The 144,179-nt window shown below is 36.2% G+C and overlaps 3 protein-coding genes and 22 non-coding genes across 26 annotated transcripts; 13 read left to right on the top strand and 12 right to left on the bottom strand.

Annotated features, from left to right (window-relative positions):
- The first annotated feature begins 7,141 nt into the window (after positions 1 to 7,141).
- LOC127079954 (uncharacterized) lies at positions 7,142 to 9,947 on the top strand. Its single transcript, XM_051020302.1, has 7 exons — positions 7,142 to 7,472; positions 7,566 to 7,592; positions 8,389 to 8,487; positions 8,815 to 8,935; positions 9,114 to 9,441; positions 9,516 to 9,570; positions 9,649 to 9,947. The coding sequence occupies exons 1-7, from the start codon at positions 7,353 to 7,355 to the stop codon at positions 9,721 to 9,723; spliced, it is 825 nt and encodes a 274-aa protein (XP_050876259.1). The 5' UTR covers positions 7,142 to 7,352; the 3' UTR covers positions 9,724 to 9,947.
- An 86-nt stretch (positions 9,948 to 10,033) lies between these two features.
- Positions 10,034 to 10,965, bottom strand: LOC127079955 (uncharacterized). The gene has a single exon (XM_051020303.1). The coding sequence runs from the start codon at positions 10,696 to 10,698 to the stop codon at positions 10,126 to 10,128; it is 573 nt and encodes a 190-aa protein (XP_050876260.1). The 5' UTR covers positions 10,699 to 10,965; the 3' UTR covers positions 10,034 to 10,125.
- Positions 10,966 to 19,729: 8,764 nt separating this feature from the next.
- On the top strand, positions 19,730 to 23,027 carry LOC127079952 (carbamoyl-phosphate synthase small chain, chloroplastic). Of its 2 annotated transcripts, XM_051020300.1 has the most exons (11): positions 19,730 to 19,885; positions 20,245 to 20,404; positions 20,531 to 20,663; positions 20,785 to 20,873; positions 21,054 to 21,114; positions 21,220 to 21,287; positions 21,394 to 21,522; positions 21,603 to 21,712; positions 21,808 to 22,155; positions 22,263 to 22,428; positions 22,636 to 23,027. In XM_051020300.1, exons 2-11 carry the CDS (start codon positions 20,296 to 20,298, stop codon positions 22,716 to 22,718), a joined length of 1,296 nt encoding a protein of 431 aa, XP_050876257.1. In that variant the 5' UTR covers positions 19,730 to 19,885; positions 20,245 to 20,295; the 3' UTR covers positions 22,719 to 23,027. The 2 variants fall into 2 exon arrangements, with proteins under 2 accessions (XP_050876257.1, XP_050876256.1); XM_051020299.1 differs by lacking the exon at positions 19,730 to 19,885 and having other exon boundaries at positions 20,195 to 20,404.
- Positions 23,028 to 60,105: 37,078 nt separating this feature from the next.
- Positions 60,106 to 60,179, top strand: TRNAN-GUU (transfer RNA asparagine (anticodon GUU)). The gene has a single exon. It is a non-coding gene; the product is annotated as a tRNA-Asn (tRNA).
- A 71-nt stretch (positions 60,180 to 60,250) lies between these two features.
- Positions 60,251 to 60,331, bottom strand: TRNAS-AGA (transfer RNA serine (anticodon AGA)). Its single transcript has one exon. It is a non-coding gene; the product is annotated as a tRNA-Ser (tRNA).
- A 3,238-nt stretch (positions 60,332 to 63,569) lies between these two features.
- TRNAN-GUU (transfer RNA asparagine (anticodon GUU)) lies at positions 63,570 to 63,643 on the top strand. Its single transcript has one exon. It is a non-coding gene; the product is annotated as a tRNA-Asn (tRNA).
- Positions 63,644 to 63,714: 71 nt separating this feature from the next.
- Positions 63,715 to 63,796, bottom strand: TRNAS-AGA (transfer RNA serine (anticodon AGA)). Its single transcript has one exon. It is a non-coding gene; the product is annotated as a tRNA-Ser (tRNA).
- Positions 63,797 to 67,034: 3,238 nt separating this feature from the next.
- Positions 67,035 to 67,108, top strand: TRNAN-GUU (transfer RNA asparagine (anticodon GUU)). Its single transcript has one exon. It is a non-coding gene; the product is annotated as a tRNA-Asn (tRNA).
- A 71-nt stretch (positions 67,109 to 67,179) lies between these two features.
- TRNAS-AGA (transfer RNA serine (anticodon AGA)) lies at positions 67,180 to 67,261 on the bottom strand. Its single transcript has one exon. It is a non-coding gene; the product is annotated as a tRNA-Ser (tRNA).
- A 3,240-nt stretch (positions 67,262 to 70,501) lies between these two features.
- Positions 70,502 to 70,575, top strand: TRNAN-GUU (transfer RNA asparagine (anticodon GUU)). The gene has a single exon. It is a non-coding gene; the product is annotated as a tRNA-Asn (tRNA).
- Positions 70,576 to 70,646: 71 nt separating this feature from the next.
- On the bottom strand, positions 70,647 to 70,728 carry TRNAS-AGA (transfer RNA serine (anticodon AGA)). Its single transcript has one exon. It is a non-coding gene; the product is annotated as a tRNA-Ser (tRNA).
- Positions 70,729 to 73,968: 3,240 nt separating this feature from the next.
- On the top strand, positions 73,969 to 74,042 carry TRNAN-GUU (transfer RNA asparagine (anticodon GUU)). The gene has a single exon. It is a non-coding gene; the product is annotated as a tRNA-Asn (tRNA).
- Positions 74,043 to 74,113: 71 nt separating this feature from the next.
- Positions 74,114 to 74,195, bottom strand: TRNAS-AGA (transfer RNA serine (anticodon AGA)). Its single transcript has one exon. It is a non-coding gene; the product is annotated as a tRNA-Ser (tRNA).
- A 3,240-nt stretch (positions 74,196 to 77,435) lies between these two features.
- On the top strand, positions 77,436 to 77,509 carry TRNAN-GUU (transfer RNA asparagine (anticodon GUU)). Its single transcript has one exon. It is a non-coding gene; the product is annotated as a tRNA-Asn (tRNA).
- A 71-nt stretch (positions 77,510 to 77,580) lies between these two features.
- Positions 77,581 to 77,662, bottom strand: TRNAS-AGA (transfer RNA serine (anticodon AGA)). Its single transcript has one exon. It is a non-coding gene; the product is annotated as a tRNA-Ser (tRNA).
- A 3,239-nt stretch (positions 77,663 to 80,901) lies between these two features.
- On the top strand, positions 80,902 to 80,975 carry TRNAN-GUU (transfer RNA asparagine (anticodon GUU)). Its single transcript has one exon. It is a non-coding gene; the product is annotated as a tRNA-Asn (tRNA).
- Positions 80,976 to 81,046: 71 nt separating this feature from the next.
- TRNAS-AGA (transfer RNA serine (anticodon AGA)) lies at positions 81,047 to 81,128 on the bottom strand. The gene has a single exon. It is a non-coding gene; the product is annotated as a tRNA-Ser (tRNA).
- Positions 81,129 to 84,366: 3,238 nt separating this feature from the next.
- Positions 84,367 to 84,440, top strand: TRNAN-GUU (transfer RNA asparagine (anticodon GUU)). The gene has a single exon. It is a non-coding gene; the product is annotated as a tRNA-Asn (tRNA).
- A 71-nt stretch (positions 84,441 to 84,511) lies between these two features.
- On the bottom strand, positions 84,512 to 84,593 carry TRNAS-AGA (transfer RNA serine (anticodon AGA)). The gene has a single exon. It is a non-coding gene; the product is annotated as a tRNA-Ser (tRNA).
- Positions 84,594 to 87,831: 3,238 nt separating this feature from the next.
- Positions 87,832 to 87,905, top strand: TRNAN-GUU (transfer RNA asparagine (anticodon GUU)). The gene has a single exon. It is a non-coding gene; the product is annotated as a tRNA-Asn (tRNA).
- Positions 87,906 to 87,976: 71 nt separating this feature from the next.
- Positions 87,977 to 88,058, bottom strand: TRNAS-AGA (transfer RNA serine (anticodon AGA)). Its single transcript has one exon. It is a non-coding gene; the product is annotated as a tRNA-Ser (tRNA).
- A 3,256-nt stretch (positions 88,059 to 91,314) lies between these two features.
- On the top strand, positions 91,315 to 91,388 carry TRNAN-GUU (transfer RNA asparagine (anticodon GUU)). The gene has a single exon. It is a non-coding gene; the product is annotated as a tRNA-Asn (tRNA).
- Positions 91,389 to 91,459: 71 nt separating this feature from the next.
- TRNAS-AGA (transfer RNA serine (anticodon AGA)) lies at positions 91,460 to 91,541 on the bottom strand. Its single transcript has one exon. It is a non-coding gene; the product is annotated as a tRNA-Ser (tRNA).
- Positions 91,542 to 94,775: 3,234 nt separating this feature from the next.
- TRNAN-GUU (transfer RNA asparagine (anticodon GUU)) lies at positions 94,776 to 94,849 on the top strand. The gene has a single exon. It is a non-coding gene; the product is annotated as a tRNA-Asn (tRNA).
- Positions 94,850 to 94,920: 71 nt separating this feature from the next.
- On the bottom strand, positions 94,921 to 95,002 carry TRNAS-AGA (transfer RNA serine (anticodon AGA)). Its single transcript has one exon. It is a non-coding gene; the product is annotated as a tRNA-Ser (tRNA).
- Between the last annotated feature and the right edge of the window lie 49,177 nt (positions 95,003 to 144,179).

Here is a 144,179-nt window from a genome sequence, read left to right as displayed (position 1 = left end):
ATGAGCCCTACAATGAGTCATTACGTCCTGGGCGGAACGTAAGACTTGGACATGCATGAATAAACAAAGAAAATTACTCCTTCAGAAAAGTGACTTGGACAATCTCCTTAGAAGACCAATTGTTGATGACTTCACCCGGGATCCTCGGACGCACCCAGTTGTCGATGTCGCAATCACTATCCCCATCTTCATTGTTGACCGCAGAGACCTCACTGGGAATCACAAAATTAACAGGAACAACATCTGCGAATTCATCAGTAGCATCTTCAAACACTTCTTCCTCAACCCCTTCCACAGACTCTTGGACAGACAAATCTTCAACCTGGAGGATACCTTTGTCGAGCAAGGCCTGGATACCCTGTTGTAGCTTCAAACAACCTCCACTCTGAGTGGCACAATCCAAACAATCCTTCCCACAACCGGGGAAAACATCGGCCTTCAGCAAGCATCCTTTGATATCCAACAATGGAGTCTTCAACTTCAACACATCCTTAATGGACTTGGCTTTTCCTTCCATCATATTAATGTTTGCACCACCATGCTGCGGCATGGGATTGTTGACGACATTAGGAGCCGGTGCAAGGTTGATGGCTTTTGAATCTATGAGGTCCTGAACTACGTGCTTAAAAGCTTTACAGTTCTCAATGTTATGGCCAGGTACCCCAGAGTGGAAGCTACACCTAGCGTTGGCGTCGTAACTCACCGGAAGTCTACCAACAGGAGGAGCCAGAGTGCGCAATTGCACAAGTTGTAGTTGTTGAAGACTAGAAAACAACTGAGCGTACGACATTGGAAGGGTGTCAAAACGTCGGTTCATCATCCTTTGCCTCTGTTGATAGGCGGGTCTGTTACCCGGTTGTTGCTGCTGTTGGTACTGAGCTGGTTGAAGTTATGGTTGTTGTTGTTGTAGTGGTGCTGCAGCTGGAATGGTCACAGCCGCAACATACGGTTGTTGATGATAATTCTGGAAACTGTTCCTTCTAACACCTCTGTTCTGATAGGAAGTCAAAGAATTCACTCCCCCTCTCTCTGCTTATGCCCTCCAATGAACGACTTTTTTACCCCTGATGAAGATCCAACTCCATTTTGGATCTTGCAGGTCTTCAGGTAATTCTCCATCCTCTCTCCGGTAGAGACCACATCAGCAAAGTTGGAGGCATTGCACCCCACCAGACGCTCCAGATAAGGTCCAGGCAGCGTATTCATGAACATGTTGGCCATTTCCTTTTCCAACATAGGAGGCTGAACACGAGAAGCTATCTCCCTCCAGCGTTGAGCGTATTCCCTGAAGCACTCATTGCTTTTAAGAGACAGATTCTGAAGTTGAGTTCTGTCCGGAGCCATGTCTGCATTATACTGATACTGCTTCACGAAAGCCTCCGCCAAATCCCTCCAGCAACGGATGTGGGCTCTATCCAGCCTCATGTACCATTCCAAGGATGCCCCAGCCAGGATGTCCTGGAAGAAGTACATAAGTAGCTTCTCGTCATTAGAGTATGCAACCATTTTACGGAAATAGGCTTGCACGTGAATTTTGGGGCAAGAGCTGCCATTGTATTTGTCAAAGACCGGGACTTTGAATTTCGGTGGCACTCTCACACTTGGGACCAGCCCCAAGTCAGCAACATCTACTCCCAGAGGATTCTGTCCTTCCACAGCTTTCAGCCTCTCCTCTAATCTTCTAAACATGGGGTCCATGCCATGGCCCATGCCAAAGTCTTCCTGAAGTAGGGGGAATTGATCAGTCTGATCATCATGGACGAGTTGTTGATCAAGGTTGACATGTGGGATCGGGATAGGCCCCAGTCCATTGGGACCATTAGCCTCTCCAGCTGGAGGATCATCCAATGTCTCTGGTTGAGTAGCGGCGGGGTTCCTCTGCATCATCTGTCTGAGCTCTTGCTGTCCCTGAGCCACCCCTTGAACCACATCCATGAATTGGGTCATGCGGATCCTCATCTCAGCGAGCTCTGCTTGTACACCTTCCATTGCTCTATGTTGATTCCTTCGGGTACCGTATCGGTGAATGCCTGAGTCAGTTATCCTGCTGATGAAACACCAAACAATTGAGAACACTGCGGCAGTACCTGTTATGCAAGACATGCTATGGATATGCAAATGCAATGACATGTTTATCAAATCCAAAAGGTATTCTACCCCCTTGATTCCAGTCTCTCATCAGATAAAATATCCCTTTTAAAAAGTACCAGAAAAACCCCGACTAGAATCAAGAAGAAGATATAAACCCCACAGAAATGGATAAACATGTGTTAAATGATATGAATGCAGAATGATGTGATGCAATGATGTGAATGCAATGCAGCGGCATGGAAATCAAGATTGTTGTATCTGCTTGAACATCTGTCGGGTTGCACTGTTTGAAGAGAAACCCACTGAGGGATATAATACAAGACCAAAACTCTGCTCCAGAAAACCGGGTTGGTTGAAGGTTAAGGTTTCCTGAATTTAGCCTGCCCCTCACTGGTAGGTTCTAAGAACATAAGTTTGTCAACTTCGGCCCTTCAGTCGCGAATAATACGTTTACCACTGGAGGTTTGGCATTATTACGGGACAAAAGACCTCCATTGACTCCCCTCAACAGGACATCCTAAAGCAAGTTCCCAGTCTCGGGGTTCTCGGATTGAGCAGCGAGAATGCGCCCACCAGAGCTAACATAATCACGTCTCGGAGGAGAGGCCTCGACTGAGTTCTCGGGAAATGGTCACCAGAGTCGACGATTTCTAGAGGAACATCCTGCCGTTACGGAACACCCGTAGGACATAATATATCCAAAAGAAACCTCGTCTGGGTGTGGTTCTTCATGAACGACTTAACGTAGCAATACACCACGCAAGCCTCATGACTATCCACTCTAAAACCTGTATGTACACTCAAGCCTGGGTAATGGGCTTATCTCTCATAGAACACCTCATCCCAACAAACAAACAACAGATCCAACAAATACAGCAGATGAATGCAAGCAGGTAAATAAATGTACAAAAGCATGAACACCCAATAAACAAGAAAATCGCAAAAGCTAGGAGGGACTCGCTTAGGGAAACCTGGTTCCCCAGCAGAGTCGCCAGCTGTCGCAACCTGAAAAATACAGTGTGCGAAAAAACAACCGGCAAAAGAAAATGACAGAAGAGTCGCCACCGTGCGTTATTCATCCCAAAGGAGGGAAAGGAAACGCTCGAAGTAAACCTGAAAAAGGAAAGGACAAGACGGGGTCTCGCAACCAAATCTTGGGTTCGGGAGTCGGTTATGCGAAGGGAAGGTATTAGCACCCCTACGCATCTGTAGTACTCTACGGGATCCACTTTTGTAGTTCTTGTCTAAAGGGTGTGAGTTTATCTTGTGCTGTTTACCAAAAAAAAAGGGTTAAATGAAAATGACTCGCGCGGATGTCGCATCCACTGCATACGTATCTCATCTGAATATGAGAATCAGAGTCTTCGTAGCTCGGCTGACCTATGGGTTGGGGGGATGTGTGCTCGCTAAGACATCGCGTCTTATGCCTACGTATCTCATCTGGAATGAGAATCAGAGCAAGCCGTAGTTCGGCTAACTACGAGGTTATGGAGTGGGTTTTGGACGAACGACGTTACTACGCAATCTACCGGATGCTCGACCTTTGGAGACTTACTCACCTGTAGTAGAAGGAGTAAACGTGTGTTTAGGAGAAGAAAAATCAATGAAGGGTTAGGGTTTGGTGAACTCATGCGAAAAGGCAGTCCTTGACGAAGGAACCTGTAAAAAAAACACACAAAAACATTGCCTCCTATCGAGGTCTTCCAGCTAGGAAAGCAGTAAAATGCGGGAAAAATGTAAAAGTATCACGCGGATAAAGATCCAAAGTAACAGCAGTTAGAGGAATGGGAAACCCAGGGATCCTTCCAAGCTAAACACCATCAAAGAAAGTGAGTCAGTACAGGTAATCGGAATGAAACCTCCAGGGGGTATCCCACAAATAAAGTGGAAAACCACACAAGTTATCCCTGCAAAAGTCATGTGAGCCCTCACAAAAACTCAACAAACAGGTTAGAGACAAAAAAAATAGGGTAATCAAGGGTTGCCCCCAAATCAAAATGTAACCACATGAATCATGCCATTAAAATTCACAAAAAAGACATGCATCAAAAGGGTATCAAATTCACCCATAATACCTCATACATTTAGAGCATTCAAATTAAAGGCATAAAGATGATGGATATAGGGCAAACCTAATTGGAGAGCTTGATTGAAATTGAGTTGCACCCGTGAGGTTTACAAAACAATCTTTAGGGTTTATGTGAGGCGGAGGTGATTCTGTGCAGTTGAGTTCCCTTCAGGGTTTGGAGGCTGCTCTGAACTCTGTTAGCTCTTCTCTCACTATCTTTTTCCTCAGGGTAATAGGAATAGAAAATCTTTGTTTCACTGAAACTCTAGTATTTATAACCTAATATTGGTAGCTTAGTGGGCTTTTGAGAGAGGTCCAAGTCTGAGATTTTTTTCTTTTATTTATTTATTTATTTATATTTTTATTTATTTTATTTATTTTATTTTTTTTATAAATAAAGCTTCTTGGATCTAATTCTGATTGACATGATGAAATGCAATGTATCTAATGTTAAATGACCTAAAAATGAATGCATGCATGAGGTGTAAAGCGTATGCTTCCAGGAAAAATGAAGGGTAAATTTTGGGGTATTACACTAGCTGCTACGAATGAAGGCTTTGAGTGAGAGAGAGAGAGGGAAACGAAATTCCAATTAGAATGACAATGCTTCTACCCAAGAGTTCTATTTATAGAACCACATGTGTGGGCTTCAAGCTGAAAAGCCCACTTAAGTGTATTTTGGTCCATATCTCATAATATGTCAAAATCACTTAAGTATTTGGTACCTTACCATATTTCGTATTCTACTTAAGTACACCGTACCTTACGATGTTCCTTAGTTACTCTATCTCTCATCAATCCGTCCTTTGTGTGTGACCCTATAGGTTTTCGCGGCGTTGACAATTATATTAAATCACGTATTTAACATAATAAACAGTAAGCGGTATCTAGCAACACATCACTGCTACCCAAGTCACGAAAATGTCATTTGATCTAACAAAACCTCCTGTGATAATAATTATGTGTATAATTACCCCTTTGCCCTTATGTCTATATGAACACAAGGCATAGACCGTGTCATCCTTGTCCAGTTCAATATTGGGCCCGTAGACATTTATCCTGTTACGCAGGATGGGCAAATTCCATCTAGGTCACTCATGTCCCTTAGCATGCTTTGTGGAGTACCCATCAACTGTCTTTATGCTTATCCAGTTACGGACAATGTTGGATCAGCAACAAAGCACTCGACTCTACATCTATGGTCCATAGTGGTTTCAGGTCGAAGAGTGATATACACCATTATCACCATGAGAATAACTAATGACACTTTGCATAACTTTCTATATAGTATTCTCATAGCGGGTCAATCCGGTATAAATATTACTCTTAATATTCATACCTATGTTTAAGACTTGATAACTCTTTATCCATGATCCATGAGATGTTATCATCAGTCTACAAACATAATAACCTTAATGCTTTAATGTTATCCCACTTCACAATAAAGCTCGACTACAGATACTTTAAGAATAGTGTCCTTATGTTTAATGTGATCTCATGATTAAGGCATACTTGATACATTAAACGGACTAGCTATTCTAGGGACTTTATTAAACAAACATAATAAAGAAAAAGCCTTTTATTATTAATAAATAATTCGATACAAGTACCAAAAGTATTGGCCTCTAGGGCTTACACCAACATGTAGACCATTCATATGATTAAATGGATACCACCTAAAGAACAAATATGGTAGAATTTTTTTTATTATTGTTGGTAGGGATGCCAATGACCAATATCTTCCTATTGCTTTTAGGGTTGTAGATAATGAAACCATGGGCTCTTGGAGCCGGTTTGTTAAGTTACTTCTTGATGACATTGGTGGTACGTCATATCTGATCAGCAAAAGGTATGTGTAATGGTCCATTGATTGTTATTATGTGTAATGTTACTTCTTGATGATGAATTTGTGGAACAAATTTATAATTCAATTTGGATTTTCTATTAATTCTCTCTATATTGTTAATCTTTTTTGTTTGATTAATATGAGTTTGATGATGAATATCTCTGTGGTTGTTTTTACCTTCACCATGAGTGAGTAATTTCCTAAGGACTAGGGGTTATGGGAATTGTTTCATGACCTATCGTATGATCTGCTACTAGTGATTGGGAGAATTTTAATTAAACTTATTTTATAATCTGAGTGCATGCATTCCAACTTCGTTACAAAAGTAAGTGGTTCTCAGGTTTCGACCGTGGTCTGAAAGGATATGTGTCGATATCGAAGCACAATTTTTTAAACAACCTAATCTGATTGGATAAGGATTTGATACTTAAAACATTGGTCCCTGTGGTTCGATATTTATTTTATTACTTCGCGAAAACTATGCACTTGCTCCTACATCATATTCGACGAAAGGTCGAATACAACTTGTAATAGTAATAGTTTTGGATATTCGACAGAGAGTCGAATACAACCAGTCATAGTTAAAGATGCATGTATTCGACAGATTCGAATACAACTTGTTGATGATAGTTCGTTAGTTATTTTGAGATTTCGTGATGTGCAAGCAGTCTCATTATAAATATGGAAGTACTATGCATTTGTAAAGTACACAATTGAAAAGAGAAATTTTTCATTGATAGAAAGATCAATAATATTTTTCCCTTTCACTTAAATAACCCCCACTCTCTCTAATTCCATCTTCTCCCTCATTCCTCCAAAATTTAACCTTCTTCTCAATTCATTGTGCGAGAGAATCGTCTTCCAACCAAGATGTGGTTGAATCACTCTAGTGAAAAGTGAAGAACAAGAATCTTGGATCAATCAAAAAAGTGATTGAATCTTGTTCTATCAAGATCGATTTCAATAGTACCAAATTTTAAAAAATCAACATATACTAACTTTGTTTTAAGAAGGGGAGAGGTATTTAGGTTAAAGAATCAACTTTATTAGATAGAAGGGGTGTAGCTAATAAAAATCGGTGTAGATAGTACTAACCTTATAAATAACATCGAGGCCCATGGTTTTTCATTTATGGACACGAGGCCTGCTCATTCCTATGGTAGAGGAGAACCAGAAGAAAGAGGGAGATTACAGAGACAACCTCGGCGTTTTCGTGGTCATAGACTCTTAATTCCTCAAAAATCAAACCTTAGTCCAAGACAAAACTCTTCTCCCTTAACCACATCATCGTTTAAGATTCCTTCCAATAGGCATAGGAAATTTCAAACGCGTTAGATCTCTGTCGATATGCAAATAACACGATGGCGAAATTTTGTGTCCATGAAGAATCACATTATTCCATCCCTTGAGCATTTCTCAGCTTTTCATTCTACTCCATGTTGTTGTCACAAATGGAAGAGCACTCCCGTGAGTTTTTTGTTTTGCGTGTTATGAATTGTTACATTTGTCTATTGGAATTGTTTGGAAATTAATGCAATGTTTTTTTCTGGGTTCTTGCAGGATATAAAAGGACAGCAACCATCTAAGGTACGTTTTGCTTGCAGCATTTTACTTTAGAAGGGAAAAAAAATCATGAACATTTAGATTCATTTTCTATTGATGATGTAGTTGATTTTGTGTTGTAGTTGATAACTACAAGCAATTTATGAAACAAAAAATGAAGCATTTTACAGGTTCTAAGACAGTTAACTGGACTAAGTTATCTGAGGCAATGTATCTTTGTTAGTAATATACGGATGTCATGTTTGCATCACACCCTCAATTTTGAATGAGATGTTGTTGAGATCATGAAGACTCTTTGTATTCTGGATTGTAGAATGTTTTTGTGGCAATCCAAAAGTTCAATTGTTCTGGCTTAAAGATGTTTTCGTAAAGGTCATTTATTTACGAACATATATGAATTCAAAACAAGTAAATGAATTACATCAATTTGGGCACTTCGCGTAGCGTTTGCATATGAATTCTCGCATTCCAATATCGGATTCTTTTCATTCACTCTCCCTTCAGTAGTTTTTTTTTATGATATACTGTTATGAACTATGGTCTTTGATTTAAGTATTTTCAATGAGAGTTTTTTATAAATAATTTATGTTTTTTCCTATGCATATTTATGAACAAATATGCAATATATATATATATAAGCTTGCACAATTGGTAGGATCTTACTATCCGTGTTACGATCCACCGATTCATGATCTTGTGACCCCTCCGCAATCATATGTAGGATCTCGATTCTGCCTACATTGGTTGGAAAAACTTTGCTTATTTGATTTATATAACTATTGATATAGTTATTTACTGATGCTGGAAATGTTAATTTCAGAATCAAATCAAATTCGTAACTCGTCAAAAGCGCGCTGATGCAAAAAAAGCTTTAAAAAATCTCCTTTACAATAGTGGATCATCAAGATTTTCATTTGAGGTATGCTTTTTACAAACAAAAAAACTATCATTGTATGTCAGGATTATCTTTTGTTTTATTTACTGTTGCAATGATTGCTTAATATTTGTTGATGATGTGGGCAAAGTTTGTGAATTGAATTAAGATGGACTGCAATGCAAGGTCTATCTCCCTGATGCGGCAAGCAGTGGCCGCAGAGATTTATGTCCTCCCATTATCTATTGTTGAGAGTTGAGACTGAGAGGCTGATGAATTCGTTTTTATCTAAAAAACGCATTATCTACTGTGTTCTATTAGAATTACTGTCAAAAATGCAAAGGCAGTGTTTTATGGTGTACATTTTTGTAGGACAAAGAAACGAAATGGAAATCTGATGGAAACTCCAATGATCGTTCAAATAGCCATCCCAATAAAGGTCAACCAAAGTCTGGTCGACGATTTGGTGGAAAACCACAAAAGAAAACTAAGCGTGAGTTCCTTTCGATTTGCAGATTCTTTTCGCTTGTATGTCATAATTAAAATTTCCAATGTTGTAGCACGTTAATTTGATGAAATTGCACAAATCTCCGGTGTTGTTTTGAAACATTACCACCAAACACACGCTGAATGTTCATTTCCCTAACTATTGATCTCCATTGTGTGTTCAGAAAAAATCAGAAGAGAAAGTTTTTGTGAGGACGTTGATGGCGATGGCCATCCTGAACAGATATTTCAGGCAACATTCGGTAACCGATGTTATACCTGGTCCTACAGCAATATGAGGGGATCTTCTTCTGAACATTCCACATACGGCTTTGAATGGAGGGAAAATACAAATAGGACAAACACAAACAAGTGGAAAAGTGCAAGCGATGATGAGTATGACGATAACGATAAAGATGATGATGATTCATGCTTTGTAGGATCAAGTTCAGATAGAACTATTCTTGGTTTGCCTCCAACAGGTCCATTAAAGATAGAAGACGTTAAAATTGCGTAAGTGCTTTTGGCTTCCTGTCCATATCATACACACGTTACAAATTGCTGATATCTCTTCATTGCCTTTGCAGTTTCCGATTATCAGCTTTAAAATGGCATCCTGATAAACATCAGGGCCCTTCACAGGTTAGTTTGAAATATTTGTTTGACCCATCATCTACCTCTTAAACAAATGTCCGGCACTTATCCTTGTCGCGAATGCAGGCAATGGCTGAAGAAAAATTCAAACTATGTGTAAATGCTTACAAAACATTATGCAATGCTCTCTCCCCAGCTTAGGAGGCAAGATGGCTTTCTCAAAGCTTCCTTAATCTCCATCAAAGCTGGTCACTGGTGCAGCTCTATGTAGGATCAAATTCAATTGGTTGTACCATTATAGTATGATAATCTGAAAAATTGTATTATTTCTCTTTGGTAAAAATAGCTGATAACTAAACTAGTTTATAGCTGATGACGGATAGTTTATAATCGATGATTTCGAAAGAAAATGGTTTCTTATATTATTTGCTTATTGCAATTTACCCTTTTTGGAACTTGAATTTAATCATAGAGATTTATACATACAAATAAAAACAAGGCAATGCTACTATTAATTAAACCTCTTTCTCTCTATCAAAATATAATAGTGTTACATTACAAAGCATTTAATAACTTGAACTAAAACAACCCAAGGTGATAACATCAAAAACAAAGAAGAACAACAGAGGAAGATATCATAAAACCATAGATCAAGATCAAGAACCCAAAATGAAGAGCCCAATTTCTCTTAAACTTACCAAAATAGCTCTCAGGAGGTTCCTGATAATGAATCTCAAACTCTTCATCCCCAATAGCTTCAAAATCAGCACCACCACTCAACCTCATTTTCATATCCCTAAGCTTCTCAGTCGCCAAACCAAGTGTAAGCTTGTGACACCTTCTCTGATACTTGAACCCGTTAATGCATCTAAGAGTCTGTGCTACGGAGACATAGAAGATGAGGTGGGCCATGGAGAGAAGAGTGATGGGGATCCAACAGTGGCGACATTGAAGACGAGACGAGATTGATTGTGCCATGAAGAGTAGAGTGAGGAAGATGAAGAAGATTTGGAATAGCTTGTGGAGTTCCTTTTTTTGAAGGTCAATGGAACGTTTCTTCTCGAGGGTTTTCTCGAAATGGAGCTGAATGATCGTGTTCAGTGCTTGGAAAGCTGTTTCTCTTGAAACTACTTGTTGTTGTTGGTGAAGGTGGTGGTGGTTTTCGTAGTCTGCCATGGTTAACGGTAACAAAAGAGAGAGAAGAAGAAGAAGAGAGATGTTTTGTTGTGTTGTGTTGTAGTAGCTGTGTTGTTTTGTTGTGGTGTCTCTGGACCCGACAATAACGTTTGGAGTTTATTGGAATGTTGTTACCAAATCTAAAAGGTGAAGTTAATATTACACTCAAAAGCTGGTGTTATGTAATTTGTACTGCGTTTTGACAGGGTGTCACGGTAATTCGTGAAGTAAAATAATGAATAAAAACGAAGATGGTTGGGATATAGGTATATTTTAAATTCCATTCAATTTGTAAGATCTAACTATCCAAGAGTTAAAGTAGTGAAAGATAAATGAGGAGCAATTATCCCAAGAAAAGATAAGTGGAGTGACGTGAAGTCAGTCCTGAGTGGGGTGAGTGAAAGCGAAACCCTTTTAAACCGGGCATGAACAAAGAGATCAAAAGAATCCAAAAGTGGTACCAAATGATTTTAAAACGTGTTTCTTAAAAGTATTGGAAATTTTTAATATCCTTATCATCATATTTTTTTCCACTCCAAATCTTTTTTAAAAATCCTTTCATTCTCGATCAATATTTTTATTTTAAATTTTTTTATTATTGTATTTCATCACATCAAAATAATGAAAAAAAAACTAAAATTATCGATAAAGATCATTCATTTCAAATCTCATTGATCATATTAAATTTATTTTTAGTTTGAAAAAACGGACGTTGAATTCAGAGATGCATCTTCAGATTATGTATGAATTCATACGTAGATGCATCTCTATAGATTATCTGTTCTCATTTTTCTAACTCTATTTACATTTAGTAGTTTTTGAGTTTTTTTTTATTGTAATTGTTTTCATTAGATGTGGTGCACTCAAATGTTTTCTCTCAAACATGTTCTGTCTCTGGATGCCAAAGGTGTTGTGAAGGAGGTAAATATTGGCAACCAATTTAAAAATGAGCAAGAGTTTGAATTTCGTGATCACATGCTTCAATGGATACATACGGAGGCCTCTAAACTGAGATTTGGTGTGGTATGGTTCGGATAAAAGAGGTGTGTGTGTGTGTGTGACAATGACGTGCGAAAGAAGTGAGAAATATAAACACGGTCTTTGGAATTTTAAAGTGTCCCTTTAAGTATTGTGGTTATACTTTGGAAAATAAGACATGGAGGTTTAATGTCATATGTGGTTTACATAACCATGACTTTATGTGAAAAGTTAGTCGGTCACCCGATTGCGTGTCGCCTCATGCTAGAAGAGAAAAGAAGGAATGTCTTTTAGACATGACATTGAATTTGGTTCAATCGAAAAACATACTTGCAACTTTGAAACGTAAAAGACGCAAAAAAATTCAAATATCAAGCAATTGTACAATATTTTGTACCAATATAACAAGGCACTAAGGGGGGATAAAAGCGAAATGCAACACACTTCCTTGCAGGTACTAAACATGTGAGGATAGAGTAGCCGTTATAGATATATTTTGGACTCATACTCATTTCTTAAAGTTGTTCAACACATTTCCTGTTGTGCTCATCGTTGATTCAACGTATAAGACCGACAAGTACAAATTTCCACTATTAGAGATGGTTGATGTTACCTATACTAAGAAGACATATTTTGCCAGACTCACCAACTCCAAAATCTCAAAAAAGTGTTTTTAACGAAGCTCACATTAGAAAATCACCTCCTTCACCGCCTCCACAAAAAAAATTATTCATTGACGGGATGTCGGTTTTTATGCACAAATACATTAAATGAATCGTCAATGTTGAGTGTGACGGTGATTGCAGTTTTTGAACTGTTTCGCCTTTGCTCGATAAATGAGAGGATGATCACACACTTGTGTGCCATCAACTTATCCATAAGTTGAGGACCCATAAAGAATCATACATACGACTTTACAGAAAGAAAGAAAATTATAATGCAATTTATGAGTCTCTTGTTCCTTACATTACTGGACCAATATCAGAGAAAAAATGGATGTGCTTCCTTGAAATGGGTCATCTCATAGCAAGTACATATGATATAATTGTAAGAACAAAGTTGGTTCTACAATATATCCCTAAGATTTTGATGATAACAAAGGATGAAACAAAAAAATGGTACTCTAACGAGATTTTTTCTTAGTGTGCAGGACTCTGACCATTTATGCAGGACTCTGACCATACATCAGATAGAAAATTACATCATATATAAAATATTCGATTATCAGATGCCACTCAGAAAGGACACGTCCAAAAGGTTCTGATTCTGATCAACACAGATACCAACGCAACATTAAGAAGTCAGAAGCTCCGATAAAAGACTACTAAATCCAGACTCTGATACTAAAGAAGTCTAGAGCATTGAGAAGCTCTGATGGGGTTATACATAATCATCCTCTGAAGACAAACTCTGATATATCAAGACTCTAACGTAGACTCACCAGTCCATAACGCGTAACCGAAAAGAATCTCAATATGGAAAGAAAGTATTTCAAGAAGGGAATAATGTGGCATGCAAAACTGTTTTAGAAAGAAACAATGAGAGTAATGATATTAATCATTCTTCAATGACCAAGATTTTGTCATCACTCGGTCCTTCACAACGACTATATAAAGGACAAAATACTTCACAAGAGAACACACCTGAGACACACAAGAAGTCTCATTTATCCTCTCTCATTTTTCACGAGTTGCTGCTCTTACGTGAAAAGCTATTGTTCTTATAATTCTGTAATATTTGCTTTTTGTTAGAAGCACTTTATATTACAACTTATACTCTTGCTTGAACTACTTCCTCAAGTGACTCTGCGCAGTCTGAATACTTGAGAGGGCTGAGAGATTATTCTCTTGGACGTTTGGTTGTGTAATCTTTCAAGATTAGTGAATTAAGTCATTTTTGAAGGCGAAATCACATTGGCCGGGTGGACTGGAGTAGCTTTGAATTTCAAGCGAACCAGTATAAAATTTTGTGTCATTTCCTTTGTATTTTGTGTGTGTCTGATTTCTGGAAAAAAAATTACTTCTAAAACAATTCAAACCCCCTTTCTTGTTTTTTCTCAACCTTCAATTGGTATCAGAGCTTCGGCTCTGTTATTGATTTTCTAATCAAACACTTAACAGTGTAGAGAGATCCAGAGTGAGAAAAACTATGGCCAACACCAATGAAAGAGATAGTTACAATGTTAAACCTCTAATATTTGATGGAGAAAAATTTGATTATTGGAAAGACAGAATTGAAAGTTTCTTTCTGGGCTACGATGCTGATCTATGGGATATTGTCACAATTAGCTACACACCACCTGTGACAGACGCTGGCGTTGCTATTCCTAGAAGCAGAATGTCAGATGATCAGAAGCGTGAATTCAAAAACCTCACAAAGCCAGAATGATACTACTCAATGTTATTTCCTACAATGAATATGAAAAGATCACCAACAAGGAAACAACTAAAGAAATACTTGACTCCCTGAGGATGACTCACGAAGGAAATTCTCAAGTCAAAGAAACAAAGGCTCTGGCTCTAATCCAGAAATATGAAGCCTTCAAAATGGAGGACGATGAAGCTGTAGAGGTAATGTTTTCTAGATTTCAAACTTTAATCGCAGGAATCAAAGTGCTGGATAAAGGATACACAACTGTGAATCATGTCAAAAAGATTGTTAGAAGCTTGCCAAAGAAATGGAGACCCATGGTCACAACTTTAAAGTTATCAAAAGATCTGAACAATATCAGCCTTGAGGAACTCATCAGTTCACTCAGAAGCCACGAGATAGAACTGGAGGAAGATGAACCTCAAAAGAAGATCAAGTCTGTAGCACTAAAGTCTAGATCCGAAAGACGCAAACCAGATAGAAACAAAGCCTTCCAGGCTGAAGAAGAAGAAAATGATGACTCTGAGAAAGAAGACTCTGACGACGAAGAAGAATGATCCCTTTTAACCAGAAGAGTAAAACAACTCTGGAGAAAAAGGAATAATAACTTCAGAAGACCAAGACCCAAGGGGATCGATCAGAATCAACTTCCAAAGGTAAGTCAAACAAAGATATAACATGCTATGAATGTAAGGAAACAGGTCATTGCAGAAATGAATGTCCCAAGTTGAAGAAAGAAAGCTATAGAAGAGAGAATTTCAAGAAAAATTCATTCAGAACTAAAAAAGGACTGATGGGCACCTAGGACGATAGTGGATCTGATTCCTCAAAATCAGACTCTGAAGAATAGGCAAATGTTGCACTCATGGCTACCACCTCCAGAAATACATCAGATGGAGAATCTAAATCTGAAGAGGTATTTTCTGATCTTTCTCGCTCTGACCTTGAATCATGCCTTTCTGAAACTCTAAACTCATATCAGAAACTTAAACAAAAATTTAAAGTTGTAAAAGAGGTTCTTGAAGAAACCATCGAAGAATGTGGTAAACTTGAGATGACAGTTTCAGAACTAAAAGATGAAAACCGAACTTTGATATTAGAAAGAGACTCCACAAATAAACAATGTTTAAAACTTGAAAAAGCGTTATCTCAAGCTCCACAAACTTCGAACACAATAATTTATGAATATGAAAAATCTTTTCAAAAGTTTCTGAAAAATGGGATAGAGAGAAGCAGAATGGCATCCATGATTTATGGAGTAAGTCAAAATAATAAAAGAGGAATAGGGTATGACCCCAGTGAAGATAAATCATCCACAAATGACAAACCTAAATCTTCGTTTTATTATCACTACACACATATACAAGCACAATGTTTTGATAATGCTAGAAAACCCAAAGTTCTAAGAAACCCTGGCAAAACTAATCATAAAGGACCCAAAAGATTCTGGGTACCAAGGGATAAGATTGTTTATGTTGCATATATCTTATGCAGTTAAGTTAGGACACCAGTCATGGTACCTGGACTCTGGATGCTCGCGACACATGACGGGAAGAAAGTATATGTTCCAAAGCCTGGAACTAAAAGATGTTGGCTTCGTAGGTTTCAGAGGAAATCAAAAAGGAAGGATCAGAGGCTCCAAAACTATTGGTAATGGAACTCTTCCCTCTATATCTGATGTTCTCTATGTAGAAGGATTAATGCATAACATGTTATCAATAAGTCAATTAAGTGATAACGGCTATGATGTAATCTTCAATCAAAAAACATGTAAAGCAATTAATCAAATCAATGGAACAGTCTTATTCACTGGAAAGAGAAAAAACAATATTTACAAAATAAATCTTTCAGACTTAAAAGAACAAAGTGTAAAATGTTTGATGTCTATTCATGAAGAGCAATGGGTATGGCATAGACGCTTGGGCCACATTAGCATGAGAAAACTCTCTCAGCTAAATAAACTCGAGTTAGTCAGAGGTCTACCCAAGCTGAAGTATTCTTCAGATGCTCTATGTGAGGCATGTCAGAAAGGGAAATTTTCCAAAACATCTTTTAAAAAGAAAAATATTGTTTCCACCTCTAAGCCTCTAGAACTTCTTCACATTGACCTGTTTGGACCTGTTAAAATAGCATCAGTCAATGGAAAGAAATATGGATTAGTTATTGTTGATGATTTTAGTCGCTGGACATGGGTGAAATTCCTAAAGCACAAGAGTGAGTCTCACTCTGTATTCACTGGCTTCTGTTCCAAAGTGCAAAACAAATTTGACTCCAAAATCATCAGAGTCAGAAGTGATCATGGTGGAGAATTTGAAAATAATTTTTTTGAAGAACTATTCGATTCTAATGGAATATCCCATGATTTCTCCTGTCCTAGAACTCCACAACAAAATGGGGTTGTAGAAAGGAAGAATAGGACACTCCAAGAGATGGCCAGAACCATGATCAATGAAACAAATGTGGCTAAGCACTTTTGGGCTGAAGCAGTCAATACATCGTGTTATATTCAGAATAGAATCTCTATAAGACCTATTATGGAGAAGACTCCCTATGAACTGTGTAAGGGAAGAAAACCCAACATTTCTTATTTTCATCCTTTTGGATGCTCTTGCTTTATTCTGAATACTAAAGAACATCTGAACAAGTTTGATTCAAAAGCACAAAAAGGTATTATGTTAGGATACTCAGAACGCTCTAAAGGCTACAAAGTATACAACACAGAAACCAAAATTGTGGAAGAATCAATTCATGTTAAATTTGACGATAAGCTTGACCCTAAAAAGTCAAAGCTAGTTGAGAAACTTGCAGATCTGGAGATTACTCTTGCAGGTTCTGACGAAAAGACCTAAGCACCAGAAGTATTTGATAAACAAATTCCAGATGCAACTAAAGCCTCAACTATCCAGAAGAAATCAAGAAACCGCCCCAACATCTCTGAAGAATTGATTATGGGAAACAAGGATGAACTTTACCGAACTAGGTCAACATTCAAGATACCTAAAGAAATCCCTCTAGGACTAGTATCTCTGATTGAGCCTACTTCCTGTAATGAGGCACTTCAAGACAACGATTGGGGTCTAACTATGAAAGAAGAGCTAGATTAATTCTCAAAGAATGACGTTTGGGATCTTGTTCCAAAGCCTAAAGGAACTCACATTATTGGAACCAGATGGGTGTTCAGAAACAAACTGAACGAAAAAGGAGAAGTTGTCAGAAATAAAGCTCGACTGGTGGCACAAGGGTACAATCAACAAGAAGGCATTGACTACAACGAAACCTTTGCCCCAGTCGCCAGGTTAGAATCTATTCGTTTACTTGTTTCATTTCCTGTAAATAATTCTATCAAACTATATCAAATGGATGTCAAAAGTGCATTTCTTAATGGTTATATATCAGAAGAAGTGTATGTCAATCAACCTTCAGGTTTTGAAAACTCCAAATGTCCAGAACATGTTTTTAAACTTAAAAAATCATTATACGGTTTAAAACAAGCTCCTAGAGCTTGGTATGAAAGACTAAACAATTTTCTTCTGGAACATGACTTTATTAGAGAAAAAGTTGACTCTACACTCTTCTGTAAAAACATTAGTAATGACCTCATGATATGCCAGATATATGTTGATGACATTATTTTTGGTTCAACTAACCCTTATGTATGTCAAGAATTCTCTTAGCTAATGCAGGCAGAATTTGAAATGAGCTTAATCAATTGATTTAGATTATGGTAATTATTCGATTGATTTAGATAGTGGTTGATTATCTCTATCGTAGTTATTCCATTCAGTTTCACGCATATCCGATCTTTCCATTAACGGATCGTTTAGACGATTGTGGTCTAGGGAGCTTTCACAACCTTTGAAAACATTTTAAAAAGTGCTAAATTTTAAATACTGATCTATTCACCCCCCTTCTAGATCGGTACTATCGTCTAACAAGTCTTATACAAAGGGATATGTGGAAGACACTTCAGAGACGAAAATCATGCAAGAATTATGTGTCAAGTGTTGAAAAAGAAGAACGTTACAAACAATTATTCTACATTTAGTATGAATAAAAGTTTTAGTGTTAGGATCCAGGGTGTTGTACTGAGTTCACTACAAAACTCTCGAACTCAAAGTACCTAGCGTAGCGAGAAACAAGTTTACTTGAGCAAAATATTTGATTCCAAACACCATTTCAATTAAATGCAAAGTATTCTACTTCAATTTATCTTCTTTGCAGTCTTGCTTTCATCCTTTTGTTAATTTTTGGTCACTTTACATTGTCTTTTTACAAACTTTTACCCTTTTATCATTGTCGAAATTCTTTACATTTCCAAAATATTCACCTTTTTGCACTACTTTACTCAAAGATTTCGACCAAGTTGAAATCCTTGACTTTCCTACACAAAAATTCAAAAAACTTTTAGCACTATATCCTAGGATTATCTGGTCGATCCTGCAAGTAAACTTTAATAAGAGACTAACACTTATTTACTAAATTTCACAGTAAACAGAGACGTAGCAGGCGTTAGAGTCCACATTCAACTGGAGGCATGCCACGCTAGGGCCGATATCGGGCATTTCATATGAAGAGATATCGAAAAGGTTTGTGCTGCCATATAGACATTCAATTAGGGTGAACCTTACTTCAAGGGGAAGTCAAAATCCTATCTTTATCGATCGGGTCGGGTTATCGTCGAGCTGAATCGACTCAAATTTACCGTTTATAATGAGCCTAACTTCATCCTTTTTCGTGTCTACGTCAAACATATTGTATTCCTCAGACCTTCTCTGCTCCTGTCGCTGACATGAAAATGTCTTTAAGGACGAGCACTCTATTTCGCTTTGTTTCTTCTAGGTAGACACTAATTACGGTCGGTCTTTATTCATTATCGTGATAGGCTATGCTCAGGTGGTCTGAAGATTCCACCACATTTAGCTTTGCCAAGAAGGATCTTCCTAGGATACATCTGAAGGCATTTATACACGAAATTATGAGGAAGTTGAGGACTACTTATCTCTCACGCACTCCCTCCCCAATTGCCAATGTCAGATTCGTCCTTCCACTATAGCGAGTTACCGAATCATTAAAGGCCAATAGATCTCCCTTGCGATACAAATTCGGATTTGTCTGATGAAGGCCTAACCATTCTAACTTATCAGCGTAGAGGACGTTGCAAGAACTTTCGTCATCCACCAAGAATCCTGTCAGGTTTAGATTAGCGATGGTAACCACTAGAATCAAAGGCAGATCGAAGTTCAAAATTCCTTTGATCTTTTCGTGATCTAGAAATCCTAACTCCAATCGATCTCTACTTCGTTCAACGTTAGTATCTTTCATTAGAAGGAAACATTATGATGAACGACAAATACTAAATGTACTTGCATCGTGGATCTCGTCGATCAGTGATAATTGACGGAAAATTGAACCAGAGGATAAAGCGGATCTCCTGTACATGACTGACGGAGTTACCACTTCTACTCCTTCAACTTCTGTTAAAAATCTGATTTTAGATCGAGAACAATTTGGTGTTAGAATTTCGCGGTACGAGAATTTTTTTAAATACAAATAAGAGAATGAATACTATAATACCCTTCTCAAACTCATTCAATTATTATCGGTCCATAACCGCAAACACTCATAGGATGTTGTTGAAAAAAATCCATTTAACAATTAAAATTAAAATTAAAATCCTTTATACAAAATTAAAACCCTAAAACAACAAAACAACAAAACAGCTTCTTCATTAAAAAAAAAAAACTCAACCAGTGCGGCTTAAACCCTGTCTCAGAAAGAAGTTAGCGTCTCCCTGAACTGGCATCCGGAAAACGCATGTCGAACTAGAAACACTGAACAGGTATCTCTTTTTCTTTCCCACGAGATTTTGCTTCCTCTGTCCAATACCTACCGCAACACCCCCCAATCATTGTAGTTTTTATTTATAAATGTCACACCATTCTGAAATCAACATATCGGATAGATATATGATTACGAGTTTTAATTATTTTCCCTGTTTCTTTTTGGCCAAAACAAAGTATCCACCACTAATCGGGAATTTTTACTTTTCAGAATGCATGGACCCAATTATAAAAAAGTACTTTTTTTTATAATTAAATTAAAAAAAATAAATTAAATTGAAAATAAAAACCTAGGTAAAGGTAAAAACACAAGTTGGATTGGGTTCAAAGTGCTAACATTGGTTTGGTTTTCTCACAGACATCTCTGTAACCCCGTTGCGAGCTTCCAATACAACCCAGAAAGATAACAATGGCGACAAAAGCTTTATCCTTCACCTTATCACTCAACGATCTCTTCTCTTCCAAGCCGCCACATACCGCTTCAAACCTCTCCGTTTTCTCTGTCAGATGTTCCGCCGGTAACCTTTTTCTTACCAGTTTTTTCGTAGTTAACGCATGAAAGATGTTATCTTTTTATTATATTTGGTGTTTTGTTTTTGATTTAATATATACTTTCATAAACAAACAAATGAATGCATGCATAGGTAATGGAGAGAGGCCTTGGAAGAATTCAGATGCTAGGCTTGTGCTTGAAGATGGTTCTATTTGGAAAGCTAAATCGTTTGGTGCTTCAGGGACACAAGTTGGTGAAGTTGTTTTCAATACATCATTGACAGGGTAAGCTCCAAATTATGAATCTTGTGACATTCTCTTGTTGTTTTATGGTTTGATTTCAACCTAATTGAGTTTTTTGTTTCTTTGTTATGTGTGTATGTGTTGTGTGTGTTCCGTTCCTCAGGTATCAAGAGATCTTAACTGATCCTAGTTATGCTGGACAGTTTGTTCTGATGACTAATCCGCAAATTGGGAATACCGGCGTAAATTTTGGTTTGTATCGATCTGCTATCTTCTGTCTTATTTTTAAGAAAAATTTACTTTTTAGATTCATTGAATAATCAATGTATCTGATCAATATAATAGACTAAATATTATATTTCTGACTTGAATCCTTGTGCTTGGAGTCTGTTTAAAAAAACCGTCTTTTGATTCATACTCGTTTCCTGTCAGATGATGAAGAGTCAGCGCAGTGCTTTCTTTCTGGTCTAGTAATTAGAAGTTTGAGTATCAGGTTCTTTTCTCATGCACTCGAAATATTTTCTGTTGATTGAGATTCACTTTTGTTTATACTCACTCTTTGTGTCTTCCTGTCGCTTTGCGATGGATATTTATTCAGTACCTCGAACTGGAGATGTGTGAAAGATCTTGGAGATTACCTGACAGAAAGGAATGTCATGGGAATTTGTAAGTGATTTATGTTAAGAGTTGTTATCAGAAGAATATTAGACACAGAATCTGATTTTTTTTCTTTTTCATTTGATGACGTTGATGGTAATTTGTATTGCAACAGATGATGTTGACACACGGGCAATCACACGCAGATTAAGGGAGGATGGAAGTCTTATTGGTGTTTTGAGCACCGACAATTCCAAAACAGATGAGGAATTAATTCACATGTCTAAATCATGGGACATTGTTGGTAAGGATGTGAATATTGAATGGGATTACTCGATTTTCTTAAAAAACTCGAATTACATGGCTTTTGATTCGTATATGTAGGTGTTGATCTAATAAGTGGAGTATCGTGCAAGTCTCCATATGAATGGATTGATAGAACAAAGGAAGGATGGGAATTTAGCACCGGCGAAGGGCCTAGAGACACTTTCCATGTAAGTTCTTACATTAGACTGTTGATCGTGACTCCCTTTTGTTGAATTTTGGGTAATTAAAATTACGTTTCGTACTAATGAATGAAAAATTTTAGGTAGTTGCTTACGATTTTGGAATCAAGCATAATATACTTAGGCGCCTTGCATCGTATGGCTGTAAAATCACTGTTGTGCCATCTACATGGCCAGCATCCGAAACTTTGAAGTTAAATCCAGATGGCGTGCTTTTCAGCAATGGCCCCGGAGATCCATCTGCCGTTCCTTATGCTGTTGAGACCGTGAAGAGTATTATTGGAAAGGTGCCTGTTTTCGGAATTTGCATGGGACATCAATTGCTAGGCCAGGCTTTAGGAGGTACAACCTACAAGATGAAGTTTGGTCACCATGGAGGAAATCATCCCGTTCGCAACCTCCGAACTGGCCGCGTTGAAATTAGTTCCCAGGTATGCAAACCAATGCGATTCCACATGATAATATCAATTACTTGAATTCGTTTGAGTCTATTTTGTCATGTCTTTGGATATATTGATTGATGCATAAAAATTGTCAGAACCACAACTACGCGGTCGATCCTGCCACACTTCCGGAAGGTGTAGAGGTTACTCATATCAATCTTAACGACAGTAGTTGTGCTGGTCTTGCTTTCCCCGCTCAAAAGCTCGTGTCTCTTCAGTACCACCCTGAAGCATCCCCTGGACCTCATGATTCCGACAACGGTGAGATACTTCAAACCTGCACTCTTTATTAAAAGAAATTTGCTGTGATCATCAATAGTTGTACCTTGTCTTAATCTCAAAAAAATTTACATTCGAGTCCAGGAAATGTGTTTTGTAGGAAATAATCATTGGATCCAATTTGGTTACTACACTAACTTGAATTTGGATTTGACCAATAATCGCTGTTGTGATTTTTTGATAATGCAGCTTTTGGGGAGTTCATAGAGCTGATAAAGCACGGAAAAAACAAAACACCGAGCAAAAGCGTGCATGAACTACAATCAGTGTAATAGCGAGCTGATATTCCCGGGCTAGAAGAATAAAGTATTTATAAATATGTGATAAAAGCTCAGGTTCGTTGTAATCTTGATGAATGATTTGTAGATGAATAAAGACTTCCTTGTTCGCAGTCAAGATTTTCTTGTGTCCATTTCGGAACAAGGGTTAGCAAGCAGTGATTTTCATATCCTTCATTGAAGGTTGATGTAACTCAATTTAGTACCAGAAACTGTGTTTCTTAGTTTGCTATTGTTATCTACAACTTGAGATGTTTAGATTGAAATTTCCTATCATTTATTATAATTGAGGTTGCTATTTAATATCTCTTGTTCAGTGTTGTATATGACTCATTTGTGTGTTGTAAACAACTTAAAACACACAAATGAGTCCTTATTCAAACAGCATGCAACCAAATCAACTCAACCTTTTCAATCTACAATAAACCAATAAGAATACATGCAAGATTGAATTTTCATTTTATAAATATTTTTATGCCTTAAATTTTATGTGGCTTTTATATTGGAAAATAAGTTGACTCTGTATCCTTTGATTTCTCATGTGACTCACTAAGGTAACAAAGAGGATTTTTTCAAGTTAAATAAATGAAATTTGAGTTTTAAAGATTGAGATATGCACAGGAGAGTATCCTGTCCAATTTGTTTAGTGTTTTAACTGCAAAAGTGTTCTATTATTTAACCACTTTCTCTCATAGACATATATATACATATATCAGGACCACATCTAGAATATACAACTTTCGACATCAGTACTTATTCATTAGACATTCAATGTAACGCCATGGATTGAGTTTAAAAACACAATTTGCAGAATTCTATATGGTATCGGTATTGGTTCATCTTAGGGCTACTTCTTGAATGTATCCTCGTTCCGACCACGGTTATGAGCATGCTAGTCGTTTTCCGGCAGTCGCATTCCTCCTCACACACCACTCTAGTTGCAAATTTTCACTGTCGATCACCACACCACATAGCCCCCCCTCTTCTACATACCGATGTGTTTTCATCATTTTGGTGATTTTTCAGCACCTTTCTTCCCTCATTTCCACATGGTCATGTCTAGGTTTGGATTTTCTCCTATTTTCACTTTCAAATTCCCTATGCATTCTTTGATTCGATATGAAAAATTGGTAAGTGGTACCAATGATGCATGTTGGGTGGAAGTTGTTGAACTTTGCTTTGAAGGATAAGGTCATGAGGATCCTTTGCTCAAAAGATAAAGGATGTTGGGCGAAAGTTGTTGAACTTTGCTTTGAAGGATAAGGTCACGAGGATCCTTTGCCAAAAAAATAAAGGAAATTGCAACCAAGGTTCAAGCCAATTGAAAAAATAAAGGAAATTGCAACCAAGGTTCAAGCCAATTGAAAACATGTTAAGGCCTCCATATGTAATTTTCCGTATTCAATCGATGTCAACCTTCATTATCAGTTATCTTCGTTTAAGACGTGTTATGACATTTCGGTAAATGTGATAGCACATATTCCAATGATGTTAATCATTTGTACAATATTGTTTCTAATATTATTTCTATGAATAAGATGACATGGATATCTAAAGTTATATGGTGAAATTTGATAGTTTAATAACTAATTTGGATGCATTTATGCCTTTTATTTACATTGTCGATAAACATGTTGAACAATGTGCAATTGTCCTCTCATATGACATTCTTTGCGAGTAACTACTGTGGATCTGTATGCTTGTGAACTGTAACTGATTTGTGATCATTGAGGTTTTTTAGATGATTCTGATGTTCGACGGAACCATATTGCTTGATCATGTTGGTTCCTTGTAATATCTTTCCAGCTGTCTCTGATGACGATGCTCGTCTTGAAGTTATCTCAAGCTTCATTAGGGAGAAAATGCAAGATTAAAATGAAGTGTTAAAGTCAAAGATAATATAACAAGGAACTTGAAGCTTCAAGGTTGTGAAAGAGAGGAGAAATGTGAGATACTCTCCAAGTTATCCCTTAAGGTACTATTGAAGTAAAAAAGCCAAGGTTACACACATTAAACGATGAGTATGGACTCTTCAAGATGAAACCTGAAAAGAATATTTATAACATTCAAAAGTATTTCACTCATATCTTGAGTCACATGAGAACGTTTGGAAAAACTTTTCAAAATGAGTTGAGTGTAAAATTCCTTAGATACCTAAATTGTAGTTGAAAATCAAAAGTTATAGTGATCTATGAATCTAGGACTTATATGATGAATTTATGTTATAAAATGTTCCAAGCCAAAATCTAATTAATGAAGCTGGAATATCTCAGTTGGTTAGAGTGTGTGGCTGTTAACCACAAGGTTTGAGGTTCAACCCTTCCTTTTAGCGTTTTTTTATTAATTTTTTCAACCTGCGCAGGCAAAGCCCACATAATTTCTAGTCATGCATGATAACCACTCCGACACTTCCACCATTTGTTATATGTTTTCACCAAACTCTACTCTATAACAAGGTGACAAGAAGAAAAGAAAAAGTCTTGCACTAAATTTCACAAACACTATAGATGTGAAAATAAAAGATGAAGATAACAAAAATAAAATTAATGAAGACATGGAACTCATGTTTCAAAAATTCATAAGGCACGAAAAACAATCTCCAAAGCTTCATAAGCAAAGTGAAGAAAGATCCTAACTTATTTCTACATGTCATCAATGCGAATAGAAAGGTCACGTGAGACTAATCTTCCCTAAAAATCATAACCAGAGAAAAAAATCAGAGTCAAAGAAGATTTAAGAAACCTTAGAGAGAAGCAAAGATAGCCTACATATTATGGGATAACAGTTATATGAAATTCTCATATAAGGGAGAAGTAAATATTTGTCTCATGGAAAACCATCAAAAAGATAAGGTAACCTCTTATTTTTCCAATCAAAACTTTCTTCATATTTGTAAGAAGCTAAATAAAGAAATATGTAAGTTGGAATAAATTGTCTCAAATTATATAGATATAATTTCCTTCCTTGAAATTAAGAATCAAAGTCTGGAGGAAGAAGTTGAAATTCTTTGGGAAAGACAAAATGTTTCAGCTCAACTATATTTCCCTTCTCACGAAGTATTAGTTGAATCTGACAATTGTAGACGATGTGATATTTTGAAAAATAAAAACATATTTTCAAAACACACTTGAAAGATTCGCTAAAAGAAGAGACAACATGATTCCCCTTCGTGAAAAAATTAAGGAGCATCGTAGAATAAGGTTGGCCTAGGTTATGAGCCTAAAAATAATGTTAAAAGTTTTAGCAATATATGACTTGAAAATAATATCTCTAAATGCAATACTCTTATGTATAACGGTTGTAATAAAAATGGTCGTGTCACTTAATTTTTCTTTGTTAAGAAAAGCCACATTCCGTTTCCACTATCGATCACCACATAGTCCTCTCTCCCATATTCCGATACATTTTTCATCATTTTTTTGTGATTTTTCAGCACCTTTCTTCCCTCATTTTCACATAGTCATGTTTAGGTTCAGATTTTCTGCTACTTTCGCTTTCAATTTCACTATGATTTTTTTGATTTATTATGAAAAATTGGTAAGTGGTTCCTTTGATGCATGTTGGGTTGAAGTTGTTGAACTTTGGTTTGAAGGACAAGGTGGTTTGAAGGATAAGGTCACGCGGATCCTTTGCTTAAACGATAAAGGACATTGCAACCAGAGATCAACCCAATTGAAAACATGTTAAGGCATCTCTATGTAATACTATGTATTCAATTAATGTCAACCTTCATTATCAGTTCTATTCGTTCAAGAGGTGTTATGTCATTTGGGTAAAGGTGAAGACACATATTCTAATAATATTAATCATTTATACAATATTGTCTCAAATCTTATTTCCATGAAAAAGATGACATGGATATGTAAAGCTATATGAGGAAACTTGATAGTTTAATAACTAATTTTGATGCATTTATGCCTTTTACTAACATTGTCGATAAGCATGTTGAACAATGTGCAATTGTCCTCTCATATGTCATTCTTTGCGAGTAGCTACTATGGATCTGTGTGCTTGTGAACTATAATTGTTTTGTGATCATGGAGGTTTTTTAGATGACTTTGATGTTCGATGGAACCATATTACTTGATCATGTTGGTTCCTTGTAATATCTTTCAAACTGTCTCTGATGAGGATGCTCGTCTTGAAGTTATCTCAAGCTTCATTAGGGAGAAAACTCAAGATTTCAATGAAGTGTTAAAGTCAAAGATAATATAGCAAGGAACTTGAATATTCAAGGTTATGAAAGAGAGGAAATGCGAAAGCTCATCTAGTCTGTCGTGCGCTTAACGCAGTGTCTAAGTGACCAAAGTATTGTGAAAGTGTTAGTGTCACTCATAATTTACTAAGGGAATTCTCACACACTCACAATATGTTCTTGAGGACCCTATTATTTTGTTTAAACAACCAATAAATATTTTATGCACATAACTAGTTGGTTAGAAGATTATATAATCCTTTACGAGTAAAGCTTACACTAGATAATCAATTAGAAATTAAGGTTAGTTGATTATCTCTTTTGTAATTGATTATTAGGACTTAAAATTGATTAATGACGACTGTAAGACCCTAATTTTGGCCATAAGATCCCTCATGGAATCATAACATTGCATTTGCATAGCCTCAAGGATCATAAGCATCTTGGTTCCTTTTGCCTTTGGGTGGGATCTCTTGTGAGTGGGTTGAGATCACCAAGCATGCTTGAATTGTATATTATTGCTTTTCTCATTTTCATTTACTAATCAAAAGCACAAAAATATGTGACTAACATCTTTTGTTTGTAGCTTGAGCAGTCACAAGGTCCAAAGCTTCTAGGAGATCCTTTGTGCAATGATATGGTCAAGAGAAGATGAAAGCAAGCATGGTAATGGTTCCCAAAGCTCTCATCCATCAAATATGTCTCCCAAGTATCTCAATTCATCATTTTGATCAAGGAAAATCAAGGGGGTTTGAGGTTTGTTTCCCAAGGAAACCCTAATTCATCTGTTCATCAACTGTGCCTTGCTCATGAAGCAACCTCAGCCCATGGTCAAAAACAATCAAGGGAAGTTATTTAATTCATCATTTCATGCATATTTGAACTTATTTTAGTGTCCTCAATCATCAATTAATCAAGATATGAGGTGTGGACTTGAGAAGTTGATCAGTCAATTCATTTGACTATTTTGAAACACACTGAGACCTAACTTTTTATGTGTTGGTTAAATGGAGATGACCCCAAGAGAAAAAATGTTCTTAAGGACAATATGAATAACTTTCATGTTCATTAAAAATTTATTTGAAGCTTGGAAGGCCATCATCCATTCCAAGACTTTATAGGTCATTTTGACTGAAACCCTAATTTTGGGTCAACTTCCCAAGAACATAACTCATTCATTTTTCATGATTTTGAGGTGAGACTTAATGAATTGGAAAGCTTAAGGTGTATAATTCAAATGTTATGTTGAGAAAAATTGCAAAATCTCAAATTAAATACATGTGATAATGCAAAACGTTATAGGTCACTTTGGACCAAATGCATTGAAATGTGAAAAAGTACAACTTCAAGTGCCCATAACTTCTTCATTAAAAATATAAATGATGCAAAAATTAAATCCAAATTTATTGTCTTGAAAATATCTACAACTTTCATGTTGAAGATTTTATCATTTGGAGCTTGCATCATTGAGACAGAAGGGCTTGAACATTGGCCAAATTTGGAAATTTCACATATGCATGTTTTGCACCCTACACTTCAAACTCAAATTTCATTAATTTCCAAGGCCCACATGAAGTTTTGATCAACATAGCATTTGTTCCTTATGCAACAAGATTTTCAACCATTACTCATAAGGTTGCATTTGGATTTTGGACATGGCATTTTCGAAAGCTTCAATGAAATAGTGCATTTTATGAAAATCATTCAAATTACCATGCATGATCCATTAACATTCAATTTGCACGTCCATTTCCTATTTGGTGATATATAACAATCAATTCCAATCAGAATTGGGCCCTCCATGCGCCTGTACAGGCCCATGCATGGAGGCCCTCTTCTCCCATGCACACGAGTTAGCTCATGCATTCAGCCATCTCCATCTATAAATACCATGCCATAGCTTCACAATTCTTCAACCTAATGGCGCCTAAACCTCTGCTGAATTGAATCCACACCCCTACCAAAGGAACAAATCTCATTTTTCTCTAAAAATTTCAGATCTGAATTTTGATTTCCTTGATTGAAATTTCAGATCTAAAGTTCCTAGACCTCTTCACCTTGATCCATTGGAGCTTCTGTTTGCAAAAGGAATCAAAGATCGTGACTCAATTCTTCATAATCCAAAGGTTTTGCTCAACTTCATTTTGCTTCAAAACACCTCATATATTGCTCAATTTGCCTTGATCTTGTGTTGTCCGAAGTCCTCTGTATAGAGGCATCATTATTGTGTTCTTAATTTTTGAAATCAAGCAAGTTCAGTTAAACACCACCAAAGTTCCATCTCCGATTTCTCTCTCAATAGGGATCTAGAGTGGAATTGAGTGACACAGGAGTGATGTACATCACTTCACCTTTCAAACGGTACCTGGATCGTGCGTTTTGGTGCACATTTGTTCTTCTGCAAATTTGAGCTCTCACCGGAGCTAGCCGGAGAAGACGGTGGCGCTAGCCACCGTCTGGTCTCCAGATCCAATCATGGCCGTCCCTTTTCATTTCCAGATTAGATCTAGGCAGTCCATTGTTATGAGTTTCTTTTATTATTTGTGTTTCTCATTGACTGAGGTTCATGAAGCGCACGCATGCCAATGCCATTGGATCCTCCACGTCATTTAATGAGATACAATCCAACACTTGTGGATTTTTCATATTATCCATTGCTGAATTTTATTTCCATTTCATTTTTTAATTCCATTTCATTTTCTAAAATTCATATCTCTTTCATTATTGGTCCAAAAATTATGGGATCAATTGCATTATTTCTCTTTTAATTTCTAGTTTCTAAAAATGATTTTTAATATTTTTTATTTTATCATTTTCTATTTTTTAATAAGTTTCTCTTTTCTGGTTATTTTTAATTCATTTTAAATAGTTTTTGATATCCAAAAAATACAAAAATATTTTCTCAACCTCTTTGAATGATGATAGATCTATGAAAAATATTCTCATCAATTTATTAATTGATTTGAGATTTATTTGAGATTTTAGTTCAATTAGGTTATTTTTATGCACTTTTAATTGATTTAAAATAGTTTCTGACTTTTAAAAATGTTGAAATTTTTTGTCAAACTTTGTTTGACCTTGTTGAACTTGGGATAATTCACTTGGACTTTTCAAAGTTGATTTGAAGTGAGTTTGAAGTTTGACCTTTCTTTAATATTTTAATTCAAGTTTTATTTTAAATATTAAAAATGCCAAAAATATTTTGTTTATTTCTTGACTTCTAATATTCATTTTGCTTCTGTTTTCTATTGTTTGACCTTGATCCCCTCTATCTTTGGTCAATGCTTGTTGATTATCTTATTCCATTTCATTTAATGCACTTTAATTCTTCATTTCTATTCTTTATCATCTTCTTCTTCTTCTTTTCTTTTTGATCAATGAGTTAAAGGTTGCTGGTTAGCATTGATTAGGGAGGTTTAATCTTCCTTGATTCAAATCTAATTCATCTTGATCAATTGATCAAATGAATAACTTTGCATTAAGGATAGATTGCTTTCTAAATCATGTAAAGGACCTAAACCAATACAAGATCATTTCTCATCTTCTTTTTGGCATGGCAAGTTGTTGGAGTTTGACTCACTAATCAATACCTCTAACTTGTGTTGTTGCCTACATTATTATTGACCAGCCTCAGATAGTTGTGACTTCTACATAAGTGCAATTACGATTGCTTAACATAGCGCTAAATTTGCCTTATGGCACACTAACTACTAACACTAACCATTAACATTTACTTTTTGCTCTTTACATTTATGCAATTTACTATTCTTGTACATATTATTCATTTGCTTTTTCCTTTGCTCATTTGAGCACATGTTTATGTTAATGCAATTTGCCTTTTGCTCACTTGAGTACATAATTGTGTATATACTATTGTGCTTGTGTTTTGTTTTGATTGTTGTGAACCAAATGCAAAGAAATGGACAAATGGACTTAGTTTCTAGGACTTTCCCTATGCAAATTGGAGTAAAAAGGACCTTAATGTTGAAGATGGATTAGAAGGACCAAACATCTAAACTCACTCTTGTCCATTCTTGATTTACTTCATAGAACTTTTGATGTGTGTGCTTTTGTGCTAGGGAATTCTATGAGAGCTCAAATTGAAGAACCATTGCCATGTTCATCCAAAGTGAAAGATACAAGATACATTGAGGATCTCCTAAGGAGCTTGTTTGATTGCGTTGATTGCTTGAGCTTACTATTATTTTGCTTGCATATTCCAAAGGATGGGAGCTACTTGGATCATCAATATGATCTCAAGAGAGGAACTCCATTTGTGGTCTTGTTTCTTATCCCTTATCTCTTGTATGATTAGGACTTTAGCCATTCTTCTTCTTCCCTCCACTCTAATCCAAGCCAAAACTCTTTGTGCAAACATTTAACACTTCTTTTCAAACATTAGAAACCTAAGCCTTATGTTTTTGATTTTCAAACTTTCTTTTCATAACACTTATTGTGAATTGAACTTCTAAATCAACTTTGACCATATTTTGTAAATACTTCTCATTGGTAAATACAACTCATTCAAATACTTTTGTGGTTCCAAAGGCCACTTTCTTAATCAAATTTTTCATAACCTTTAGCTATTAGGTTTGAGTTATCCTTGAGGTAGATGTAATGCTCACCTATATCCTTAGTGATTGACAATGAGTCTTCCATGCTTATTATAGGGTTAACCCCTCACTAGCATGTCAAAGCTATCCTCACATGGTGGATTTATGGTTTTAGGTTGAGTTTTCTCCAATGGATAACAAAAGACCTTAAGGCTTTTGGACCAATCAATTCACTAATTCATTTTGAGATTTTTACCCCGAACTACGAGGTTTTGATCCTAATCTTTTTTAAGATGGTACATAGGCAATGGGTTTATCCATCCAAACACAAAATGTAAATAACTTGTATATTCTCTTCTCATCTCTTCAATCATGTTTGCACAAACAATTTTTTCACAAAATACCAACCTTACAACAAGTATGAAAAGGGCTCCCTAGGAGTACCTAGGATGTTTTGGGTGCTTAACACCTTCCCATTGCATAACCAACCCCCTTACCCAGATCTCTAACATTTTTACTAGTTTTTGATTCGATAAAACTTATAGGTTTTTGTTCGCTTTCTAACCATTCCTATGGATAAATAGAAGTGCGGTGGCGACTCGATTTGTATGGTTTACCTTGGATTTAGTCAATATCTCTAATGGTAACGAATACCCCGCTACAGAAAAGTGGCGACTCCACTGGGGAGATTTGCCTAGTGGGTTTTGCCTACTTTTCATATTTGTTGTATTGTATTATATATTATTCTTTGTGACGTATTTTTGTGCAATTTGGGATTACTGTATTGTATGTAATGATTGAATTGCCTGAATATTAATTTCTTGTATGCTTGGTGATCTTTGTGAGATGAGTTCTATACCCGAACTCGAGTGCACTTAGGATAGGAGAATGGCATAGTCTTGTTGACTTGTATGGAGTTATTCCTTAGCAAGTTGGCTTGCAAGCCCATTCACTTGGTGGAGGTCATGTTGGGATCAATAATGTCACACAAGTAGTTGTGGTTAGACATTACTCTTTCCAATATAGACCTTAGAAGCCAATGACCTTAGTTTACCAAGCCCATCTTGGCCTATTCTTAGGATGTATTGCGAAAGTCGTTCAAGTGTAAGATTTGATACGATTGTTACGCAATGCTACACTCATAAGAGTCTCTCTTGAGAATATTTTTGGAATACGAGTAGTCGTTTCTCCGATAATATCCGAAAAATGGGATGATGACTATGGGCATGTTTGGCAGGTTTAAACCCTAGTACACTCCCTTTGGGTGGTTCTTAACCGAGACTCCATGCTCGTGACTTGCAACAAACCCTTGATTCATGGTTGATTCGTTCTTGTATCCTTAATATCAATGGAACTTGGGTGTTGATAAGGTGTAAACCATAATCCACCAAAATGGATGATTGATATTAAGGATGACATGATCCATCCCATGACCTTTGTTTGGTGTGCTTTGCTTGATCCTTGAGTGTGATTGTTGCATTCATGCACCCATTTGAATCGATATCATAAATAATAAGGAAATTTTCAAGGAACTTAAGAGGTCTATTTGCAAATTTTCAGACATGGAAAGACAAAGAAGGAATACGAAGAAGTACAGTTTCAGACAACCTGACTTGAAAGAGCTAAGGAATTTGACATCATATGTATTAGATCCCTTGGGTTTCAAGGCTCGTTTTGGGAAGCTTCTATCTATTTTGACTACTCAGGTGGACGAAAGATTGATGAGTGTATTGGTGTAGTTCTATGATCCCTTGTACCGTTGCTTCACGTTTCTGGATTTTCAGCTTTTGCCCACGCTTGAGGAGTATGCCTACCTTGTGGGTATACCTATTCTAGGCCAGTTGCCGTTCAGTGGCTTAGAGAGTATTCCTACTTCTCAAGAGATAACTGATATGTTGCATATAGATGAATCTCTAGTTGGTGCTCATATGACTACCAAAGGTGGAATTCAAGGTCTCCCTTCTGAGTTCCTCATCGCTCAAGCTACTATGTATGGGAAGGCCATGAGTGAGGACGCCTTTGAAGCCATATTTGTACTTCTCATCTATGGGCTGGTGTTGTTCCCCAACATCGACAAGTTTGTGGATGTGAACGCTATTAGGATTTTCTCTACTCTTAATCCCGTTCTGACTCTGTTGGGTGACACTTACTTTTCTTTGCATATGAGGAATGCAAAGGGTGGTGGTACTGTTGTGTGTTGTTTGCCTCTGTTGTACAAGTGGTTTATTTCGCACTTGCCTCAGACGACCGCCTTCAAGGAGAACAAAGGATGTCTACGGTGGTCCAAGAGACTCATGTCTCTCACCAATGATGATATCTCTTGGTACAACCGTGTATATGATGGTGTGCAGATTATCGACTCGTGTGGTGAATTCTCCAATATGCCTCTTCTTGGTACATGTGGTGGGATTAACTACAACCCTATTTTGGCACGTTGTCAGCTTGGGTTTCCCCTAAAGGATAAACCCAATAACATTCTGTTAGAAGGTGTGTTCTTTCAGGAGGGTAAAGATCCCCAAGGCTTGAAGGGCAGGATGGTCCGCGCTTGGCGCAAGATCCATAGGAAAGGAAAGAAGGAGCTAGGTCTGAAGAATTGTATCGCTTTGGAGCCTTATACTTCTTGAGTCAGGAGGAGAGCTTCCGAGTACCTCATGCCGTACGAGTATCCGAGACCTACACCTTTGGTAGTGGTTGGGCCTTTAACCCTCCCTGACCAAGGAGTAAGGGAGTCGAGAGACGAAGACCGTTCGTGTGCCTGGATCCGTGAAAGAGAGGAGTTGCTTCAGCAGATTAAGGAGAAGGACGCTTTGATAGAGTTCCTCGAGCACCAGGTTATTGATGATCCTGATGATGCATGGAATTCTCTACTTCCTCAGTCTTCCAAGTTTTGGAAGAGGAAGTACAATCGACTCGCCAAGGAGAAGGAAGACATGGAGGCAGCCTACGAGGAGGAGGTGAAGAGGCTTCGTGCATCTTATCTTTCGGTCTCCCGAGCTTTAGATGATTGCTTCTAGGGATCCATAGGATGTTCATTTTCCTTCTCTCTTGTATCGTATTTGGTTACCAAGACTGTACTTCTTTGGTGTAAAAATATTTCCAAATATTATTTAATGTGATATTTCCATATGTGATAAATGCTTAATGTTTCCAATATTTGCAAATAGAACTCTAAAAGTTCCTCTGATAAATAAATACAAATCATATGCACAAGCATTGCATGCATCATGTGCATAAGCCAGTTTTGCTCCAGGTTTCTTGGTCTATGGTCTAACTCAGTGTTCTTCATTTATTTTGAAGACAAGCTGACTCACCGGTACTACACCAGAGCCAACATTTCAAGACTGATGGATCATTTGGAACAAGAGAACCGCGAGCTGAAGGAGGAAGTAGCCAGATTGATTGCCCTGATGGAGTCATTCATGGCTGCTCAGAGCCAGTCATCTCTAACACCTTCAACTCCTCCCCAGAGGACAATCATCTCTGAGATTGTCTCTTTAACTGTGCCTGCGGCCAGCACACACTTTGCTCCAACAGCCATGCCAGCCGGGTTCCCGTGGGGGATGCCTCCCAACTTCATGCCCGAGGGTCCTGCACCCAGTTTTGCTTCTCTGTCGGCATCTAGCCCGGTCCTTGCTGTTCCTCCTCCTGTCGTGCATACTATGCCCAGAGTAGACGACACCATCTATCATTCTGAGCCGTCTGAGGGCCCATATGTCTATGAAAAGATGGACGCTATGAATGACCAATTTCTTGAGCTCCGTAAGGAATTGAAGACTCTCCGAGGAAAGGATCGTTTTGGCAAGTCTGTTGCTGAACTTGCCTTGTTCCAAATGTGAAAATCCCTGTGAAGTTCAAGGTCCATGACTTTGAAAAATACAAGGGAAATACTTGCCCTCTCATCCACCTCGTCATGTATGCCAGGAAAATGTCGACTCAAACCGACAACGACCAGTTGCTCATCCACTACTTTCAGGACAGTTTGTCCGGTGCTGCCCTACGTTGGTATATGAGCTTGGACAGTGCGAACATCCGATCCTTCAACGACCTTGGCGAGGCCTTCGTCAAGCAGTACAAATATAATGTGGATATGGCTCCCGATAGGGATCAATTAAGGGCTATGTCCTAGAAGGACAAGGAAACATTTAAAGAGTACGCCCAGAGGTGGCGAGAGCTAGCAGCACAAATCGTGCCCCCGCTGGAAGAGAAAGAGATGACCAAGATCTTTCTGAAGACCTTGAGCTCTTTTTATTACGAGCGGATGATTGCTAGCGCTCCTTTTGACTTCACCGAGATGGTGAATATGGGGATGCGTCTGGAAGAGGGAGTGAGGGAAGGGCGCCTGACCAGAGAAGAAGGCTCTTCTGCCAAATGGTATGGGATGTTTGGGAAGAAGAAAGATGGCGAGGCACATGCTGTGACCTCCCATGTGATGACTATGGGAACCTCTTGTAGAATATGTTTGGCAGGTTTAAACCCTAGTACACTCCCTTTGGGTGGTTCTTAACCGAGACTCCATGCTCGTGACTTGCAACAAACCTATGAAGGAGAACAAAGGATGTCTACGGTGGTCCACGAGACTCATGTCTCTCACCAATGATGATATCTCTTAGTACAACCGTGTATATGATGGTGCGCAGATTATCGACTCTTGTGATGAATTCTCCAATGTGCCTCTTCTTGGTACATGTGGTGGGATTAACTACAACCTTATTTTGGCACGTCGTCAGCTTGGGTTCCCCCTAAAGGATAAACCCAATAACATTCTGTTAGAAGGTGTTTTCTTTCAGGAGGGTAAAGATCCCCAAGGCTTGAAGGGCAGGATGGTCCGCGCTTGGCGCAAGATCCATAGGAAAGGAAGGAAGGAGCTAGGTCCGAAGAATTGTATCGCTTTGGAGCCTTATACTTGTTGGGTCAGGAGGAGAGCTTCCGAGTACCTCATGCCGTACGAGTATCCGAGACCTACACCTTTGGTAGTGGTTGGGCCTTCAACCCTCCCTGACCAAAAAGTAAAGGAGTTGAGAGACGAAGACCGTTTGCGTGCCTGGATCTGTGAACGATGGGAGTTGCTTCAGCAGATTAAGGAGAAGGACGCTTTGATAGAGTTCCTCGAGCACCAGGTTATTGATGATCCTGATGATGCATGGACTTCTCTACTTCCTCAGTCTTCCATGTTTTGGAAGAGGAAGTACAATTGACTCGCCAAGGGGAAGGCAGACATGGAGGCAGCCTACGAGGAGGAGGTGAAGAGGCTTCGTGCATCTTATCTTCCGGTCTCCCGAGGTTTAGATGATTGCTTCTAGGGATCCATAGGATGTTTATTTTCCTTCTCTCTTGTATCGTATTTGGTTACCAAGACTGTACTTCTTTGGTGTAAAAATATTTCTAAATATTATTTAATGTGATATTTCCATATGTGATAAATGCTTAATGTTTCCAATATTTGCAAATAGAACTCTAAAAGTTCCTCTGATAAATAAAAACAAATCATATGCACAAGCATTGCATGCATCATGTGCATAAGCAAGTTTTGCTCCAGGTTTCTTGGTCTATGGTCTAACTCAGTGTTCTTCATTTATTTTGAAGACAAGCTGACTCACCGGTACTACACCAGAGCCAACATTTCAAGACTGATGGATCATTTGGAACAAGAGAACCGCGAGCTGAAGGAGGAAGTAGCTAGATTGATTTCCCTGATGGAGTCATTCATGGCTGCTCAGAGCCAGTCATCTCTAACACCTTCAACTCCTCCCCAGAGGACAATCATCTCTGAGATTGTCTCTTCAACTGTGCCTGCGGCCAACACACACTTTGCTCCAACAGCCATGCATACCGGGTTCCAGTGTGGGATGCCTCCCAACTTCATGCCTGAGGGTCCTGCACCCACTTTTGCTTCTCTGTCGGCATCTAGCCCGATCCTTGCTGTTCCTCCTCCTGTCGTGCATACTATGCCCAGAGTAGACGAAACCATCTATCATTCTGAGCCGTCTTAGGGCCCAGATGTCTATGAAAAGATGGACGCTATGAATGACCAATTTCTTGAGCTCCGCAAGGAATTGAAGACTCTCCGAGGAAAGGATCTTTTTGGCAAGTCTACTGCTGAACTTGCCTGGTTCCAAATGTGAAAATCCTTGTGAAGTTCAAGGTCCATGACTTTGAAAAATACAACGGAAATACTTGCTCTCTCAGCCACCTGGTCATGTATGCCAGGAAAATGTCGACTCAGACCGACAACGACCAGTTTCTCATCCACTACTTTCAGGACAGTTTGTCTGTGCTGCCCTACGTTGGTATATGAGCTTGGACAGTGCGAATATCCGATCCTTCAACGACCTTGGCGAGGCCTTCGTCAAGCAGTACAAATATAATGTGGATATGACTCCCGATAGGGATCAATTGAGGGCCATGTCCCAGAAGGACAAGGAAACGTTCAAAGAGTACGCCCAGAGGTGGCGAGAGCTAGTAGCACAAATCGTGCCCCCGCTGGAAGAGAAAGAGATGACCAAGATCTTTCTGAAGACCTTGAGTTCTTTTTATTACGAGCAGATGATTGCTAGCGCTCCTTCTAACTTCACCGAGATGGTGAATATGGGGATGCGTCTGGAAGAGGGAGTCAGGGAAGGGCGCCTGACCAGAGAAGAAGGCTCTTCTGCCAAACGGTATGGGATGTTTGGGAGGAAGAAAGATGGAGAGGCACATGCTGTGACCTCCCATGTGATGACTATGGGAACCTCTTGTAGAATATGTTTGGCAGGTTTAAACCCTAGTACACTCCCTTTGGGTGGTTCTTAACCGAGACTCCATGCTCGTGACTTGCAACAAACCCTTGAAGGAGAACAAAGGATGTCTACGGTGGTCCACGAGACTCATGTCTCTCACCAATGATGATATCTCTTGGTACAACCGTGTATATGATGGTGCGCAGATTATCGACTCTTGTGGTGAATTCTCCAATGTGCCTCTTCTTGGTACATGTGGTGGGATTAACTACAACATTATTTTGGCACGTCGTCAGCTTGGGTTTCCCCTAAAGGATAAACCCAATAACATTCTGTTAGAAGGTGTGTTCTTTCAGGAGGGTAAAGATCGCCAAGGCTTGAAGGGCAAGATGGTTCGCGCTTGGCGCAAGATCCATAGGAAAGGAAGGAAGGAGCTAGGTCCGAAGAATTGTATCGCTTTGGAGCCTTATACTTGTTGGGTCAGGAGGAGAGCTTTCGAGTACCTCATGCCGTACGAGTATCCGAGACCTACACCTTTGGTAGTGGTTGGGCCTTCAACCCTCCCTGACCAAGGAGTAAAGGAGTTGAGAGACGAAGACCGTTCGCGTGCCTGGATCCGTGAACGAGAGGAGTTGCTTCAGCAGATTAAGGAGAAGGACGCTTTGATAGAGTTCCTCGAGCACCAGGTTATTGATGATCCTGATGATGCATGGACTTCTCTACTTCCTCAGTCTTCCAAGTTTTGGGAGAGGAAGTACAATCGACTCGCCAAGGAGAAGGCAGACATGGAGGCAGCCTACGAGGAGGAGGTGAAGAGGCTTCGTGCATCTTATCTTCCGGTCTCCTGAGCTTTAGATGATTGCTTCTAGGGATCCATAGGATATTCATTTTCCTTCTCTCTTGTATCGTATTTGGTTACCAAGACTGTACTTCTTTGGTGTAAAAATATTTCCAAATATTATTTAATGTGATATTTCCATATGTGATAAATGCTTAATGTTTCCAATATTTGCAAATAGAACTCTAAAAGTTCCTCTGATAAATAAAAACAAATCATATGCACAAAAATTGCATGCATCATGTGCATAAGCAAGTTTTGCTCCAGGTTTCTTGGTCTATGGTCTAACTCAGTGTTCTTCATTTATTTTGAAGACAAGCTGACTCACCGGTACTACACCAGAGCCAACATTTCAAGACTGATGGATCATTTGGGACAAGAGAACCGCGAGCTGAAGGAGGAAGTAGCCAGATTGATTGCCCTGATGGAGTCATTCATGGCTGCTCAGAGCCAGTCATCTCTAACACCTTCAACTCCTCCCCAGAGGACAGTCATCTCTGAGATTGTCTCTTCAACTGTGCCTACGGCCAGCGTACACTTTGCTCCAACAACCATGCCAGCCGGGTTCCCGTGTGGGATGCCTCCCAACTTCATGCCTGAGGGTCCTGCACCCACTTTTGCTTCTCTGCCGGCATCTAGCCCGGTCCTTGCTGTTCCTCCTCCTGTCATGCATACTATGCCCAGAGTAGATGACACCATCTATCATTCTGAGCCGTCTGAGGGCCCATATGTCTATGAAAAGATGGACGCTATGAATGACCAATTTCTTGAGCTCCGTAAGGAATTGAAGACTCTCCGAGGAAAGGATCTTTTTGGCAAGTCTGCTGCTGAACTTGCCTGGTTCCAAATGTGAAAATCCCTGTGAAGTTCAAGGTCCATGACTTTGAAAAATACAAGGGAAATACTTGCCCTCTCAGCCACCTGGTCATGTATGCCAGGAAAATGTCGACTCAGACCTACAACGACCAGTTGCTCATCCACCACTTTTAGGACAGTTTGTCCGGTACTGCCCTACGTTGGTATATGAGCTTGGACAGTGTGAACATCCGATCCTTCAACGACCTTGGCGAGGCCTTCGTCAAGCAGTACAAATATAATGTGGATATGGCTCCCGATAGGGATCAATTGAGGGCCATGTCCCAGAAGGACAAGGAAACATTCAAAGAATACGCCCAGAGGTGGCGAGAGCTAGCAGCACAAATCGTACCCCCGCTGGAAGAGAAAGAGATGACCAAGATCTTTCTGAAGACCTTGAGTTCTTTTTATTACGAGCGGATGATTGCCAGCGCTCCTTCTGACTTCACCGAGATGGTGAATATGGGGATGCGTCTGGAAGAGGGAGTCAGGGAAGGGCGCCTGACCAGAGAAGAAGGCTCTTCTGCCAAACGGTATGGGACATTTGGGAAGAAGAAAGATGGCGAGGCATATGCTGTGACCTCCCATGTGAAACCAAGAAGACCCTCTGTGAGATGGAAGACCGTACGTCCTGCCGGTAACAAGCACCAGGTGGCTCATATAGCACCTGTTTTTAGAGACAATCAACATTATCAACATCACTACAATAATCACCACCAACAACATCCGCAATATCAACAACAGCAACATCGTCTGCAACAGCAGGCCTATCAGCCTCGAAACAGTAATTAAGCCAGCACAAGTTACGAGAGGAAAAGGGTCACCTTCGATCCTATTCCGATGACGTATGCAGAATTATATCCCTCTTTGATAGAGAGGAAGTTGATTACTCCACGCGATTCACCGGCTATACCTACCAATCCCCAGTGGTGGTATAAGCCCGAATTACATTGTGTTTATCATTCCGGTGCTCCCGAACATGACGTGGAAAATTGCTACCCACTGAAGACCAAGGTTCAAGACCTTGTGAGATGTGGTATTCTATGTTTCGAGGACGTAGGTCCTAATGTGAAGAAGAACCCATTGCCCGAGCATGGGAAATCTGTCAACATGGTCCAGAGCTGCCCTGGTAAGTACAAGGTCAAATATGTCAGTCATATTCGACAATCTCTGGTCGAGATGCATAGATTGCTATATGATTATAGTCATTATGAGCACAACCACGATAGATGCCGAGTTTGTTAACCAAAGAGGTTGTCGCCAGGTGCGTAAAGATGTTCAAGAAATGCTGGATGAAGGAGTCATTGAAATCCTTCAAAACATAAATGTTGACGATGATGCTGATGAAGTCAACGTAATTTCTCCAGTGTTCCGGATCCCTGAGCCTGTTATCATCAACTATGATGGTAGCAAGCAGAAGGCTTCTCCTGCTTTGATCATTAAACCAGCTGGCCCTGTGCCATACTCTTCTGAGAAGGCGGTCCCATATCGATATAATGTTGTAGCATTAGAGAATGGGAAAGAGGTGCCCCTGCCCTCTTCATCTGTTGTTAATATTGTCGACGTCAGCGGCCTGACCCGCAGCGGTCGTGTTTTCTCGGCTCCGCCAAAGCCGCAAGCTGATGTTCGAAGGAATAATACTGCTGATTATGCTGAACGCCCGGTTGGGAATGCTGTGAATGCTCCGAATCCGACACTTGTTGCTAAACCCGCCTCTACGTTGAGAACTCCTGCTTCTGTTGGCCCGAGTGGCAATGCGAAGGAAGACTGTGATGAGATGCTGAGGCTCATCAAGAGAAATGAGTACAACGTTGTAGATCAGCTTCTACAGACCCCATCCAAAATCTCTGTACTATCCTTGCTGATGAATTCAGAACCACATCGAGAAGCTCTGCAGAAGGTGTTGGATGTGGCGTATATAGATCACGACGTCACGATTGAGCAATTTGACAATATTGTTGCAAGCATCACCGCTTGTAACAATTTAAGTTTTTGTGATGCTGATCTCCTCGAGGAGGGAAGAGACCACAACTTGGCATTACACATTTCTATGAGTTGCAAAGATGATGCCATGTCCAATGTGCTGGTGGACACTGGGTCATCATTGAATGTGTTGCCAAAGTCCACTCTGGCAAAGTTGCATATCAGGGGCCTCCCATGAGGCAAAGTGGAGTGGTAGTGAAAGCTTTCGATGGGTCACGTAAAACTGTGATTGGAGAGGTTGATCTCCCAGTCAAAATCAGACCAAGTGATTTCCAGATCACCTTCCAGGTTATGGATATTCACCCATCGTATAGTTGTCTATTGGGCAGACCATGGATTCACGAGGCAGGCGCTGTGACATCCACCCTACACCAGAAACTAAAGTTTGTGAAGAATAAGAAGCTGGTGGTGGTAGGGGGAGAAAAGACTCTCCTGGTTAGCCATTTGTCTTCTTTCTCTTATATAGATGCTGAGGATGAAGTTGGAACTCCGTTCCAAGATTTATCTATTGCTGAACCTATTAAGAAGGAAGCCTCTTCATTTGCTTCCTATAAAGATGCGAAGTTGGCCATTAAGCATGGTGAAACTGCTGGATTAGGGCAAATGATTAAGTTGGAAGACAACAAATCCCGGGCTGGCATAGGCTATTCTTCTGGTGTCTTCAACAAACAAGGGTTGTTCAAGAGTGGTGGATTTATCCACACTAGTCGAGATGAAGAGGCTGCTGCCATTTTGGAAGAGGATGCAGAGGATTCTGATAACTTCATCATCCCTGGAGGGATCTGGAATAATTGGGTCGCTGTGGATATTCCAACAGTTATCCATAAGTCAAAGTAATGTTCATTGTGTTTGAAAACCCTCCTCCCATGCCAAAAGGAGGAGTGATGACATTGTTGGCACATAAATACAATGATATTTTCATTCAATAATTCATGTTAAATGTTTGTTTTTCCAATTATTTTCACTTTTTGCTTTTTGCATGAAATTGGTGATCACATAAAACCCTAAAAATAGAATAAAATCAATCTTTTCATCTGCATAATGATTTACCTTGTTTGAATTCTAAAAACTCTTTGTATCCAAAATCATTATGCAGGTTGATCAAACCCATTGAACATAATGATCCAACACCATCTCCCAACTTTGAATTCCCTGTATTTAAGGCAGGAGAAGATGATGTTGAAGAGATTCCTGACGAGATTACCCGTCTACTTGAGCATCAAGAGAAGGTCATTCAACCGCATCTTGAGAATCTGGAAGCAGTCAACTTAGGGTCTGAAGATTGTGTGCGAGAAGTGAAGATTGGGGCACTCCTGGAAGAATCAGTTAAGAAGGGGTTGATTGAGTTGCTACGAGAATATGTCGACGTCTTTGCTTGGTCGTATGAAGACATGCCTGGTCTGAATACAAATATCGTGCAGCATTTCCTGCCTTTGAAGCCTGAGTGCGTGCCTGTAAAGCAGAAGCTCAGAAGAACGCATCCTGATATGGCAGTAAAGATCAAAGAGGAAGTTCAGAAGCAAATTGATGCAGGGTTTCTAATGACTTCTACATATCCTTAATGGGTAGCCAATATTGTGCCAGTGCCTAAAAAAGATGGAAAAGTCCGAATGTGTGTGGACTATAGAGACTTGAATAAAGCTAGTCCGAAAGATGATTTTCCTCTACCACATATTGATATGTTGGTAGATAATACAACTAAATTCAATGTCTTCTTGTTTATGGACGGATTTTTCGGATATAATCAGATCAAAATGGCACCCGAGGATATGGAGAAGACAACATTCATCACACCTTGGGGAACATTCTGTTATCGAGTGATGCCCTTCGGTTTGAAGAACGCCGGAGCCGCGTATCAACGAGCTATGACTACCTTGTTTCATGATATGATGCACAAAGAGATTGAGGTATATGTTGATGATATGATTACAAAGTCAAGAACGGAAGTTGAACATGAAGAGCACTTGTTGAAGCTTTTTCAACGGTTGAGAAAGTATAAGCTTCGTCTGAATCCTAACAAGTGTACATTTGGAGTCCGTTACGACAAGTTATTGGGCTTTATTGTCAGTGAAAGAGGTATTGAGGTTGATCCTGCAAAGGTCAAAGCAATACAAGAGATGCCTGCGCCCAAAACTGAGAAGCAAGTCCGAGGTTTTCTTGGCCGCTTAAATTATATTTCCAGATTCATATTCCACATGACTGCCACATGTGCGCCGATATTCAAGCTCCCCCGGAAAGATAAGTTTCATGATTGGACCGAGGATTGCCAAAAGGTATTTGATAGTATTAAAGAGTATTTGTCTGAGCCTCTGATTCTATCTCCGCCTGTGGAAATGAGACCGTTGATTATGTATCTGACAGTTCTTGAAGACTCAATGGGTTGTGTCCTTGGTCAGCAAGATGAATCAGGAAAGAAAGAATATGCTATCTACTACCTGAGTAAGAAGTTCACTGACTGTGAGTCTTGATACTCGATGCTTGAGAAAACATGTTGTGCTTTGGCTTGGGCTGCTAAGCGCTTACGCCAGTATATGTTGAATCATACGACTTGGTTGATATCCAAAATGGATCCAATCAAGTACATCTTCGAGAAGCCTGCTTTAACTGGGAGGATTTCCCGTTGGCAGAGGTTGTTATCTGAGTATGATATTGAGTATCGAGCTCAGAAGGCGATTAAAGGTAGTATCTTAGCTGACCACTTGGCACATCAACCAATTGAGGATTATCAGTCAGTTCAGTATGACTTCCCAGATGAGGAGATTTTGTATTTGAAAATGAAAGATTGTGATGAGCCTACGCTCGATGAAGGGCCAAAGCCTGGTTCCAGATGGAGCATGGTGTTTGATGGCGCTGTAAATCAATATGGAAATGGTATTGGGGCAATGATTATTACTCCTCAGGGCACACATTTTCCTTTTACAGCAAGGATAACTTTCAAATGCACGAATAATATGGCTGAGTATGAGGCCTGTATTATGGGATTGGAAGAATGTATTGATCTTAGGATCAAGCATCTTGATGTTTGTGGTGATTCGGCCCTTGTTGTTAATCAGATTAAGGGTGAATGGGAGACGAATCAGCCTGGCCTCATCCCATATAGAGACTATGCGAGGAGGATTTCGACATTCTTCACTGAGGTTGACTTCCATCATATTCCTCGAGATGAGAATCGGATGGCAGATGCTCTTGCTACGCTTGCTTCGATGATCATGGTTAGACTATGGAATGAAGTGCCCAATATCACTGTGATGCGCTTGGACATACCAGCTCATGTATTTGGGTAGAGGAAGTATAAGATGATAAGCCATGGTATTATGATATCAAGTGTTTTCTTCAGAATCAGGTTTACCCGCCTGGGGCATCTGTGAAAGATAGGAAGACTTTGAGGAGATTATCAGGCAGTTTCTACCTCAATGGCGATGTGCTTTATAAGAGGAATTTTGACATGGTTCTGCTCAGATGCGTGGATAGACACGAAGCAGACCTGTTAATGACTGAGGTCCATGAGGGTTCATTTGGTAATCATTCCAATGGACATGCCATGGCTAGAAAGATGTTGAGAGCATGCTACTATTGGCTGACAATGGAGTCTGATTGCTGCAAATATGTGAAGAAATGCCATAAGTGTCAGATTTTTACGGATAAGATTCATATTCCCCCGACACTTCTGAATGTGATTTCATCACCATGGCCTTTCTCCATGTGGGGAATTGACATGATTGGCATGATAGAGCCGAAAGCGTCCAACGGTCATAGATTTATCCTTGTAGCAATTGATTACTTCACCAAGTGGGTTGAAGCGGCATCATATGCAAACGTGACCCGGCAGGTGGTTGTGAAGTTTATCAAGAATCAACTCATATGTTGTTATGGTGTGCCAGATAAGATCATTACTGATAATGGATCTAACTTGAACAACAAGATGATGAAAGAGCTGTGTAGCGAGTTCAAGATAGCACATCATAATTCTTCTCCTTACAAACCCAAGATGAATGGGGCTGTTGAAGCTTCTCATAAGAATATCAAGAAGATTATCCAGAAGATGGTTGTCACATACAAGGATTGGCAGGAGATGCTGCCATTTGCCTTGCATGGATATCGTACATCTGTCTGCACTTCAACAGGGGCAACCCCTTTCTCTCTTGTTTACGGAATAGAGGCTGTACTCCCAGTAGAGGTGGAGATCCCATCAATGAGAGTCTTGATGGAAGCCAAGTTGACTGATGCTGAATGGGTTCAGAGTCGTTATGACCAGCTGAATTTGATAGAAGAGAAGAGATTAACTGCCATGTGCCACGGTCAGTTATATCAGCAAAGGGTGAAGAAAGCCTTTGATAGGAAGGTCAAGCCTCGTGTGTTCCGAGAAGGTGACCTGGTGCTCAAGAAAGTCTTGTCTTTCGCGCCCGATTCCAGGGGCAAGTGGACTCCAAACTATGAAGGTCCATATGTTGTTAAGAGAGCCTTTTCAGGCGGTGCTTTGATACTTACAACTATGGATGGGGAGGATTTCACTCGTCCTGTGAATTCAGATGCAGTCAAGAAATACTTCGCCTAAAAATAAAAATAGAATAACTCGCTAAGTTGAAAACCCGAAAGGGCGGCTTAGGCAAAAATGAGCGTCTCGGTGGATTGAAAACCCGAAAGGGAGATCCAGGCAAAAGTTAGAGACATAAAAAATAAATATATATCCCACTAGATTGAGTACCTCACCCTGGGGCAATCTAGGCAAAAGAATTAGGGATTTGTCAAGTAACTGCATTCTGACAAGACTTTGCTCTACAAACTGTCGCCTGTCAGAGATTCTCGCTCAGTCATCGTCAACTGAAGCTTCAAATACCTCGGATTCAGAGTTGGTGGAGAAATGGTCATTATGTTCAATGTATCCCTTTTCCAATATATATCACCAATTTCAAATTTGTAAAGATCTATGGAGTCTTGCCATTTGCAGGCTACCATTCCATCAAATAAATTTGAGCCTTTATCTAATTATTTGCACTCTTATTTGTTTTCTTATTCAACAAATGTTTGGCATGTTTTAATTGAGAAATATCATTGTTTTAAACAAATAAATTTTCATAACTTGTTTTTAAACAAAGTGAACATTCACAATGATAAAAAGATACTTGGGATGTCTTCAGTGCTCTCCCGAAGATGGTATGATTCCCAACAGGGTGAGACATTTGTTTATGTTCCTGGCAGGCTTGTATCCTCTTCCTCCGGAGCCTTTTGTGGTTTTTTTTCTCCCGAGCAGAGTGGATGGTAAAGGTATTCATCTCTCTTTCCTTCAACAGAGTAGTGATTTTTCCTCCTTGGCAGATGTGATCTATTTTGGCAGTGCAGTGGTTAGCGGTGACCTTGAAAGCTTCTGATTAGTGGTTGTTCCCCATAGATATCCGTCCCCTCCTCTGATAACTTCCCCAGTAGAGTTGCTTCTATAGCGGATCTTACCTGTGCGATGATCCTGTCCCCAGCTAGAATGACTGATGCTCATTCCCCTGCAGAGATCTTTGTTTCCTGGTATCTCTTGCCCCTATCAGATTGGATGTTCTCCAATGGGCCTGGCTTTCTCTCTTGAGATGTAGTACCAGATATGTATTCATTGATCTTGGGACCTGTTTGTGTTAGAGATGTCTGTTTTGTTAGTGTTCATCATACATAAACCAAGCATACATGCATAATTTTATTATTCAGATATTTATGTTGCATTCTTTGCCATATATCTTTGCTTATTATCTCCTGCTATTTGGTAATACATTTCCCCAAGCAGATGTTTGTGTATGATCTCCCCATATAGAGTCAGCCCCATAAGCAGAAAGTGTTTATTCTTCCTTCCATATTCCCCACTGAGTTATGTCCTCGTGGATGATGGTTGTTTCTGTTTCCTCCCAACACATATATTGGATGAAATTCCCCCTGAGTTATATCCTCATAAAGATGAGTCTTATTTCATCGTGCCTCTCTAGTTTGTTCCTATATTGGCTTTCTTGAGATTTTCCCCGCACTTCCCCGTAGTTTAGATGAATGATTGCTCAGTAACTAGTAATCATCCATCTTCTCCCCGGCGGAGTCTGTGGCCTTCTACCCTCATACCTGTAGTTATAAGTCCTATTTCTTTGATTCTCTACCCTCATACCGGTAGTTGTAAACCCTATTTTATCTCCTTGCAGAGTTAACCATTTTGTTCATCCTAACTGATGACGATTACTCTTCCGTGGTTTTCTACCCAGTATCTGGTAGATGTAATCCCCTCTTTGACGGTTATATCTATCCAATATTCGGTATTGATAGTCCTTCACCTTTTTGGAGCATATCTCCCAGTAACCGGTGATATGTATCCCGGATCGTTGCCTTTGTCAATGTATCCCCAGCGGGTCATCTTTCATTTGCCCTTGGCTGGTAATGACTGTTTCTCCCTTTTGATTTGGTCATCATTCTATACCTAGTTTTTGGTATCCTGATATTCCTTCTCTTTCGGACGATTTATCCTTTATTAACCCAGTAACCGGTTGTGGATAATCTTCCATGTGAGTATGTTATCTACATTCTGACGGTAATAGATAATATATCTCATGCACTCTTCGGTCGAAGTTTTTGTTCTTCCCCAGTTGAGTAAGATTCATATCTCCTTTTGTGGAATCGAATGCCCATCCTATAATCGAGTCTGCTTTTTAGCCCTCTTTTGGATGATGAGTATCTTGGAAATATTCCCTAATTCACGCCTTGGTTGGTCACCTATTATATGCCCAGTAACCGGTATCCCTGGTGTTCCTTCCCTTCTGCTCCCTATTATGACTTTTGTCCCCTGTGGAGTCAGATTTCCTGAGTTGAAATATACCTTTTTAGGTCTTCCTCATATGATTTCGGGTGTTTAATATCTTTCACCTTTATACCGGTCTTAGATATTCATTCTCCCCGAGCATGTTGTTCTCCCACCCTTATACCGGTGTTTTGATCACATGTCTCCTTGAGCTTATTACCCAGTAACCGGTAATACCTCATCCTGGTGCTTCCCCAGAGGAGTTCTGTTTGGATATTTCCCCAGCGAAATTCCTCGTATGATTTTCCCCATCTAAGTTCGGGTTTTTATCCGAAGTATCCTTTATGATTATTTTGCTGTATTGGCATATTCCCCGATACATGCACCTTTGAGTCAGCTCGAGTCTTTCCATTGATTTATTTTCATGGAATCTCTCTCATGTCTCAGCAAGCTCTAAAGTCGTGACCTGCTCACACAATTTATCTCCTTTTCTATCCCCATAAGAGTCCCAGAGTCTCTGTCCCATGGAGTGAATTACTCATATGGATTATCAGTATCTCCGGATTTCTTTTCTTCTTTGTGGACACATGTCCCCAGAGAGCATTACCTTTTGCATACATACATTTGCATCATGAGGTCTCTTAGGGACCAAAATTCGTCTCTTTGTTATTATTTAAGCCCATTCTACCTCGTCGAGACGAAGATTTTAACCTTCACTTCTCCGGCTAGAATGACCTTAAATAGGGGCATCTGTAAGACCCTAATTTTGGCCCAAAGATCCCTCATGGCATCATAACATTGCATTTGCATAGCCTCAAGGATCATAAGCATCTTGGTTCCCTTTGCCTTTGGATGGGATCTCTTGTGAGTGGGTTGAGATCACCATGCATGCTTGAATTGTATATTATTGCTTTTCTCATTTTCATTTACTAACCAAAAGCACAAAAATATGTCACTAACATCTTTTGTTTGTAGCTTGAGCAGTCACAAGGTCCAAAGCTTTTAGGAGATCCTTTGTGCAATGGTATGGTCAAGAGAAGATGAAATCAAGCATGGTAATGGTTCCCAAAGCTCTCATACATGAAATATGTCTCCCAAGTATCTCAATTCATCATTTTGATCAAGGAAAATCAAGGGGGTTTGAGGTTTGTTTCCCAAGGAAACCCTAATTCATCTGTTCATCAACTGTGCCTTGCTCATGAAGCAACCTCAGCCCATGGTAAAAAACAATCAAGGGAAGTTCTTTAATTCATCATTTCATGCATATTTGAACTTATTTTAGTGTCCTCAATCATCAATTCATCAAGATATGAGGTGTGGACTTGAGAAGTTGATCAGTTAATTCATTTGACTATTTTGAAACACACTGAGACCTAACTTTTTATGTGTTGGTTAAATGGAGATGACCCCAAGAGAAACAATTTTATTAAGGACAATATGAACAACTTTCATGTTCATTAAAAATTTATTTGAAGCTTGGAAGGTCATCATCCATTCCAAGACATTATAGGTCATTTTGACTGAAACCCTAATTTTGGGTACACTTCCCAAGAACATAACTCATTCATTTTTCATGATTTTGAGGTGAGACTTAATGAATTGGAAAGCTTAAGGTGTCTACTTCAAATTTTATGTTGAGAAAAATTGAAAAATCGCAAAATAAGTACATGTGATAATGCAAAACATTATAGGTCACTTTGGACCAAATGCATTGAAATGTGAAAAAGTCCAACTTCAAGTGCACATAACTTCTTCATTAAAAATCCAAATGATGCAAACTTTAAATCCAAATTGATTTTTTTGAAAATATATACAAATTTCATGTTGAAGATTTTATAATTTGGAGCTTGCATCACTGAGACATAAGGGCTTGAACATTGGCCAAATTTGGAAATTTCACATATGCATGTTTTGCACCCTACACTTCAAACTCAAATTTCATTAATTTCCAAGGCCCAAATGAAGTTTTGATCAACATAGCATTTGTTCCTTATGAAACAAGCTTTCCAACCATTACTCATAAGGTTGCATTTGGATTTTGGACATGGCATTTTCGAAAGCTTCAATGAAATAGTGCATTTTATTAAAATCATTCCAATTACCATGCATGATCTATTAACATTCAATCTGCACGTCCATTTCTTATTTGGTGATGTATAGCAATCAATTCCAATCAGAATTGGGCCCTCCATGTGCCTGTACAGGCCCATGCATGGAGGCCCTCTTCTCCCGTGCACACGAGTTAGCTCATGCATTCAACCATCTCCATCTATAAATACCATGCCATAGCTTCACAATTCTTCAACCTAATGACGCATAAACCTCTGCTGAATTGAATCCACACCCCTACCAAAGGAACAAATCTCATTTTTCTATAAAAATTTCAGATCTGAATTTTGATTTCCTTGATTGAAATTTCAGATCTAAAGTTCCTAGACCTCTTCACCTTGATCCATTGAAGCTTCTGTTTGCAAAAGGAATCAAAGATCGTGACTCAATTCTTCACAATCCAAAGGTTTTGCTCAACTGCATTTTGCTTCAAAACACCTCATATATTGCTCCATTTGCCTTGATCTTGTGTTGTCTGAAGTCCTATGTATAGAGGCATCATTATTGTGTTCTTAATTTTTGAAATCAAGCAAGTTCAGTTAAACACCACCAAAGTTCCATCTCCGATTTCTCTTTCAATAGGGATCTAGAGTGGAATTGAGTGGCACAGGAGTGATGTACATCACTTCACCTTTCGAAGGGTACCTGGATCGTGCGTTTTGGTGCACATTTGCTCTTCTGCAAATTTGAGCTCTCACCGGAGCTAGCCAGAGAAGACGGTGGCGTTGGCCACCGTCTGGTCTCTAGATCCAATCGTGGCCGTCGCTTTTCATTTCCAGATTAGATCTAGGTAGTCCATTGTTATGACTTTCTTTTATTATTTGTGTTTCTCATTGATTGAGGTTCATGGTGCGCACGCATGCCAATGCCATTGGATCCTCCATGTCATTTAATGAGATACAATCCAACGCGTGTGGATTTTTCATATTTTCCATTTCATTTTTTAATTCCATTTCATTTTCTAAAATTCATATCTCTTTCATTATTAGTCCAAAAATTATGGGACCAATTGCATTATTTCTCTTTTAATTTCTAGTTTCTAAAAATGATTTTTAATATTTTTTATTTTATCATTTGCTATTTTTTAAGAATTTTCTCTTTTCTGGTTATTTTTAATTCATTTTAAATAGTTTTTGATATCCAAAAAATACAAAAATATTTTCTCAACCTATTTGAATGATGATAGATTTATGAAAAATATTCTCATCAATTTATTCATTGATTTGAGATTTATTTGAGATTTTAGTTCAATTAGGTTATTTTTATGCACTTTTAATTAATTTAAAATAGTTTCTGACTTTTAAAAATGCTGAAATTTTTTGTCAAACTTTGTTTGACCTTGTTGAACTTGGGATAATTCACTTGGACTTTTCAAAGTTGATTTGAAGTGAGTTTGAAGTTTGACCTTTCTTTAATATTTTAGTTCAAGTTTTATTTTAAATATTAAAAATGCCAAAAATATTTTGTTTATTTCTTGACTTCTAATATTCATTTTGCTTCTGTTTTCTATTGTTTGACCTTGACCCCCTCTATCTTTGGTCAATGCTTGTTGATTATCTTATTCGATTTCATTTAATGCACTTTAATTCTTCATCTTCTTCTTCTTCTTCTTTTCTTTTTGATCAATGAGTTAAAGGTTGATGGTTAACATTGATTAGGGAGGTTTAATCTTCCTTGATTCAAATCTAATTTATCTTAATCAATTGATCAAATGAATGACTTTGCATTAAGGATAAATTGCTTTCTAAATCATGTAAAGGACCTAAACCAATACAAGATCATTTCTCATCTTCTTTTTGGCATGACAAGTTGTTGGAGTTTGATTCACTAATCAATACCTCTAACTTGTGTTGTTGCCTACATTATTATTGACCGACCTCAGATAGTTGTGACTTCTACATAAATGCAATTGCGATTGCTTAACATAGCGCTAAATTTGCCTTATGGCACACTAACTACTAACACTAATCATTAACATTTACTTTTTGCTCTTTACATTTATGCAATTTACTATTCTTGTACATATTATTCATTTTCTTTTTCCTTTGCTCATTTGAGCAAATGTTTATGTTAATGCAATTTGCCTTTTGCTCACTTGAGCACATAATTGTGTATATACTATTGTGCTTGTGTTTTGTTTTGATTGTTCTGAACCAAATGCAAAGAAATGGACAAGTGGACTTAGTTTCTAGGACTTTCCCTATGCAAATTGGAGTAAAAAGGACCTTAATGTTGAAGATGGATTAGAAGGACCAAACATCTAAACTCACTCTTGTCTATTCTTGATTTACTTCATAGAACTTTTGATGTGTGTGCTTTTGTGCTAGGGAATTCTATGAGAGCTCAAATTGAAGAATCATTGCCATGTTCATCCAAAATGAAAGATATAAGATACATTGAGGATCTCCTAAGGAGCTTGTTTGATTGTGTTGATTGCTTGAGCTTACTATTATTTTGCTTGCATATTCCAAAGGATGGGAGCTACTTGGATCATCAATATAATCTCAAGAGAGGAACTCCATTTGTGGTCTTGTTTCTTATCCTTGATCTCTTGTATGATTAGGACTTTAGCCATTCTTCTTCTTCCCTCCACTCTAACCCAAGCCAAAACTCTTTGTGCAAACATTTAACACTTATTTTCAAACATTAGAAACCTAAGCCTTATGTTTTTTATTTTCAAACTTTCTTTTCATAACACTTATTGTGAATTGAACTTCTAAATCAACTTTGACCATATTTTGTAAATAATTCTCATTGGTAAATACAACTCATTCAAATACTTTTGTGGTTCCAAAGGCCACTTTCTTAATCAAATTTTTCATAACCTTTAGCTATTAGGTTTGAGTTATCCTTGAGGTAGATGTAATGCTCACCTATATCCTTAGTGATGGACAATGAGTCTTCCATGCTTATTATAGGGTTAACCCCTCACTAGCATGTCGAAGCTATCCTCACATGGTGGATTTGTGGTCTTAGGTTGAGTTTTCTCCCTTGGATAAAAAAAGACCTTAAGGATTTTGGACCAATCAATTCACCAATTCATTTTGAGATTTTTACCCCGATCTACGAGGTTTTGATCCTAATCTTTTTTAAGATGGTACGTAGGCAATGGGTTTATCCATCCAAACACCAAATGTAAATAACTTGTATATTCTCTTCTCATCTCTTCAATCATGTTTGCACAAACAAATTTTTCACAAAATACCAACCTTACAACAAGTATGAAAAGGGCTCCGTAGGAGTACCTAGGATGTTTTGGGTGCTTAACACCTTCCCATTGCATAACCAACCCCCTTACTCAGATCTCTGACATTTTTACTAGTTTTTGATTTGATAAAACTTTTAGGTTTTTGTTCGCTTTCTAACCATTCCTTTGGATAAATAGAAGTGCGGTGGCGACTCGATTTTTATGGTTTACCTTGGATTTAGTCAATATCTCTAATGGTAACGAATACCCCGCTAAAACGGCCCAATTTTTTTCTTCCAAATTTGAACTACATAATCGATTATGTGATATGCATAATCGATTATGAGCATTAAAAAACCCATGAATCATTTTACTTTTCGAGTTATATTTTCTCCTATACAAGATGAGCGCCTTTTCACTTTCATATACACTACATTTCAGATTCCAAGCATCCTTTTCTCTTAAACCCCCGTCTCTCTCTCTCTATTTTTTTCTTTCTATTTTACGATACTTATCTATGCTCTTTTACCGTACAAAAACATATTATTTTTTATATAATAAAGTTTAAATTAATTACGAATTTTGAATATCACTTTACACCCCCTTTTGTGCTTGGAATCAGATGTTCAACAAGTGGTATCAGAGCCTAAGTCAATCTAAGTACTAATCGTCCAAGAAGTAAGAAAATGATTTTAGGAGATTAACTAAACAAACCCCCATCCTTTAAAGGAGAAGGGTATAATTTATGGAAAGAGAAAATAATAATATTCATTGAAGGAATAAATCTTGGTATTTCGAAGGCTTTGAAAGAAGATCTATTTGTTCCCCCACATGAAGTTAATGGTGTTGTGGTGAACAAATTCAATGATGATGATTGTACCAAAGATGAAAAGGAAAAGGTGAAACAAAACTTTAAAGCAAAAAATGATCATCACTACCTCTTTCGGTCCTGATGAGTTTTTGTGGCTTTCTCGTTGCGAAACAAGAAAAGAAATGTGAGATACTCTCCAAGTTATCCCTTAAGGTACCATTGAAGTAAAACGGCCGAGCTTAAACACATTAAACAATGAGTTTGAACTCTTCAAGATGAAACCTGAAGAGAATATTTATAACAAGGTGACAAGAAGAAAAGGAAAAGTCTTGCACTAAAATTCACAAACACTATAGATATGAAAATAAAAGATGAAGATAACAACAACAAAATTAATAAAGACATGGAACTCTTGTTTCAAAAATTCATAAGGCACGGAAAACAATCTCCAAAGCTTCATAAGCAAAGTGAAGGAAGATCCTAACTCATTTCTACATGTCATCAATGCGAATAGAAAAGTCACATGAGACTAATCTTCCCTCAAAACCATAACCAGAGAAAAAAAATCAGAATCAAAGAAGATTTCAGAAACCTTAGAGAGAAGCAAAGATAACCTACATATTATGGGATAACAATTATATGAGATTCTCATATAAGGAAGAAGTAAATATTTGTCTCATGGAAAACCATCAAAAAGATAAGGTAATCTCTTATTTTTCCTATCAAAATTTTCTTCATATTTGTAAGAAGCTAAATAAAGAAATATGTAAGTTGAAATAAATTGTCTCAAATTATAGAGAAATAATTTTCTTCCTTGAAATTGAGAATCAAAGTCGTGTGGAAGAAGTTGAAATTCTTAGGGAAAGACAAAACGTTTTAGATCAACTATATTTCCCTTCTCACGAAGTATTAGTTAAATCTGACAATTGTAGACAATGTGATATTTTGAAAAATAAAAACAAAGATTTTCAAAACACACTTGAAAGAATCACTAAAAGAAGAGACAACTCTAATCCCCTTTGTAAAAATTAAAGAGCATCGTAGAATAAGGTTTGCCTAGGTTATGATCCTAAAAATAATGTTAAATTTTTTAGCAATATATGACTTGAAAATAATATCTCTAAATGAAATACTCTTAAGTATAAGGATTGCAATAAAAATGGTTGTGTCACTCAATTTATCTTTATTAAGAAAAGCCGCATTCCTTTTCCACTGTCGGTCACCACATAGCCCTCTCTTCCATATTCCGATACGTTTTTCATCATTTTTTTGTGATTTTTCAGCACCTTTCTTCCCTCATTTTCACATAGTCAAGTATAGGTTCAGATTTTATTCTACTTTCGCTTTCAAGTTCTCTATGCTTTCTTTGATTCATTATGAAAAATTGGTAAGTGGTGCCAATGATGCATGTTGGGTTGAAGTTGTTGAACTTTGGTTTGAAGGACAAGGTGGTTTGAAGGACAAGGTCACGCAAATCATTTGCTTAAACGATAAAGAATATTGCAACCAGAGATTAAGCCAATTGAAAACATGTTAAGGCCTTTATATTTAATGTTCTGTATTCAATTGGTGTCAACCTTCATTATCAGTTCTATTCGTTCAAGACGTGTTATTGCATTTGGATAAAGGTGAAGACACATATTCCAATAATAGTAATCATTTGTATAATATTGTCTCAAATCTTATTTCCATGAAGAAGATGGCATGGATAAGTAAACCTATATGAGGAAGCTTGATAGTTTAATAACTAATTTTGATGAGTTTATGCCTTTTACTAACATTGTCGATAAACATAGTTGATTATGTGATATAACATTCTTTGCGAGTAGCTACTGTGGATCTGTGTGCTTGTGAATTGTAATTGATTTGTGATCATGGAGGTTTTTTAGATGTCTCTGATGTTCGACATAACCGTATTACTTGATCATGTTGGTTCCTTGTAATATCTTTCCATCTGTCTCTGATGAGGATGCTCGTCTTGAAGTTATCTCAAGCTTCATTAGGGAGAAAATTCAAGATTTCAATGAAGTGTTAAAGTCAAAGATAATATAGCAAGGAACTTGAAGCTTCAAGGTTGTGAAAGAGAGGAAATGCAAAAGCTTATCTAGTCAGTCGTGCATTTAGCGCAGGGTCTAAGCGATTAGAATATTGTAAAAGTGTTAGTGTAACTCATAAGTTATGAAGGGAATTCTCACAGAATCACAAAAGTTCTTAAGGACCCTATTATTTTGTTAAAACAACCAAAAAATGTCTTTTACGCACATAACTAGTTGGTTACAAGATTATATAATCCTTTACGAGTAAAGCTTACACTAGATAATCAATTAGAAATTAAGGTTAGTTGTTTATCTCTTTTATAATCGATTATTAGGACTTAAAATTGATTAGGGACGACCCAATTTTTTTCTTGCAAATTTTAACTACATAATTGATTATGTGATATGCATAATCGATTATAAGAAACCTTAGAGAGAAGCAAAGATAACCTACATATTATGGGATAAAAATTATATGAAATTCTCATATAAGGAAGAAGTAAATATTTGTCTCATGGAAAACCATCAAAAAGATAAGCTAACCTCTTATTTTTCCTATCAAAACTTTCTTCATATTTGTAAGAAGCTAAATAAAGAAATATGTAAGTTGAAGTAAATTGTCTCAAATTATAGAGAAATAATTTCCTTCCTTGAAATTGAGATCAAAGTCGTGTGGAAGAAGTTTAAATTCTTAGGAAAAGAAAAAATGTTTCAGCTTAACTATATTTCCCTTCTCACGAAGTATTAGTTGAATTTGACAATTGTAGACGATGTGATATTTTGAAAAATAAAAACAAAGATTTTCAAAACACACTTGAAAAATTCACTAAAAGAAGAGACAACTCTAATCCCCTTCGTGAAAATTAAAGAGCATCGTAGAATAAGGTTGTCCTAAGTTATGAGCCTAAAAATAATGTTAAATTTTTTTAACAATATATGACTTGAAAATAATATCTTTAAATGCAATACTCTTAAGTATAACGATTGCAATAAAAATGGCCGTGTCACTCAATTTTTCTTTGTTAAGAAAAGCCGAATTTCTTTTCCACTGTCGATCACCACATAACCCTCTCTTCCATATTCTGATACGGTTTTCATCATTTTTTGTGATTTTTCAGCACCTTTCTTCCCTCATTTCCACATAGTTAGGTCTAGGTTCGGATTTTCTGCTACTTTCGCTTTCAATTTCACTATGCTTTCTTTGATTCTTTATGAAAAATTGGTAAGTGGTGCCAATGATGCATGTTGGGTTGAAGTTGTTGAACTTTGGGTTGAAGGACAAGGTGGTTTGAAGGACAAGGTCACATAGATCCTTTGCTTAAACGATAGAGGATATTGCAATAAGTGATTAAGCCAATTGAAAACATGTTAAGGCCTCTCTATGTAATGTTCTTTATTCAATTGATGTCAACCTTCATTATCAGTTATATTCGTTCAAGACGTGTTATTGCATTTGGGTAAAGGTGAAGACACATATTCCAATAATATTAATCATTTGTATAATATTGTCACAAATCTTATTTCCATATGACATGGATATGTAAAGCTATATGAGGAAACTTGATAGTTTAATAACTAATTTTGATGAATTTATGCCTTTTACTAACATTGTCGATAAACATATTGAACAATGTGAAATTGTCCTCTCATATGACATTCTTTGCGAGTAGCTACTGTGGATCTGTGTGCTTGTGAATTGCAACTGATTTGTGATCATGGAAGTTTTTTAGATGACTCTGATGTTCGATGGAACCATATTACTTGATCATGTTGGTTCCTTGTAATATCTTTCCATTTGTCTCTGATGAGGATGCTCGTCTTGAACTTATCTCAAGCTTCACTAGGGAGAAAATTCAAGATTTCAATGAAGTGTTAAAGTCAAAGATAATATAGCAAGGAACTTGAAGCTTCAAGGTTGTGAAAGAGGGGAAATGAAAAAGCTCATCTAGTCAGTCGTGCGTTTAACGCAGTGTCTAAGCGACCAAAGGATTGTAAAAGTGTTAGTGTAACTAATAAGTTACTAAGGTAATTGTCACACACTCACAAAATGTTCTTGAGGACCCTATTATTTTGTTAAAACCACCAAAAAATATTTTACGCACATAACTAGTTGGTTAGAAGATTATATAATTCTGTACGAGTAAACCTTACACTAGATAATCAATTAGAAATTAAGGTTAGTTGATTAACTCTTTTATAATCGATTATTAGGACTTAAAATTGATTAGTGACGACCCAATTTTTTTCTTGCAAATTTTAACTACATAATTGATTATGTGATATGCATAATCGATTATAAGCATTAAAAAACCCATGAATCATTTTACTTTTTGAGTTATATTTTCTCCTATATAAGACGAGCGCCTTTTCACTTTCATATACACCACATTTAAGATTCTAAGCATCCTTGTCTCTTTTAAACCTTTCTCTCTCTCTCTCTCTATTTTTTTTCTATGTTACGCTACTTATCTATGCTCTTTTACCGTACAAACACATATTATTTTTTATATAATAAAATTGGAAATTAATTATGAATTTTTAATTTCACTTTAGACCCCCCTTTTGGGCTTGGAATCACTTGTTCAACAAGTGGTATCAGAGCCTCACTCAAGTTAAATACTAATCGTCCAAGAAGGAAGGAAATGACTTCAGGAGATTTACTAAACAAAACCCCATCCTTTAATAGAGAAGGGTAGAATTTATGGAAAGAGAAAATAATAATCTTCATTGAAGAAATAAATATTGGTATTTAGTAGGCTGTGAAAGAAGATCTATTTGTTCCCCCATATGAAGTTAATGGTGTCGTGGTGAACAAATATGATGATGATGATGATGATTGTACCAAAGATGAAAAGAAAAAGGTGCAACAAAATTTTAAAGCAAAAACGATCATCACTACCGCTTTCGGTCTTGATGAGTTTTTGTGGGTTTCTCGTTGCGAAACGAGAAAAGAAATGTGAGATACTCTCCAAGTTATCCCTTAAGGTACTATTGAATGAAAAAGGCTAAGGTTAAACACATTAAACCATGAGTATGGACTCTTCAAGATTAAACCTGAAAAGAATATTTATAACATGCAAAAGTGACTCACTCATATCTTGAGTCACATGAGAACGCTTGGGAAAACTTTTCAAAATGAGGAGTTGAATGTAAAATTCCTTAGATACCTAAATTGTAGTTGGAAACCAAAAGTTATAGTGATTTATGAATCTAGGGACTTATCAAACATGGACATGACAACTTTATTTGGTAAATTGCAAGAACAATAGATGGAGCCAAAGAGACTTGCTGATGATGAATTTTTGTTATAAAATGTTCCAAGCCAAAATTTAATGAGGGAAGCTGGAATAGCTCAGTTGGTTAGAGCGTGTGGCTGTTAACCACAAGGTCGGAGGTTCAACCCCTCCTTCTAGCGTTTTTATATTAATTTTTTCATTTTATTTTGAGTTTTTTCATTTTCAGATTTTGAGAAAAATAACGAAAATACGTGGACGGCAGGATTCGAACCTGCGCGGGCAAACCCACATGATTTCTAGTCATGCCCGATAACCACTCCGGCACGTCCACCATTTGTTACATATTTTCACCAAACTCTACTCTATAACAAGGTGACAAGAATAAAAGGAAAAGTCTTGCACTAAAATTCACAAACACTATAGATATGAAAATAAAAGATGAAGATAACAAAAAAAAATTAATGAAGACATGTAACTCTTGTTTCAAAAATTCATAAGGCACGGAAAAAGAATCTCCAAAGCTTCATAAGCAAAGTGAAGGAAGATCCTAACTCATATCTACATGTCATCAATGCGAATAGAAAGGTCACGTGAGACTAATCTTCCCTCAAAACCATAACGAGAGAAAAAAAATCAGAATCAAAGAAGATTTAAGAAACCTTAGAGAGAAGCAAAGATAACCTACATATTATGGGATAACAATTATATGAAATTCTCATATAAGGAAGAAGTAAATATTTGTCTCATGGAAAACCATCAAAAAGATAAGCTAACCTCTTATTTTTCCTATCAAAACTTTCTTCATATTTGTAAGAAGCTAAATAAAGAAATATGTAAGTTGAAGTAAATTGTCTCAAATTATAGAGAAATAATTTCCTTCCTTGAAATTGAGATCAAAGTCGTGTGGAAGAAGTTTAAATTCTTAGGGAAAGAAAAAATGTTTCAGCTTAAATATATTTCCCTTCTCACGAAGTATTAGTTGAATTTGACAATTGTAGACGATGTGATATTTTGAAAAATAAAAACAAAGATTTTCAAAACACACTTGAAAAATTCACTAAAAGAAGAGACAACTCTAATCCCCTTCGTGAAAATTAAAGAGCATCGTAGAATAAGGTTGTCGTAAGTTATGAGCCTAAAAATAATGTTAAATCTTTTAGCAATATATGACTTGAAAATAATATCTTTAAATGCAATACTCTTAAGTATAACGATTGCAATAAAAATGGTCGTGTCGCTCAATTTTTCTTTGTTAAGAAAAGCCAAATTTCTTTTCCACTGTCGATCACCACATAGCCCTCTCTTCCATATTCTGATACGGTTTTCATCATTTTTTGTGATTTTTCAGCACCTTTCTTCCCTCATTTCCACATAGTCAGGTCTAGGTTCGGATTTTCTGCTACTTTCGCTTTCAATTTCACTATGCTTTCTTTGATTCGTTATGAAAAATTGGTAAGTGGCGCCAATGATGCATGTTGGGTTGAAGTTGTTGAACTTTGGTTTGAAGGACAAGGTGGTTTGAAGGACAAGGTCACACAGATCCTTTGCTTAAACGATAGAGGATATTGCAACAAGTGATTAAGCCAATTGAAAACATGTTAAGGCCTCTCTATGTAATGTTCTGTATTCAATTGATGTCAACCTTCATTATCAGTTCTATTCGTTCAAGACGTGTTATTGCATTTGGGTAAAGGTGAAGACACATATTCCAATAATATTAATCATTTGTATAATATTGTCACAAATCTTATTTCCATATGACATGGATATGTAAAGCTATATGAGGAAACTTGATAGTTTAATAACTAATTTTGATGAATTTATGCCTTTTACTAACATTGTCGATAAACATATTGAACAATGTGAAATTGTCCTCTCATATGACATTCTTTGCGAGTAGCTACTGTGGATCTGTGTGCTTGTGAATTGCAACTGATTTGTGATCATGGAGGTTTTTTAGATGACTCTGATGTTCGATGGGACCATATTACTTGATCATGTTGGTTCCTTGTAATATCTTTCCATCTGTCTCTGATGAGGATGCTCGTCTTGAACTTATCTCAAGCTTCACTAGGGAGAAAATTCAAGATTTCAATGAAGTGTTAAAGTCAAAGATAATATAGCAAGGAACTTGAAGCTTCAAGGTTGTGAAAGAGGGGAAATGAAAAAGCTCATCTAGTCAGTCGTGCGTTTAACGCAGTGTCTAAGCGACCAAAGGATTGTAAAAGTGTTAGTGTAACTAATAAGTTACTAAGGTAATTGTCACACACTCACAAAATGTTCTTGAGGACCCTATTATTTTGTTAAAACCACCAAAAAATATTTTACGCACATAACTAGTTGGTTAGAAGATTATATAATTCTGTACGAGTAAACCTTACACTAGATAATCAATTAGAAATTAAGGTTAGTTGATTAACTCTTTTATAATCGATTATTAGGACTTAAAATTGATTAGTGACGACCCAATTTTTTTCTTGCAAATTTTAACTACATAATTGATTATGTGATATGCATAATCGATTATAAGCATTAAAAAACCCATGAATCATTTTACTTTTTGAGTTATATTTTCTCCTATATAAGACGAGCGCCTTTTCACTTTCATATACACCACATTTAAGATTCTAAGCATCCTTGTCTCTATTAAAGCTCTCTCTCTCTCTCTCTATTTTTTTTCTATGTTACGCTACTTATCTATGCTCTTTTACCGTACAAACACATATTATTTTTTATATAATAAAATTGAAAATTAATTATGAATTTTTAATATCACTTTAGACCCCCCTTTTGGGCTTGGAATCACTTGTTCAACAAGTGGTATCAGAGCCTCACTCAAGTTAAATACTAATCGTCCAAGAAGGAAGGAAATGAATTCAGGATATTTACTAAACAAACCCCCATCCTTTAATAGAGAAGGGTATAATTTATGGAAAGAGAAAATAATAATCTTCATTGAAGAAATACATATTGGTATTTAGTAGACTGTGAAAGAAGATCTATTTGTTCCCCCATATGAAGTTAATGGTGTCGTGGTGAACAAATATGATGATGATGATGATGATTGTACCAAAGATGAAAAGAAAAAGGTGCAACAAAATTTTAAAGCAAAAACGATCATCACTACCGCTTTCGGTCTTGATGAGTTTTTGTGGGTTTCTCGTTGCGAAACGAGAAAAGAAATGTGAGATACTCTCCAAGTTATCCCTTAAGGTACTATTGAATGAAAAAGGCTAAGGTTAAACACATTAAACCATGAGTATGGACTCTTCAAGATTAAACCTGAAAAGAATATTTATAACATGCAAAAGTGACTCACTCATATCTTGAGTCACATGAGAACGCTTGGGAAAACTTTTCAAAATGAGGAGTTGAATGTAAAATTCCTTAGATACCTAAATTGTAGTTGGAAACCAAAAGTTATAGTGATTTATGAATCTAGGGACTTATCAAACATGGACATGACAACTTTATTTGGTAAATTGCAAGAACAATAGATGGAGCCAAAGAGACTTGCTGATGATGAATTTTTGTTATAAAATGTTCCAAGCCAAAATTTAATGAGGGAAGCTGGAATAGCTCAGTTGGTTAGAGCGTGTGGCTGTTAACCACAAGGTCGGAGGTTCAACCCCTCCTTCTAGCGTTTTTATATTAATTTTTTCATTTTATTTTGAGTTTTTTCATTTTCAGATTTTGAGAAAAATAACGAAAATACGTGGACGGCAGGATTCGAACCTGCGCGGGCAAAACCCACATGATTTCTAGTCATGCCCGATAACCACTCCGGCACGTCCACCATTTGTTACATATTTTCACCAAACTCTACTCTATAACAAGGTGACAAGAATAAAAGGAAAAGTCTTGCACTAAAATTCACAAACACTATAGATATGAAAATAAAAGATGAAGATAACAAAAAAAAATTAATGAAGACATGTAACTCTTGTTTCAAAAATTCATAAGGCACGGAAAAAGAATCTCCAAAGCTTCATAAGCAAAGTGAAGGAAGATCCTAACTCATATCTACATGTCATCAATGCGAATAGAAAGGTCACGTGAGACTAATCTTCCCTCAAAACCATAACGAGAGAAAAAAAATCAGAATCAAAGAAGATTTAAGAAACCTTAGAGAGAAGCAAAGATAACCTACATATTATGGGATAACAATTATATGAAATTCTCATATAAGGAAGAAGTAAATATTTGTCTCATGGAAAACCATCAAAAAGATAAGCTAACCTCTTATTTTTCCTATCAAAACTTTCTTCATATTTGTAAGAAGCTAAATAAAGAAATATGTAAGTTGAAGTAAATTGTCTCAAATTATAGAGAAATAATTTCCTTCCTTGAAATTGAGATCAAAGTCGTGTGGAAGAAGTTTAAATTCTTAGGGAAAGAAAAAATGTTTCAGCTTAAATATATTTCCCTTCTCACGAAGTATTAGTTGAATTTGACAATTGTAGACGATGTGATATTTTGAAAAATAAAAACAAAGATTTTCAAAACACACTTGAAAAATTCACTAAAAGAAGAGACAACTCTAATCCCCTTCGTGAAAATTAAAGAGCATCGTAGAATAAGGTTGTCGTAAGTTATGAGCCTAAAAATAATGTTAAATCTTTTAGCAATATATGACTTGAAAATAATATCTTTAAATGCAATACTCTTAAGTATAACGATTGCAATAAAAATGGTCGTGTCACTCAATTTTTTTTTGTTAAGAAAAGCCGAATTTCTTTTCCACTGTCGATCACCACATAGCCCTCTCTTCCATATTCTGATACGGATTTCATCATTTTTTGTGATTTTTCAGCACCTTTCTTCCCTCATTTCCACATAGTCAGGTCTAGGTTCGGATTTTCTGCTACTTTCGCTTTCAATTTCACTATGCTTTCTTTGATTCGTTATGAAAAATTGGTAAGTGGCGCCAATGATGCATGTTGGGTTGAAGTTGTTGAACTTTGGTTTGAAGGACAAGGTGGTTTGAAGGACAAGGTCACACAGATCCTTTGCTTAAACGATAGAGGATATTGCAACAAGTGATTAAGCCAATTGAAAACATGTTAAGGCCTCTCTATGTAATGTTCTGTATTCAATTGATGTCAACCTTCATTATCAGTTCTATTCGTTCAAGACGTGTTATTGCATTTGGGTAAAGGTGAAGACACATATTCCAATAATATTAATCATTTGTATAATATTGTCACAAATCTTATTTCCATATGACATGGATATGTAAAGCTATATGAGGAAACTTGATAGTTTAATAACTAATTTTGATGAATTTATGCCTTTTACTAACATTGTCGATAAACATATTGAACAATGTGAAATTGTCCTCTCATATGACATTCTTTGCGAGTAGCTACTGTGGATCTGTGTGCTTGTGAATTGCAACTGATTTGTGATCATGGAGGTTTTTTAGATGACTCTGATGTTCGATGGGACCATATTACTTGATCATGTTGGTTCCTTGTAATATCTTTCCATCTGTCTCTGATGAGGATGCTCGTCTTGAACTTATCTCAAGCTTCACTAGGGAGAAAATTCAAGATTTCAATGAAGTGTTAAAGTCAAAGATAATATAGCAAGGAACTTGAAGCTTCAAGGTTGTGAAAGAGGGGAAATGAAAAAGCTCATCTAGTCAGTCGTGCGTTTAACGCAGTGTCTAAGCGACCAAAGGATTGTAAAAGTGTTAGTGTAACTAATAAGTTACTAAGGTAATTGTCACACACTCACAAAATGTTCTTGAGGACCCTATTATTTTGTTAAAACCACCAAAAAATATTTTACGCACATAACTAGTTGGTTAGAAGATTATATAATTCTGTACGAGTAAACCTTACACTAGATAATCAATTAGAAATTAAGGTTAGTTGATTAACTCTTTTATAATCGATTATTAGGACTTAAAATTGATTAGTGACGACCCAATTTTTTTCTTGCAAATTTTAACTACATAATTGATTATGTGATATGCATAATCGATTATAAGCATTAAAAAACCCATGAATCATTTTACTTTTTGAGTTATATTTTCTCCTATATAAGACGAGCGCCTTTTCACTTTCATATACACCACATTTAAGATTCTAAGCATCCTTGTCTCTATTAAAGCTCTCTCTCTCTCTCTCTATTTTTTTTCTATGTTACGCTACTTATCTATGCTCTTTTACCGTACAAACACATATTATTTTTTATATAATAAAATTGAAAATTAATTATGAATTTTTAATATCACTTTAGACCCCCCTTTTGGGCTTGGAATCACTTGTTCAACAAGTGGTATCAGAGCCTCACTCAAGTTAAATACTAATCGTCCAAGAAGGAAGGAAATGAATTCAGGATATTTACTAAACAAACCCCCATCCTTTAATAGAGAAGGGTATAATTTATGGAAAGAGAAAATAATAATCTTCATTGAAGAAATACATATTGGTATTTAGTAGACTGTGAAAGAAGATCTATTTGTTCCCCCATATGAAGTTAATGGTGTCGTGGTGAACAAATATGATGATGATGATGATGATTGTACCAAAGATGAAAAGAAAAAGGTGCAACAAAATTTTAAAGCAAAAACGATCATCACTACCGCTTTCGGTCTTGATGAGTTTTTGTGGGTTTCTCGTTGCGAAACGAGAAAAGAAATGTGAGATACTCTCCAAGTTATCCCTTAAGGTACTATTGAATGAAAAAGGCTAAGGTTAAACACATTAAACCATGAGTATGGACTCTTCAAGATTAAACCTGAAAAGAATATTTATAACATGCAAAAGTGACTCACTCATATCTTGAGTCACATGAGAACGCTTGGGAAAACTTTTCAAAATGAGGAGTTGAATGTAAAATTCCTTAGATACCTAAATTGTAGTTGGAAACCAAAAGTTATAGTGATTTATGAATCTAGGGACTTATCAAACATGGACATGACAACTTTATTTGGTAAATTGCAAGAACAATAGATGGAGCCAAAGAGACTTGCTGATGATGAATTTTTGTTATAAAATGTTCCAAGCCAAAATTTAATGAGGGAAGCTGGAATAGCTCAGTTGGTTAGAGCGTGTGGCTGTTAACCACAAGGTCGGAGGTTCAACCCCTCCTTCTAGCGTTTTTATATTAATTTTTTCATTTTATTTTGAGTTTTTTCATTTTCAGATTTTGAGAAAAATAACGAAAATACGTGGACGGCAGGATTCGAACCTGCGCGGGCAAAACCCACATGATTTCTAGTCATGCCCGATAACCACTCCGGCACGTCCACCATTTGTTACATATTTTCACCAAACTCTACTCTATAACAAGGTGACAAGAATAAAAGGAAAAGTCTTGCACTAAAATTCACAAACACTATAGATATGAAAATAAAAGATGAAGATAACAAAAAAAAAATTAATGAAGACATGTAACTCTTGTTTCAAAAATTCATAAGGCACGGAAAAAGAATCTCCAAAGCTTCATAAGCAAAGTGAAGGAAGATCCTAACTCATATCTACATGTCATCAATGCGAATAGAAAGGTCACGTGAGACTAATCTTCCCTCAAAACCATAACGAGAGAAAAAAAATCAGAATCAAAGAAGATTTAAGAAACCTTAGAGAGAAGCAAAGATAACCTACATATTATGGGATAACAATTATATGAAATTCTCATATAAGGAAGAAGTAAATATTTGTCTCATGGAAAACCATCAAAAAGATAAGCTAACCTCTTATTTTTCCTATCAAAACTTTCTTCATATTTGTAAGAAGCTAAATAAAGAAATATGTAAGTTGAAGTAAATTGTCTCAAATTATAGAGAAATAATTTCCTTCCTTGAAATTGAGATCAAAGTCGTGTGGAAGAAGTTTAAATTCTTAGGGAAAGAAAAAATGTTTCAGCTTAAATATATTTCCCTTCTCACGAAGTATTAGTTGAATTTGACAATTGTAGACGATGTGATATTTTGAAAAATAAAAACAAAGATTTTCAAAACACACTTGAAAAATTCACTAAAAGAAGAGACAACTCTAATCCCCTTCGTGAAAATTAAAGAGCATCGTAGAATAAGGTTGTCGTAAGTTATGAGCCTAAAAATAATGTTAAATCTTTTAGCAATATATGACTTGAAAATAATATCTTTAAATGCAATACTCTTAAGTATAACGATTGCAATAAAAATGGTCGTGTCACTCAATTTTTTTTTGTTAAGAAAAGCCGAATTTCTTTTCCACTGTCGATCACCACATAGCCCTCTCTTCCATATTCTGATACGGATTTCATCATTTTTTGTGATTTTTCAGCACCTTTCTTCCCTCATTTCCACATAGTCAGGTCTAGGTTCGGATTTTCTGCTACTTTCGCTTTCAATTTCACTATGCTTTCTTTGATTCGTTATGAAAAATTGGTAAGTGGCGCCAATGATGCATGTTGGGTTGAAGTTGTTGAACTTTGGTTTGAAGGACAAGGTGGTTTGAAGGACAAGGTCACACAGATCCTTTGCTTAAACGATAGAGGATATTGCAACAAGTGATTAAGCCAATTGAAAACATGTTAAGGCCTCTCTATGTAATGTTCTGTATTCAATTGATGTCAACCTTCATTATCAGTTCTATTCGTTCAAGACGTGTTATTGCATTTGGGTAAAGGTGAAGACACATATTCCAATAATATTAATCATTTGTATAATATTGTCACAAATCTTATTTCCATATGACATGGATATGTAAAGCTATATGAGGAAACTTGATAGTTTAATAACTAATTTTGATGAATTTATGCCTTTTACTAACATTGTCGATAAACATATTGAACAATGTGAAATTGTCCTCTCATATGACATTCTTTGCGAGTAGCTACTGTGGATCTGTGTGCTTGTGAATTGCAACTGATTTGTGATCATGGAGGTTTTTTAGATGACTCTGATGTTCGATGGGACCATATTACTTGATCATGTTGGTTCCTTGTAATATCTTTCCATCTGTCTCTGATGAGGATGCTCGTCTTGAACTTATCTCAAGCTTCACTAGGGAGAAAATTCAAGATTTCAATGAAGTGTTAAAGTCAAAGATAATATAGCAAGGAACTTGAAGCTTCAAGGTTGTGAAAGAGGGGAAATGAAAAAGCTCATCTAGTCAGTCGTGCGTTTAACGCAGTGTCTAAGCGACCAAAGGATTGTAAAAGTGTTAGTGTAACTAATAAGTTACTAAGGTAATTGTCACACACTCACAAAATGTTCTTGAGGACCCTATTATTTTGTTAAAACCACCAAAAAATATTTTACGCACATAACTAGTTGGTTAGAAGATTATATAATTCTGTACGAGTAAACCTTACACTAGATAATCAATTAGAAATTAAGGTTAGTTGATTAACTCTTTTATAATCGATTATTAGGACTTAAAATTGATTAGTGACGACCCAATTTTTTTCTTGCAAATTTTAACTACATAATTGATTATGTGATATGCATAATCGATTATAAGCATTAAAAAACCCATGAATCATTTTACTTTTTGAGTTATATTTTCTCCTATATAAGACGAGCGCCTTTTCACTTTCATATACACCACATTTAAGATTCTAAGCATCCTTGTCTCTATTAAAGCTCTCTCTCTCTCTCTCTATTTTTTTTTCTATGTTACGCTACTTATCTATGCTCTTTTACCGTACAAACACATATTATTTTTTATATAATAAAATTGAAAATTAATTATGAATTTTTAATATCACTTTAGACCCCCCTTTTGGGCTTGGAATCACTTGTTCAACAAGTGGTATCAGAGCCTCACTCAAGTTAAATACTAATCGTCCAAGAAGGAAGGAAATGAATTCAGGATATTTACTAAACAAACCCCCATCCTTTAATAGAGAAGGGTATAATTTATGGAAAGAGAAAATAATAATCTTCATTGAAGAAATACATATTGGTATTTAGTAGACTGTGAAAGAAGATCTATTTGTTCCCCCATATGAAGTTAATGGTGTCGTGGTGAACAAATATGATGATGATGATGATGATTGTACCAAAGATGAAAAGAAAAAGGTGCAACAAAATTTTAAAGCAAAAACGATCATCACTACCGCTTTCGGTCTTGATGAGTTTTTGTGGGTTTCTCGTTGCGAAACGAGAAAAGAAATGTGAGATACTCTCCAAGTTATCCCTTAAGGTACTATTGAATGAAAAAGGCTAAGGTTAAACACATTAAACCATGAGTATGGACTCTTCAAGATTAAACCTGAAAAGAATATTTATAACATGCAAAAGTGACTCACTCATATCTTGAGTCACATGAGAACGCTTGGGAAAACTTTTCAAAATGAGGAGTTGAATGTAAAATTCCTTAGATACCTAAATTGTAGTTGGAAACCAAAAGTTATAGTGATTTATGAATCTAGGGACTTATCAAACATGGACATGACAACTTTATTTGGTAAATTGCAAGAACAATAGATGGAGCCAAAGAGACTTGCTGATGATGAATTTTTGTTATAAAATGTTCCAAGCCAAAATTTAATGAGGGAAGCTGGAATAGCTCAGTTGGTTAGAGCGTGTGGCTGTTAACCACAAGGTCGGAGGTTCAACCCCTCCTTCTAGCGTTTTTATATTAATTTTTTCATTTTATTTTGAGTTTTTTCATTTTCAGATTTTGAGAAAAATAACGAAAATACGTGGACGGCAGGATTCGAACCTGCGCGGGCAAAACCCACATGATTTCTAGTCATGCCCGATAACCACTCCGGCACGTCCACCATTTGTTACATATTTTCACCAAACTCTACTCTATAACAAGGTGACAAGAATAAAAGGAAAAGTCTTGCACTAAAATTCACAAACACTATAGATATGAAAATAAAAGATGAAGATAACAAAAAAAAAATTAATGAAGACATGTAACTCTTGTTTCAAAAATTCATAAGGCACGGAAAAAGAATCTCCAAAGCTTCATAAGCAAAGTGAAGGAAGATCCTAACTCATATCTACATGTCATCAATGCGAATAGAAAGGTCACGTGAGACTAATCTTCCCTCAAAACCATAACGAGAGAAAAAAAATCAGAATCAAAGAAGATTTAAGAAACCTTAGAGAGAAGCAAAGATAACCTACATATTATGGGATAACAATTATATGAAATTCTCATATAAGGAAGAAGTAAATATTTGTCTCATGGAAAACCATCAAAAAGATAAGCTAACCTCTTATTTTTCCTATCAAAACTTTCTTCATATTTGTAAGAAGCTAAATAAAGAAATATGTAAGTTGAAGTAAATTGTCTCAAATTATAGAGAAATAATTTCCTTCCTTGAAATTGAGATCAAAGTCGTGTGGAAGAAGTTTAAATTCTTAGGGAAAGAAAAAATGTTTCAGCTTAAATATATTTCCCTTCTCACGAAGTATTAGTTGAATTTGACAATTGTAGACGATGTGATATTTTGAAAAATAAAAACAAAGATTTTCAAAACACACTTGAAAAATTCACTAAAAGAAGAGACAACTCTAATCCCCTTCGTGAAAATTAAAGAGCATCGTAGAATAAGGTTGTCGTAAGTTATGAGCCTAAAAATAATGTTAAATCTTTTAGCAATATATGACTTGAAAATAATATCTTTAAATGCAATACTCTTAAGTATAACGATTGCAATAAAAATGGTCGTGTCACTCAATTTTTTTTTGTTAAGAAAAGCCGAATTTCTTTTCCACTGTCGATCACCACATAGCCCTCTCTTCCATATTCTGATACGGATTTCATCATTTTTTGTGATTTTTCAGCACCTTTCTTCCCTCATTTCCACATAGTCAGGTCTAGGTTCGGATTTTCTGCTACTTTCGCTTTCAATTTCACTATGCTTTCTTTGATTCGTTATGAAAAATTGGTAAGTGGCGCCAATGATGCATGTTGGGTTGAAGTTGTTGAACTTTGGTTTGAAGGACAAGGTGGTTTGAAGGACAAGGTCACACAGATCCTTTGCTTAAACGATAGAGGATATTGCAACAAGTGATTAAGCCAATTGAAAACATGTTAAGGCCTCTCTATGTAATGTTCTGTATTCAATTGATGTCAACCTTCATTATCAGTTCTATTCGTTCAAGACGTGTTATTGCATTTGGGTAAAGGTGAAGACACATATTCCAATAATATTAATCATTTGTATAATATTGTCACAAATCTTATTTCCATATGACATGGATATGTAAAGCTATATGAGGAAACTTGATAGTTTAATAACTAATTTTGATGAATTTATGCCTTTTACTAACATTGTCGATAAACATATTGAACAATGTGAAATTGTCCTCTCATATGACATTCTTTGCGAGTAGCTACTGTGGATCTGTGTGCTTGTGAATTGCAACTGATTTGTGATCATGGAGGTTTTTTAGATGACTCTGATGTTCGATGGGACCATATTACTTGATCATGTTGGTTCCTTGTAATATCTTTCCATCTGTCTCTGATGAGGATGCTCGTCTTGAACTTATCTCAAGCTTCACTAGGGAGAAAATTCAAGATTTCAATGAAGTGTTAAAGTCAAAGATAATATAGCAAGGAACTTGAAGCTTCAAGGTTGTGAAAGAGGGGAAATGAAAAAGCTCATCTAGTCAGTCGTGCGTTTAACGCAGTGTCTAAGCGACCAAAGGATTGTAAAAGTGTTAGTGTAACTAATAAGTTACTAAGGTAATTGTCACACACTCACAAAATGTTCTTGAGGACCCTATTATTTTGTTAAAACCACCAAAAAATATTTTACGCACATAACTAGTTGGTTAGAAGATTATATAATTCTGTACGAGTAAACCTTACACTAGATAATCAATTAGAAATTAAGGTTAGTTGATTAACTCTTTTATAATCGATTATTAGGACTTAAAATTGATTAGTGACGACCCAATTTTTTTCTTGCAAATTTTAACTACATAATTGATTATGTGATATGCATAATCGATTATAAGCATTAAAAAACCCATGAATCATTTTACTTTTTGAGTTATATTTTCTCCTATATAAGACGAGCGCCTTTTCACTTTCATATACACCACATTTAAGATTCTAAGCATCCTTGTCTCTATTAAAGCTCTCTCTCTCTCTCTCTATTTTTTTTTCTATGTTACGCTACTTATCTATGCTCTTTTACCGTACAAACACATATTATTTTTTATATAATAAAATTGAAAATTAATTATGAATTTTTAATATCACTTTAGACCCCCCTTTTGGGCTTGGAATCACTTGTTCAACAAGTGGTATCAGAGCCTCACTCAAGTTAAATACTAATCGTCCAAGAAGGAAGGAAATGAATTCAGGATATTTACTAAACAAACCCCCATCCTTTAATAGAGAAGGGTATAATTTATGGAAAGAGAAAATAATAATCTTCATTGAAGAAATACATATTGGTATTTAGTAGACTGTGAAAGAAGATCTATTTGTTCCCCCATATGAAGTTAATGGTGTCGTGGTGAACAAATATGATGATGATGATGATGATTGTACCAAAGATGAAAAGAAAAAGGTGCAACAAAATTTTAAAGCAAAAACGATCATCACTACCGCTTTCGGTCTTGATGAGTTTTTGTGGGTTTCTCGTTGCGAAACGAGAAAAGAAATGTGAGATACTCTCCAAGTTATCCCTTAAGGTACTATTGAATGAAAAAGGCTAAGGTTAAACACATTAAACCATGAGTATGGACTCTTCAAGATTAAACCTGAAAAGAATATTTATAACATGCAAAAGTGACTCACTCATATCTTGAGTCACATGAGAACGCTTGGGAAAACTTTTCAAAATGAGGAGTTGAATGTAAAATTCCTTAGATACCTAAATTGTAGTTGGAAACCAAAAGTTATAGTGATTTATGAATCTAGGGACTTATCAAACATGGACATGACAACTTTATTTGGTAAATTGCAAGAACAATAGATGGAGCCAAAGAGACTTGCTGATGATGAATTTTTGTTATAAAATGTTCCAAGCCAAAATTTAATGAGGGAAGCTGGAATAGCTCAGTTGGTTAGAGCGTGTGGCTGTTAACCACAAGGTCGGAGGTTCAACCCCTCCTTCTAGCGTTTTTATATTAATTTTTTCATTTTATTTTGAGTTTTTTCATTTTCAGATTTTGAGAAAAATAACGAAAATACGTGGACGGCAGGATTCGAACCTGCGCGGGCAAAACCCACATGATTTCTAGTCATGCCCGATAACCACTCCGGCACGTCCACCATTTGTTACATATTTTCACCAAACTCTACTCTATAACAAGGTGACAAGAATAAAAGGAAAAGTCTTGCACTAAAATTCACAAACACTATAGATATGAAAATAAAAGATGAAGATAACAAAAAAAAATTAATGAAGACATGTAACTCTTGTTTCAAAAATTCATAAGGCACGGAAAAAGAATCTCCAAAGCTTCATAAGCAAAGTGAAGGAAGATCCTAACTCATATCTACATGTCATCAATGCGAATAGAAAGGTCACGTGAGACTAATCTTCCCTCAAAACCATAACGAGAGAAAAAAAATCAGAATCAAAGAAGATTTAAGAAACCTTAGAGAGAAGCAAAGATAACCTACATATTATGGGATAACAATTATATGAAATTCTCATATAAGGAAGAAGTAAATATTTGTCTCATGGAAAACCATCAAAAAGATAAGCTAACCTCTTATTTTTCCTATCAAAACTTTCTTCATATTTGTAAGAAGCTAAATAAAGAAATATGTAAGTTGAAGTAAATTGTCTCAAATTATAGAGAAATAATTTCCTTCCTTGAAATTGAGATCAAAGTCGTGTGGAAGAAGTTTAAATTCTTAGGGAAAGAAAAAATGTTTCAGCTTAAATATATTTCCCTTCTCACGAAGTATTAGTTGAATTTGACAATTGTAGACGATGTGATATTTTGAAAAATAAAAACAAAGATTTTCAAAACACACTTGAAAAATTCACTAAAAGAAGAGACAACTCTAATCCCCTTCGTGAAAATTAAAGAGCATCGTAGAATAAGGTTGTCGTAAGTTATGAGCCTAAAAATAATGTTAAATCTTTTAGCAATATATGACTTGAAAATAATATCTTTAAATGCAATACTCTTAAGTATAACGATTGCAATAAAAATGGTCGTGTCACTCAATTTTTTTTTGTTAAGAAAAGCCGAATTTCTTTTCCACTGTCGATCACCACATAGCCCTCTCTTCCATATTCTGATACGGATTTCATCATTTTTTGTGATTTTTCAGCACCTTTCTTCCCTCATTTCCACATAGTCAGGTCTAGGTTCGGATTTTCTGCTACTTTCGCTTTCAATTTCACTATGCTTTCTTTGATTCGTTATGAAAAATTGGTAAGTGGCGCCAATGATGCATGTTGGGTTGAAGTTGTTGAACTTTGGTTTGAAGGACAAGGTGGTTTGAAGGACAAGGTCACACAGATCCTTTGCTTAAACGATAGAGGATATTGCAACAAGTGATTAAGCCAATTGAAAACATGTTAAGGCCTCTCTATGTAATGTTCTGTATTCAATTGATGTCAACCTTCATTATCAGTTCTATTCGTTCAAGACGTGTTATTGCATTTGGGTAAAGGTGAAGACACATATTCCAATAATATTAATCATTTGTATAATATTGTCACAAATCTTATTTCCATATGACATGGATATGTAAAGCTATATGAGGAAACTTGATAGTTTAATAACTAATTTTGATGAATTTATGCCTTTTACTAACATTGTCGATAAACATATTGAACAATGTGAAATTGTCCTCTCATATGACATTCTTTGCGAGTAGCTACTGTGGATCTGTGTGCTTGTGAATTGCAACTGATTTGTGATCATGGAGGTTTTTTAGATGACTCTGATGTTCGATGGGACCATATTACTTGATCATGTTGGTTCCTTGTAATATCTTTCCATCTGTCTCTGATGAGGATGCTCGTCTTGAACTTATCTCAAGCTTCACTAGGGAGAAAATTCAAGATTTCAATGAAGTGTTAAAGTCAAAGATAATATAGCAAGGAACTTGAAGCTTCAAGGTTGTGAAAGAGGGGAAATGAAAAAGCTCATCTAGTCAGTCGTGCGTTTAACGCAGTGTCTAAGCGACCAAAGGATTGTAAAAGTGTTAGTGTAACTAATAAGTTACTAAGGTAATTGTCACACACTCACAAAATGTTCTTGAGGACCCTATTATTTTGTTAAAACCACCAAAAAATATTTTACGCACATAACTAGTTGGTTAGAAGATTATATAATTCTGTACGAGTAAACCTTACACTAGATAATCAATTAGAAATTAAGGTTAGTTGATTAACTCTTTTATAATCGATTATTAGGACTTAAAATTGATTAGTGACGACCCAATTTTTTTCTTGCAAATTTCAACTACATAATTGATTATGTGATATGCATAATCGATTATAAGCATTAAAAAACCCATGAATCATTTTACTTTTTGAGTTATATTTTCTCCTATATAAGACGAGCGCCTTTTCACTTTCATATACACCACATTTAAGATTCTAAGCATCCTTGTCTCTATTAAAGCTCTCTCTCTCTCTCTCTCTATTTTTTTTCTATGTTACGCTACTTATCTATGCTCTTTTACCGTACAAACACATATTATTTTTTATATAATAAAATTGAAAATTAATTATGAATTTTTAATATCACTTTAGACCCCCCTTTTGGGCTTGGAATCACTTGTTCAACAAGTGGTATCAGAGCCTCACTCAAGTTAAATACTAATCGTCCAAGAAGGAAGGAAATGAATTCAGGATATTTACTAAACAAACCCCCATCCTTTAATAGAGAAGGGTATAATTTATGGAAAGAGAAAATAATAATCTTCATTGAAGAAATACATATTGGTATTTAGTAGACTGTGAAAGAAGATCTATTTGTTCCCCCATATGAAGTTAATGGTGTCGTGGTGAACAAATATGATGATGATGATGATGATTGTACCAAAGATGAAAAGAAAAAGGTGCAACAAAATTTTAAAGCAAAAACGATCATCACTACCGCTTTCGGTCTTGATGAGTTTTTGTGGGTTTCTCGTTGCGAAACGAGAAAAGAAATGTGAGATACTCTCCAAGTTATCCCTTAAGGTACTATTGAATGAAAAAGGCTAAGGTTAAACACATTAAACCATGAGTATGGACTCTTCAAGATTAAACCTGAAAAGAATATTTATAACATGCAAAAGTGACTCACTCATATCTTGAGTCACATGAGAACGCTTGGGAAAACTTTTCAAAATGAGGAGTTGAATGTAAAATTCCTTAGATACCTAAATTGTAGTTGGAAACCAAAAGTTATAGTGATTTATGAATCTAGGGACTTATCAAACATGGACATGACAACTTTATTTGGTAAATTGCAAGAACAATAGATGGAGCCAAAGAGACTTGCTGATGATGAATTTTTGTTATAAAATGTTCCAAGCCAAAATTTAATGAGGGAAGCTGGAATAGCTCAGTTGGTTAGAGCGTGTGGCTGTTAACCACAAGGTCGGAGGTTCAACCCCTCCTTCTAGCGTTTTTATATTAATTTTTTCATTTTATTTTGAGTTTTTTCATTTTCAGATTTTGAGAAAAATAACGAAAATACGTGGACGGCAGGATTCGAACCTGCGCGGGCAAAACCCACATGATTTCTAGTCATGCCCGATAACCACTCCGGCACGTCCACCATTTGTTACATATTTTCACCAAACTCTACTCTATAACAAGGTGACAAGAATAAAAGGAAAAGTCTTGCACTAAAATTCACAAACACTATAGATATGAAAATAAAAGATGAAGATAACAAAAAAAAATTAATGAAGACATGTAACTCTTGTTTCAAAAATTCATAAGGCACGGAAAAAGAATCTCCAAAGCTTCATAAGCAAAGTGAAGGAAGATCCTAACTCATATCTACATGTCATCAATGCGAATAGAAAGGTCACGTGAGACTAATCTTCCCTCAAAACCATAACGAGAGAAAAAAAATCAGAATCAAAGAAGATTTAAGAAACCTTAGAGAGAAGCAAAGATAACCTACATATTATGGGATAACAATTATATGAAATTCTCATATAAGGAAGAAGTAAATATTTGTCTCATGGAAAACCATCAAAAAGATAAGCTAACCTCTTATTTTTCCTATCAAAACTTTCTTCATATTTGTAAGAAGCTAAATAAAGAAATATGTAAGTTGAAGTAAATTGTCTCAAATTATAGAGAAATAATTTCCTTCCTTGAAATTGAGATCAAAGTCGTGTGGAAGAAGTTTAAATTCTTAGGGAAAGAAAAAATGTTTCAGCTTAAATATATTTCCCTTCTCACGAAGTATTAGTTGAATTTGACAATTGTAGACGATGTGATATTTTGAAAAATAAAAACAAAGATTTTCAAAACACACTTGAAAAATTCACTAAAAGAAGAGACAACTCTAATCCCCTTCGTGAAAATTAAAGAGCATCGTAGAATAAGGTTGTCGTAAGTTATGAGCCTAAAAATAATGTTAAATCTTTTAGCAATATATGACTTGAAAATAATATCTTTAAATGCAATACTCTTAAGTATAACGATTGCAATAAAAATGGTCGTGTCACTCAATTTTTTTTTGTTAAGAAAAGCCGAATTTCTTTTCCACTGTCGATCACCACATAGCCCTCTCTTCCATATTCTGATACGGATTTCATCATTTTTTGTGATTTTTCAGCACCTTTCTTCCCTCATTTCCACATAGTCAGGTCTAGGTTCGGATTTTCTGCTACTTTCGCTTTCAATTTCACTATGCTTTCTTTGATTCGTTATGAAAAATTGGTAAGTGGCGCCAATGATGCATGTTGGGTTGAAGTTGTTGAACTTTGGTTTGAAGGACAAGGTGGTTTGAAGGACAAGGTCACACAGATCCTTTGCTTAAACGATAGAGGATATTGCAACAAGTGATTAAGCCAATTGAAAACATGTTAAGGCCTCTCTATGTAATGTTCTGTATTCAATTGATGTCAACCTTCATTATCAGTTCTATTCGTTCAAGACGTGTTATTGCATTTGGGTAAAGGTGAAGACACATATTCCAATAATATTAATCATTTGTATAATATTGTCACAAATCTTATTTCCATATGACATGGATATGTAAAGCTATATGAGGAAACTTGATAGTTTAATAACTAATTTTGATGAATTTATGCCTTTTACTAACATTGTCGATAAACATATTGAACAATGTGAAATTGTCCTCTCATATGACATTCTTTGCGAGTAGCTACTGTGGATCTGTGTGCTTGTGAATTGCAACTGATTTGTGATCATGGAGGTTTTTTAGATGACTCTGATGTTCGATGGGACCATATTACTTGATCATGTTGGTTCCTTGTAATATCTTTCCATCTGTCTCTGATGAGGATGCTCGTCTTGAACTTATCTCAAGCTTCACTAGGGAGAAAATTCAAGATTTCAATGAAGTGTTAAAGTCAAAGATAATATAGCAAGGAACTTGAAGCTTCAAGGTTGTGAAAGAGGGGAAATGAAAAAGCTCATCTAGTCAGTCGTGCGTTTAACGCAGTGTCTAAGCGACCAAAGGATTGTAAAAGTGTTAGTGTAACTAATAAGTTACTAAGGTAATTGTCACACACTCACAAAATGTTCTTGAGGACCCTATTATTTTGTTAAAACCACCAAAAAATATTTTACGCACATAACTAGTTGGTTAGAAGATTATATAATTCTGTACGAGTAAACCTTACACTAGATAATCAATTAGAAATTAAGGTTAGTTGATTAACTCTTTTATAATCGATTATTAGGACTTAAAATTGATTAGTGACGACCCAATTTTTTTCTTGCAAATTTTAACTACATAATTGATTATGTGATATGCATAATCGATTATAAGCATTAAAAAACCCATGAATCATTTTACTTTTTGAGTTATATTTTCTCCTATATAAGACGAGCGCCTTTTCACTTTCATATACACCACATTTAAGATTCTAAGCATCCTTGTCTCTATTAAAGCTCTCTCTCTCTCTCTCTATTTTTTTTTCTATGTTACGCTACTTATCTATGCTCTTTTACCGTACAAACACATATTATTTTTTATATAATAAAATTGAAAATTAATTATGAATTTTTAATATCACTTTAGACCCCCCTTTTGGGCTTGGAATCACTTGTTCAACAAGTGGTATCAGAGCCTCACTCAAGTTAAATACTAATCGTCCAAGAAGGAAGGAAATGAATTCAGGATATTTACTAAACAAACCCCCATCCTTTAATAGAGAAGGGTATAATTTATGGAAAGAGAAAATAATAATCTTCATTGAAGAAATACATATTGGTATTTAGTAGACTGTGAAAGAAGATCTATTTGTTCCCCCATATGAAGTTAATGGTGTCGTGGTGAACAAATATGATGATGATGATGATGATTGTACCAAAGATGAAAAGAAAAAGGTGCAACAAAATTTTAAAGCAAAAACGATCATCACTACCGCTTTCGGTCTTGATGAGTTTTTGTGGGTTTCTCGTTGCGAAACGAGAAAAGAAATGTGAGATACTCTCCAAGTTATCCCTTAAGGTACTATTGAATGAAAAAGGCTAAGGTTAAACACATTAAACCATGAGTATGGACTCTTCAAGATTAAACCTGAAAAGAATATTTATAACATGCAAAAGTGACTCACTCATATCTTGAGTCACATGAGAACGCTTGGGAAAACTTTTCAAAATGAGGAGTTGAATGTAAAATTCCTTAGATACCTAAATTGTAGTTGGAAACCAAAAGTTATAGTGATTTATGAATCTAGGGACTTATCAAACATGGACATGACAACTTTATTTGGTAAATTGCAAGAACAATAGATGGAGCCAAAGAGACTTGCTGATGATGAATTTTTGTTATAAAATGTTCCAAGCCAAAATTTAATGAGGGAAGCTGGAATAGCTCAGTTGGTTAGAGCGTGTGGCTGTTAACCACAAGGTCGGAGGTTCAACCCCTCCTTCTAGCGTTTTTATATTAATTTTTTCATTTTATTTTGAGTTTTTTCATTTTCAGATTTTGAGAAAAATAACGAAAATACGTGGACGGCAGGATTCGAACCTGCGCGGGCAAAACCCACATGATTTCTAGTCATGCCCGATAACCACTCCGGCACGTCCACCATTTGTTACATATTTTCACCAAACTCTACTCTATAACAAGGTGACAAGAATAAAAGGAAAAGTCTTGCACTAAAATTCACAAACACTATAGATATGAAAATAAAAGATGAAGATAACAAAAAAAAATTAATGAAGACATGTAACTCTTGTTTCAAAAATTCATAAGGCACGGAAAAAGAATCTCCAAAGCTTCATAAGCAAAGTGAAGGAAGATCCTAACTCATATCTACATGTCATCAATGCGAATAGAAAGGTCACGTGAGACTAATCTTCCCTCAAAACCATAACGAGAGAAAAAAAATCAGAATCAAAGAAGATTTAAGAAACCTTAGAGAGAAGCAAAGATAACCTACATATTATGGGATAACAATTATATGAAATTCTCATATAAGGAAGAAGTAAATATTTGTCTCATGGAAAACCATCAAAAAGATAAGCTAACCTCTTATTTTTCCTATCAAAACTTTCTTCATATTTGTAAGAAGCTAAATAAAGAAATATGTAAGTTGAAGTAAATTGTCTCAAATTATAGAGAAATAATTTCCTTCCTTGAAATTGAGATCAAAGTCGTGTGGAAGAAGTTTAAATTCTTAGGGAAAGAAAAAATGTTTCAGCTTAAATATATTTCCCTTCTCACGAAGTATTAGTTGAATTTGACAATTGTAGACGATGTGATATTTTGAAAAATAAAAACAAAGATTTTCAAAACACACTTGAAAAATTCACTAAAAGAAGAGACAACTCTAATCCCCTTCGTGAAAATTAAAGAGCATCGTAGAATAAGGTTGTCGTAAGTTATGAGCCTAAAAATAATGTTAAATCTTTTAGCAATATATGACTTGAAAATAATATCTTTAAATGCAATACTCTTAAGTATAACGATTGCAATAAAAATGGTCGTGTCACTCAATTTTTTTTGTTAAGAAAAGCCGAATTTCTTTTCCACTGTCGATCACCACATAGCCCTCTCTTCCATATTCTGATACGGATTTCATCATTTTTTGTGATTTTTCAGCACCTTTCTTCCCTCATTTCCACATAGTCAGGTCTAGGTTCGGATTTTCTGCTACTTTCGCTTTCAATTTCACTATGCTTTCTTTGATTCGTTATGAAAAATTGGTAAGTGGCGCCAATGATGCATGTTGGGTTGAAGTTGTTGAACTTTGGTTTGAAGGACAAGGTGGTTTGAAGGACAAGGTCACACAGATCCTTTGCTTAAACGATAGAGGATATTGCAACAAGTGATTAAGCCAATTGAAAACATGTTAAGGCCTCTCTATGTAATGTTCTGTATTCAATTGATGTCAACCTTCATTATCAGTTCTATTCGTTCAAGACGTGTTATTGCATTTGGGTAAAGGTGAAGACACATATTCCAATAATATTAATCATTTGTATAATATTGTCACAAATCTTATTTCCATATGACATGGATATGTAAAGCTATATGAGGAAACTTGATAGTTTAATAACTAATTTTGATGAATTTATGCCTTTTACTAACATTGTCGATAAACATATTGAACAATGTGAAATTGTCCTCTCATATGACATTCTTTGCGAGTAGCTACTGTGGATCTGTGTGCTTGTGAATTGCAACTGATTTGTGATCATGGAGGTTTTTTAGATGACTCTGATGTTCGATGGGACCATATTACTTGATCATGTTGGTTCCTTGTAATATCTTTCCATCTGTCTCTGATGAGGATGCTCGTCTTGAACTTATCTCAAGCTTCACTAGGGAGAAAATTCAAGATTTCAATGAAGTGTTAAAGTCAAAGATAATATAGCAAGGAACTTGAAGCTTCAAGGTTGTGAAAGAGGGGAAATGAAAAAGCTCATCTAGTCAGTCGTGCGTTTAACGCAGTGTCTAAGCGACCAAAGGATTGTAAAAGTGTTAGTGTAACTAATAAGTTACTAAGGTAATTGTCACACACTCACAAAATGTTCTTGAGGACCCTATTATTTTGTTAAAACCACCAAAAAATATTTTACGCACATAACTAGTTGGTTAGAAGATTATATAATTCTGTACGAGTAAACCTTACACTAGATAATCAATTAGAAATTAAGGTTAGTTGATTAACTCTTTTATAATCGATTATTAGGACTTAAAATTGATTAGTGACGACCCAATTTTTTTCTTGCAAATTTTAACTACATAATTGATTATGTGATATGCATAATCGATTATAAGCATTAAAAAACCCATGAATCATTTTACTTTTTGAGTTATATTTTCTCCTATATAAGACGAGCGCCTTTTCACTTTCATATACACCACATTTAAGATTCTAAGCATCCTTGTCTCTATTAAAGCTCTCTCTCTCTCTCTCTATTTTTTTTTCTATGTTACGCTACTTATCTATGCTCTTTTACCGTACAAACACATATTATTTTTTATATAATAAAATTGAAAATTAATTATGAATTTTTAATATCACTTTAGACCCCCCTTTTGGGCTTGGAATCACTTGTTCAACAAGTGGTATCAGAGCCTCACTCAAGTTAAATACTAATCGTCCAAGAAGGAAGGAAATGAATTCAGGATATTTACTAAACAAACCCCCATCCTTTAATAGAGAAGGGTATAATTTATGGAAAGAGAAAATAATAATCTTCATTGAAGAAATACATATTGGTATTTAGTAGACTGTGAAAGAAGATCTATTTGTTCCCCCATATGAAGTTAATGGTGTCGTGGTGAACAAATATGATGATGATGATGATGATTGTACCAAAGATGAAAAGAAAAAGGTGCAACAAAATTTTAAAGCAAAAACGATCATCACTACCGCTTTCGGTCTTGATGAGTTTTTGTGGGTTTCTCGTTGCGAAACGAGAAAAGAAATGTGAGATACTCTCCAAGTTATCCCTTAAGGTACTATTGAATGAAAAAGGCTAAGGTTAAACACATTAAACCATGAGTATGGACTCTTCAAGATTAAACCTGAAAAGAATATTTATAACATGCAAAAGTGACTCACTCATATCTTGAGTCACATGAGAACGCTTGGGAAAACTTTTCAAAATGAGGAGTTGAATGTAAAATTCCTTAGATACCTAAATTGTAGTTGGAAACCAAAAGTTATAGTGATTTATGAATCTAGGGACTTATCAAACATGGACATGACAACTTTATTTGGTAAATTGCAAGAACAATAGATGGAGCCAAAGAGACTTGCTGATGATGAATTTTTGTTATAAAATGTTCCAAGCCAAAATTTAATGAGGGAAGCTGGAATAGCTCAGTTGGTTAGAGCGTGTGGCTGTTAACCACAAGGTCGGAGGTTCAACCCCTCCTTCTAGCGTTTTTATATTAATTTTTTCATTTTATTTTGAGTTTTTTCATTTTCAGATTTTGAGAAAAATAACGAAAATACGTGGACGGCAGGATTCGAACCTGCGCGGGCAAAACCCACATGATTTCTAGTCATGCCCGATAACCACTCCGGCACGTCCACCATTTGTTACATATTTTCACCAAACTCTACTCTATAACAAGGTGACAAGAATAAAAGGAAAAGTCTTGCACTAAAATTCACAAACACTATAGATATGAAAATAAAAGATGAAGATAACAAAAAAAAATTAATGAAGACATGTAACTCTTGTTTCAAAAATTCATAAGGCACGGAAAAAGAATCTCCAAAGCTTCATAAGCAAAGTGAAGGAAGATCCTAACTCATATCTACATGTCATCAATGCGAATAGAAAGGTCACGTGAGACTAATCTTCCCTCAAAACCATAACGAGAGAAAAAAAATCAGAATCAAAGAAGATTTAAGAAACCTTAGAGAGAAGCAAAGATAACCTACATATTATGGGATAACAATTATATGAAATTCTCATATAAGGAAGAAGTAAATATTTGTCTCATGGAAAACCATCAAAAAGATAAGCTAACCTCTTATTTTTCCTATCAAAACTTTCTTCATATTTGTAAGAAGCTAAATAAAGAAATATGTAAGTTGAAGTAAATTGTCTCAAATTATAGAGAAATAATTTCCTTCCTTGAAATTGAGATCAAAGTCGTGTGGAAGAAGTTTAAATTCTTAGGGAAAGAAAAAATGTTTCAGCTTAAATATATTTCCCTTCTCACGAAGTATTAGTTGAATTTGACAATTGTAGACGATGTGATATTTTGAAAAATAAAAACAAAGATTTTCAAAACACACTTGAAAAATTCACTAAAAGCAGAGACAACTCTAATCCCCTTCGTGAAAATTAAAGAGCATCGTAGAATAAGGTTGTCGTAAGTTATGAGCCTAAAAATAATGTTAAATCTTTTAGCAATATATGACTTGAAAATAATATCTTTAAATGCAATACTCTTAAGTATAACGATTGCAATAAAAATGGCCGTGTCACTCAATTTTTTTTTGTTAAGAAAAGCCGAATTTCTTTTCCACTGTCGATCACCACATAGCCCTCTCTTCCATATTCTGATACGGATTTCATCATTTTTTGTGATTTTTCAGCACCTTTCTTCCCTCATTTCCACATAGTCAGGTCTAGGTTCGGATTTTCTGCTACTTTCGCTTTCAATTTCACTATGCTTTCTTTGATTCGTTATGAAAAATTGGTAAGTGGCGCCAATGATGCATGTTGGGTTGAAGTTGTTGAACTTTGGTTTGAAGGACAAGGTGGTTTGAAGGACAAGGTCACACAGATCCTTTGCTTAAACGATAGAGGATATTGCAACAAGTGATTAAGCCAATTGAAAACATGTTAAGGCCTCTCTATGTAATGTTCTGTATTCAATTGATGTCAACCTTCATTATCAGTTCTATTCGTTCAAGACGTGTTATTGCATTTGGGTAAAGGTGAAGACACATATTCCAATAATATTAATCATTTGTATAATATTGTCACAAATCTTATTTCCATATGACATGGATATGTAAAGCTATATGAGGAAACTTGATAGTTTAATAACTAATTTTGATGAATTTATGCCTTTTACTAACATTGTCGATAAACATATTGAACAATGTGAAATTGTCCTCTCATATGACATTCTTTGCGAGTAGCTACTGTGGATCTGTGTGCTTGTGAATTGCAACTGATTTGTGATCATGGAGGTTTTTTAGATGACTCTGATGTTCGATGGGACCATATTACTTGATCATGTTGGTTCCTTGTAATATCTTTCCATCTGTCTCTGATGAGGATGCTCGTCTTGAACTTATCTCAAGCTTCACTAGGGAGAAAATTCAAGATTTCAATGAAGTGTTAAAGTCAAAGATAATATAGCAAGGAACTTGAAGCTTCAAGGTTGTGAAAGAGGGGAAATGAAAAAGCTCATCTAGTCAGTCGTGCGTTTAACGCAGTGTCTAAGCGACCAAAGGATTGTAAAAGTGTTAGTGTAACTAATAAGTTACTAAGGTAATTGTCACACACTCACAAAATGTTCTTGAGGACCCTATTATTTTGTTAAAACCACCAAAAAATATTTTACGCACATAACTAGTTGGTTAGAAGATTATATAATTCTGTACGAGTAAACCTTACACTAGATAATCAATTAGAAATTAAGGTTAGTTGATTAACTCTTTTATAATCGATTATTAGGACTTAAAATTGATTAGTGACGACCCAATTTTTTTCTTGCAAATTTTAACTACATAATTGATTATGTGATATGCATAATCGATTATAAGCATTAAAAAACCCATGAATCATTTTACTTTTTGAGTTATATTTTCTCCTATATAAGACGAGCGCCTTTTCACTTTCATATACACCACATTTAAGATTCTAAGCATCCTTGTCTCTATTAAAGCTCTCTCTCTCTCTCTCTATTTTTTTTCTATGTTACGCTACTTATCTATGCTCTTTTACCGTACAAACACATATTATTTTTTATATAATAAAATTGAAAATTAATTATGAATTTTTAATATCACTTTAGACCCCCCTTTTGGGCTTGGAATCACTTGTTCAACAAGTGGTATCAGAGCCTCACTCAAGTTAAATACTAATCGTCCAAGAAGGAAGGAAATGAATTCAGGATATTTACTAAACAAACCCCCATCCTTTAATAGAGAAGGGTATAATTTATGGAAAGAGAAAATAATAATCTTCATTGAAGAAATACATATTGGTATTTAGTAGACTGTGAAAGAAGATCTATTTGTTCCCCCATATGAAGTTAATGGTGTCGTGGTGAACAAATATGATGATGATGATGATGATTGTACCAAAGATGAAAAGAAAAAGGTGCAACAAAATTTTAAAGCAAAAACGATCATCACTACCGCTTTCGGTCTTGATGAGTTTTTGTGGGTTTCTCGTTGCGAAACGAGAAAAGAAATGTGAGATACTCTCCAAGTTATCCCTTAAGGTACTATTGAATGAAAAAGGCTAAGGTTAAACACATTAAACCATGAGTATGGACTCTTCAAGATTAAACCTGAAAAGAATATTTATAACATGCAAAAGTGACTCACTCATATCTTGAGTCACATGAGAACGCTTGGGAAAACTTTTCAAAATGAGGAGTTGAATGTAAAATTCCTTAGATACCTAAATTGTAGTTGGAAACCAAAAGTTATAGTGATTTATGAATCTAGGGACTTATCAAACATGGACATGACAACTTTATTTGGTAAATTGCAAGAACAATAGATGGAGCCAAAGAGACTTGCTGATGATGAATTTTTGTTATAAAATGTTCCAAGCCAAAATTTAATGAGGGAAGCTGGAATAGCTCAGTTGGTTAGAGCGTGTGGCTGTTAACCACAAGGTCGGAGGTTCAACCCCTCCTTCTAGCGTTTTTATATTAATTTTTTCATTTTATTTTGAGTTTTTTCATTTTCAGATTTTGAGAAAAATAACGAAAATACGTGGACGGCAGGATTCGAACCTGCGCGGGCAAAACCCACATGATTTCTAGTCATGCCCGATAACCACTCCGGCACGTCCACCATTTGTTACATATTTTCACCAAACTCTACTCTATAACAAGGTGACAAGAATAAAAGGAAAAGTCTTGCACTAAAATTCACAAACACTATAGATATGAAAATAAAAGATGAAGATAAAAAAAAAAAATTAATGAAGACATGTAACTCTTGTTTCAAAAATTCATAAGGCACGGAAAAAGAATCTCCAAAGCTTCATAAGCAAAGTGAAGGAAGATCCTAACTCATATCTACATGTCATCAATGCGAATAGAAAGGTCACGTGAGACTAATCTTCCCTCAAAACCATAACGAGAGAAAAAAAATCAGAATCAAAGAAGATTTAAGAAACCTTAGAGAGAAGCAAAGATAACCTACATATTATGGGATAACAATTATATGAAATTCTCATATAAGGAAGAAGTAAATATTTGTCTCATGGAAACCATCAAAAAGATAAGCTAACCTCTTATTTTTCCTATCAAAACTTTCTTCATATTTGTAAGAAGCTAAATAAAGAAATATGTAAGTTGAAGTAAATTGTCTCAAATTATAGGGAAATAATTTCCTTCCTTGAAATTGAGATCAAAGTCGTGTGGAAGAAGTTTAAATTCTTAGGGAAAGAAAAAATGTTTCAGCTTAAATATATTTCCCTTCTCACGAAGTATTAGTTGAATTTGACAATTGTAGACGATGTGATATTTTGAAAAATAAAAACAAAGATTTTCAAAACACACTTGAAAAATTCACTAAAAGAAGAGACAACTCTAATCCCCTTCGTGAAAATTAAAGAGCATCGTAGAATAAGGTTGTCGTAAGTTATGAGCCTAAAAATAATGTTAAATCTTTTAGCAATACATGACTTGAAAATAATATCTTTAAATGCAATACTCTTAAGTATAACGATTGCAATAAAAATGGCCGTGTCACTCAATTTTTCTTTGTTAAGAAAAGCCGAATTTCTTTTCCACTGTCGATCACCACATAGCCCTCTCTTCCATATTCTGATACGGTTTTCATCATTTTTTGTGATTTTTCAGCACCTTTCTTCCCTCATTTCCACATAGTCAGGTCTAGGTTCGGATTTTCTGCTACTTTCGCTTTCAATTTCACTATGCTTTCTTTGATTCGTTATGAAAAATTGGTAAGTGGCGCCAATGATGCATGTTGGGTTGAAGTTGTTGAACTTTGGTTTGAAGGACAAGGTGGTTTGAAGGACAAGGTCACACAGATCCTTTGCTTAAACGATAGAGGATATTGCAACAAGTGATTAAGCCAATTGAAAACATGTTAAGGCCTCTCTATGTAATGTTCTGTATTCAATTGATGTCAACCTTCATTATCAGTTCTATTCGTTCAAGACGTGTTATTGCATTTGGGTAAAGGTGAAGACACATATTCCAATAATATTAATCATTTGTATAATATTGTCACAAATCTTATTTCCATATGACATGGATATGTAAAGCTATATGAGGAAACTTGATAGTTTAATAACTAATTTTGATGAATTTATGCCTTTTACTAACATTGTCGATAAACATATTGAACAATGTGAAATTGTCCTCTCATATGACATTCTTTGCGAGTAGCTACTGTGGATCTGTGTGCTTGTGAATTGCAACTGATTTGTGATCATGGAGGTTTTTTAGATGACTCTGATGTTCGATGGGACCATATTACTTGATCATGTTGGTTCCTTGTAATATCTTTCCATCTGTCTCTGATGAGGATGCTCGTCTTGAACTTATCTCAAGCTTCACTAGGGAGAAAATTCAAGATTTCAATGAAGTGTTAAAGTCAAAGATAATATAGCAAGGAACTTGAAGCTTCAAGGTTGTGAAAGAGGGGAAATGAAAAAGCTCATCTAGTCAGTCGTGCGTTTAACGCAGTGTCTAAGCGACCAAAGGATTGTAAAAGTGTTAGTGTAACTAATAAGTTACTAAGGTAATTGTCACACACTCACAAAATGTTCTTGAGGACCCTATTATTTTGTTAAAACCACCAAAAATATTTTACGCACATAACTAGTTGGTTAGAAGATTATATAATTCTTTACGAGTAAACCTTACACTAGATAATCAATTAGAAATTAAGGTTAGTTGATTAACTCTTTTATAATCGATTATTAGGACTTAAAATTGATTAGTGACGACCCAATTTTTTTCTTGCAAATTTTAACTACATAATTGATTATGTGATATGCATAATCGATTATAAGCATTAAAAAACCCATGAATCATTTTACTTTTTGAGTTATATTTTCTCCTATATAAGACGAGCGCCTTTTCACTTTCATATACACCACATTTAAGATTCTAAGCATCCTTGTCTCTTTTAAACCTCTCTCTCTCTCTCTCTCTCTCTCTCTCTCTCTCTATTTTTTTCTATGTTACGCTACTTATCTAAGCTATTTTACCGTACAAACACATATTATTTTTTATATAATAAAATTGAAAATTAATTATGAATTTTTAATATCACTTTAGACCCCCCTTTTGGGCTTGGAATCACTTGTTCAACAAGTGGTATCAGAGCCTCACTCAAGTTAAATACTAATCGTCCAAGAAGGAAGGAAATGAATTCAGGATATTTACTAAACAAACCCCCATCCTTTAATAGAGAAGGGTATAATTTATGGAAAGAGAAAATAATAATCTTCATTGAAGAAATACATATTGGTATTTAGTAGACTGTGAAAGAAGATCTATTTGTTCCCCCATATGAAGTTAATGGTGTCGTGGTGAACAAATATGATGATGATGATGATGATGATTGTACCAAATATGAAAAGAAAAAGGTGCAACAAAATTTTAAATCAAAAACGATCATCACTACCGCTTTCGGTCTTGATGAGTTTTTGTGGGTTTCTCGTTGCGAAACGAGAAAAGAAATGTGAGATACTCTCCAAGTTATCCCTTAAGGTACTATTGAATGAAAAAGGCTAAGGTTAAACACATTAAACCATGAGTATGGACTCTTCAAGATTAAACCTGAAAAGAATATTTATAACATGCAAAAGTGACTCACTCATATCTTGAGTCACATGAGAACGCTTGGGAAAACTTTTCAAAATGAGGAGTTGAATGTAAAATTCCTTAGATACCTAAATTGTAGTTGGAAACCAAAAGTTATAGTGATTTATGAATCTAGGGACTTATCAAACATGGACATGACAACTTTATTTGGTAAATTGCAAGAACAATAGATGGAGCCAAAGAGACTTGCTGATGATGAATTTATGTTATAAAATGTTCCAAGCCAAAATTTAATGAGGGAAGCTGGAATAGCTCAGTTGGTTAGAGCGTGTGGCTGTTAACCACAAGGTCGGAGGTTCAACCCCTCCTTCTAGTGTTTTTATATTAATTTTTTCATTTTATTTTGAGTTTTTTCATTTTCAGATTTTGAGAAAAATAACGAAAATACGTGGACGGCAGGATTCGAACCTGCGCGGGCAAAACCCACATGATTTCTAGTCATGCCCGATAACCACTCCGGCACGTCCACCATTTGTTACATATTTTCACCAAACTCTACTCTATAACAAGGTGACAAGAATAAAAGGAAAAGTCTTGCACTAAAATTCACAAACACTATAGATATGATAATAAAAGATGAAGATAACAAAAAAAAATTAATGAAGACATGTAACTCTTGTTTCAAAAATTCATAAGGCACGGAAAAAGAATCTCCAAAGCTTCATAAGCAAAGTGAAGGAAGATCCTAACTCATATCTACATGTCATCAATGCGAATAGAAAGGTCACGTGAGACTAATCTTCCCTCAAAACCATAACGAGAGAAAAAAAATCAAAATCAAAGAAGATTTAAGAAACCTTAGAGAGAAGCAAAGATAACCTACATATTATGGGATAACAATTATATGAAATTCTCATATAAGGAAGAAGTAAATATTTGTCTCACGGAAAACCATCAAAAAGATAAGCTAACCTCTTATTTTTCCTATCAAAACTTTCTTCATATTTGTAAGAAGCTAAATAAAGAAATATGTAAGTTGAAGTAAATTGTCTCAAATTATAGAGAAATAATTTCCTTCCTTGAAATTGAGATCAAAGTCGTGTGGAAGAAGTTTAAATTCTTAGGGAAAGAAAAAATGTTTCAGCTTAAATATATTTCCCTTCTCACGAAGTATTAGTTGAATTTGACAATTGTAGACGATGTGATATTTTGAAAAATAAAAACAAAGATTTTCAAAACACACTTGAAAAATTTACTAAAAGAAGAGACAACTCTAATCCCCTTCGTGAAAATTAAAGAGCATCGTAGAATAAGGTTGTCGTAAGTTATGAGCCTAAAAATAATGTTAAATCTTTTAGCAATACATGACTTGAAAATAATATCTTTAAATGCAATACTCTTAAGTATAACGATTGCAATAAAAATGGCCGTGTCACTCAATTTTTCTTTGTTAAGAAAAGCCGAATTTCTTTTCCACAGTCGATCACCACATAGCCCTCTCTTCCATATTCTGATACGGTTTTCATCATTTTTTGTGATTTTTCAGCACCTTTCTTCCCTCATTTCCACATAGTCAGGTCTAGGTTCGGATTTTCTGCTACTTTCGCTTTCAATTTCACTATGCTTTCTTTGATTCGTTATGAAAAATTGGTAAGTGGCGCCAATGATGCATGTTGGGTTGAAGTTGTTGAACTTTGGTTTGAAGGACAAGGTCACACAGATCCTTTGCTTAAACGATAGAGGATATTGCAACAAGTGATTAAGCCAATTGAAAACATGTTAAGGCCTCTCTATGTAATATTCTGTATTCAATTGATGTCAACCTTCATTATCAGTTCTATTCGTTCAAGACGTGTTATTGCATTTGGGTAAAGGTGAAGACACATATTCCAATAATATTAATCATTTGTATAATATTGTCACAAATCTTATTTCCATATGACATGGATATGTAAAGCTATATGAGGAAACTTGATAGTTTAATAACTAATTTTGATGAATTTAAGCCTTTTACTAACATTGTCGATAAACATATTGAACAATGTGAAATTGTCCTCTCATATGACATTCTTTGCAAGTAGCTACTGTGGATCTGTGTGCTTGTGAATTGCAACTGATTTGTGATCATGGAGGTTTTTTAGATGACTCTGATGTTCGATGGGACCATATTACTTGATCATGTTGGTTCCTTGTAATATCTTTCCATCTGTCTCTGATGAGGATGCTCGTCTTGAACTTATCTCAAGCTTCACTAGGGAGAAAATTCAAGATTTCAATGAAGTGTTAAAGTCAAAGATAATATAGCAAGGAACTTGAAGCTTCAAGGTTGTGAAAGAGGGAAAATGAAAAAGCTCATCTAGTCAATTGTGCGTTTAACGCAGTGTCTAAGCGACCAAAGGATTGTAAAAGTGTTAGTGTAACTAATAAGTTACTAAGGTAATTGTCACACACTCACAAAATGTTCTTGAGGACCCTATTATTTTGTTAAAACCACCAAAAAATATTTTACGCACATAACTAGTTGGTTAGAAGATTATATAATTCTTTACGAGTAAACCTTACACTAGATAATCAATTAGAAATTAAGGTTAGTTGATTAACTCTTTTATAATCGATTATTAGGACTTAAAATTGATTAGTGACGACCCAATTTTTTTCTTGCAAATTTTAACTACATAATTGATTATGTGATATGCATAATCGATTATAAGCATTAAAAAACCCATGAATCATTTTACTTTTTGAGTTATATTTTCTCCTATATAAGACGAGCGCCTTTTCACTTTCATATACACCACATTTAAGATTCTAAGCATCCTTGTCTCTTTTAAACCTCTCTCTCTCTCTCTCTCTCTCTCTCTCTCTATTTTTTTCTATGTTACGCTACTTATCTATGCTATTTTACCGTACAAACACATATTATTTTTTATATAATAAAATTGAAAATTAATTATGAATTTTTAATATCACTTTAGACCCCCCTTTTGGGCTTGGAATCACTTGTTCAACAAGTGGTATCAGAGCCTCACTCAAGTTAAATACTAATCGTCCAAGAAGGAAGGAAATGAATTCAGGATATTTACTAAACAAACCCCCATCCTTTAATAGAGAAGGGTATAATTTATGGAAAGAGAAAATAATAATCTTCATTGAAGAAATACATATTGGTATTTAGTAGACTGTGAAAGAAGATCTATTTGTTCCCCCATATGAAGTTAATGGTGTCGTGGTGAACAAATATGATGATGATGATGATGATTGTACCAAAGATGAAAAGAAAAAGGTGCAACAAAATTTTAAAGCAAAAACGATCATCACTACCGCTTTCGGTCTTGATGAGTTTTTGTGGGTTTCTCGTTGCGAAACGAGAAAAGAAATGTGAGATACTCTCCAAGTTATCCCTTAAGGTACTATTGAATGAAAAAGGCTAAGGTTAAACACATTAAACCATGAGTATGGACTCTTCAAGATTAAACCTGAAAACAATATTTATAACATGCAAAAGTGACTCACTCATATCTTGAGTCACATGAGAACGCTTGGGAAAACTTTTCAAAATGAGGAGTTGAATGTAAAATTCCTTAGATACCTAAATTGTAGTTGGAAACCAAAAGTTATAGTGATTTATGAATCTAGGGACTTATCAAACATGGACATGACAACTTTATTTGGTAAATTGCAAGAACAATAGATGGAGCCAAAGAGACTTGCTGATGATGAATTTATGTGATAAAATGTTCCAAGCCAAAATTTAATGAGGGAAGCTGGAATAGCTCAGTTGGTTAGAGCGTGTGGCTGTTAACCACAACGTCAGAGGTTCAACCCCTCCTTCTAGCGTTTTTATATTAATTTTTTCAATTTATTTTGAGTTTTATCATTTTCAGATTTTGAGAAAAATAACGAAAATACGTGGACGGCAGGATTCGAACCTGCGCAAGCAAAACACACATGATTTCTAGTCATGCCCGATAACCACTCTGGCACGTCCACCATTTGTTACATATTTTCACCAAACTCTACTCTATAACAAGGTGACTAGAATAAAAGGAAAAGTCTTGCACTAAAATTCACAAACACTATAGATATGAAAGTCGTATGAAAGAAGTTTAAATTCTTAGGGAAAGACAACATGTTTCAGCTTAACTATATTTCCCTTCTCACGAAGTATTAGTTGAATTTGACAATTGTAGACGATGTGATATTTTGAAAAATAAAAACAAAGATTTTCAAAACACACTTGAAAAATTCAATAAAAGAAGAGACAACTCTAATCCCCTTCGTGAAAATTAAAGAGCATCGTAGAATAAGGTTGTCCTAAGTTATGAGCCTAAAAATAATGTTAAATTTTTTAGCAATATATGACTAGAAAATAATATCTCTAAATGAAATACTCTTAAGTATAACGATTGCAATAAAAATGGTCGTGTCACTCAATTTTTCTTTGTTAAGAAAAGCCGAAGTTCTTTTCCACTGTCGATCACCACATAGCCCTCTCTTCCATATTCTGATACGGTTTTCATCATTTTTTGTGATTTTTCAGCACCTTTCTTCCCTCATTCTCACATAGTCAGGTCTAGGTTCGGATTTTCTGCTACTTTCTCTTTAAATTTCACTATGCTTTCTTTGATTCGTTATGAAAAATTGGTAAGTGGTGCCAATGATGCATGTTGGGTTGAAGTTGTTGAACTTTGGTTTGAAGGACAAGGTGGTTTGAAGGACAAGGTCACCCAGATCCTTTGCTTAAACGATAGAGGATATTGCAACAAGTGATTAAGCCAATTGAAAACATGTTAAGGCCTTTCTATGTAATGTTCTGTATTCAATTGATGTCAACCTTCATTATCAGTTCTATTCGTTCAAGATGTGTTATTGCATTTGGGTAAAGGTGAAGACACATATTCCAATAATATTAATCATTTGTATAATATTGTCACAAATCTTATTTCCATGAAGAAGATGACATGGATATGTAAAGCTATATGAGGAAACTTGATAGTTTAATAACTAATTTATTTGCATTTATGCCTTTTACTAACATTGTCGATAAACATATGGAACATTGTGTAATTGTCCTCTCATATGACATTCTTTGCGAGTAGCTACTCTGGATCTGTTTGTTGGAACCATATTACTTGATCATGTTGGTTCCTTGTAATATCCTTCTATCTGTCTATGATGAGGATGCTCGTCTTGAAGTTATCTCAAGCTTCATTACAGATAAAATTCAAGGTTTCAATGAAGTGTTAAAGTCAAAGATAACATAGCAAGGAACTTGAAGCTTCAAGGTTGTGAAAGAGAGGAAATGCAAAAGCTCATCTAGTCAGTCGTGCGTTTAGCGTAGTGTCTCAGCGACCAGAGTATTGTAAAAGTTTTAGTGTCACTCATAAGTTACTAAGGGAATTCTCACACACTCACAAAATGTTCTTGTGAACACTATTATTTTGTTAAAACGACCAAGAAATATTTTACGCACATAAAATTGTTTATCTCTTTTGTAATCGATTATTAGGACTTAAAATTGATTAGTGACGACCCAATTTTTTTCTTCCAAATTTGAACCACATAATTGATTATGTGATATGCATAATCGATTATTAGCATTAAAAAACCCATGAATCATTTTACTTTTTGAGTTATATTTTCTCCTGTATAAGATGAGCGTCTTTTCACTTTTCACAAACACCACATTTCAGATTCTAAGCATCCTTTTCTCTTTTAAACCTCTCTCTCTCTCTATTTTTTTTTCTATGTTAAGCTACTTATCTATGCTCCTTTACCGTACAAACACATATTATTTTTTATATAATAAAATTTTATATTAATTACGAATTTTGAATCTCACTTGTACAACAAGTGGTATCAGAGCCTCACTTAAGTTAAATACTAATCGTCCAAGAAGGAAAGAAATGACTTCAGGAGATTTATTAAACAATCCCCCATCCTTTAATGGAGAAGGGTATAATTTATGGAAAGAGAAAATAATAATCTTCATTGAAGGAATAAATCTTGGTATTTAGTAGGTTGTGAAAGAAGATCTATTTGTTCCCCCACATGAAGTTAATGGTGTCGTGGTGAACAAATACGATGATGATGATGATTGTACCAAAGATGAAAAGGAAAAGGTACAACAAAATTATAAAGCAAAAAACAACCATCACTACCGCTTTCGGTCTTGATGAGTTTTTGTGGGTTTCTCGTTGCAAAACGAGAAAAGAAATGTGAGATACTCTCCAAGTTATCCCTTAAGGTACTTTGAAGTAAAAAGGCCGAGGTTAAACACATTAAACCATGAGTATGGACTCTTCAAGATGAAACCTGAAAAGAATATTTATAACATGCAAAAGTGATTCACTCATATCTTGAGTCACATGAGAACGCTTGGGAAAACTTTCCAAAATGAGGAGTTGAGTGTAAAATTCGTTAGATACCTAAATTGTAGTTGGAAACCAAAAGTTATATTGACTTATGAATCTAGGGACTTATCAAATATGGACATGACAACTTTATTTGGTAAATTGCGAGAACATTAGATGGAGCCAAAGAGACTTGCTGATGATAAATTTATGTTATAAAATGTTTCATGCCAAAATTTAATCAATGAAGTTGGAATAACTTAGTTGGTTAGAGTGTGTGGCTGTTAAACACAAGGTCGGAAGTTCAACCCCTCCCTTTAGCGTTTTTATATTAATTTTTTCAATTTATTTTGAGTTTTTTCAGTTTCAGATTTTGGGAAAAATAACGAAAAAGCATTGACGACATGATACGACCTGCGCAGACAAAACCCACATGATTTCTAATCATGCCCGATATCCACTCCAGCACGTCCAACATTTGTTATATGTTTTCACCAAACTCTCTTCTATAACAAGGTGACAAGAAGAAAAGGAAAAGTCTTGCACTAAAATTCACAAACACTATAGATATGAAAATAAAAGATGAAGATAACAAAAACAAAATTAATGAAGACATGTAACTCTTGTTTCAAAAATTCATAAGGCACGGAAAACAATCTCCAAAGCTTCATAAGCAAAGTGAAGGAAGATCCTAACTCATTTCTACATGTCATTAATGCGAATAGAAAGGTCACGTGAGACTAATCTTCTCTCAAAACCATAACGGGAGAAAAAAATCAGAATCAAAGAAGATTTAAGAAACCTTAGAGAGAAGGAAAGATAACCTACATATTATGGGATACCAATTATATGAAATTCTCATATAAGGAAGAATTAAATATTTGTCTCATGGAAAACCATCAAAAAGATAAGGCAACCTCTTATTTTTCCTTACAAAACTTTCTTTATATTTGTAAGAAGCTAAATAAAGAAATATGTAAGTTGAAATAAATTGTCTCAAATTATAGAGAAGTAATTTCCTTCCTTGAAATTAAGAATCAAAGTCGTGTGGAAGAAGTTGAAATTCTTAGGGAAATTTAAAATGTTTCAGCTTAACTATATTTCCTTTCTCACGAAGTATTAGTTGAATCTGACAATTGTAGATGATGTGATAAATTTTGAAAAATAAAAATAAAGATTTTCAACACATACTCTAAAGATTCACTAAAAGAAGAGACGACTGTAATACCCTTCGTGAAAATTAAAGAGCATCGTAGAATAAGGTTAGCCTAGGTTATGAGCCTAAAAATAATGTTAATTTTTTTTAGCAATATATGACTTGAAAATAATATCTCTAAATGCAATACTCTTAAATATAACGATTGCAATAAAAATGGCGGTGTCACTCAATTTTTCTTTGTTAAGAAAATCCGCATTCCTTTTCCACTGTCGGTCACCACATAGCACTCTCTTCCATATTCTAATACGTTTTTCATCATTTTTGTTGATTTTTCAGCACCTTTCTTCCCTCATTCTCACATAGTCATGTCTAGGTTCAGATTTTCTGCTACTTTCGCTTTCAATTTCACTATGCTTTCTTTGATTCGTTATGAAAAATTGGTAAGTGGTGCCAATGATGCATGTTGGGTTGAAGTTGTTGAACTTTGGTTTGAAGGACAAGATGGTTTGAAGGACAAGGTCACGCAGATCCTTTGCTTAAACGATAAAGGATATTGCAACCAGAGATTAAGCCAATTGAAAACATGTTAAGGCCTCTCTATGTAATGTCTTGTATTCAATTGATGTCAACCTTCATTATCAGTTCTATTCTTTCAAGAGGTGTTATTGCATTTGGGTAAAGGTAAAGACACATATTCCAATAATATTAATCATTTGTACAATATTGTCTCAAATCTTATTTCCATGAAGAATATGACATGGATATGTAAAGCTATATGAGGAAACTTGATAGTTTAATAACTAATTTTGATGAATTTATGCCTTTTAGTAACATTGTCGATAAACATATTGAACAATGTGAAATTGTCCTCTCATATGACATTCTTTGCGAGTAGCTACTGTGGATCTGTGTGCTTGTGAATTCTAACTGGTTTGTGATCATGGAGGTTTTCTAGATGACTCTGATGTTCGATGGAACCATATTACTTGATCATGTTGGTTCATTGTAATATCTTTCCATCTGTCTCTAATGAGGATGCTCATCTTGAAGTTATCTCAAGCTTCATTAGGGAGAAAATTCAAGATTTCAATAAAGTGTTAAAGTCAAAGATAACATAGCAAGGAACTTGGAGCTTCAATGCTGTGAAAGAGAAGAAATGCAAAAGATCATCTAGTCAGTCATGCGTTTAACATAGTGTCTAAATGACCAGAGTATTGTAAAAGTGTTAGTGTAACTAATAAGTTACTAAGGGAATTCTCGCACACTCACAAAATGTTCTTGAGGACCCTATTATTTTGTTAAAACCACCAAAAAATATTTTCCGCACAAAACTAGTTGGTTAGAAGATTATATAATCCTTTACGAGTAAAGCTTACTCTAGATAATCAATTAGAAATTAAGGTTAATTGATTAACTCTTTTGTAATCGATTATTAGGACTTAAAATTGATTAGTGATGACCCAATTTTTTTCTTCCAAATTTGAACTACATAATTGATTATGTGATATATATAATCGATTATGAGCATTAAAAAACCCATGAATCATTTTACTTTTTGAGTTATATTTTCTCCTATATAAGAATAGTGCCTTTTCACTTTCATATACACCACATTTCAGATTATAAGCATCCTTTTCTCTTTTAAACCTCTCTCTCTCTCTATTTTTTTTTCTATGTTATGCTACTTATCTATTCTCTTTTACTGTACAAACACATATTATATTTTATATAATAAAATTTTAAATTAATTACGAATTTTGAATATCACTTTTAGACCCCCCCTTTTAAGCTCGGAATCACATGTTCAACAAGTGGTATCGGAGCCTCACTCAAGTTAAATACTAATCATCCAAGAATGAAGGAAATGACTTCAGGAGATTTACTAAAGAAAGCCCCATCCTTTAATGGATAAGGGTATAATTTCTGGAAATAGAAAATAATAATCTTCATTGAAGGGATAAATCTTGGTATTTAGTAGGCAGTGAAAGAAGATCTATTTGTTCCCTCACATGAAGTTAATAGTGTCGTGGTGAACAAATATGATGATGATGATGATTGTACCAAAGATGAAAAGGAAAAGGTGCAACAAAATTTTACAGCAAAAAACGATCATCACTACCGCTTTCGGTCTTGATGAGTTTTTGTGGGTTTCTCATTGCGAAACAAGAAAAGAAATGTGAGATACTCTCCAAGTTATCCCTTAAGGTACTATTGAAGTAAAAAGGCCGAGGTTAAACATATTAAACCATGAGTATGGACTCTTCAAGATGAAACCTGAAAAGAATATTTATAACATGCAAAAGTGATTCACTCATATCTTGAGTCACATGAGAACGCTTGGGAAAACTTTTCAAAATGAGGAGTTGAGTGTAAAATTCCTTAGATACCTAAATTGTAGTTGGAAACCAAAAGTTATAGTGATTTATGAATCTAGGGACTTATTAAACATGGACATGACAACTTTATTTGGTAAATTGCAAGAACATTGGATGGAGCCAAAGAGACTTGCTGATGATGAATTTATGTTATAAAATATTCCAAGCCAAAATTTAACCAATGAAGGTGGAATAACTCAGTTGGTTAGAGTGTGTGGCTGTTAACCCCAAGGACGGAGGTTCAACCTATCCTTCTAGTGTTTTTATATTAATTTTTTCAAATTATTTTGAGTTTTTTCATTTTCAGATTTTGAGAAAAATAAAGAAAAAACGTGGACGGCATGATGCGAACCTGCGCAGGCAAAACCCACATGATTTCTAGTCATGCCCGATATCCACTCCGGCACGTCCACCATTGGTTATAAGTTTTCACCAAACTCTACTCTATAACAAGGTGACAAGAAGAAAAGTAAAAGTCTTGCACTAAAATTCACAAACACTATAGATATGAAAATAAAAGATGAAGATAACAAAAACAAAATTAATGAAGACATGTAACTCTTGTTTCAAAAATTCATAAGGTACGGAAAACAATCTCCAAAGCTTCATAACCAAAGTGAAGGAAAATCCTAACTCATTTTTACATGTCATCAATGCGAATAGAAAGGTCACGTGAGACTAATCTTCCCTCAAAACCATAACGAGAGAAAAAATCAGAATCAAAGAAGATTTAAGAAACCTTAGAGAGAAGCAAAGATAACCTACATATTATAGAATAACAATTATATGAAATTCTCATATAAGGAAGAAGTAAATGTTTGTCTCATGTAAAACCATCAAAAAGATAAGGTAAACTCTTATTTTTCCTATCAAAAGTTTCTTCATATTTGTAAGAAGCTAAATAAAGAAATATGTAAGATGAAATAAATTGTCCCAAATTATAGAGAAATAATTTCCTTCCTTGAAATTTAGAATCAAAGTCGTGTGGAAGAAGTTGAAATTCTTAGGGAAAGACAAAGTGTTTTAGCTTAATTATATTTCCCTTCTCACGAAGTATTAGTTGAATCTGACAATTGTAGACGATGTGATATTTTGAAAAATAAAAACAAAGATTTTCAAAACACACTTGAATGATTCACTAAAAGAAGAGACAACTCTAATCCCCTTCTTAAAAGACCAGAATTTTACCACGATCATTGAAGCCAACGTTGCAAGAGCATCTGCCATCCAGTTTTCATCTCGAGAGATATGATGAAATTCCCCCTTTGTAAATAAAGTTGAAATTCTCCTCGCATAATCTGTGTATGGTATCAAACTGGGTTGATTCGTCTCCCATTCACCTTTGATTTGATTCATAACCAAAGTTGAATCTCCATAGACGTCCAAATACTTGATTCTGAGATCAATGGCCTCTTCAAGCCCCATAATGAAAGCTTCATACTCAGCTATAATGTTCGTACACTTGAAAGTCAATCTGGATATAAACGGAAAATACGTGCCTTGAGGAGTAATAATCACTGCCCCAATGCCATTATCATACTGATTAAAAACTCCTTCTAATACCATGCCCCAACAGGAACCAGGTTCTGGCCCTTCTCCAAGAAATGGTTCATCGCAATCTTTCATTTTCAAGTACAACATCTCTTCGTTTGGAAAATCATACTGCACTGACTGATAGTCTTCAATAGGTTGGTGAGCCAAATGGTCAGCCAAGACACTACCTTTAATAGCTTTTTGAGATCGGTATTCAATGTCATACTCATATAATAACATCTGCCAACGGGAAATCCTTCCAGTTAAAACAAGATTCTCAAAAATATACTAGATTGGGTCCATTTTGGATATCAACCAAGTGGTATGATTCAACATATACTGACGCAGATGCTTAGCAGCCCCAGCCAATGCGCAACATGTTTTTTCAAGCATAGAATACCGAGTCTCACAGTCGGTAAATTTCTTACTGAGGTGGTAAATTGCATATTCTTTCTTTCCAGTTTCTTCTTGCTGACCAAGAACACAACGCATACTTTCTTCAAGCACAATCAAATACACGATCAGTGGTCTTCCTTCAACAGGCGGAGACAGAATCGGAGGCTCAAGCAGATATTCTTTCATACTGTCAAAAGTTTTTTGGCAATCCTCGGTCCAATCACAAGACCGATCTTTCTGAAGAAGCTTGAATATAGGCCATACGTGGCAGTCATATGCGATATAAATCTTGAGATATAATTCAAGCGGCCAAGAAAACCTCTAACTTGCTTCTCAGTTTTGGGCGCATGCATCTCTTGTATTGCTTTGACCTTGGCAGGATCATCTTCAATACCCTTCTCACTGATAATAAAGCCCAACAACTTACCAGAACGAACACCAAATGTACACTTATTGGGATTCAAGCGGAGTTTGTACTTCCTCAAACGCTGGAATAGCTTCAACAAATGCTCATCATGTTCTTCTTCATCACTTGATTTAGCAATCATATCATCAACATATACTTCAATCTCTTTATGCATCATATCATGAAAAAGAGTGGTCATTACTCTCTGGTATGTTGCACCAGCATCCTTTAAACCGAAAGGCATCACTCTATAACAGAATGTTCCTCAAGGTGTAATGAATGTGATCTTCTCCATATCTTCGAGTGCCATTTTGATCTGATTATAACCGGAAAATCCATCCATAAACGAAAAGACTTTGAATTTAGCTGTATTGTCTACCAACATATCAATGTGTGGCAGAGGAAAATCATATTTCGGACTAGCTTTGTTCAAATCTCTATAATCGACACACATGCGGACTTTTTCATCCTTCTTTGGAACATGTACAATATTGGCCACCCATTAGAGATACTCAGCGGTAACAAGGAAACCGACATCGATATGCTTTTTCACTTCTTCTTTGATCTTTACTGCCATATCAGGGTGAGTCCTCCTCAATTTCTGGTTGACTGGTGGGCATTCTGGCTTCAACGACAATCTATGCTCCATAATCTCAGAATCCAAACTAGGAATGTCTTGATAGGACCAAGTAAACACATATGAGTACTCTCGAAGAAGATAAATCAACCCTTTCTTAACCTCGGGACACAGTTGAGACCCAATCTTGACTTCCTTCACATCATCTTCGGAACCCAAGTTGACTAACTCAACCTGCTATTCGAATGGCTGAATGGCGTTTTCCTCGTGCTCAAGTAGACGAGATAATTCATCAGACACTTCTTCATCACTTTCTTCCTCAGCCTCAAACACATGGGATTCAAAGTTTGGAGAAGAAGTAGTATCATTGTATTCAATGGGTTTAGAAACCAACCTGCATAATGATTTGATATTTTGATTTTAGAGAAGTGAATTGTGACCAAATATTATGCAGATGGACAATCATTATTTATTTATTTGTGTTTTATGTAATTACCATTTTCAGAAAAAGCAAAAAGTAAAAATAACAACATCATAGATGTGGACGAATAGAATTTCATTTTATTGATGATAAAATTTGAAAACGCCCGACAATGTTCAGTTCTCCCTTAGGCATAGGAGAAGGATTTTCTCAAAATAATGAAAAAATGAATTACTTAGAGCGATGGACAATAACAGGAACATCAACAACAACCCAATTGTTGTAAGCCTTTCCATGCGTCATAAAATTGGCGTAGTCTTCATCTTCATCACCCTTGATCACAGCAACTGAGTGTTGTTCATTACCATGGATGAACCCTCCGCTACGGAAAGTCAATTGCATATTTTCAGTTTTAACATGAGACGGCCCTTGCTGAAATCCCAATCCGACTCTATTCTTGTTCTCGGAGACCTCTACCATACGACCCCACTGATTTGAACTGCCATCTTCAATAATTTTTTGCGCATCCTTGAAAGAGGACATGAGTTTCCCTTTTTTCTTCACTTCAACAATAGATAGAGCTTGGAACGGAGTTCCAACCTCCTCCTCAGCTTCCACATATGAAAAAGACGGAAGATGGCTCACCAACAACACTTTCTTTCCACCCATAATGACAAGCTTTCCATTCTTCACAAATTTGAATTTTTGGTGCAGAGTAGACGTCACAGCTCCAGCCTCATGGATCCATGGCCTTCCTAACAAACAGCTATAGGCCGGGTGGATATCCATTATTTGAAAAGTAATCTGAAAATCACTCGGGTCTATCTTTACTAGAAGGTCCACTTCTCCTATAACAATCTTGCCAGAACCATCAAAAGCTTTGACGATTACACCACTATACCTTATCGGGGCGCCCTGATAGGATAACCTGACAGAGTTGACTTGGGGAGTACATTCAAAGAAGAACCGGTATCAACCAACACATTTGACAAGGCATCCTCCTTACAGTTCATCGATATATGCAGTGCTAGATTGTGATTTCTGCCTTCCTCAGGAAGTTCTTCATCACAAAAGCTCAAGTTGTTGCAGGAAGTGATGCTGGCCACAATATTGTCAAATTAATCCATAGTTACATCGTGTTCTACATAGGCCTGCTACAAAACTCTTTGCAATGCTTTTCTATGCGCTTCAGAACTCATAAGCAGAGACAACACTGAAATCTTCGAAGGAGTTTGGAGCAACTACTCCACCATATTAAATTCGATTTTCTTAATCAATCTCAACACTTCATCGTCATCATTAGGCTTCAATTTGTTGGATTAACCAGACTCACACATTGGAGCACTAACTAGATTTACTGTAGGTACATCAACCTTCTTACCAACAGACACATCTTCTATCACCTCTTTTGGGAAGACAGGTCCAAAAACACGACCTCTACGGGTCACACTCGCAATATCGGCGATGTTTACAACAGAATTGGTCGTAGGCAACCGAACCTCTTGACCATTCTCCACCATGGTAGCATTATATTGGTATGGAACATATCTATCAGATGTATACGGGATGGGGCCCGCTAACCGTATTACTAACGGCGATTCCGATTTGTTGAAGCTGTTACTATTGTTGCTGTCAAACTGAATTACTACCCGCTATGGGGTCTTAAACACTGGTAATATCACATTGACATTGTCTATATCCCTTGATTGACAGACTTGGATAAGCCCTTCATCCATTAACCTCTGAATATCCCTCTTGACAATGACACATCCTTGAGGGTTCACACTACAAATCACACAACCATCATGGTCATGCTCACAATCACTAACCAAGCAGATGTCTCTATGAATTGTAACCAAAGATTGTCGGATATGACGAACATCATAAACCTTATATTCTCCCGGACAACCATCTACCATATTAAAAGAGGAATTACCATGAGCGGGTAATGGGTTAGCTTTCACATTCGACGCACGATACTCAAAGGACATCATCCCACTTTTTACAAGCTTCTGGACCTCATACTTCAACGGGTAACAGTTTTCGATATCATGGTCGGGAGCTCCTTGATGAAAGGCACAACGGAGTTCAGGCTTATACCGCCATGGAAGTGGTTCCGGAATTTAAGGAGGATTTCTTGGCTGGAGGAGGTTCTTGAGAACGAAAGATGGATAGAGTTCAACGTATGACATATGAATAGGGTCAAAAGAGACCTCTTCCTCTCGAAGTTTTGTTGTTGATTATTATTGTTGTTTTAGTTGGTTATTTGTTGCGGTTGTTATTGACGTTGTTGTTGAACTGACATTGATTGATTGTTTGAAAATACTGGAATAACTGATGAAACTTGGTGATGGTGCTGACGCAGTTGCTAATTTCTTTTGACATGAGGCCCCCTATGCCTCCCCACTGATACTGCATTAGTTTCACCTTCCTTCTTTCTGTCGAAACTGCTTCCATACTTCTTGCTCGATGACACCTCTTCCTTAGACAGACGTCCCTCTCAGACTCCTTCTTCCAACCTTATCCCCATGTTTACCGTTTCGGTAAAATCACTGGAGGCACTAGCAATCATTTGATCGTAATAAAACAAACTCAGGGTCTTAAGGAAAATCTTGGTCATCTCCTTTTCTTCCAACGGAGGATTGATCTGAGCAGCAAGCTCTCACCACCTCTGGGCATACTCTTTAAATGTCTCTTTGTCCTTATGAGACATAGACCTTAGTTGGTCTCTATCAGGCGCCATGTCCATGTTTTACTTATACTGTTTCACAAAAGCTTCACCCAAATCGTTAAATGTGCGAACACTTGCACTATCTAGCCCCATGTACCACCTCAAAGCGGCACCAGTCAGACTGTCTTGGAAGTAGTTAATCAATAACTGAACATTATCAGCTTGCATTGACATTTTCCTAGCATACATAACAAGATGGCTAAGTGGACAAGTATTTCCCTTATACTTTTCAAAGTCAAGGACTTTGAACTTCATCGGGATCTTGACATTCGACACTAAGCAAAGTTCAGCAACACTCTTACCGAACAAGTCCTTTCTTCTCAATGTATTCAATTCCTTTCACATATCAAGGAACTGATCCTTCATCTCATCCATCTTCTCATAAACATTCGGGCCCTCAGACGGCTCGAAATGGTAGATGATGTCTTCAACATGAGGCATAACGTGAACGACTGGAGGCGACACAAACATGATCGGGCTAGATGCTGGCTTAGAAGCAAAGATGGGTGCAAACCCTTCAGGAATGAAATTTGGTGGCATTCCCCATGGGAATCTAGCAGGTATAGTCAAACCAGATTGAGTAGCAGCCACAGGCACAGTCGAGGCAGCAACCTGGGAGATGACAGTCCTATGAGGAGGAGGAGTTGCAGGAATTGGAGAAGACTGATTCTAGGCAGCTAGAACAGACTCCATCATAGCAGTCAGGCGAGCAATCTCGTCTTTTAGTTCTCGGTTCTCTTGCTCTAAGTGCTTCATGATTCGGGGATTGATTGGCGCAAGTGTTGTATCAGTGAGTCAGCTTGGCTTAAGCACAGAAGAATAACCGATAAGATATATGGAGGAAAAAACCTACTATGCAAATGATGTATGAAATGCAATGTTTTGTTTATTTTTGTTTTCAAGGAACGTACTATTTTATTTGCAAATATATAATAACAATAGTAACAATTTGATTGACCATACAAATCTCTTTTATTCATAAAATTTGGAAGGATTGCACTGAGTACAATTTCAAAAACCAAAATACAAATACAAGAGAAAAGGAAACTAATTATCCTAAGGATCCCCTAACAACAGTGTCAGATCATCTAGAAGTAGGTGTATACTTCCTTCGGATGCGTCAAATCTCAGACTCAAAGGATGTCTTCATCTGAGCTTTCTCGAGGACAAGCTGATCAACAATCTTCTTCCAAGCACCGGAAGGCTGAGGCATACTAGAGGAATATGGACCCTCTGGCTCTCTCTATCTCTTCACCGCTCGGTCTTCAAGCAGTACAATAAGCGCATATTTTTCCTTAGACTCAAGCTGCAACTCCTCATGCTTTCGGCTCAAAGCATGGAACCACTCTTCCCACATATCCTTCTCTTGCTTCATCTTGGCGAGTGCATCTTCCAACTCCTCTACATCTTGGTTAGGGAGAGTTAATGGCTCATTCATAACCACAGACATAGGTCTCTCACAAGTATAAGGCATCTTCAACTCTAAAGCTCTCTTCTTCACCCAAGTAGTGTAAGCCTCAAAAGCTACACAGTTGCACGAACCAAGCTCGAATCTTTCTTTCCTATGCACGTTATGCTAAGCATGTACCATCTTCTGCTTCAAATGTTAGGGATCTTTACCCTCTTGATAGAAAAGAACTTCTAACTGAGTGTTATTAGGTTTGTCTCTCAAGGGGAACCCAAGTTGACAACGAACCAATGGAGGGTTGTAGTTGATTCCTCCTTGTGTACCAATGAGAGGCACATTAGAGAATTCACCACAACTATCAATAATATCCAAACTACTCAATGAAGAATCATACCAAACAATATCATCATTAGTGAGGGACATAAGTCATTGAGACCACCGTAGACATTGTTTATTTTCCACAAAAGCAGGTGTCTGAGGCAAGTGCAAAATAAACCACTTGTGCAGAAGAGGAGAACAACACACAATAGTTCCACCACCTTTAGAATTCCTTAGATGAAAAGAGAAGTACACATCACCCAATAGAGTAGGTACAAGATTCCCAATCAAGAAGATTCTAATGGCGTTAACATCAACAAAATCGTCAATGTTAGGGAACAAAGCCAAACCATAGATGAGCAACATAAAGATGGCTTCAAAAGCATCCTCACTACCGGCTTGAGCAAAAGCAGTAGCTTTCCCAAATAGGAACTCAGAAGTCAACCCAAATATTCCTCCTTTCTTCACCCAATGGGCCTCAATTTCAGACTTCTTGAGATGAAGAGCTTCAACTATAATATGAGATAAGGGAATATTCTCACTTCCATTAAATGGCAATTTGTCAGAAACAGGTATTCCCAAGAGATGGGCATACTCCTCTAACGTAGGCATAAGCTGATAATCGGGAAAAGTGAAGCAACGGTAGAGAGGGTCGTAGAACTGAACCAACACACTCAAAAGTCCTTCAACCACCTCAGTAGATAACACAGATAGAAGCTTCCCATGATGTTGCTTAATGTCCAAGGGATCTAATACAAAAGATGATAACTTCCTTAGCTCTTTCAAATCAGGACATCTGAAACTGTACTTCTTAGTGTTCCTTCGTCTATAATCCATGGTCTAAAAATATTTGCAAATAAAACCTCAGTTCCTTGAAGCTATTTTTCGTGTGATGAATGTTATGATGTGCATGAATGCATGAATGCAACAATCACAAATAAGGGATAACACACAAGGCAAACAAACGAAGGTCAAGGAATGAACCAAGTCATTGTCAAGATCAATCATCCATTTTGGTGGATTATGGTTTTCACCTTATCAACACCCAATCCATTGATATTGACAAGACTTGATTGGATCAACCAAGAATCAATGGTTTGTTGTGAGTCACGAGCATGAAGTTAGGTTAAGAACCATCCCAAAGGAGTGTACTAAGGATAAAAACTTGTAGATCATGTTCTAAAAAGCTCCTAGAGTCTTAATTTCATCTATCGGATATTATAGGTTAGGATGACTGAATCATCAACCCATAATTTTCTCAAGAGAAACTCGTTTGAGTGTAGTATCACGTAATAACTGTTATCAAGTCTACACTTGAACAGTCTCCGCACTACGTTCTAAATAGGCCAACTTGGGTTAAATGTTCTATGGTCCTCAGCTTCTCAGACCCCGAATCAGTGAAAGTAATGCCTAACCACAAATAACTTGTGTGACATTCATAACTCCAAAAGGGTCTCCACTGAGCAGATGGATCTCAAGCCAACTTGTTAAGGACTACTCCACACAAGTCGAACATGACTATACCATCCTCCTATCTTAATTGCACTCAAGTTCGGGTTAGAACTTATCTCATCACTCAGAGATCACCAAGCACAACAAGCAGATTATATCATACAAACAAGTATACAACCATCAAATGTACAATTATATACACATAAAAAAAGTAGGCTAAACCCACTGAGGACTACTCCTCAGCATAGTCGCCACTTAATTTCTGTAGCAGTAAATTTATGACCATTAAGCTATGGATAAACTTAACGTCAATTAAACCAGAGTCGCCACCGCGCTTTTTTTGTTCCTAAAGGAAAAGGGGAAAGTACGAACAAAACCCAAAGATAAGAAGTTATCAGATCAAAACTAATAAAAGGCCAGAGATTACAGGTAAGGGGGTTGGTTACACAGAGGGAAGGTGTTAGCACCCAAAATGTCCTAGGTACTCATAGGGAGCCCTTTTTTATGTCTATATGTGTTTTGGTTTAAAATTATGTTTGCAATAAATAGAGTGTGGGGATGAGAAAAGAATTCATTAATTATATTTTTGTGTTTGACAAGACCTTCAGACTTGTGCCTACGTACCAACATAAAAATGAGAGATTAAAACTTCGTAGTTCATGGTATCAATTTCAAAATGAGTGGATAGCTTTTAGTCAAAAGTTTAAGTTTAAAAGAGGCACAAAGGGGGCCTAAAAGAGTTTGAATGAGTGTTAGTTCTTTTTGTCTTTTGAAATTTTAAGTCAATAGGGTTAGATTCATTTACAAGTTTGATTGAGAAAAAAGTTCAAAAAATACAATGGCATAAGGCCAAGGTTTCTAATTTGCAAGAGAGTCTAAGTTAGAAATCACAAGCAAAGAAGATAATAAAAAAATGGGGAGAGATTTGAAATTTAAGAAAGGGGAGGAGATGAAGAGACTAATCCTAATCAAAAATTTAAAAGTTAACAGTTGAAAAGATTTGACCAATGGGATGCAATCCAATAGACAAGAATGTCATATAGAAATCCACTTTTCCTTTGGACTTTAAATCAAGCAATATCAATAAGCAAGTAGCAAAATGAAGAGAAATGCATCAAACAAAGATAGCCACATCTAAGCTAGCAACTTCATAGTCTTCTTCTTAATCTTACCATGTATCAGATGACATACTCCTTGAATGGCTCAGAATAAGGCATTAGACACAGGTTCAAAGTAACATTTGCATCAATACCATGTAGCAGATGAACTCAAGTGGATCCCAATACTTGAATCAGATGAAATCTCAAATCACAATAACTTGGTTTCAGAAATGTTGGCATTGGCCAAGTCCTTTTGCATAGGGAATGTTGCCTAATTCTAAGTCCAAAGCTCAGATAAAATCCAACAGTCCACACAAACATTCTTTTAGGATTTTTGTTGTTTATTAGGTATTTTAAGATCCCAAGGCCACAAACATAAACAAGATACACAAATGAATATATACAATCACAATATATGGCTCAAGTGAGCAAATTGAAAATGGCATAAACATAAACAAGTTAAATGATATGTAAAATGGCAAATGGAATGGTAAATGACTTAAATTTAAATTGCATAAAGTAAATGACTTGAAATTAAAAGCAATAATAATAAAAGTTAGTCAAATGTTAGTTGATTAGATGTTAGTGAAGTTTTGCTTTTCAATTAATTAAGTCATTCTTTGGAGAACATTCAACCCTCTATTTATAAGTGTCGCTACGTGAAAAATACAGAGTCTCCATCGGTTTTTATTTATTCCAAAGGAAAGGGAAAATATTGAGAAAACTCCAAAGAATGGTCATCGCAACCACGAACAGGTTCGGAAGTCGGTTATGCAAGGGGAAGGTATTAGCACCCCTCACATCCATGGTACTCCATGGGAACCATCTAGTATGTTTACGCTTCTGTGGATGTTGTTTATCGAATGTTTGCTTGTCAAAGGTTTTACGGAGAGGAGTTGGATTTTAAATTAGTGTGCTCGCCAAGGATTGAGTCCTTGTGCCTACGTATGCCCACTTGATGAAGTGAGAAATCAGAGCCCCGTAGTTCGTGGGTTTAAAATATTTGTGTGTTTTGTTGATTTTATTACCTTGAAGAAGGGTTTTCAATTGTGTCGCCCTAAGGCTCAAACAAAAGGTTTGAATGAGTTGAATTGTTTTTAAATTTTGAGAAAGTGTTATTGATTTCGGATTGCACTAAAGACTATGGATAAAGGTGAGTAATTTGAACTACCAAGCCAAATGTATTGTGTTCGAAGCATTCAGAATGAGTGTAGGAAAGCTCCAGTCTCATCCCTTCTTTACCACTTAAGGCTCGTGGCTTACAATCCTAATCGCCATTTATTGTGTTTTTGAATTTGATTTGGAAAAGGCCATTTGACGTTGGATCAAGGGTTTGCTTATTGAGTTTGATTTGAAAAGATCGCTTGATGTTGGATCAAGGGTTTGATTATTGTTTTTGATTTACGAAAAGACCGCTTGATGTTGGATCAAGGGTCTGCTTATCGGTTGTGAAAAAGTGAGCGCTCCTAATGCCTAAGGAGTAGCTATAAAGCAATAAAAGAAAGAAAGTAAAAGCATACATGTGAAATGGGAGAGAGGTACATATAAAGTACAAGGAAGTGTTGTAAGACCCCAATTTTGACCCTAAGATCCCTCATGCTATTATTATCATATGCATTAGCATTGGGATCACATCTTGGCATCCTCCTCACCCCTCATTCATTGGGTTTGTATTGAGAGAGATCACCAAGCACATTTTATTGTATCATACTTTGTTTTTTTATCATTTACTAACTAAAATACAAAAAAATATGTCATTGTATAGTCTAATTATTTTATAGGTAGTGCACATGCTCACCTTTGATCTATCAAGCTCATATCTAGGGTTCAAGACCCTCATTGCAAGGAGCTCAATCAAGATTTGGTTTACTATGGCTCTAATCATCATATATAATTCCCGATGGTCTTTAAATGTTATTTTGATCAAGATATCATCAAGAGTTTGGAGGTGGTTTGCCTTGGAAACCCTAATTCATCTAGGCATCTTATGTGACTTCTTCAACAAGCTTCTTCAACAATTGATCAAATATTTCAAGGGATACTTCAAATTTCATCATATTATGCATATATGATCCTCCATGAGTCCCAAAAGTCAAGATAATATCAATCTAGTAAGTTGGTTCATGGTGGTTGACCAGAGGAATTCATCTGATCAAAACTGGGGTTCCCTAGACCCTATCTCCTACAAGTTTTGTCATATGAAAATGATTTAAAGAAAAAAGTTACTCTAAATGACATTCCAAACAACTTTCATGTTTAGGTCTAGAGCTAGTTTTGCTTGTAAAGTCTTTTTTTATGGTGAAATATTATAGGTCATTTTGTCTAAACCCTAATTTGGAGGTCAACTTCCCAAGGCCATAACTTGCTAAATTTTTATGATATGAAATATTTTCAAGTTTCACAATCAAATTCAAGATGCCTACTTCAACTTTTATGTTTTGAGGAAGAGCAAATTCAACTTTTAAATGCATGTGATGAGGATACATTATAGGTCATTTTGGACCAATGCCATTGAATAAGTGATTTTCCTCAACTTAAAAAAAGCATAAGTCCTTCATGCTTAATCCAAATGAGGTCAAATTTGTGACCATTTTGAAGGAATTTGAGAGAGATACAACCTTGATGAAGGAACATTTCTCATTTAAAGCTCACATAAAAAGTTATCCAAGGTGGAATAAGTGAACATATGGCTTGACACTTAGAACTTTTTTTGATATGTTTGATTTTCCCAACTTACACCTCAAAATTCATCATGATCCAAGCTTCAAATAAAAAAGTGTTCAACATGAAAGTTATTCCTCTTGATCTAACCTTTCCAAAAAGTCCAAATTTATCCCATTTGGACAAGGTATGAATGACTTGCACATGGCTTGAACATGGATGACCATTTGGCATAATTGAACTTGCATTTCTCATACACAATTGCATAGCTTACCAATGTGACTTCAACAATGTTTGTACTCATTTGTGGACCTAAAGAGATGATTACATGGGCCTATCACATGCTCATGCATCCATGCAATGTACATTGCTATTTTTGAAACTTTAATTCAAGTGTGCAATTAGAAATCATATGGCTATAAATAGAGACCCTTGCACCCTGAATTGAGCACCCTACGCGCCAGCTTTGAATCCCAATCTCCAAAACCCTTTCATTCAAAGGATAACCTTGAGAATTTGCATTGGAAATTAAGTTTGAATCTCCACTATTTTAAGATTCAAATCTCCAAGAGTCCTATGCCTTTTGTTGATTCAATCCCACTCCATCAAGTGTCCAGGGAAAGATCAAGAGAAAATGGAAGCAAGATCATGTTCATACAGACCTGCTTTGAAGGCATTTTTCAGAATTTTTCATCTATTCGATTCTCACTCATTTCTCTATAATTCTTAATGATCTTTGTTTGTTTGAAGTCCTACCAATGTAGGCGAGAAGATTGAGTTGCTTTAAGGTCAAATTGAAGCAACTCAGATCATGATCCTCAAATTTCAACTCCCTGCATCTTTCAATATACTTGGAGTTAGGAGAAGCTGAGGCTAGATTCGAGCTCCTGAGCATTTCTACTTTAAATTCATGTCCTTCTTTTTTAATTTTGGTGATGGTTGAGAGTGAACCAGTCCGGTGAGGCTCATCGGAGAAGGAGACCGGAGCTTTGGCTCCGGTGGTGTGCTGGAATTCATCTAAGCCATAGGATCCTTGCAAAATATTTTAATCTCGTGCATTGGTTTTGAATACCATACCTGCAGCGCTTTGACCTGTATCCATCATGGAACGCACGCTGAGGACCACTTGATCTGCCACCTTAATTAATGAGGGAGATCAAGTGGTCCACGTTTTTTGCTATTTTCTGATTTTCATTTTATTTGGTTTATTTTCATTAATTCATATTAATTTTAATATTGATCCAAAAAATATGAGAGTTTCACCAAATTTTTTTAAATAAATTCCTCTTTCATTTTCTGAGTTAAAATTATTTTTTGGATCATTATTAATATTTTTCATGATTTAATTATTTTTGTGATTTTTTTAATTATTTAAAAATAATTTTAAGTTTCAAAAATTAATGAATTTTTTTCTCCAAGGTCCTTTGACCTTGTTTGACCTATGATAAATTTCATGGCCATTTATTTGGTGTTTTGATGAGGTTTTAGGATTTGGACCAACCATAATTTAATTTAATGAATTATTTAATTGATTTTAACTGTTTAATTGTAAAATAAATTGTGTTGAGTTTTTGATATTGACTTGTTGAGTTTGACTTGTGTTGTTGGGCTTTGGTCAAAGTTGATTTGACTTTATTGAGTTAAAATCATTGGATTTAGGGGATTGATGAAATGTACATTTCATCTCCCAAAATGAACGAATGATTTTAATTTGATAAAAGCCCTCCTTTGACCAATTTGTGTTGATTCCATTCCCCCTCCCTCTTCATCTTAATCCCATTCTCTTCTCATTCATTTCATGGACCTATGATATCTCTATATCCTAAGGCTAGTTGATTGTAAAATCAATCTAAGTATGGATGAGATTAGGTCCACCCCTTTTACATTCTTTTAAGTGTGGTATGTTTTAGGAGTATGGCTCACAATACCATATCTCTAACATGCATTAACACTAAAATTTATATTGCCAGGCCTCAAATAGTTGTGACTTCTACATAAGTCCAATTACGATTGCTTAACATAGCGCTAAATTGTTGACACAAAAGGCATAACATTCTAGTAAGTGAGATTGTAAGTCTCCCCTCTTTCACGGTATTATATGGAAACTTGGCATTTTTTCCTTCCTTTGGAAGATGTCTTGGTTCAAGGATCCATGCTTGTGAATAGTGAGTTGAGTGTTCTCCAAAGAATGACTTAAACAAAACAAAAGCAAAAGCAATACTAACTTCTAATCAACTAACAACTAACATTTAATTTCAAGCCATTTACTCTTATGCACTTTAATTTTTAAGTCTTTATTCATTTGCCATTATTCATATCATTTAACTTGTTTACCTTAGTGCCATTTTCACTTTGCTCATTTGAGCCTTATCTTGTGATTATGTTGTGATTGTATATACTTGCTTGTGTTTGTGGTCTTTTGACCTTAATGTATATAATAACAACAAAAAACCCTAAAAGACATTTGTGTGGACTGTTGGATTTGACCTGAGACATTAGACTTAGAATTAGGCAACACTCCCTATGCAAAAGGACTTGGCTAATGCCAACTTTCATAGAACCAAGTGCTTGTAAATTGAAACTTCATCTGATGCAAGTATTGTGATTCCATTTGAGTTCATATGCTATATGGTCTTATTGAAGCTGTTACTTTGAACCTGTGTCTAATGCCTATCTCTGAGCCATTCAAGGAGTATGTCATCTGATACATGGAAGATTATGAAGAAGATCATGGAGTTGTTAAGCTTGGATATGTCTATATTTATTTGATGCCTTGCTCTTCATCTTGCTATTTGTGTATTGATATTGCTCGATTCTAAAGTCCAAGGGAAATTTAGGTTTCTATATGAAATTCTTGTTTATTAGATTGCAGCCCATTAGTCAGATCTTTTCAACTCTTAACTTTTAAATTTTTGCTTAGGATTAGTCTCTTTATCTCCTCCCCATTTCTTTAATTTCAAATCTCTCCCTCCTTTTAAAATCTTCTTTGTTTGTGATTTCTAAACTTAGACCATATTGCAAATTTGAAACTTTGGCCTTATGCCATTGCATTTTAAAATTCTTTTCTTAATCAAACTTGTAAATGAACCTAACTATACTTGACTTAAAATTTCAAAAGATAAAAAGAACTGACACTCATTCAAATATTTTTAGGCCTTTTGTGCCTTTGATAAAACTTTAATTTTTGTTAAAAGTAATGCATTCACTTTGGAATTGTTACCGCGAACTACGAGGTTTTGATCCCTCATTTTATGTTGGTACGTAGGCACAAGTCCGAAGGTCTTGTCAAACACAAAAGTATAATTAATGAATTCTTTTCTCATCCCTCCACTCTATTTATTGCAAACATCATTTTTGTACAAAAACACATATGCACACAAAAAGGGCTCCCTAGGAGTACCTAGGACACTTTGGGTGCTAACACCTTCCCTCTGTGTAACCAACCCCCTTACATGTAATCTCTGGCATTTTATTAGTTTTGATTTAAAAAACTTCTTATCTTTGAGTTTTGTTCATACTTTTCCCTTTTACCTTGGAAACAATAAAAGCGCGGTGGCGACTCAGGTTTAATTGACGTTAAGTTTATCCATAGCTTAATGGTCAGGAATTTACCGCTATAGAAATTAAGTGGCGACTTTGCTGGGGAGTAGTCTCCAGTGGGTTTAGCCTACTTTTTTGTGTGTATATAATTGTATATTTGATGTATTTATATTTTTTTGTATGATATAATCTACTTGTTGTGCTTGGTGATCTCTGAGTGGTGAGATAAGTTCTAACCCAAACTTGAGTGCAATTAAGGTAGGAGGATGGTATAGTCATGTTCGACTTGTGTGGAGTAGTCCTTAACAAGTTGGATTGAGACCCATCTACTCAGTGGAGACCCTTTTAGAGTTATGAATGTCACACAAGTCATTTGTGGTTAGGCATTACTCTCTCTGATTTGGGGTCCGAGAAGCTGAGGACCGTAGAACATTTAACCCCTCTTGGCCTATTTAGGACGTAGTGCGGAAACTGTTCAAGTGTATACTTGATAACAGTTGTTACGCGATACTACACTTAGACGAGTTTCTCTTAAGAATATTATGGGTTGATGAGTCAGTCATCCTAACCTGTAATATCCGATAGATGTAATTAAGACTCTAGGAACTTTTTAGAACATGATCTATAAGTTTTATCCTTAGTACACTCCTTTGGGATGGTTCTCACCCTGACTCCATGCTCGTGACTCACAATAAACCCTTGATTATTGGTTGATCCAATCAAATCTTGTCAATATCAATGGAACTTGGGTGTTGATAAGGTGAAAACCATAATCCGCCAAAATGTATGATTGATCTTGACAATGACTTGATTCATCCCTTGACCTTTGTTTGTTTTCCTTGTGTGTGATCCCTTATTTGTGATTGTTGCATTCATGCATTCATGTGCATCATAACATTCATCACACCAAAAATAATTTCAAGGAACTGAGCTCTTATTTGCAAATATTTTCAGACCATGGATTATGGACGAAGGAACACTAAGAAGTACAGTTTCAGATGTCCCGATTTGAATCAGTTAAGGAATCTATCATCTTTTGTATTAGATCCCTTGGATTTCAAGCAACATCATGGGAAGCTTCTGTCTATTTTATCTGCTGATGTGGTTGAAGGAATTTCGAGTGTGTTGGTTCAGTTTTATGCCCATCTTGTGCCTACATTGGAGGAGTATGCCCATCTATTGGGAATACCTTTTTCTAACAAAGTGCCTTTTAGTGGATTGGAAGAGATTCCCAGATCTCATATTTTAGCTGAAGCTCTTCACTTGAAGAAGTCTGAGATAGAGGCTTATTGGGTGAAGAAAGGAGGATTATTTGGATGGAATTATAAGTTCCTCATCAAGGAAGCTACTAACTTTTCTCAAGCCGGTAGTGTGGATGCTTTTGAATCTATCTTTGTGTTGCTCATCTATGGTTTAGCTTTGTTCCCTAACATTGACGGTTTTGTTAATGTTAACGCCATTAGAATTTTCTTGATTGGGAATCCCGTGCCTACTTTGTCAGGTGATATGTACTTCTCTTTTCATCTAAGGAGTTCTAAAGGTGGTGGAACTATTGTATGCTGTGTTCCTCTTCTATACAAGTGGTTTGTTTCGCACTTGCCTCAGACACCTACTTTTGTGGAGAACAAACAATGTCTAAGGTGGTCTCAGAGACTTATGTATCTCACTAATGATGATATTGTTTTGTATGATTCTTCATTGATTAGATTGGAGATTATTGATTGTTATGGTGAATTCTCTATGTGCCTCTCATTGGTACACAAGGAGGAATCAACTACAACCCTGCTTTGGCTCGTCGTCAACTTGGGTTCCCCTTGAGAGACAAACCTAATGACACTTTGTTAGAAGGTATTTTCTATCAAGAGGGTAAAGATCCCCAACATTTGAAGCAGAAGATTATGCATGCTTGGAATAATGTGCATAGGAAAGGAAGATCCGAGCTTGGTCTGTGCAACTGTGTAGCTTTGGACGCTTACACTCTTTGGGTGAAGAAGAGAGATTTGGAATTGAAGATGCCTTATGCTTGTGATAGACCTATGTTTTTGGTTGTGGTTGAGCCATTAACTCTCCCTAACCAAGATGTAGAGGAGTTGGAAGACGCACTCGCCAAGATGAAGAAAGAGAAGGAAATGTGGGAAGAGCGTTTCCATGGTTTAAGTAGAAAGCATGAGGAGTTGCTGCTTGAGTCTAAGGACAAAGATGCACTTATTGAGCTTCTCGAAGACCGAGTAGTGAAGATACAGAGAGAGCCAAAGGTTTCATCTTCCTCTAGTATGCCTCAGCCTTCCGTTGCTCGGAAGAAGATTGTTGATCAGGTTGTCCTCGAGAAGGCTCAGATGAAGACTTCTTTCGATTCTGAGATCTGACGCATCCGAAGGAGGTAAGCGCCTGCAGCTAGATCTTCTGATATTGTTTTTAGGGATCCTTAGGATGACTAGTTTCCTTTTCTATTGTATTTTGTATTTTTGGTTTCTGAAGTTGTACTCAGTGTAATCCTTCCAATTATATAAATAAAAGAGATTTTATGGTCAATCAAATTGTGCAATTGTTATTATTATATATTTGAAAATAAAATAGTATGTTCCTTGAAAATAAAAACAGTCAAGCATTGCATTTCATGCATCATTTGCATAAACATGTTTCTCTTTCGCCAGATGTCTGATTGGTTCTTCTTCTGTGCTTCAACCAAGCTGACTCATCGATACAATACCCACGCCAATCATCAAAGAATTACGGAACATCTAGAGCAAGAGAACAAATACTTAAAGGATGAGATTTCCCTCCTGATTTCCATGATGGAGTCAGTCCTAGCTTCTCAAAGTCAATCTTCTCCAACGCCTGCAACTCCTCCTCCTCAGATGACTGTCATATCAGAGGTTGTTTCTTCAACCATGTCTGCCGCTCATTTTGCTCCTGCCATGCTTGCCGAATTCCCGTGGGCATGCCGCCCAACTTTTTTCCTGAGGGTTTTGCGCCTACTTTTACTTCCATGCTGGCATCTAGCCCGGTCACGTCTGTGCCACCACCGGTTGTTCACACTCTGCCTCGTATTGAGGACACCATCTATCATTCCAAGCCATCTGAGGGTTTGGATGTTTATGAAAAGATGGATGAAATGAACGACCAATTCCTTGAGCTGCGAAAGGAGTTGAAGACCCTGAGGGGAAAAGATTTATTCGGTAAGTGTGCTGCAGAACTTTTCTTGGTTTCCAATTTTAAGATCCCGATGAAGTTCAAAGTCCCTGACTTTGAAAAGTATAAGGGGAATACTTGTCCGCTCAGTCATCTCGTCATGTATGCTAGAAAGATGTTGACGCAAACTGATAATGATCAGTTACTGATTCATTATTTCCAAGACAGTCTGACTGGTGCCGCTTTGAGGTGGTACATGGGTTGGATAGTGCAAATGTACGTGCGTCCAATGATTTGGGTGAGGCTTTCGTGAAGCAGTACAAGTATAATATAGATATGGCGCCGAATAGGGACCAGTTGAGGTCATTGCCTCAAATCGATAAGGAAACGTTCCAAGAATACGCTCAACGATGGAGAGAACTTGCCACTCAGATTACTCCTACTTTGGAAGAAAAGGAGATGACCAAGATTTTTCTCAAGACCCTGAGCTCGTTTTACTATGAGCGCATGATTTCCAGTTCCCCCAGTAATTTTACCGAAATGGAAAACATGGGGATAAGGTTAGAAGAAGGTGTCTGAGAGGGACGGTTGTCTAAAGAAGAGGTTTTGTCTAGTAAGAAGCATGGTAGTGGGTTTTCCAGAAAAAAGAAGGAGAGACCAATGCAGTATCGGTTGGGAGGCAGAGGAGGCCTTATGTTAGAAGAAGTCCACAACCCCGTAAACACCATCATCAAGTATCATCTATTATTCTTGTATTTTCAAACAATCAATCAATGCCAGTCCAACAACAACGTTAACAACAGCCACCGCAAAGAACAAACAACTACAACAACACCAACACCAACAATCATCAACAACAACAAAATTTCGAGATGAAGAAGGACTCTTTTGACTCGATTCCTATGACTTATGCCGAGTTGTATCCATCTTTGGTTCTCAAGAACCTTTTGCAACCAAGAAATCCTCCACAGATTCTTGAACCACTTCCATGGTGGTACAAGCCAGAGTTTCACTGTACCTTTCACCAAGGGGCTCCTCGCCATGATATCGAGAACTGTTACCCCCTGAACTACGAAGTCCAAAAGTTGGTTAAATGTGGGATGGTGTCCTTTGAGGACCGAGCGCCAAATGTCAAAGCTAACCCACTACCTGCTCATGGTAACCCTTCTGTTAATATGGTAGATGGTTGTCATGGGGAGTTCAAAGTATATGATGTCCATTTCATTAGAAGGTCCTTGATGACAATGCACAAAGATATCTGTTTGGTAAGTGATTGTGAGCATCACCATGATGGTTGTGCAATCTACAGTGTTAATCCCCGAGGTTGTGTGGTTGTGAAGAAAGACATCCAGAGGTTGATGGATGAGGGTATGATCCAAATTCTTTAGTCCTCTCACTTGGGTGACGAGGTGAATGTTATAGTTCCTGTGTTTAAGACACCAGAGAGAGTGGTGATTCAATTTGACAGCAACAACATTAATAATGTTAGCAATAAATTGGTATTGTCGTTGGTAATATGGTTAGCGGGTCCAGTCCCGTATGCATTCGATAAGGCTGTTCCGTACCAATATAATGCAACTATGTTGGAGAATGGTCAAGAGGTCCCTTTTCCTATGACCAGTTCTGTTGTGAGCATTGCTGATGTTACGAAGGTGACCTGTAGCAGTCATGTTTTTGGGCCGGTGTTCCCAAAGAGTGTAGAAGATGTATCCGTCAGTAAGAAGGTTGAAGTGCCTGCAGTTGATCTGGTTAGCGCTCCAAAGTGTCAGTCTGGTGAATCCAGCAGTTTGAAGCCTAATGATGATGATGGGGTACTCCGGTTGATTAAGAAGAGCGACTTCAATGTAGTGGAGCAGTTGCTCTAAACTGCTTCCAAGATTTCAATGTTGTCTCTGCTTATGAACTATGAAGCACACAGAGAAGCATTGCAAAAAGTATTGGAGCAAGCTTATGTTGAGCATGATGTTAGGGTGGATCAGTTTGATCATATTGTGGCTAACATCACCTCTTGTAACAATTTGAGCTTCTGTGATGAGGAACTTCCCGAGGAGGGTAGAAATCACAATCTGGCGTTGCACATTTAAATAAATTGCAAGAAGGATGCTTTGTCAAACGTGTTGGTTGATACTGGTTCTTCATTGAATGTACTTCCCAAATCAACTCTTTCTAGATTGTCGTATCAAGGAGCTCCGATGAGATATAGTGGCGTGATCGTCAAGGAATTTGATGCTTCTCGCAAGATCGTGATTGGTGAAGTGGACCTTTCTATGAAGATAGGTCCGAGTGATTTCCAAATTACTTTCCAAGTAATGGATATCCACCCGGCCTATAGCTTCTTGTTAGGAAGGCCATGGATACATGAGGCAGGAGCCGTTACATCAACTTTGCACCAGAAATTGAAGTTTGTCAAGAATGGAAAACTTGTTATCATCGGCGGAGAGAAGGCATTGTTTGTAAGCCACCTATCGTCTTTCTCTTATGTAGAAGCTGAGGATGAGGTTGGAACTCCGTTCCAAGCTCTATCTATTACTGAGGAAAAGAGAGTTGGGGCACCCATGTCCTCCTTCAACGACGCTCAGAAGATTGTTGAAGACGGTATTTCTGATCAGTGGGGCCGAATGGTGGAGGTCACCAAGAACCAGAGTAGAGCCAGGTTGGGATTCCAACAAGGTTCATCTGAGTTTAGAGCTGAAGATGTGCAACCCAGTTTTTGTAGTAGAGGGTTCATTCATGGTAATGAACAACACTTAGCTGCCGTGATCGAGGGTGATGAAGATGAAGACTGCACCAATTTTGTGATGCATGGAAAAGCTTGCAACAATTGGACTGCTGTTGATGTTCCTATTATTATGCATCATTCTAAGTAATTGCTTTTATTATTTTTGAAAATCCTTCTCCTATGCCTAAGGGAGAAATGAACATTGTTAGGCATTTTCAAATTTGATCATTAATAAAATTCAATTCTATTCATCCACATCTATGATGTTTTATTTTTACTTTTTGCTTTTTCTGGAAAATGGTAATCACAAAACACATGAATAAATAAATATAATTGTCCATCTGCATAATATTTGATCACCAAATCACTTCTCTAAAATCAAAATATCAAATCATTATGCAGGTTGGTTGCTAAACCCATTGAATACAATGATCCTACTCCTTCGCCAAACTTTGAATTCCCTGTGTTTGAGGCTGAGGAAGGAAGTAATGAAGAAGTATCTGATGAATTGTCTCGTCTACTTGAGCACGAGGAAAAAGCCATTCAGCCATTTGAAGAGTAGATTAAGTTAGTCAACTTGGGTTCTGAGGATGATGTTAAAGAAGTCAAGGTTGGGTCTCGACTGTGTCCAGAAGGGGTTGATTGATCTTTTCCAAGAGTATTCAGATGTGTTTTCCTGGTCCTATCAAGACATGCCTGGTTTATTCTGAGATTGTGGAGCATAGATTTCCATTGAAGCCAGAATGCCCGTCAGTCAAGCAAAAGTTGAGGAGGACTCATCTTGATATGGCAGTGAAGATCAAAGAAGAAGTGCAAAAGTAGATTGATGTCGGTTTCCTTGTTACTGCTGAGTATCCGCAGTGGGTGGCCAACATTGTGCCTGTTCCAAAGAAGGATGGAAAAGTCCGTATGTGTGTTAATTATAGAGATTTGAACAAAGCCAGTTCGAAAGATGATTTCCCTCTGCCACACATTGATATGCTGGTAGACAACATAACTAAATTCAAAGTATTTTGATTTATGGATGGATTTTCCGGATATAATAAGATCAAGATGGCACCCGAGGATATGGAGAAGACCACATTCATTACACCCTGGGGAACATTCTGTTGTAGAGTGATGCCTTTCTGTTTAAAGAATGATGGTGCAACTTACCAGAGGGAAATGACTACTCTTTTTCATGATATGATGCATAAAGAGATCGAAGTCTATGTTGATGATATGATTTCTAAATCCATTGATGAAGAGGAACATGTTGAACATTTGTTGAAGTTATTCATCGAGGAAGTACAAACTCCGCTTGAATCCCAATAAGTGTACATTTGGTGTTTGTTCCGGTAAGTTATGGGGCTTTATTATCAGAGATAAGGGTATTGAAGTTGATCCCGCCAAGGTCAAATTAATACAAGAAATGCGTGTGCCCAAAACTGAGAAGCAAGTAAGAGGTTTTCTCGGCCGCTTGGATTATATCTCAAGATTCATTCCACACATGACTGCCACATGTGCGCCTATATTCAAGCTTCTTTGGAAAGATCAGTCTTGTGATTGGACCAAAGACTTCCAGAAAGATTTTGATAGTATCAAAGAGTATCTGCTTGAGCCTCCAATTCTGTCTCCGCCTGTGGAAGGAAGACCGTTGATCATGTACTTGACTGTGCTTGAAGAGAGTATGGGTTGTGTTTTAGGTCAGCAAGATGAGACTGGAAAGAAGGAAGATGCTATTTACTACCTCAATAAGAAGTTCACGAATTGTGAGACTCGGTATTCTATGCTTAAGAAGACTTGTTGCGCATTGGCTTGGGCTGCTAAGCATATGCGTCAATATATGCTGAATCATACTACTTGGTTGATATCCAGAATGGATCCAATCAAGTATATTTTTGAGAAGCCTTCTTTAACTAAGAGGGTTTCCCGTTGGTAGATGTTGTTATCGGAGCATGATATTGAATACCGAACTCAGAAGGCAATCAAAGGTAGTGTCTTGGCTGACCATTTGGCCCACCAACCGATTCAAGATTATCAGTCAGTGCAGTATGATTTTCCTGACAAAGAGATCTTATACTTGAAAATGAAAGATTGTGATGAACCATTGCTTGAAGAAGGGCCAAAACCTGGTTCCCGTTGGGGCATGGTATTTGATGGAGCTGTTAATCAATATGGTAATGGCATTGGGGAAGTAATCATTACTCCTCAAGGCACTCATTTTGCATTTACAGCTAGATTGACTTTCAAGTGTACAAATAATATGGCTGAGTATGAAGCTTGCATTATGGGGCTAGAAGAGGCCATTGATCTCAGAATCAAGTATTTAGACGTCTATGGAGATTCAACTTTGGTTGTGAATCATATCAAAGGTGAATGTGAGACGAAACAACCCGGTTTGATACTATATAGAGATTATGCAAGGAGAATTTCAACTTTCTTTACGAAGGTTGAGTTTCATCATATCCCTCAAGATGAAAAACGGATGGCAGATGCTCTTGCAACGTTGGCTTCGATGATTGTGGTAAAATATTAGAATGAAGTTCCCAATCTGATTGTGATGCATCTTGATAGGCCAACTCATGTGTTTGATTTTGAAGAGATCAAAGATGATAAGCCGTGGTATTATAATGTCAAATGTTTCCTCCAAAGTCAGATTTACCCACCCGGGACATCTTTGAAAGATAAGAAGACTTTGAGAAGATTAGCCGACAATTTCTACCTAAATTGTGATGTGCTTTACAAGAGAAACTTCGATATGGTTCTGCTCAGATGCGTGGATAGACACGAGGCAGACCTATTGATGACCGAAGTCCATGAAGGTTCCTTTGGTAGTCATTCCAATGGACATGCTATGGCAAATAAGATGTTCCGAGCAGGTTTCTATTGGCTGACAATGGAATCTGACTGTTGCAAGTTTGTGAAGAAATGCCACAAATGTCAAATTTATGCAGATAAGATTCATGTTCCTCCGACACTGTTGAATGTCATTTCCTCTCCATGGCCTTTCTCCATGTGGGGAATTGATATGATTGGCATGATTGAGCCTAAAGCTTCAAATGGACATAGTTTCATTCTGGTGGCCATTGACTACTTCACAAAATGGGTTGAAGCGACATCGTGTACGAATGTAACCAAGCAAGTTGTTGTGAGGTTTATCAAGAATCAGATTATATACCGATATGGTGTGCCAAGTAAGATCATTACTGATAATGGATATAACTTGAATAATAATATGGTGGAAACTCTTTGCAAAGACTTCAAGATTACACATCATAATTCTTCTCCCTACATACCTAAGATGAATGAGGTTGTTGAAGCTACAAACAAAAACATCAAGAAGATTATCCAAAAGATGGTTGTGACATACAAGGATTGGCATGAGTTGCTCCCATTTGCCTTGCATGGGTACCGTACATCCATCCGCACTTTAATAGGGGCGACCCCTTTCTCACTTGTTTATGGCATGGAAGTTGTGCTCCCAGTAGAGGTGGAGATCCCATTATTGCATGTCTTGATGGAAGCCAAGTTGACTGAGGCTGAATGGTGCCAAACCAGGTATGACCAACTGAATTTGATAGAAGAGAAGAGATTGACTGCAATGTGCCATGGTCAGTTATATCAGCAAAGGATGAAGAAAGCTTTTGACAAGAAGGTCAGACCTCGTGTATTCAGAGAAGGTGACCTTGTGCTCAAGAAGATTCTATTTTTCAAGCCAGATTCTAGGGGCAAATGGACTCCTAATTATGAAGGCCCATATGTTGTTAAGAGATCCTTTTCAGGTGGTGCTTTGATTCTTATGACTATGGATGGTGAAGAGTTCACTCGTCCTGTGAACGCAGATGCAGTCAACAAAATACTTTGCCTAAAAAGAAAAGAACAACTCGCTAACTTGAAAACCTGATAGGACGGCTTAGGCAAAACTAAGCGTCTCGGTGGATTGAAACCCGAAAGGGAGATCCAGGCAAAAATTAGAGACATAAAAACAGAAAATTATCCTGATAAATTGAGTACTCCAGCTTGGGGCAATTTATGAAAAAATTAGGGATTATGGCAAGTAACTGCAGGGTGCTGATCTTCAGTTTTGAAGACTTTCTTGAGTAAATCGGTCAATTCTGATTCATCATCTCAGGTCGACACCAAGTGCACAGTGGACATCAAAAGTTGATAGAAGGATTAGTGTTCATTGTATTTAATGTAGCCCTTTTCCATGTAAATTACCATTTTTCAACTTTTGTAAAGATCTATGGAATCTTGTCATTTACATACTACCATTCCATTAAATAAAGTTGAGCTTTTTATCCAATTGTTTCTACTCTTGTTTAATTCAGCCAAATAGATTTAAATTTTATTATGATCATTTTTGAAATTAAATTTTTAAGTCAAAATCATGTTTTCTTAAATATATAAAAGCAATTATTTTTAAGAAATCGATATCATTTAAAAGAATATCAATAGCATTTTGAGAAGCGGTAAGCCCTAGATATGAAACATTATTGGTCCTCCCCAAGTAGTGGGCGTAATCCCTATTTCACCTTTCAGTAGCCGAGTTCTGTTGGTTTCCCCGGTCGAGTTTGTTGGCCTCCCTTGAGTTGTAGGTGTGTTGTTTCGGCAGTTTGCGTGGTTTCGGCAGATTTCGTTTCCCCGCAAGTCGTCAGAGTTACTCCTGATTTTGAGCAGCTATTGTGTCTGTCCCCTATAGGGTGTAGCGGGGTTTTCATTACCTTAAGGTTTATTGACTAAACCAAAAGTCAACATACAATTCGAGTCGCCACCGCACTTTTATTTGTCCAAAGGAAAGGCTAAAAAGCGAACAAAAGCCAAGTAAGAAGTTTTTCAAATAAAAAACTAATAAAAATGTCAGAGATCTAGGTAAAGGGGGTTGGTTATGAAATGGGAAGGTTTTACGCACCCAAAATATCCTTAGTACTTTAAGGGAACCCTTTTTGCAAATATGTGTTTGTAGCGGGGTTTTCGTTACCTTTAGGTTTATTGACTAAACCAAAAGTCAACATACAATTCGAGTCGTCACCGCACTTTTATTTGTCCAAAGGAAAGGCTAAAAAGAGAAAAAAAGCCAAGTAAGAAGTTTTTCAAATCAAAAACTAATAAAAAGGTCAGAGATCTATGTGAGTGGGTGGTTATGAAATGGGAAGGTTTTAAGCACCCAAAACATCCTTAGTACTCTAAGGGGACCTCTTTTTGCAAATATGTGTTGTAGGTTGATATTTGTGAAAAGCTTTGTGCAAAAGATTGGGGGGATGAGAAAAGAATAGATTATATTTTACAAGTTTTGTTGTTTGAATGGATGAACCCATTGCCTACGTACCATCACAAAGGAGGATCAAAACCTCGTAGTTCGGGGTAAAATTTCAAAGATTGGTGAATTGATTTTGATCAAAAGCCTTAAGGTATTTTGTTATCAAAGGGATAAAACTCAACCTAAACCAACAATCCACCATGTGAGGAAGGCTTCAACATGCTAGTGAGGGGTTAACCCTATAATAAGCATGGAAGACTTATAATCCAACACTATGGGTGAGGTGAGATTTACATCAACCACTATGATAACTCAAACCTATGACTAATGTTTTGAAAAGGTTTTAACAGGGTGGCCATTGGAACCACAAAACAACTTGAAATGAGTTATATTTACAAATTAGGTTTATTTACAAAATGAGGTCAAAGTTGGATTAATGTCTATTCACAATGAGTATTTATGAAAAGAGTTTTGAAAAGTCAAAGGCCTAAGGCCTAGGTTTCTAATTTGAAACAAAGTCAAAGTTTTGAAAATGATTCTTGGCTTGGTTAGAGTGGGGATAAGAGAAGAAGGGCTATTCCTAAAGCATACAAAGATAAGAGGGGAGAGAAAACCCTTGGAGTTCCTTTTCTTGAAGTCATATAGAGATGACTCAGGATGCTCCTTTCCTTTGGACTTAGCACACAAACAAGCAATCAAACTATTGAATTCAAGCTCCTAGGATCTCCATTTGGCTTGGTTCTTAACTTGGCTACTCATGACAATGGTCCTCTTTGCACAATCTCAAGGTGGGATCCCTATCACACAAAAGCAAACATCAAAAAGATCACAACACAATAAAGGGAATGGACAAAGAATAAGTTTTAGGATAAGTCCTTTGAGGTCAACTTTGGAAATTTTAGAATTCTAAAGGCATGAGGCCTAGTTGCTCTTCAACAAATTTTACATTCTAAAGGCAAGAGGCCTAGTTGCTCTTGAACTCCTTTAAGCATAGGTAAAGCCTAATTCTAAGTCCTTTCTCCATTTTGCATTTGGTTCACATCAAAACAAACACAAGACAACACAAAATGACAATATATTTATAGACAATAATGGGCTCAAATGAGCAAAAGAAAAAAAATGACATAAACATAAAATATGTGCTCAAATGAGCAAAGATTAAAATCAATATGAATAATGAGCAAGAAATAAATGACATTAAAAGTAAATGGTAAGAAATTAAAAGCTCAAAAAGGTTTGGATCAAGTTGAGTTTGGTTTGGATCAAAGAAGGTTAAACTTGTCATTTGTCAAGACCAACCTCAAGACTTTAAGTCATTGGCCATTGATGGAAAGAAAGGGATTAAGATGAAAGGGATGGGGAAAGAAGTCAACAAACAATCCCAATTGATCAAGGGATAACTCATCCTTGATCAAATTCATTCATCTTTCTAAGTGATGATCGTTAAGTATTTCAAACTACAAGATTCAATGAATTTGATCAAAGTTGAATCAATTCAACCTCAATCAACACCAAACAGAAAAGAGATGAAGATAACAAGTCAACAAGTCAACAATATTTTTTTTGCATTTTTTGAATTAAAAGAAAATACAAATAAAAAATAAACAAATAAGGTTGAACCTCAAATTCAATTCAAAGCAACTTCAAAAAGTCCAATTAAATTCTCATAGGTTCAACATAGTCAAACAAGCTTTGACTAATTTTCTCACAAATTTTTGAAATCAGAAAGTAATTAGAAATAATTAAAAACAATTAAAAATAACATAATATGAATTAAAATCTCAAATAATCTCAAAATAATCAAGAAATTGTTGAAACTATTTTTCGTTGACTTGTCATGATCCATAGATGCTATGAAAATATTTTTGGATTTTTTAATAGTCAGAAGGTATTTTAAAATGAATTAAAACCATTAAAAATCAAGTAATTCATAAAAAATATCAAATGAAGTCACAAAAATAATTAAAAATCATAATATGAAACTAGATTTTTCAAGAAATTTTTTGGAGTTGGTCTTATATTTTTATGACTTCAAATGAATTTTTAATGAATTTTTGAAATGAAATGAATTAGCAGAAAATAAATGGAAAATGAAAATAAGCGAAAAAACCACAGCCATCTGATCCACATTCATTAATTGACGTGGCATTTGGCACGGTCCAGGTTTGAGGGAACACGGTGTACATAAGTCAAGCGCGCCACAACATGAATTAAAATAAGTAAGTAACACAGACGCACGAGATTAGATCCTGAACACAAGATTCAAAGGCCAGGAGTATGTACACGTGGTGGTGGTGGTGGAAACCACCATCTTCTTCGGCGAAGCAACCAATTCCAGCCACTAGTTATAGAAAAATAAAACTTAATGAAAATTAAAAACAAGGCCATGGAAATGAAGCTCGTGTGATGGAGATCATCAATGTACCAATGGATCTCCCTCACTCTTCCTATATTGAGAGAAATGTGAAGGATAAAATCATGGTGTTCATACTGATTGCTTGTGAAATGAAGAATTGAAAGCATCAATAGCTTGCCTCAAGTGTGAGGACTTCAGAAAACCACAGAAACACAAGGATGCTACTTTGAATTAAGAGATTCATATCCAAAAAGTTTGAATGGATACCTTCAATTTGATGAACTTCTGGCCACGAATTCTCCAAGATCCTTGCTCCTCTTTGATCTATGAATGTAATGGAAGTGATAGGCTAAGGAATTTGGCTTTAAAACTCAGCTAATGATGCTGAATTTCAAGCTCGAAAAAGTTGAAGAAAAGTGATTAATTCCTCTAGTGATGGCTATGGTTTCACTTCTGCAGCACTTGGGATCTCCAAAAGGTTAGCAATTGAATGAGAGGAAGCCTCTATTTATAATTGAATGCATCAGCTGATCATGCTTTGTTCATGTGCATGGCAAATGGAATTTGAATTGCATGGGCCTGTGTAAGCGTGTGGAAGGCCCGATGATGAATGCAGAAGCTTGCTGAGATCAAGTAAAGGGCAATTGGTCGTGTGCATTGGACTGAAACATGCTTGCAATTCAAGTCATAACATGCACATACATGAAAACAAATTCGAAACTCCCAAATGGTAGATCCAAATGAGTATTGTGAGTAATGGTTGGAAAGCCCTTGAAATAAGTAACAAAAGTCATGTTGGGCAAAAAATCATTTGGCATGTGAAAATTGATGAAAACTGGCTGGGAAAATCCAAGTACAAAACATGTTCAAATCACTTTGAAAAATTTCACCAAAAGCAAGCTTAATCAAACCCCTCTGTTTTCATGATACAAGCTTCAAATGAAAAAACCTCAAACATAAATGTTGTATATCCTTTCAATATAGTAAATTTAGACTTAAAGTTTTCATCATTTGGAGTTTCTATGACAAAGTTAGGGGCATTTAAAGTTGGGTACTTTTTCAAATTCAATTAATTAGGTCCAAGATGACCTATAACGGTTTGCATTATCACATGTACTTCTTTTAGGATTATGAAATTTTGTACAACATAACATTTTAATTATACATCTCAAGCCTTCCAATTCATTTGGTCTCACCTCAAAATAATACAAATTAAGGAAGTTATGCCCTTGGTAAGTTGACCCAAAATTAGGGTTTTAGTCAAAATGACCTATAATGTTTTGAAATGAATGATAACCTTCCAAGTTTCAAATATATTTTTGATGAACATGAAAGTTGTTCATATGGTTCTTAAGAACATTTTTTATCTTGGGGTCATCTTCATTTGACAAACAGATAAAACATTATATCTCATTAATCCTCAGCTTAGTCAGATGACTTGACTGGTCAACTTTTCAAGGCCAAACTTTCAATCTTGATGAATGAATGATTAAGGGGACTCAAATAGGCTCACATATGAATAAAATGATGAATGAAAGAACTTCCCTTGATTAAATTTGATTATAGGTTGAGATTACTTCATGGGCAAGGCACAATCAAAGCACAGTGAAATTAGGGTTTCCTTGGGAAACAATCTTCAAACCCTTTGGGTTATCTTGATCAAATTGGCAAATTGAGATACTTGGGGGACATATATGATTATTAGGAACTTTGTGGACCATTGTCATGCTTTTTCTCATCTTCATCTAGCCATTACATTGGGATTAGGAGTCTCATAGAAGCATTGTGGAGCACATGATCACTTGAGCTTCAAAAACAAAAAGAGTTAGTGACATATTTTTGTGCTTTTGGTTAGTAATCAAATAAGAAAAGAAATAATATACAATACAAGCATGCCTGGTGGTCTCAAAACACTCAAAAAAGTCCTAACCCTAGGGTTAAGGAGCCAAACATGCTATGATCCATGAGGCAATGTACTTGTGCAATAGCATGATGCCATGAGGGATCTTAGGGTCAAAATTAGGGTCTTACAGTGTTGTAGGTTGGTATTTGGGAAAACATTTTTGCAAAATATTGGAGGGATGAGAAGAGAATATATGATATTTACAAATTTTGTTGTTTGAATGGATGAACCCATTGCCTACGTACCATCACAAAGGAGGATCAAAACCTCGTAGTTCGGGGTAAAAATTTCAAAGATTGGTGAATTGATTTTAATCAAAAGACTTAAGGTCTTTTGTTATCAAAGGGAGAAAACTCAACCAAAACCAATAATCCACCATGTGAGGAAGGCTTTAACATGCTAGTGAGGGGTTAACCCTATAATAAACATGGAAGACTTATAATCCAACACTAAGGATGAGGTGAGATTTACATCAACCACTATGATAACTCAAACCTATGACTAATGTTTTGAAAAGATTTTAACAAGTAGCCATTGGAACCATAAACAACTTGAAATGGGTTGTATTTACAAATTAAACTTATTTACAAAATGAAGTCAAAGTGGGATTAAAGTTTATTCACAATGAGTATTTATGAAAAAATGGTTTTGAAAAGTCAAAGGCATAACGCCTAGGTTTCTAATTTGAAACAAAGTCAGAGTTTTGAAAATGATTTTTTGGCTTGGTTAGAGTGGGGAGAAGAAGAGAGGGGTTATTCCTAAAGCATACAAAGATAAGAGGGGAGAGAAAACCCTTGGAGTTCCTTTTCTTGGAGTCATAGAGATGACTCAAGATATTCCTTTCCTTTGGACTTAGCACACAAATAAGCAATCAATAAATTGAATTCAAGCTCCTAGGATCTCCATTGGTTTGGCTCTCAACTTGGTTACTTATGACAATGGTCCTCTTTTCACAAATCTCAATGTGGGATTCCTATCACACAAAAGCACACATCAAAAAGCTCACAACATAATAAAGGGGATGGACAAAGAATAAGTTTGAGGAGAATTCCTTTGAGATCAACTTTGAATTTTAGCATTCTAAAGGCGAGAGGCCTAGTTGCTCTTCAACATATTTTGCATTCTAAAGGCATGAGGCCTAGTTGCTCTTGAACTCCTTTAAGCATGGGTAAATACTAATTCTAAGTCCTTTCTACTTTTTGCATTTTGGTTCACATCAAAACAAACACAAACAACACAAAATAACAATATATTTATATACAATAATGAGCTCAAATGAGCAAAAGAAAAATGACATAAACATAAAATATATGCTCAAGTGAGCAAAGATGAAAATCAATATGAATAATGAGGAAGAAATAAATGGCATTAAAAGTAAATGGCAAGAAATTAAAAGCTCAAATTAAAGTTAGTAGTTAGTAAGGTTATGTTAGTTTGTCATAAGACAATGTAGCGGTATGTTAAGCAATCATAAGTGGACTAATGTAGTAGTCACACCTATCTGAGGTCGGTCAATAAGACTATAGGCAAGGAACACAAGTTAGAGATCATGACTAGTAAGCCAAGTTCCATAAACTTGCCATGCCAAACAAAAGGGGAAGGGCCTAGTATTGACTTTTGGTTATTTTCTTGACCAAGAAGGAACCTATCTTTGACACAAAATAACTCACTTGATCATGGATCAAATTGAGTTTGGTCTGTATCAAAGAAGGTTAAACTTCTCATTTGTCAAGACCAACCTCAAGACTTTAACTCATTGGCCAATGAAGGAAAGAAAGGGATGAAGATGAAAGGGAGGGGTAATAAGTCAACAAACAATCCCAATTGATCAAGGGATAACTCATCCTTGATCAAATTCATTCATCTTTCTAGGTGATGATCCTTAAGGACTTTCAAACCACAAGATCTAATGAATTTGATTAAAGTTGAATCAATTCAAACTCAATCAACACCAAACAGAAGAGAAATGAAAATAACAAGTCAAGAAGTCAATTATATTTTTTTGGCATTTTTTGAATTAAGATAAAATACAAATAAAATAAACAAATAAGGTTGAACCTCAAATTCAATTCAAAGCAACTTCAAAAAGTCCAATTAAATTCTCATAGGTTCAACATAGTCAAACAAGCTTTGACTAAGTTTCTCACAAATTTTTGAAATCAGAAAGTAATTAGAACCAATTAAAAACAATTAAAAATAGCACAATATGAATTAAAATCTCAAATAATACCAAAACAATCAAGAAATTATTGAGACTATTTCTTATTGACTTATCATGATCCATAGATGCTATGAAAATATTTTTGTATTTTTTAAAAGTCAGAAAGTATTTTAAAATGAATTAAAAGCATTAAAAACCAAGTAATTCATAAAAAATATCAAATGAAGTCACAAAAATAATTAAAAATAATATGAAACTAGATTTTTCAAGATTTTTTTTGGAATTGGTCTCATATTTTTCTGACTTCAAATGAAATTTTAATGAATTTTTGAAAATAAAAGGAATTAACAGAAAGAAGAAAAAAAATGGAATAAACGAAAAATGCACAACCATCATATGTGTTTCATTAATTGACGTGGCACAAGGCAATGGCTGAGATATGAGGAAACACGGTGCACACAAGTCAAACGCGCTACATCATGAATTAAATGAAGTAATTAAAACGGATGCACATGATTAGATCCTGAAATGAAGATCCAATGGCCAAGGAGAAAGACACGTGGTGGTGGTGGAAACCACCGTCTTCTCCGGTGATGCAACAGAATCCAGCCAAAATTGCAGAGAAATGAATCTTAATGAAAATTAAAAACAAGGCCATGGAAATGAAGCTCGTGTGATGGAGATCATCATTATACCAATGGATTTCTCTCACTCTTCCTATATTGAGAGAAATGTGAAGGATAAAATCATGGTGTTCGTACTGATTGTTCATGAAATGACAAATTGAATGCATCACAAGCTTGCCTTAAGTATGAGGACTTCAGAAAACCACAGAAACACAAGAATGCTACATTGAATTAAGAGATTCAGATCCAAAAAGTTTGAATGGATACCTTCAAATTGATGAACTTCTGGCCCCGAATTCTCCAAGATCCTTGCTCCTCTTTGATCCTTGAGTGTAATGGAAGTGATTGGCTAAGGAATCAGGCTTTAAAACTCAGCTAATGATACTAAATTTCAAGCTCGAAAGTATGAAATTTTTTGAGTGATTCCTTTGGTGAGGGTTATGGTTTTACTGTTGCAGCACTTGGGATCTCCAAAAGGTTAGCAAACGAATGAGAGGAAGTGGTTATTTATAGGTGAATGCATCAGCTGATCACACTTTGTTCATGTGCATGGCAAATGGAATTTGAATTGCATGGGCCTTTGCAGGCGTGTGGAAGGCCCAATGACGGCTGAAGCAACTTGCTGATATCACATGAAAGTCATTTGGATGTGCACTTTGGACTGAATAAGCTTACAATTCAAGTTTCACCATAAAATACCAAAATGCACATAAATGAAAAGGATTTCGAAAGTCTCAAATGGTAGATCCCATGGACTATTGTGAGTAATGGTTGGAAAGCCCTTGAAATAAGGAACAAAAGTTATGTTGGGAAAAAAATAATTTGCCATTTGCAAATTGAGTAAAACTGGCTTGAAAATTCAAGTACAAAACATATTCAAGTCATTTTGAAAAAAGTTCACCAAAAGCAAGCTTAATCAAGCCCCTTTGTCTTTATGATACAAGCTTAAAATGAGAAAACCTCCAACCTCAAAGTTGTAGATATTTTCAAAATGGTCAATCTAGACTCAACGTTTGCATCATTTGGATTTTCCATAACAAAGGTATGGGCATTTGAAGTTGGGTACTTTTTCAAATTCAATGAATTAGGTCCAAGATGACCTATAATGTTTTGCATTATCACATGTATTTCTTTTAGGATTATCAAATTTTGTCCAACCTCAAATTCAATGAATTAGGTCTCAAGATTTCCAATTCATTTGGTCTCACCTCAAAATCATAAAAATTAAAGAAGTTATGCCCTTGGTAAGTTGACCTAAAATTAGGGTTTTAGTCAAAATGACCTATAATGTTTTGAAATGAATGATGACCTTCCAAGCTTCAAATGGATTTTTGACGAACATGAAAGTTGTTCATACGGTTATTAGGAACATGTTTGATCTTGGGGTCATCTTCATTTGACAAATATATCAAAAGTTATCTCTCATTGATCCTCAGTTTAGTCAGATGACTTGACTGATCAACTTTTCAAGGCCAAACTTCCAAATCTTGATGAATAAATGATTGAGGGGCCTAAAATAGGCTCACATATGCATAAAATGATGAATTAAAGAACTTCTCTTGATTAAATTTGATCATAGGTTGAGATTGCTTCATGGGCAAGGCATAGTCAAAGCACAATGAAATTAGGGTTTCCTTGGGAAACAATCTTCAAGCCCTTTGGGTTATCTTGATCAAATTGGAAAATTGAGATACTTGGGAGACATATATGATGATTAGGAACTTTGTGGAACATTGTCATGCTTTTCTCATCTTCATCTAGCCATTGCATTGGGCTTAGGAGCCTCCTAGGAGCATTGTGGAGCACATGATCACTTGAGCTTCAAACCAAAAAGAGTTAGTGGCATATTTTTGTGCTTTTGGTTAGTAATCAAATAAGAAAAGCAAAAATATACAATACAAGCATGCTTGGTGGTCTCAAAACACTCAAACAAGTTCCAACCCTAGGGTTAAGGAGCCAAACATGCTATGATCCTTGAAGCAATGCACTTGTGCAATAACATGATGCCATGAGGGATCTTAGGGTAAAAATTAGGGTCTTACTATTTAAGGTCGTTCTAGCCAAAGATATGAAGGTTAAAATCTTCGTCTCGACGAGATAGAATGAGCTTAAATAATAACAAAGAGACGAATTTTGGTCCTTAAGAGACCTCATGATACAAATGTATGCATGAAAAATAAAATCTTCATGGTGAATAATTGCCACAAAGGAAAAGAAAATGGGAGAAACTGAAAATCCATAGGAGTAACACACTCACTAGGGAGACAGAGACTCTGGGAGAAATAAGGTAAAAATGCGTGAGCAGGTCAAGACTTGAAAACTTGTTGGGAGACACGAAGGGATTCCACGAAAATAAATCGATGGAAATACTCGAGCTAACGCAAAAATGCATGTATTGGGGAATATGCCAATACAACAAAACTATCCACGAAGGATACATCAGATAAAGATCCGGACTCAGACGAGGATATCCACACAGGACTCAGTTGAGAAAGAAACAACGAGATATTACCGATTACTGGGTAATAAACTCAAAGAGAGACATGTTATCAAAACACCGGTTACTGGGTGAGCGAACAACACACTCAGGGATAAAGAATATCTAAGACCGGTATAAGGGTGAAAGATATCAGTCATCCGAAACATCTGAGGAGGACCCAAAGGCACATCTCAACTCAGGACAATCTGACTCCACAGGGGATAAAAAGTCATAATAGGGAGCAGAAGGAAGAAACACCAGTGATACCGGTTACTGGGTATATAATAGGTGACCAACCAGGCGTGATTTGGGAACATATCCAAGACACTTATCATCCGAAAGGAGGGATGAAAAAGCAAACTCGACTTATAGGATGCACATTCGACTGAAGAAAAAGACTTCGACTGAAGAGCGCATGAGATATATTATCTACTACCGTTATATGGGTAAAACATAGATAACATACTCGCATGGATGATTATCCACAACCGGTTATTGGGTTAATAAAGGATAAATCGACCAAAAAGAAAGGACATCTGGATACCGGTTATTGGGTATAAAATGATGACCAATCAGAAGGAGAAACAATCATTACCAAACAAGGGTAAATGAAAGATGACTCACTAGGGATAAATTGCCTGACAAAAGCAATTATCCAAGAGATATATCATCGGTTACTGGGTGGTATACTCAAAAACGAAGGAATATCAATACCGGTTACTGGGTAAAGATAACCAACAAAGAGGGGATTACATCTACCAGTTACTGGATAGAAAACCACATAAATAGGACTTACAACTACCGGATACTGGGTAGAAGGCCACAACAATCCGCTGGGGAATGGATGAATAATTACTGGTTACTGAGCAATTGAACAACTGAACCACAGGGAACTGCAGGGGAAAACAAGAAGGGGTCAATCTAGGAACAAACTAGAAAGACACAATCAAACAAGATTCAACCCGATGAGGATATAACTCAGGGGAGTAATTTCATCCCAACACACAACTGGGGAAGAAACTGAAATAATAATCATCCACGAGGACATAACTCAGTGGGGAAGAAAGAAGGAAAGATAGACACTTTCTGCTTATGGGGGTGACTCTATGTGGAGAGATCAGACTCAAACATCTTCTTGGGGAAGAACATTTCACCAATAGTAGGAGATAACAAACAAAGATATATGGCAAATAATGCATCATGAATATCTGAATGCTATGATTATGTGTGTATATGTATGATTTGTGTATGATTAATGCTGACAAACAGACATATCTAACACAAACAAGACCAAGAATCACGAGCAAACACTCGGCACAACGTCTTGCACTACGCCAAAAATGACTTTTAACAGCGCATCTTAGACAGCGCTTTTAAAAGAAAGCGCTGTCTAAGGTTAAAATTAAAATAAAACACGGAAAATGTTCCAAAAAAATAATGAAAGCGCTGTCTAAGGGGGGGTCTTAGACAACGCTTTCTAAAAGCGCTGTCTAAGACCCCCCCTTAGACAGCGCTTTTAGAAAGCGCTTTTAAATATAGACCTTAGTCAACGCTTTTGATAAAGCGCTGTCTAAAGTCTTTAAATTAAAAAAAAAATTAAAACCAAAAGCGCTGTCTAAGGGGGGGGGGGGTTTAGAAAGCGCTTTTGGAAAGCGCTGTCTAAGGCATACCTTAGAAAGCGCTTTCCACAAAAGCGCTGTCTAAGGTCTAATTAAAATAAAATTTCAGACTCCATTTCAATTTTCGTTCTCTGTTCTTTTGTTTTCCCTCCTGCGAATGTTGAAACCCTATCAGCGAAAACCATAACAGCGAACACGAATACACTTCCATTTTTCGGTTTCAATCATTGAACGTGTTTGAAGAATCGTACGTGTCTCGACATTTGGGTGTTGACTTCGTTTTTCGTTTCTACTGTTCTTCATTTCTTGCGGTATGTTCTTCAATATTTCTTCATTTCTTCGTTTCTACTGTATAATCTTGTTGAGAATGTTGAGAATGTTTATAATCTTGTTGAGAATGTTTATAATCTTGCGGTAGTTTACTAATGTTGAGAATGTGCATAATCTTGTTGACTGAGTTTAGTGTATTATTCTTGTTGAAGTTGTTTTGATTCATAAAAACTGAGTTTAGAAGTTGACAATAGAAAAATGTTGATGTTTGTAAGGAAAACAATAAGGTACATTGTTGTTGTTATGTTTGATTAGAAAACTGAGTTTGTAAAAACTGAGTTCATAAGGTACATTGTTGTTGTTATGTTTGATAAGTAATAATGTTGATAATAGAAAAATGTTGATAATAGAATAATGTTGATAAGAGAAAAGTAATGGAAGAAAAAGTTTGATTCTTGTAATAGAAAAAATGAAAGTGATGAGGTAATTAAAGTTGTTATGTTTGATAAGTAATAATGTTGTAATAGAAAATTAAAGTTAGTTATAGAAAAATTAACGTGTTATAGGTATAGTTATAGGTATATTGTAATAGAAAAAGTTTGATTCTTGTAATATAAAAAATGAAAGTGATGAGGTAATTAAAGTTGGTATATTGGCGTATCGGATACGTTATTGAAGTTTATATTAACATTGGTTATGTATAGGTTTTTGAAGTTTAAAATGAATTGAACTTTATAATTGTTAGGATATTCAAAGATACTACCTTAGTTATGTATTTTCGTCTGGATTAATTGTTTACTTTAATAAGTAGGAAAACCATGGATAAAACATGGATCTGTGCCGATCGAATGACCAAAGAGTACGAGAGTGGGGTTGCGGAATTCGTTAGTATGCTGTTCAACACGCTGAAAACCCCAGACGAATGCATTGTCCTTGCTTGCGTTGTTGTTATATTGGTAAGGTTGACGCACATGGATTAAAATCGCATTTGCTGAGGCATGGAATTGATCAAAGTTATCAGTGTTGGATATTTCATGGTGAGAAAATTAACGAGAATGTTGAATCGAGTGGAAAAAGTAATACGACCTATGCTTCATACGACAAAGACACGGAAACATACGATTGTGATCGAGTTGAAGAGATTGTAGAAGCACTGGAAGAAGATCTTCATGATTGTCCTGAAATGTTTGAGAGGATGGTAAGCGATGCAGAGAAACCGTTGTACAAAGGTTGCACTAAATTCTCAAGACTTTCTGCGGTATTAAAGTTGTACAACTTAAAGGCGGGCAATGGATGGTCGGATAAAAGTTTCACAAAGTTGTTGGCCCTTATGAGAGAAATGCTACCGGATGATAATGTTCATCCTAATCGAACCTATGAGGCAAAAAAAATGTTGTGCTCTATTGGCATGAGCTATGATAAGATACATGCTTGTCCTAACGATTGCATTTTGTTTCGTAACGAATATGCAATGTTAACTGAGTGCCCTAAATGCGGTTTGTCTCGATATAAGAAAAGATTATCTCCCGCAAAAGTCTTATGGTATTTTCCGATAATTCCGAGATTTAGGCGCATGTTTCGTAGTGAAACCGATGCAAGACATCTTACTTGGCATGCAGATGAAAGAATTATTGATGGAAAGTATCGGCATCCGGCTGATTCACCACAGTGGTCGAAGATTGATAATGATTATCCTGAGTTTGGATCAGAAGCAAGAAACCTTCGATTGGCATTATCTACTGATGGAATGAACCCACATGGTCTTCAAAGTATCTCACATACCACATGGCCTGTGATTCTTATGATTTATAACCTACCTCCGTGGCTATGTATGAAGCGTAAGTACATGATGTTATCTATGTTAATCTCTGGGCCTAAACAACCAGGGAATGACATAGACGTATACTTGACACCTCTGATCGAAGATTTAAAGATTTTGTGGGAGAACGGTGTGGAGGTTTATGATGGATATAGGAAAGAAAGTTTCAATTTGAGGGCGATGTTGTTTGGCACAATTAATGATTTTCCAGCATACGGGAATCTATCTGGGTATAGCATTAAAGGTCAACGTGCGTGTCCTGTTTGTGAAGACGGAACCGATACGATTCGATTGGAACTTTGCCAGAAGAATGTGTTTCTCGGTCATCGTAGATTCTTACATTCTAAACATCACTACCGTGGGTGGAGAAAAGCATTCAATGGAGACACCGAACATCGTAGAGCTCCACCCGCATTGTCAGGTGAACAAGTTTTTGAAAAGGTGAAAGATGTGCGTACTGAGTTTGGCAAGCCTTTTGCACATAAGATTGTGAAAGGTGGGTGGAAGAAAAGGTCGATATTTTTTGAATTGCCATATTGGAAGTCTTTGTACGTGAGACATTTTCTCGATGTTATGCATATTGAAAAAAACGTATTTGAAAGTGTTATCGGTACATTACTCAATATAAAAGGCAAGTCTAAGGATGGCCTTAAAGCAAGGGAGGACATGTTAAAAATGGGAATGAGAACTGAATTAGCACCCGTGAAGAAAGGAAGACGAACATATCTACCACCTGCTGCTTTTACTTTATCTAGAAAGGAGAAAAAAAATTGTGTAAGTCTCTGAGTGAAGTTAAGGTTCCAGAAGGATACTCATCTGATATCAAAAGACTTGTTTCTATGAAAGACCTCAAGTTGAAGAATTTGAAGACACATGATTGCCATGTTATAATGGAACATTTTCTACCGATAGGTATACGTTCTATTTTGCCAGAAAAAGTAAGAAGTGCCATAACTAAATTGTGTTTTTTCTTTAGGTCAATTTGTAGTAAGGTGATCGATCCCGATATCTTACCAACACTACAAAAAGAGATTGTAATTACCTTGTGTGAGCTTGAAATGTATTTTCCTCCGTCTTTTTTTGACATAATGGTTCATTTAGTTGTTCATCTTGTGAAAGAGACACAGTTGTGTGGACCAGCTTATATGAGATGGATGTACCCTGCTGAACGGTATATGAAAATATTAAAAGGGTACGTGAAATCCCGAAGTCGACCAGAGGGTTGTATTGTTGAACGATACATTGTTGAAGAAGCTGTTGAGTTTTATACTGAATATTTGTCTAACGTTCAATCGATTGGACTCCCCAGAGCTCAGATTTTCGACAAAATGGAAGGTAAAAAATTAATTGGGAATAAAATTGTGACAATATCAAGGGATGAACGGGATCAAGTTCATTTGTATGTTCTGCACAATAATAATGAGGTTGAGCCATATGTTGAAATGCACAAGGATGTACTCCGAAGGTTAAATCCGAACAGAAATGAAAATTGGATAGTTATAGAGCACAATCAAAGTTTCATACAATGGTTGAAGGATCATATTTATTTGAAGCGCTCTTCAGATCCTTCTTCAGTAACAGAAAGGTTGAGATGTTTGGCATATGGTCCAAGTTTGCATGTGTTTTCTCATAGCGCATATTCAATTAATGGATACACATTTTATACCAAAGAACAAGATGATAAGAGTACTATGCAAAATAGTGGTGTCACCGTGCTAGCTGAAGCAATGCATATATCAAGTATGAAGGACTTAAACCCCAAATATGCAAATTTGTCATATTTTGGAGTTATTGAGCACATTTGGGTGTTTGATTACGAGAAGTTTCAGATTCCCATCTTTGGTTGCAAGTGGGTGAATAGTAGTGGCATACGAATGGATAAGTCTGGATTTTTGCAAGTTGATCTTACTAGGGTGGGGTACAAAGATGAACCTTTTATTCTAGCATCTCAAGCTAAACAAGTGTTCTATGTGAATGACCCGAAGAGTACAAAATGGTCTATAGTGCTTTTCTCTAACAAAGTGACTGATGATAGCGGTGTCGATCAATGTGATATTGATGTTGAGAATGAGTCATGCATTAGACGGAATGAGTTGAATAGAAATGATGAAGTTGAGGATCTTATACCGGATGAGTCATATATAAGAAACGATCATAATGAGGGAATTTGGATCAATTCATCCGTACGCATTGCTAAGAAACAAGTGATTAATATTCCAACAAAGAAAAGAAAGAGATGTTAGTGACTTAGGTAAATTATCCATGGTTTCTTTATTTTTTTTTTCAATTGTTTTGATTATAAGTTATATGTGATAATGCATGATTTCATTATATTTTTGTTTTCAATTGCTTTGATTATAAGTTATATCTGATAATGCATGATTTCTTTATTTTTTTGTTTTCAATTGCTT

This window comes from Lathyrus oleraceus, chromosome 5 (assembly GCF_024323335.1).
Source record: "Lathyrus oleraceus cultivar Zhongwan6 chromosome 5, CAAS_Psat_ZW6_1.0, whole genome shotgun sequence".
NCBI classification, from domain to species: domain Eukaryota; kingdom Viridiplantae; phylum Streptophyta; class Magnoliopsida; order Fabales; family Fabaceae; genus Lathyrus; species Lathyrus oleraceus.
Note: the sequence above shows the minus strand (reverse complement) of the source record. Positions and strands in the feature narration are given on the sequence as shown.

Bases quoted from the DNA above. Each gene is read 5' to 3' on its own strand.
- LOC127079954 (XM_051020302.1), top strand. From the start codon at position 7,353: ATGCAAATAACACGATGGCGAAATTTTGTGTCCATGAAGAATCACATT. The intron at 7,473-7,565 runs GTGAGTTTTTTG...GGGTTCTTGCAG, and splicing joins ACAAATGGAAGAGCACTCCC to GATATAAAAGGACAGCAACC. The intron at 7,593-8,388 runs GTACGTTTTGCT...TGTTAATTTCAG, and splicing joins AAGGACAGCAACCATCTAAG to AATCAAATCAAATTCGTAAC.
- LOC127079955 (XM_051020303.1), bottom strand. From the start codon at position 10,698: ATGGCAGACTACGAAAACCACCACCACCTTCACCAACAACAACAAGTA.
- LOC127079952 (XM_051020300.1), top strand. From the start codon at position 20,296: ATGGCGACAAAAGCTTTATCCTTCACCTTATCACTCAACGATCTCTTC. The intron at 21,115-21,219 runs GTTCTTTTCTCA...ATATTTATTCAG, and splicing joins ATTAGAAGTTTGAGTATCAG to TACCTCGAACTGGAGATGTG. The intron at 21,288-21,393 runs GTAAGTGATTTA...GTATTGCAACAG, and splicing joins AAGGAATGTCATGGGAATTT to ATGATGTTGACACACGGGCA.